Here is a 144,179-nt window from a genome sequence, read left to right on the forward strand (position 1 = left end):
AAGGAAAACAGCACCGCGGTTTGAAGAAAACACATGCACGTTACACTTATCGGCAAAAACGTAATACCAACCGCGAATGGAACCAACACAATAGAAGTAGAAAAACAAGAAAACGGATCGGCGAACAGAAACCAATGCATACAAACGTCACATAAGTAGCTGTGAAAAGGGAGACATTGACCTTACAACTTCATTGAGTGAACTAAATTGCAGTAAGCCTGTTCTTTAGCACTTTTTTTCGATTTAGATAACAAAACATCTTCCGGTAATTTGTCGAACAACTTCAGAATTTACACTGAGCGCCGTGCGTCGCGGTATCTTGTTTAAGAACGAGGCACAATTAAGCACGCACGAGAATGAAGCTTGCGTAACGTTTATTCTCAAATTTGAATTCGGTGCTCCAAAAATACTTCAACACCACTGTTCGAAGAAACAGTGAGCGGAAAGAAGGGAAGCCTAGTGCGGCGAACACACTTTACGACGAAAGTAGAGGAAAGTTGTATCCCACGCTTTTAAGTATATTTTTTAACAATGTATCAATACGGCCCTCTCGGCGTGCAGAACAGAAAGCTAAAACGGTTATGCCATACCTCAATATCCCGTAAGCGAGAGCATGTGCAATAGTTTTTTTGGCAGGGAATGGGACAATACTTCTTCAATGATAGATCAGCCGTGCATGATGATGATGATGATGGTTAGGTTTTAATGGCGCAAGGCCGACTAAGGGCAAGGAGCGCCAAAGAAGAAGTTATTTAATGTTTGATGAGACTGTAAATTCTAAAACGTGTGAGTAGACGTAAAAGTGACGCAAAACAAAAGAAAATGGAGATGGCTGGTGTATAGGGCCAGGATGATTACACGTGATATGACAGGAGCTGCAGAAATTTTACCTCAGCTAAAAACTTAAAAACACGTTGACATGGAAAAATTGGTTCGTCGGCTAAAAAGTATGAAGGGGGCTGTGGAATGCGTCGTCTGTATACTTCAGGGAAATGTTTGTGTCGTGTTGTGTTATGTGCCTCGCATTGAATGAGGATGTGGATCACGGATAGGGCCTCTCCGCACCTGCTGCACAGAGGTCTTGGAGATGCAGTGAGAAGGTGCGAGTGCGTTGCATGTGTGTGCCCTATCCGTAATCTGGCCAAGGCGACTTCAGAGTATGTATTGCGTGTGTCGGTGGTGTATGGTCCCAAGTGAGGTTTTATTACGTGTAACTTGTTGTCTGTTTGTTCACTCCAGTGTGTTTTCCATGTTTTTGAGAAGTTGTTGTCTGATGTGTGGTTTCACGTCGGTGTAGGGTAATGTGGTTATGTCTACTGTATTCAAGAGTGTAGCAGCAGCAGCCATTCGATCCGCTGCTTCGTTCCCGGCTATACCACAGTGGCCAGGGACCCAGCAAGACAGCAGTTCAAATTTGCGTACATACACAGACATAACACCCTTGACGATCAGACTGACAACGTGGTTTTTCGAAGGCATTGTTGACGACAGTGCCCGCACAACACTGAGGGAATCTGTATATATAATGGATTGTGGGATGTGGCTTTGAAGTATATGATTGACAACAAGAAGTACACCGTAAGCCTCTGCCGTAAAGATACTAGTATGACTATTCAGAGTTCTAGTGACATTAAGGCCGGGCCCATGCGCCGCGCAGGACACAGAGGTGGCAGTTCTAGAAGCGTCCGTATAAAATTAAGAAAACTCATACTTCTGCTGCAAACACAAGAAATGCTGCAGAATTGCACATGTGGGAGCTCGGTTTTTATCTACATGTGTGAAAGATGTGTCGCATGATATAGGGCGGAGATGAGATCACCCGTGCAACGCTCCTAAGCTTGCCACGTAGGTGTGCCAAATGAGTATCCCACGATATGTTCGAATCGAAAAATATTCCCATGTACTTTATCGATTGCACATACTCTAGAGGAACACAAAAGCATGGTGCACAGGATTTAGAGTGCAGATAAATTTGTTGGTCTATTACTTCCGTCATCAACGGATTTATAAACCAAACAAGTTTTGTTTTTGAGACGGTGACAGGAAAAGGATTCGTGAAAACCAGTCAACTGCGTTATGGACATCCTTTTGGAGCATTCTGATCGCCGATTGATAGCATAAATGTTTAGCCAACAATACGGCACCATCGGCATATTGGTAGACCGTGATCCGACACACATCCGACACATCCGTAATCCGACACACATTTCCAAGACTTCGGAGCGCTCGCCGGGTGATGAGCCTAATATGAGGAGAAAAAGAGAGGGTACTGTCGAAAAGCACCCCTAGGTCCCTAATCTCCTCAACCCTTTGCAGAGGAGCACCCTAAATACTGTAGGAATACAGCAGACGGTGGGTTTTCCGGCTGTAGGTGACAACATTTGTTTTAGCGGGGTTTAAAATTAGGCAGTTTTTCCTGCGTCAGACCGATAATTCCGACACATGCCTCTGCAAGGCACAGCAGTCCTGAACACCGCTAATGTGCATAAATAGTTTGGCATCTTCAGCATAGAGAAGAAAAGAAGAGTTTGTTAACACTGTTGACACATCATTGATGAAGATAGAAAACAATAATGGACCCAGCACGGAACCCTGAGGTACACCACTCTTTTCAGGGTAAACACTAGACATTTTGTAGTTTACATCTACGTAAAAGGACTGATCAAGGAGATAGTTGGCACTGCACGGGCCCGGGCCGGCCCGAAAGCCCGGTACCGACCCGTCCCGAGGGCCGGGCCGGGCCGCCCGAAGTCGATTATCGGCGGGCCCGGGCCGGGCTCGGGCTTGACGCCATGGGCCCGGACCGGGCTCGGGCTTGAATTCATAGGCACGGCCCCTGATGGTTCCGACGCGAAGTGTAGAAAAGAGCCTTAAAATGAATATTCTGAGTTTATTTTTACGCGCTTCGTGATGTTAGTTGTACGAAATGTTTTAAAAACATGTTTTGCTAGGTCTGATAGTCACTATACTGTAATACTAATGACGTTTTATGTACTGAATCAAGATTTTATATTTGCGTGTATGATATACCTGACAGGATTACAAGGAATGCCCTAGCGGGGAAGGAATAATTCAGACAACCTGGAGCTGTGTACCTACGTCTACGTACATGAGTATTTAATATGTCGCACCAATGGAAATGCGGCTGGCCGAGAATCAAATTCGCGTGCTAGAGAAACACTACCGCTTAGCGACCACTGCAGGTAAAATATTTCAACGCACACATACTCATGGATTCAAATGCGGATCAAAAAATTTCAGCAATACCAACTTGTGGCTGAGACAACCACGTGAAGTTGCCAAGAGTCTGGTAATCAAAGGTGATGGTGTCTCTCGTGTAAGAATACGAACTTTCACGCCGCTGTGGCGTGAACTGCAGTGCACTTTTAAACCCTTATTTTTGGCGTTTCAGTTCATGGGTGCTTGTACAGAATAGATGCTCCGTCTTATTGCCCGCTACGAAGAGACTGAACCAAATATAATAAACAAATTACACACACGGGAGCCCTCCCTAGGCTCAAAAATAAATGACCGGGCCGGGCCGGGCCTGGGCTTGAGACGACGGGCCCGGGCCGGGTCCAGGCCAGGCTCACTTAGGAATGCCCGGGCCGGGCCCGGGCTAGGTGTTACGGGCCCGGGTCGGGCTCGGGCTTCACAAAGCGGGCTCGGGCTGGGCTCGGGCTTTAAAATCAGGCCCGTGCAGTGCTCTAAGTTGGACAACAAGGCATCAAGGCTTGCGTCTACACCGGACGTAGCAAGCTTGTTAATTAATAACTGATGGTTCAGCACATCAAACGGCTTACTGAGGTCAAAATAAATATCGTCCAACTGGCCGTTTTAACAAACTGCAGCCGAAGCCTGTCTCATAAAGCTTGCAAGATTTGTGACCGTCGATCGACCCGAGAAAAAGCCGTGCTGATTTGGTATCACAACGTTCTTGAGGCAGGCAGCAAGAACTTTGTGCAGAGCTGACTCAAAGAGTTTTGAGGCGACACAAAGTAGTGAGATCGGGTGATAGTTAGAAACGGCTGACTTATCACCAGACTTAAATATTGGAAAATTCGAGCGATCTTCCATGCCCATGGGAATTTGCCGAAAAGTAAGCAGTTATTATAAATGGAATTTAAGACAAGCACAAAAATGTTGCCGTATGCCTTCATGAGGGCTGCTGGAATACCATCTGCACCACGGGAAAATGATGGTTTCATTTAATAATAATAATAATAATAATAATAATAATAATAATAATGTTATTATACAGAACAAAAAACAAACTGTGAAAACTGACAGGCCTACCAAAACCGCAGAGGGTTTGAAGGGCAGTGCCTTGCAGGCAGCGAAAATCTGTAGACAAGGCCGAATAAAAAAGAGTTACAGAATCATCTAGTTTGAAAGGTACAATATAACGGTCAGTGGAACTAACAGGGTAGACTAGAAGCATATTAGAGGCTATACTCCGCCATTTAGCAACAGGAACATTATAAAAGGCAATAGCACTGTGGTAAGCAAGAGTCAGGCAATTTCACACGAAAAGGCATGTAGGCGTTTCTTCAATTTACAGCAAGTCGTCACTACCAATAAAACCGCCAACCAGAGTAGCAACACGCTCAATGGATAATCGAGAACAGCCAACACATTCCTCGCCTGAGCTACTCGGCCAACGGAAGGCGAGCCCTGTTGCTCTAGTCAAGTGTGTACTTTGTCATCTCGGCGCTGGCATTGGATGCGGAAGGAAGCACGGGCGTCAGAAGCCGGAAGTCAAGGGAGTGCTGAATATTTTTACGGTAGTCGCAAACAGAAAGGCTGCACTTGCCAAGTAAATACCACGGTACTGTTGGTTTCTCGAACGCGCCTATTGCAAGCCACATAGTGATACAAATACGGGAACAAGGAATAGGACGGGGAAAGGCATTCGACTGCGGTGTTCTGCAGTCTAAGATAATTAACGTGAATCTTTTCCCTGCGACGCACTCAAGAGACCAACGGCTCAGATCAAAGTTGCAAATTAGGTCGATCAGATTAACCAGCAAACGATTGCGGTGAGGAAAATGTGGTCCACGCTGCGGCGGCGCGGGGTGAAGTTTTGCACATTGCCGTAGGTGAGAGCGCACAGCATATTTTTGATCCTAAATTATTGTTGTACTTCGTCGTTTGCAAAAATTTGCTCCTTTTGACGCGGTGGCTTGCCGTTTAAGTACATTTGGAGCGAATGAAACGCCTGGCCACTTTGACAATCTTGCCGCTGCCGATGAATGCATTCGCTTTATAAGAACAGCAAAAAAGAAAAAAAAACTTGTAGCGTGGTACTCTCCGCCTTAACGACGGGGTCTGTGCACTGCAACAACAGAAGTGCATGGCAAGAAATCTGAAATGGCTGGCTATGTGAACCAGATAGGTGACGTTGCTTTACCCAAACTATCCATTTGCGACTTGCACGAGAACAATGATTCGTTTATAGCACAACCAGGCAGAACGCGGATGTGCGTATACACCCGCATCAGCCCATGAAGTCGACAATGCAAGCAAGCGTTGAGCGAGGAAAAAGTCAAAACCACTGACTTCTAACTACTGGTTATCCCTTTTGGGGTCGGTGGGTGGTCAGTATTTCGTTCAGTTGCCGTGCGTTTCCTGACACGATCCGAAATAATAGTTATACTTACAGCTAGCGCTGGTGGTCAGCGTGTGCGCTATGCAGGTGGCGAAGGTTGAGCCTCCCCGTTAAAAATGGTACGGGCGCTCTGTGTAGTACACGTCCAACATTTGTTTCGATAAATCCTTCTTTCGTCGAAGGAGCGCAGCGTAAACGTGCACCAAGGCAGGGGTCGAGCATTGGACGGGAGTTCATTGCCACTACTCGTCAGTCAGTACGTGAACGCTCACTGAGTAAGAGAGGAGAGAAAGAAGGAAGGAGGCCGTCGAAGGTTCCCAGAATCTTGCGCTTGGAGCCATTCAGTATGCGTCACCGTACGTCTTTGTGGCCCAAAATTGGTGCGTGTCACGGATTTCGCAAGGGCTTAAATTTTGCGAATTAGCGACGTCTCGAAACCCGTGACAGTTAATAAAAACTCGCTGAATAAAATGATTTTGCAACATATCAAGCCCACCGAGCGTAAGAAAACCGTGAATGAGGGTTCTAAAAGAATAGAGAATTGGCGCGCGCACTTATCTGCTGGGTACCGCCGATATTGCCTTGTTATTATTTGAACAAAACGAAAAGGAATAACACAGGTACTGTTGATTTTATGCCCCCCGGCCTTGCATTGCCCCGTGGCGCTGCTAATATATATATATATATATATATAGAGATCATGAGGTTCGATGGGCCAGTATAAAAATAGTGAAAGAAGTCGACTTATATATATATATATATATATATATATATATAAGGTTAGTAGAGACAGAGACACACGATAAAGACGTATAAAATAGAAATAAGTCTACTGACGTTTCAGGAAGAGGACTTCCTTTCCTCAAAGTACAGAGTAAGTTCGTTTCGGAGTTATATATATATATACAGAAAATGTAGCAAGGGCGAGGGCAAGGTAAGAGAAGGGAGAGTTTGTACAATCAGATCATGATTGGTAGGTAGCAAAAGAATGAAGAGAGAGCGGGAGAAAAAAAATTATAAAAAGGATGATAAGAACACACAGTCACGCGGTACAAACATGGGAAAGAAAGAGAAGAACCAAACAGAAAAAATTAACAAGGTAATTCCCCCCTCCCCCGTGGCAACAGGGGTGAAAGAGGGGTCAAAACAAGATATGCCCATGCACGCGTTTGACACGGGCAAAAAATATTAATCACGCGGAACGAAGAAGGTCCAAAGAAGATATGCGTATGCACACAAAGGGCGAACATCTGCCCATACGCACCCGTTCTAAGAATCAGGGTAAGGTCATTGACACATGAGACACTTGGCTTCTGTTGGTGGGAGGCAAGGGTCGCGCCCAAAAGCAGTAGGACAGGCAGTTTCGACAGATAATGAGTGTACATTGGTATACAAAGAGCGGAAAAAAAAGACAAGGTCAAACAAGACATGAAAAAAAAGAAAACAGGCAGGTGCACGCGTATGATGCGGCAGCAGGTAGTATGCATCTGGCCGGCGCATGGTACCAGTTCAGGGAATGCCGAGGCGGTCAGCAGCGAATATTAGAAAACAACAATACAAAGAAAGAGAACACGAAAGCAATCACACACGCTCGCGTACACAAATTGATTACAAGGTGAGAATATCAAAGCTAACAATGGTACTGCAGCCTTCTACCCAGATCACAATGTCAAGACTTGTTTGTCAGATTTGGTTTAGTGAAGCTATTGTGCTAAAAAACGCGGTGCTAGCACGAAACTATACCCATCTACGGGAGCTCGCCAACTCATAGGAGAATATTATAGAGGAAAGAAATGAACAGGCGCATTTGTGTGCATGGGTATATCTTCTTTGGACCTTCTTCGTTCCGCGTAAATAATTTTTTTTGCCCTTGTCACACACGTGCATGGGCATATCTTGTTTTGACCCCTCTTTCACCCCTGTTGCCACGGGGGAGGAAGGAATTACCTTGTTAATTTTTTCTCTTTGGTTCTTCTCTTTTTCTTTCCCATGTTTGTACCGCGTGACTGTGTGTTCTTATCATCCTTTTTATAATTTTTTTTCTTTCTCCCGCTCTCTCTTCATTCTTTTGCTACCCCCCAACCATGATCCGAATGTACAAACTCTCCCTTCTCTTACCTTGCCCTCGCCCTTGCTACATTTTTTGTATACCGTAAAAACCCGCGTATAATATGGACCCGCGTATAATACGAGGTGTAATTCGGGGACAGCAAAATCAGAAAAAAAAAGTTTTCATCCGCATATAATACGAAGTAAAGTGCACAGAAAACATTTATTTCCACAGCAGTTACCGTTCAGTCATTGTCACTTTTCGCTGGCACTGTCTCCTGAAGTCGTCTTGTCGGAAATGTCTTCCCACAGAAAGTCGTCCTCAGTGCCGTCAAGGGCGTTCGACATGGCGCATTTCTTAAAAGAGCAGCTGAGGAGCTCCTCTGGGATGCTGGGAAATACGTCCGCGATCCAGCCACAAAGCACCGCTGGAGAAACCCGCGTCAGCCATTCGGTAGCTGTCACTTACGGGTCTCCTGACCTGATCCACTCTTGGTAGCAGGACCTGATGCAGTCTTTGAAAGGCTTGTTGAGGCAAATGTATAGTGGTTGCAGCTGGGATGTCATTCCTCCTGGAATGACAATGAGTTCGATGCGGGGTTCGCGCAACAACTTCTTCACGAGATCGCCCAGGTGGCAACGAAAGGCGTCCAACACGAGCACTGAAGGGAATCCACAACAATGCTGCAGGCCGCCGACACCACACAGACTTTATCCAGTCAAGCACCAGTTGCTTTCTCCACCCACGAATGCTGCCTTCGGTGACGCCGAACTGCCGTCCTGCGGTGCAATTCCTGATGGTCTCGGCACATAAAATATCTTTTCTTTTAATTGCAGCCGAACACTGTTTTCGTGCACCCGACATCGTGATAGACTTGCGGTGAACGTGCCGAGATCCTTTGTGTGGTCAAAACAATCAAAATGGCGAGGGCTGAGAGAAGCAGCAGCCAGCTAACGCCACCGCAAGATGGGGCATCCTCCGCTGAAATCGAAATGCAAATTTTCGGCTGAAAACTTTGGGATCCACATATAATACGAGGCACAAATTTTACGTAGTAAAATTAGGAAAAAAACCTCGTATTATACGCTGGTTTTTACGGTATATGTAACTCCGAAACGAACTTACTCCGTACTCTGAAGAAAGGAAGTCCTCTTCCTGGAACGTCAGTAAACTTATTTCTATTATGTACGTCTTTCTCGTGTGTCTCTGTCTCTAATAACCTTATTTTTTCGCGCTCTGTGTGAGTTTTTATCTTTGCAGACTATATATATATATATATATATATATATATATATATATATATATATATATATATATATATATATATATATATATGTGTAGTCACTGTACATATAGATGGGCACTACTCCACAGTGCCCTGACAAAAGGCAAGCCATGATGACGGTGAAGAAGGGGCTGGCGTGCCTTGCACTGGCTATCTGAAAGCAAAAACGCCCATGCACATGGGCGTTTTGGCTTTTCGCCTCTATCAGCTAGAAAAACGGCCTCTACGGCGGAGAATCGAGCCCGCTGAGCAGGAGAATGCGAGTTCAATTCCCGGCAGCGGCGGCCGCTTTTCTGACGGAGGCGAAAAGCAAAAACTCCCGTGTGCACGAGATTCCTGCGCACGTTAAAGATCCCGAGGTGGTCAAAATTAATCCGGAGCCCTCCACTACGGCGCACCTCATCGCCTGTGTTGCGTCGGCGCGTTATACCCTACAATCAATCAATCAAGCGAATAAGAAGGAAAGAGGATGCATCGTGAACTTAAACCGTCGTGATGGTCGTGAAAATTGCATACAGCTTCGCTACCTTCAAGTCTTACGCGTTAGTGTGAGCTTTTTACATTTTTTTAAAAGAACCCTTACAAACACCTAGCGCTGTGCGACGCCACCAGGTTGGGAGGCTGAGAAGGGGGCGTGCCGGCAAGAGCACGTTATTGCGGTAGCGCATGCGAAAAGAATAAAGCCTCGTATAGACGGCCTTCGCCCAAAACTCGAATAGCTCAAATGCTTGTCTTGCGAAGACGGCCATTCGAGTGAGGGGTTATCCATGTGATACATTTAAATGGCTATTCAACAAAACAGCCGTCATACGCGGCGTCTGCTGAAGCGAGACGGCGTCTAAACACACGTGACTGCGAAGTAATTTTCAGCGGGCGATTTGCATTATTAAACACACAAAATAGGGCTGGGCGGGGCTGGGCAATGCATCGGCATGCGCAGAAACACGCGGAAAGGGCGCAGTACAGGAACCATGCACAACGCAGGCCTGACCCAGCTGCGCAACAAAATTTTACAAAAAGAAACTCTATGGAAAAAAATTTTACTTTCTGTTGAGTCACGCCTAAATTTATGTCTCAACACTTGCATACCTCTGTATACCTCCGGAAAGAGATTGAAAACTTCGAAATGCATTTCAAAATATTTTCTCACAAAATTTATCCTAGCCCATGTACCGGGTACATGCATGTGCCTTCCATTAAATAAAAAGACCTAAAATACGTCCTTATCAATTCTTTGTAATAATAATGGGCCATACTAGGTCGCCAAACAGTTCCCGCGATAAAAAAAAAAAGAACCTCCGGGATAACGGTTGTACAATTTCTTATTTCTGAAAAATGAAATACCTTTACCCAATGGAACCGAGCAAGGTCAGGTACTGAACGCATGGCGTCGCAAGCAAAAGCATTGCCGGGTAACGAATTTTTACGCAACGTAACGAACGCACACTTCATAAATATCCACCACCATCACGATCCTGCCCAGCCGTCGCAGCACACATGTGCTCATTGTTGCGGGGTACTCTGTTATTCTCTGGACGACCTTCCTCCAATCCCTCGTGCCTGCCATCAATGCCTGCACCAAACTTACAGCTCGACGTTAAGACAGTTAAGACAAACCGGGGTGGGTCCCACATAATCGCAGACACGTGCCCCAGCCACGTTGTCGTGAACGCGCCAGTATAACGTCTTTGGTAACGCTGTAAGTGACGTGAGTGATCGAGGATGATTCATAGTTTTTTCGTGGTTCGTGCCTCTACATATGGCGCACTCGCATTCCCAAGTATTGCCGTCTGTCTGTTCACTCCTGACCATTGGACGGTATCCCCTGGTCCGATAGCTATCAGCATTTTTCAGTTTCATCAGAGAAGCTATTGTGACCTACAGCTCTACAAACGAATTATGTTTGCTTTTTCGTTTGTTTTTATTCCATCGTCGACATTTCATATACAGTTGGATGCTTACTAGTGTTATTTGTTGTGTGAAACTTGTTGAGAATACGGAAATTAATGCCACCTTCGAGAATTGGGGGGTAGGCTTGAATGTATTATGTACAGCACAAAAGGGAAAAAATGCCTCTGATCCACCCAACGAAAAAGACACAATATTGGTGTTTGACGAGGAAGTTACACCTGCAATATAAAGACTGTCGCCGTAGTGAGGGAATAGGAAATAATTTAGACCAGCGGCACATAACGGGCCGCCTGCCGGGAGGTTCTAAGCTGCCCCAAACCCGGGTTCGAAAGGGTAATCTCCAGTCATCGTAACTGTAAATGGTTTATTGTGTGTTTTTTATACACTAGTTAGAGCAATTTTCACTGCAAGTATTCTTCTGGGTAGCTCTGCTCCACACAACTTTACTTCTCACCCCGGCTTCAACCAAGTTTTCTGACTACACTGATTTATCCGCTGTGGTTCGAGAGCTTCGAAAAGCGTTTACGTCATACAAACTTGTGTTGCAAATCCAGGACATCGCGGACATTTACGCCTGCTGTATTCGCGTGCCATGGCGTCAACAGCCTACCAGGAATGCAGGCTGCAGATGCTGGCACACCCCGCGTTCGTGTGCAATACTCTGGTACTATGGCACCCGCTACTCTGGCACCTCCCTCAGCGGCTATTCGCCTCACCAGTGAAAAAAAAAAAACTTCTTCGGACAACTGCACGTGCACTCATACCTCCGTGCAGTACGGATCTCCCCGGCGGGTTCTCCCGCTTAGATGAAGTCCTGCTCCGGCGACTTCGCTTGGGGGTGGCCCTCACGCCTGCCGTGACGCGGACCTGGCCTCCCCAGCACCGTGCCCCGTCTGACTCGACGTGCCCCTTGGGCCCCGCTACAGCAGAGCATTCGGTGTGGAGCTACCCTGCCCTGAAAAGAATACGCCTCGTGCACCTCGCCTACTGCGGCCCGCGCCCCAACCGCGTATTTCCAAACGCTTCGCTGCAGAGCGATAATTAAACGTCGTCACTGGCTGCGCCCGAAAACCTAAAGCGACCTAAAACATATCAAATAGTACTCAGTACTGTACATCGAGGCCCCAGAGCCCGAACGGTGAGCTCCTTTTAGCAGGCGCTCAAAGAATATCGCAGGCAGAGACATCACACATGTAACGTGGGTGCTCTATGCAGCAAAGCGTTTTGAAACCCGACCCCGCCTGTCCCCCGGATTTCGTCTCATGAACACAGCGTCCACATCACGGCCCACTTCTCCGGTTTTTTCAGGAATCCGGAGTTGATATGTCTATATAGTTTTGTGCAGATTAGCACACTTCCGCAATGTAAAAAAATGCGGGGGATATGATCTGTGCTTCTCTCGGCACCTGTCATCGTCCCTTCTGGCCAGTCTCCTTGATGGGGTATCTGCGAATGGTGGAGAGGAATATTGAAGTTGAAGTTTATTTTGTTTCCGCATACAGGGCGAGATGATGGAGAGACGGGGGGAAAAGCAAAAGGCTAGAAGCCTGACTGACGCTTTTCCTCCGACAGCAGTCTTGCACAGCTATGCAACACGCCGCAAGACGCCGCTGCCTTACAGGAATTGTTCAGTCGGCCGGAAACTTCTCACTGCTGCTGTCATCATCCCCATCCAGTCCACGTCTGTGATTAGGCCCATTTCAACCTCAACGATACATGATTTTGACGTTTAGCCTAATGTTCCAAGCAACCTCCAACACGTCGTACGTATAGTTGTGGGTACCGGTTGACGAAGTTACACGTCAAAGCCTAACGTTAGAGCTTAAGTCGGTCTGTTACATACCCAATTAGTGCGTCATGCTGCAGCATACTCTCGTTCGCTACCACATGACGCGTCGTGTCCGATGGTGTCGTCAGGCGGATGCATAGCCCCGTTCTCAACCAATGGGGACATTATGCCGAAATATACCTGATCTCGATGTCAAAGCGAAATGTCGACGACACCTTCAGTCCACGCGGTTTGGGGCCACCACTTTTTTCGACAAACCAGTTAAGTAACGCCGAGGTTACGCTCACGCCTATAAAAAAGCAAAAGTATTCATGAGGGAGCGTTGAGCTAGTACACAGGTTACTTCGATAGTTACCATCGGTGGCGGAGCCAGTGAAGGAAATAATAGTGACGTTGGTAGACGAAATACAAAAAAAAAAATGTATTCTGGTATTGACATTTTTGAACTGTACTATAAGCCCGAGAACCAAATTCGCTTTAGTATTGCACAAAGCCCAGTGAAAACAATGCCACATTATACTCCATATTGCCGGTACTGCTACAGTCCGGTGGAATCTTATGTTCAAAATGGCGGCGGATTTGGCTACTTAGTGCAGCGTATGATATTGAATAGCGCTAGGTGTTACGACGGCAGAGGGAAAAGAGTGAACTAGACGAGGTGAAAAGTTGCAAGTTCGTGTCTCGTCCAGCACCCATTTCGAACAAAAAAAGAGCCGGATACGGGGAAAGTAAAAGAGAGAGAAAAAAGACATCCCCCTCGCGAGGGGCACGATCAAATGCACAGCATTTCCGAGGGGGTGCGCCGGCAAGTCGTATCTCTTGATCGCGGGACCCGTGTCGCCATCTTTTGGAAGCGCGGGACAACTTGTGGCGCTTTCGAAACAAACGAGAAATGAGTGAAGGATATAAGGCGCGTTCGGTGCATTGAAATCTGTGTCGGTTTCGTGGCTCGGTCGGTTGTGCGCCGGGCACCTTGCGTTCCGCCCGCGGCGTCATGGGTTCGAAACCGGGCGCCGGAAACTGTTATTTCTTCCTGGCTGCGGACTACGACAAGGCGCGCCTGCGGACTACGACAAGGCGCGCATGCGGACTACGACAGCGCACGCCAACGCCGCGTGACATTGTGAGTTACTAAAATGCTATGCATTTAATACTTAACCCTTTCGACATACATTCTCGGCTTTATTTTTTATTCCTATCAAACGTCACTGCCATGCACTACTGATGGTTCGCAAGAATAACATGTCACCTGCTGCCTGGCCGCACCACCCATGACCTCCGTTCCAATCCAGCACCTCCGCAACCCTCACCCATCGCGATGTGCTCAAACACGGACGTTTTTGTAGGCCGCCCCTCCCGGGAAGAGACGGTATGCATGGGGACGGCTGTCGCGCGCAGCGTTGAAAGCTCGCGCGTGCTCTTCGAATCCAGTTTCTGAGCGCACCTCTCCCATTCTGTTTCAGGTAGGCGCACTTCTCTACTCTCTTACCCTTTCTCCACAGCCCGTCGCGTCAGCGAGAGTGTGCCGTATTGAGCCCAGAAGCACGCACGAGCGCTGAGCTACGAGAAAGCACGCGTTACACGGTGCTTTCGCGGAGCTTCGGCCGACTTTCGATTCGTCCGGGTTAAAGCTATCTGAGCGGAGGTTAGAGTCAGGTGAACTCGGCGTCGGTTGGCACGAGCGAGTTGTGCAGGTTGTGAACCACCTTAACCGAGCTTATACAGAGACGAACACAGGGAGAAGACGAGCGTAGTCGCGTAAAGGTACGGAGGAACCTCGCGCACCTATCTAATGAAACGTTGCACAAGTGAAAATTAACAAAAAAAGTGATAGAAGGCAAGACAGAGGGACGCACGCATCGTTTCCACGATGCGTAGCTTGCGAGTTCGACTGGCATGGTTCGTGGTGCTTTTTGCGACTTTGGCATCGCCATGGACAGTGAAGGCGATGGGTGACAGCGCAGCCGAAGCCGAGGATGTCGTGGTCGCTAAGTGGAAGGCCATGGAAGCGGCCATGCGAGGTGCCGTCCAGGGGGCTCTCAAGAAAGCGCTGCCCGAGGTTCTGAGGATGGGCCAGGAAGACGGCCTTTCGGCTGCCTGCACATCGGCCTTCATCGGCCTTTTGCGCCGGTTCCGCAACATGGACACGGAGGTGATGAAGAGTAAGTACGACGTACGCTCGATGCACCTGCTCCTATTTCTCTGCGCACGCGGCGGCGCAGATCAAAGTTTTTGGTTTGTTGGCCGCAAAAAAACCAATAATTTCGCCGCCTGAGAATTTGTTTTTTTCATTTTGGAGCGATTATACTTAAACTGACTACAAAAACAATGTTTCATAGCAAGTGAACTTCTTAAAGTAATTGTGCTTCCATCTGGAATATTGATCATCGTTTGACTACGGGAGCCTTTCGCATTCCTCGTGTAATACCGTGATCAAAGCGTTAATTTTCATGACTTGTTACATATGTCGCCATCCAACGTACCTGGAATAGGTGAAGGAATGAGTTCATGCTTGAAGAAAGAATGCGATTCCTACGGTGTCACAGGGGGTATTTTGTTGATATAGACTGGTCGCTGGGCTAATGAAAGAAAATGTTGAAACTTTGGCCAGCAATATTTACCTAAAAATGACCAACAGAAAATGTTTTTTTTTAAGGTGTACGCGTGAACCAGTGAAACCAGCCTGGAGCTTTAATGGACCTCTTCCACTCTAAGAACTGCGCTAGTAGCAGCGAATATGGAAATCACACTCGGCATTTCTTTCTGCCACGATTGCCGGTGACGCTCTTGTCCCAAGATTTGCTAATCGCGGGGCACGGCCGTAGTGATAGCTAAGAGGCTTGCTTTGCACAACCATCGCGCTTCCCTTTTTCAACTTTATGCGCAGACGTCGGCCTCTGGGTGCGCTCTTGACGAAGTTAAGCACGTTTGGAAATGCCCATGATTGGCCATGCAATGATCTAGCGCTTTCAGAGTAGCCACCGCATGCGAACCAGAATCTCTCTGAAGTTCGCCGCGGTGCGCCCACGGCATCCGTAAAATGCCGCAGTTGCGTTAATAGCGAGCCACCAAAAGTAATGGCGGCGCCTACGAACGCATGCGCCGATAAACTTGGTGGGAAAGGTACATTGTTGGTATGGAGGAATGGTTAACGGCCTATACCGTTTTAGGAGGTTAAAACTTTCTGAATCGTGAGCCATGCTCTCGTCCATCAGGTGCGGCTATCCTCTCCGCCGCATCTAGGAAGCTTTACAGTGAGCTTTGGTTTTCATTGTGAGCGGAGCGCACCGTGAGAAAAGGTCAGCTAAAACTCTCTATTACCTTACGCGTATTTTTACGCCGCTCTCGCACAGTAGGCTGTGAGAAGCGTTCCCAACACTTACAAAGCCGTATATGCATTCCACGATAGGGTTGTTGTATACGTTAAACAACACTTTTATTTGTTCTCTTCAAATTCCTTGCCGGGTGAAAAGTTCTGGTCATAAAATTATTGCTTAGGATGCCATTCTACTGTATCTGAATATAAGGACTCATGTCTGGAAGTGGAAAGTGGCGGCTTCTCTTCAGTTGTTCTTATTTTTATGGCAAGGAACGGTAAGAGTGAAAACCGATCGTGTCTTTCCAAACTGCTTTTCCCGCAAGGGTATTCAAAACAAACCAGTAAAAGTGTTCTCGTAGTCGAAACAGACGACAAGAAAAAATTGTGCAGTTTGTCGCAATTTCACGTGTCGTACTGTTGTCTCGTCGTATTCTTGTCCTTTCGGGATTCTGATGTTCTGTAGTGTGTCGTATTCCTGTCCTCATTTTCATGTTCCGTCGGGCGAATTCCTGTTTTGTCGTGATCCTGATGTTCCATCAGTAGTTGTATATGGTTTCAATGTTATTGCCGACTGTGAACAGTAGCGCAAATGGCAGTTCGCGTGCGACTACAGGAATATTTGTCGTTGATAAAAGTGACTTTGTCGTTACGACAAAAATGCGTGTCGTAACAACAGATGGCTTTGTAGTAACAGCAGGACCTCTGTGGTCGCAACAGAGTTTTTTGTCGTACGAAAGAAATTCTTGCTAGTTTTTAGCGGTATTCTTGTTGTGCTTTTAGACTGGGTGGTGACGTATGAGGCAGCCGACAGCGCAAATCATGTGACGACGTGCTAATGCAAAATCCGAACCCTCAGGTAAGGTGCTGCTCTGTGTGAGAGAGGTAGCAAAAGCTCGTACAAATAGTGCCAGCAGCACTGAACGCACTGTTCCTCAGTAATTTCACTATGAAATCCGAACGGTGCCAATTTCTGCTTCATAATTTTGATGCGACGAGAACTTGTGAGTATAGACTATTCAAGGGAATTGAAGACAAAAAGAAAAGTTTATGTTGAACGTAATGCTTGGCAAATACAAAACTACGGCTACACAGAACGATGTAGCGTCAGAATGTATGTAATAAATAGCTGTTAAATGAACGGCACCCAGTCGCATAAGTAATCAATTATGGAAGAAGAAAGCAACATGTAATTCTTCAAACGTCCACGATCAGTTCTCTGTTCGGCGGAAAAATAAACAATATCACAAAAGTAGTAGTTCGTGGAAATTTAAAACTGGAATGTATTCTGCAGCAGTATGCCGCGTGCTCTACAAGCCCCTGTTTCTTCTGTGGTCAGCGATAGTTTATTTCTTGCATTTGTCGTAAACGGTTTTAGAACCAGTGTCTTACCCTTTCAGCCATACAGGGTGTAACGTTCGCACACGTTCCTTTGCACTGTCTGCGGTGTATTTCTCGAGCATAATGCGTCTGAGAAGTATTGGGCTCTGCACTGTATACTTCTTACAGCCGAGGTCGTCGTTCTGGAGAATCTACACGTGTATGGCTGAAATGATGGCTATTTTCAACTGAACTCCAAAAGCAAACACCACTTCCAGCTGGAATGTAACAGCACCGCTTTCATGGGGAACGTAACTTCTCGACACGACTCACTGACGAAAATACGAACAACGCGTTTAAATTGCAGCCGACGTCCTGAGGTGCCCTTCATATTTTCTTACTGCTCCAGGCAACCATACCTAGTTTTTTTATGCCGCGAAATATCAGTGGGACAAGCATACCTATCACGATGAGTCAATCTTCCCTAGAATAAACCTCTTTCATAGCTAAACCAATAAATCCAACAATAAGAGTCTTCGTACGAGGAATTCTCAGGCGATGAGTGGATCAGGGATAAGAAAGCTGGGTCCCGTCCGTCCTGTGCGGTGCCGAAGTAGCGGACCACGGAGTAATTCCGACCACGTGCGGATCGTTATCAAGCGGCGAATTTTCGACACAAGGCCGCTTTCGTATATCTGCTCGTCCCCAAAAGCATACCCATGGCAAGGATCGGAACCCGCCACCTCGCGCACATCAGAAAAAACACTCTGGCCACGGAGCCACCACCTCCGGTTAACTACTAATCATAATTTTCATTAGTTGGGCCAGTATTATTTCTGACTGTCTCCAGTTTCATGATAGAAGGATGCATACAAAAATTCATTATTGAATTGTTCTTTTAACGCGATAGCGTTACTAGGCTCATTTTTCGATTTCCCCGTGCCTGTTAGCCGTCAGCTATCAGCCGTGCCCATCAAGCGTCCACGGAAATACGTCATCGCTGCCACCCGGAAGCTACGACTGAGGGCAGCGAGATGCGGGTATTCGCCTAAATCTGGAATATGACACAACGGCAACAGAAGTAAGGAAGGCAGAACAATAATACTACGGCGGATATAACAAGAAAGGACACGCATTTCCAGCAGGTGCCGCGCCTGCGCAGTAACGTTCGTTCTACGTTCTGTAGGTGGTACCATGCTCGGCAGATACTGTCGCCAGTCGCCCCCGAAACTGTCGCCATCACAATAAAAGCACCTCTGCACCAGTAGATAATAATTTAGGTTTTCGGTATAATTCCCGTGCCCAAGCCACACCCGAGCTACGAGGCGCGCAGTAGTGGAGGGCTCCAGATTAATTTCGACAACATGGGGATCTTTAACGTGCCCTCGGCACACTGTCGTTTCTAATTTCTGCTTCCATCAAGAATACCGCTGCCGGGAATCGAACCCGTGTCCTGAGGCTCAGTAGCACCTTACCCATTGAGCCAACGTTTCCACCGTAACTGATGCCGGCGCCAGCATTGCGTCACCAAACTAAAACAGGAGACAAAGAATTAACGCCTATCACTCAAAAATCAAAGAAAGCATACAATATGAGCTGAAACCAACAGAAATAAAACCCATTGCATAGCGTCTAATAAGAGCATTTTCGACTATTTTCGATATTCCCGCGGTTATGTTACCGGCACAAGCTGTGTTTAAAGACGCAAGGCACCACGGGGCAAAGTAAAAGTCAACCTGAAAATAGGTACGGATATCCTCCTAGAGGCAGTCACGTAACAATGCTAGGCGTGTCCTAGAGTCAAGCGGCAGAGTCGGCTTCACAATCACAAAAAAAAGAAAGAGAAAACCTTTAACCACTTGCCCACATTGTGAAACGCCTAACCAAGAGAAGAGTAAGAATGAGAGATGAAACGATAAGACTCCCGAAGCCCCTGATCAAAAGGCGGATTTTACTGAGCCTACCGTACCATTGTAACTTACCCGCATAGAAGATCAAGTGAACACCATCAGTAGGACAGCATATAAAGCAGCCCTCCACCTCGCAATTCTTAGCGTGCGACAAACTGACAGCCGGTGGGCCTGCAGCGTAACAGAATGGACAGACAGAGATGGGTCTAAAAGAAGGGGAAGGCCTTTAGTTCTATGGAGGGACCAAGTAAGAAAGTGCAAAGGCAAAGAATAAATTGGGGCAGCGCCGAACAGCAGCGGTTGAAGGCCTCCGTCCTGCAATAGACCTGAATGGTCTGTCGATGATGTTGACATTGAATAGGTCCCCGAATTGTGTCTTTAAAACATATTTGAAGAAACCCGACAAACCACCTGCCTGGTACCAAGGGCGTGGCTCGGAAAACGAAATCGGTAGGGTGATCCTCCAGTGGCTCCGTTAAAAAAAAACTCTCCACCAAAACCATTGATTCAAACCTACGCGAAAAAAGGCAATCTAACAGGATCATGTTAATTAAGGAAAGTGAAATATCGTGAGAACAAAGTATACACCGACTGTAAGATTAATGATAGTAGAAGGCAGCAAATGTAGTAGGTGACTATTCCGGCAATCTTTTCGACGGCATGACTCTCCTACCTACAGGAACAAAGCAGCGGACGCTGGAGCCATCCTCTTGAAAATCCCAATAGCTGAAGTAGTAAACAGAAGTGCAATATCTTTATAGACTCTCAAAGGGCAATAGACTGTTGGCTGCGGGCAGAACAGCTAAAAGATTTGTGAATATACTCCAGTCCGTAATGAATAAATTTAAGGGCGTCACTAGGTCACCTGGGCACAAGGGTTTGAAGAGATAGAGGCATTGACCAAAAGGTCCGCGAACTCACACACCCTGCTGCTTTCGACCACGACTACAGCACTCCCCTTCCATAAAAAAGTAAATGTCTCGTAATCCTATGCCTAGAAACACGATCTTCCTCCATGCTAAAGGGGGTCTCAGTATCGAAGCATTGCGAACTATGGGGTGGATAAAGCAACACGAGTGTATTCCAACAAATGTGGGCGAAGATGTTGGGTGGGAACATAATAGACTAAAGTAAAACTCCACTAAACCGGGGAAGCATTTACCCTTTTCTCCGTAACCTAGGCATGTGCAGGGGTATGCTCATTGGCGAAGAACTCAAACATCAATCATTCTATTTCCATTGAAACATTGGAGGCAGTTTTGACCAGCTTGTTGCCTCAGGATCAGCGCTAGCTGATTGGAAGGGCAAGGGAACCAGCTGCTGCATCCACGGCCTAGACTTCAAGTTCCACCTTTGAGCTCTCTCATATCTGTTTACCCCTTTTCGAAAACCCCTCCAGTATTTCTTCCGTAATAAAGATCTCAACTTTGTCTCTGTCCCATTCTTCGCAAAGAAGCCAGAACATTCAGTCCGGCACAGAAATTAGAAAATAAACACATTAAAAAACCTACACTGCTATCTTCTTCCTTACACTGACGAAAACCTCGCAGCCGCATCCTTACATGCTCACATCTTAAGCCACAGAAGCATAAAGGGTCTCAGTTCCTTCTGGCACATGACAATTCAACACCCTTCCTGCTAGTCGTCTCTTCGCCGAACTTCAGTTCTCGTGAAGCACACATCGTAAATGCAGCAATTTCTCTGGGAGTGGAAGTTACGCTATCCCGTCATACATCTTAAGACCCAAACGTAGATGTTCTCTGCACCATTTCTTTTGTTTAATTTATTTTGCTATCTTGTTTGAGTATTATAGGAGTTTTCTGGTGACCACCTCGACACACAAGCACACTGATAAAACGAGACGTATCGAATGTCGCATTCCTTGGGTGCACTGATCCCGTGAGTGAGAGTCTGACGATGTGGAGGAAGCCAAAAATCTTAATGGGAGGCTTCGATGCTCCATCAAACGCTTTTCACTATTTCGGATCAGTGGGTGACTGTGGCGGCGCTGCGAGGACAGAAAGGCCAATGTAAACACTAGGTGATTGCAAAGTGGCAACTTGTGTCACGTGACCCCCTGGCCACCAGATATGGGCGGCCCTCTCGGATCAAAGTAAAATCATTCGGGGGCTCACTATGTCGGCGGCGGATGCTCTTAGAAAACTAAGCAAGCATACATGCAGATCTTATTTTCAACCACAAGAACACAACCGCACTTACTAGAGCCCTCAAAAGCAACCAGTGGAGTGCGCCGTAAGTTAGGTCGTCGTTTTTTAATAATATTAATAATAATAATAATAATAATAATAATAATAATAATAATAATAATAATAATAATAATAATAATAATAATAATAATCTTTGTTTATTATCAAGGAGTAGGGTAGCAGTGCTACGGGGGCTGATAAACAGAACACAAATTCAGTATTTTGTTTTGTTCAGCATGCATACACATCTTAATACATAAATAAGTTAAGCCGCCACACTAACAGCTCCTGTTGAAATATTTGTTGCTATCCTTTTGTGTCAACGTGGATTAGACAGCTTTCGACTGGCTGTGCGTACATTCATTGGAGCCTCTGCGCTCTCGGCATTTAAACGGCGGCAATTCGCATGCTAGAAGGTCGCCAACCAGGTTACCTAGACCTGAGTAGTCCACGGAGGGCCCGTTCACAACAACTACAAAATCTAGAGGTATTGGCAGCACAAAACACTACTTCAGGATTTCCTTGGAGCAGCACATATCATTTTACAAATCCTATAATTTGTTTTCGATGAAAGTTTCTGTGACGCTTTATCCAAATTGTAGTGCTGCTATTAGAAAGATGTTGCCAATATTTCAGGGCGATATTCCTTGCGTCGCGTCATACTAGCGGACTAAGAATGCTCAGACTTAAAATGACGCGGGGAAGAAAAAAAAAACCATTTGAACAAATTTCTAATTTTCTTGATGTCCATACAGCGGTAATATGAACACTGGACACTGAAGACCGAACAGACTTAAGGTCTAAAAGCGCTTCGGGCGTTTAAAAAGATGGAAACAGTGTTGTAGGTATTTTTATAGGTCATGAGGTTTCTAAACTATCCTCCAAACCTCTACTATCACTTGCCTTATTGCCCACTGTACCTGTGGCTGTTAATGCTTCAATTTAAATGTTACGGCTGCGTAGGTATTCTTAGGCATGTGCGATCAAGAAATACACAAGAACAATGCAATGTTCTTGCTTTGGGAAAATTGTGACGTAACGGTTTGAATTTTTGTCCCCAGAGACAATGTTTTCTGTGCTGTGGACAGCATTTCTTGCTCCAGCAGCGAGATCGTGTTGTTTATTACAAGGCCAGCATTTGCGAGATGATCCCACGGCAAGGCAGTATGCTGTCTACCGTTGCCGGTCCTCGAATGGAGCGTGCCGTTTCAGTCCGAATATTTGCGTATTGACGCCTTACGCGAGCACTAGCTAAGACTGGCAGCTGATATGGGGGCAAATTCTTGTGTAGCAGCTTTCATCGGCGTGAAGGGCAATTGTTATTCAGGCACTCTCGCTCGTGTTACAATGTTCATTCAAGCATGCTTCGTGATGGAGGCGTCTAAGTTACATTTTACATTGGAGCTTGTTTTCTCCTAAAAACGCAGTGTTAGACGCATCGGGAAAACTGGCTCCAGGACTGCTGGATGGCTCGCTCACCGACTTCGGTAACTACGAAGAGTGCCTCGGCGTGGCTGTTCCCGACGGGTCATCGCAGGAGGGCGCAGTGCTGTTCCGTGGACAGTACTGCATGGTCAAGTCAAGGCCTCCACTGCCACCAAAGCCTCGCTTTGTCCGCGCGAACTTCGCAGCTGTAAACGTGACCCTGTTCCCGGATGACTCGGTAAATGTTGGCCTCTTTGTCCTTCACTCGGGAGGGCACGATGTGAAAATACCCTTGCATTTGGGCCAAGCATCAGGCGCATACTGTGGACTGCACAATTTTTAATACGTTGCACAAACGTTTCCACTCGTGAGAGGTTATTGAAGTTCACCTTTTGTGGTGAGCGCACGAAATGTTCTGGAAGTAATGTACAGGTGGTCTACTCTTCGAAGAAGACAAGACGAAGAAAAAGCCTTTGGACGTTGCTCGAAAACATTACCTTCGACGCTTCCGGAAAGATACAATGTTGGGGCACAGTCGTATCGTAAAGCCATTTGCTAGCATTCTGGATTCTTGGATCGTCGTCCATGTGCTGCTCCTTTTCCCTGCTATATCTGGACACCTGCGGTCCGATAACTTGTACGAGGGGTGCGCTGTTTGGCTGTAAAAGAACAATGACGAACGAAATTGCAAGACGTCCCTTCGAGGGTGGTTCTATAGATATGAGCCATGTATTGTAATTATATATGTGTATTTCTTGACCCCAAACGAGGCGTAATCTGTTTTAAAACAGATGGGCTGTATAACGTAAGCTATGACTATTCTCCAACCGCACACCTTTTTTTAGGACGAAACGTAGTAAAAAAAGAGCTGTTGCCTCTGCATTGGAGCACGAAACAAGCGCCATGTTCGCATTGCAATTAAATGCATTCTAAATAACCGGTGTAATGAGAGTTGGTGTACTTACAGCAGTCAAGATGAATTGATGGCGAGCACAAACCTTCCAGCTCAATTATCCAATTTCACGTTTTTAGGAGGGTTACGAAATGAAGAAAAATTTACATCTCATTAATCGCCAAGAAGGATTTACATCTCATTAATCGCCATGATTAGTGGGGCGCAACTTCTCTTATCTGGAGACCATAGTAATGGCCTCCCGAATTTTCGGTGTCTCGCCCGCCTTTTCTCTCGGCCGCTTGCGCTTCAACAAGTTCTCTTCGAAATCTTCAGTATTCTTATCAGATGGAGCAAAGGAGCACAGGAAAACAGAACAGCACAATGTGGGATTCGAGCTTGAACCACAAGAATTGACTTCATTATAGGCGGAGAAGCTAACCACTATAGCTTGACAACAGGAGAAAGGAGTGAGCTCGGCGAAATATTGCGGTAGATGCTTCGAACGTTTTAAGAATGTGAAGGCCAAAGTCTAGTCGAAACGTCTGCAGATTTGCCAGCCCTACTATGGCAAAGCTGTTTCGTTTTCCCGGCGTGCGATCCCAGCCAACGCTCGCTGCTAAGCAAGGCTGGTCCGGCAGCTTTATTTCATTTAATTTTATTTATTGTACCTTCGAGGCCCGAAGGCGTCACAGAAGGGAGTGGAGTTAATACATAATGCAAACACGGAAAACGATATAAAAAACAGGAAAAATCAAGAAAAAACAAGGACAACACAACAACGCGGGTTAACGAGTGTTTTTCTATAGCATTTTTAAATGCCGACAAATCGGTTATGCGAGCAATTGAGGCGGAGAGGTGGTTCCATGCAGTGGTGGTTTTTGGAATAAATAAGTAGAAAAATAAATTCGAGCGGCGCTGCGGAACGAACAATTTATGAAGGTGATCAGTTCGAGACGATATATATGAAGGTGTAGAGAAAAGTTGACTTCGTAATTCCGGATTGTAATAGTAAATTTTGTGCAGTAGTACAAATCGTGCTAGTTTCCTACGGTGTGAGAGGAGAGAAAGAATTAAGGTAGTCTTCATAGATGTTACACTTGCTGTCCGAGAGTAGTTAGCAAGAATAAAACGTACACTACGATTTTGAACAGATTCTATTGCATTTGTTAGATATTTTACTCCAGGGTCCCAGACAGAAAAGGCATATTCAAGCTTAGGGCTTATTAGTGTTTTGTAGAGAAGTAGCTTTACGTTAACGGGGGCCATTGACAAATTGCGACGGAGGTAACTAAGCATGCGGTTGGCACTGTTAGTGATATGGTTAATGTGAGTTGGCCAGGAAAGGTTAAATGTTATATAGACGCCTAAGTATTTATAAGAGGTGACCTCTTCGAGTGCAGAATTCAGAATGCGATAATTGTGGAAGTTAGGCGGAGCAGTACTGCAGGAAATTCTCATTAGTTTGCACATTTGGGTGTTAAGACGCATCTTCCAAGTATCACACCAGGTAAAAATCTTATCTAGGTCAGACTGTTATGTCAGAATTTGATGATATTACACGGTAAATGACACAATCATCGGCGAATAACCTTATTGAGGATGTTACAAAGTTAGGCAAGTCATTATTATAGATAAAAAAAGCAAGAGTCCGAGAACAGAGACTTGCGGAACCCAGGAGGTGACAGGGCAAAGCGCCGAATCAAAATTGTTAGCAGAGACAATTGTGTTCGGTTAGACAAAAAGTTTTCAATCCACAACATAATATTAGGGTCAATGTTGAGGGAACTTAATTTATGACAAAGTAATTGGTGATAAACGAGATCAAATGCTTTAGAAAAGTGTAAGAAGATGGTGTCAATATGAAATCGATTATCTAACGCGGCACAAATGTCATGTGTAAATGAAATAAGCTGCGTATCATAAGAAAATAATTTACGGAAGCCATGCTGACTGGATGAAAAGAATTAATTTGTTTCTAGAAAGTTAATCAGCATGGAATATATTATATGCTCTAGAATATTGCATGGAATACTTGTTATGGCCGGTATTCAATGGCGTGGAATGCATGCAAGCAACTATGCGAGTGCGCCGCCATATCTGTGGCCAAGCGTCTGTTGCTAGGCGATACGGCCTGCGCACCCAACAAGGAAACGATACAGCAGGTTCTTGACAGAGTGAGGGCGCTTCGAACCAACCCTCTACCCTCCCAACCCTCTTTTTTCTTAGTCGACGCATCGCCTCTGGCCGAGCGAGCCGAAAACGCTTGCCGCACGTGTTTTGGATCTGCCGCGGAATATCACCGGTACCAATGAATGCCTTCGCTGCTATATCTCACCAAAAAGAAGACTCGTTGTGCACTTCAGTTGCATGATTAAGAGTTTTAGCTGTATGTTTTTGACAGTGCGCTCGCTGCCAGCGGTCCGCTCAGCCCGACCGGAGCGTGAGCAGCAAAAACACGTTTAGCTAAGCGATAACCGTATCTCCCTCGGCGGGAAATCATTCGCGTCACTGGTCGTGCCCTGTGCGCGTGCAAACCAAGGCATCATCCGAAAGGAAAAATAAGAACTGATATTTCAGTCACGGAAAGTGCCGCGTTTATGGCCTGCCTCACCATTTTCATATAATACAGTCGCTGATAAGATAAGATATTAAGGCATCGCATATTTTTCTTCATGTGCCCCGAGTTTCTTTCAATGTTTTGATTGGCGCTTCCGAGTGATAATGTTAGGCTGTTTGACCCTATTAGACGGAAAATTCAGAAGGGGAGAAGGAGTCGCCTATTTTAATGACGCACATGTAAATTTACGCGGACAGGTATCACGTGTAGCCACAGCAGGGCTAGGGCAGTGGCAAATGCGCGCGCGCCGCCGCTCTACCCCCCGCCCGTGCTGTAGGTCAACCGGCGAGGGTTGGTCCGCAGCGCCACGAACTAGCGCCGGTGAAAGGTGGGCACCACGGTGGGCACTATACCCGAAGCGCAGGCCGTATGAAAGTGTGCGCCCGCCGCTCCTCCAGCCCGGCCGTGGTGCGCCGTCACTCGTTAAGTCGGGCTTCGCGGGATGGCGGTACCTGTCCATGTCCGTGGCGCATCGGCCATGTCTGTGGCCGTTTCCAGTGTTGCCAAGCGAAGAAATTGACCGCTAAACTTTTCAACGAATACCATCTATAGAAACAGGACGGTAATGTAGAGTTGAATCATGTCGCGAGATTTAAACAATGGAACCACATTGCCGACTTTAAAATCTTTCGGCGAAGAACACGACAAAAGAGACTGCGAAAAAATATTCCTCATAATTATGGATGAGTACACTTCAGTATTTTTCAAGAACATTGAATTGATGCCATCTATTCCTGAAGAAGACGAAATTTTTAAATTACGGATCAACTTCGCGACACCATCATAATTAATAATCAAGGGATTTATTGCCGAGAAGTTCTTTTTAACAAGTTCAGGCAAATAAGTGCAAGGTAACAGGTCGTTATTTGAAAATGATTTAGAAAACACGTCATTAAGTACAGAACAGCATTTTTCAGGTGGAACAACAACTCCTTCTACATCAGTTAACGATACAGTGTTATATTCAGTGCCCTTGATGATTTTACAATTTTTTTTATTATCAGACAAAATAGATGGCAGAGTGGTGTAAAAGTAAACGCGCTTAGCTTCTTTGTTGGAATTTTTAAACAGTGCGGAAATCTCATGATATGCACGCCAGCTATCACTCCTGTTGCGTTTCTTAGTGTGATATACTAACACCTCTGGTTCGAAATGCTGTTCAGAAATATTCCGCTCTGCGTTCAGTGCAGGTATACTATGTGACTGCATGCAACAATACCCAGAGCGCACTTATTTTCCCCTTCGAAATCAATAAACAAGCAAAAACCACCGATTTTCTCTACCTCAGAACATGCGTGCTTTCGTCAGGGCTTTCGCCAGAAAATGCGCATCGAAAATCGTGTGGTTACTTGCACTAGGCTTCTATGCTCTAGGCTTCTATGCTCTAACGGCTGCCTGTACTAAACAGCTTTTGCCATTTAAAAAGGTCGAATGGTTGATGCTGTTAAGAGCAATGCGAATTTCCGAGCATTGAGCCTGCTTTGACTTTTCCGAAGACGCGACTCCATCCGTGTGCTGTTTTTGTAACACGGTGATGCCGTCAAAACGGTAACACTAGGAGCATGGCCGCCTGCATACTGACTACAACATGGACAGTTCAGTTGTATTTAATTGGTTCATTTTTAACCAGGAAAAGTCATCAGAGGGAGGTTCATGGTCGCAGGTAAGTACGGTACATAGAGCCACGCCACCATGCAGGTGAAGCTTTCTAATCGCTTTTGCTGGCTAAACGATGATAGCCCCATTTCCAGCGGCCACTCGACTGCATTTATTGGCATGCAGTCAGCGCAGTGACTTCCATATTTGTGCCTGTTCACCAGAGGTAGCGCGAAGAAGGTTTCGGGCATAGAAAAATATGTGTTTTTGAATTATAAAAATATATGTGTTTTTTAATTATAATTTTTCCATAAACAAGAAGAGCGTTTTGTGCATAGCAAGGTTTATTTAGTTAGCGGTAAATTCGAAATGGGATTTTGAATTCTGATTTTTCCTCAATTAAAACACCGTTTCCTGCGGAATAGAGCTGCCGGGAGCAGCTATGAGGTGTCCAATTATTATGTTTCGAATAAAGCATAGTGGTCTGTTCTGTCCATCTTAACATTGATGTTCCTGGAGTTTTAAGCAAGCTGTGTATGTTTAGAAAGATTCTGCTGCGATGCATCAGCATGAATTTGCAATAAACTGAAAAACCACAATAGCAATATCTAGCAGTGGAAAGCAATCCAACTATTTTCCCATGTTGTAGATGACTGCCCCTGCGTATACCACAGCATTGATGCTTAGCTTTCGGTGGTGTTGCACTGCCCGGATAAAATACGCGTCGATTTTTATTTCGTATCACTGCAGGTTGCTTCCATATATGTGTTCATGAACTAAAATAACATTATATGTGCTTCCAGGCTTTTATGTGATCAAGTCCGCAAACCAGAGTCGCTTACATTACAGATCTAAAGCAGGGCAGCAGCTTAGGTTTCGTTGACAGTTAGCAGAACTCGAGTTCTGACAGTTACGCAACAGCACAAATGGTTTTAAAATTTTCCTGTTACGTAAATGATGGGTACGCCCACCGGTACTAAATCAATCGTGGTCCGTAGATGCCGCCCTAGCAAAGGATGTTGTACGTCGAGAATTACGCTTGGTTCATTCAGCGTATAAAAATTGAGACAGTGCCCGTTCAGTCGTCGTTCGGTCCCATTGTGGCACGGTGTTTTCGAGCTGCGTCTGACCATTTCCCGCCTCTTCCTACGGCGCCATCTTTACCACTAGATTACGATTCCTGCAATGATGACCAGGGCGCGATAGCGGGGACAGGCCATGGCTGCACTGTGTTGCACTACTACACGAGGGTAATTTCAGGGGGCCCTCGCGGGCACATACCATTATTTCACACCGAACAAGTGGGAAAAATCTGAGACAAATTTAGGCATTTGTTGTTGCAGTATAATTCCTGCAGATAAATGTACACACTGTAATTTCGTAATATCGCCTACTGAAGTTAGGGGCCATAAATTTGGCCTTGATGTTTACTTCACAATGCAGGTGATGCGAGAGCTTTCCATGGGCGCCGGAACCTTTTACTCAACGACCGCCAGAGCAGGCTTGTGCATGCCCTCGGTTTGCTCCAGGGAAGATGTGGAGGCTATCGCCAAGAGCGGTGAGTTGCTTCCTATTTGTGCGGGGCATAGCGCATGTTTCATTTTTTCAGATCGTGCGCGGATGAAAAGCGCGCGAGGCGGCTACTATCAGTCGCACTGTAGAGGGGGGACGAAAGAAATCACCCACGCATTCGTGCTATGTTGGAATTAAAAGTTCATGCCTTGCATCAAGCGATGGTTTAAAATAACAAGTCGCAACAGAAACATACTGGTCTTACAATCGCCATAACCCCATTTTCAGCAGTGCTTTGAAAATAAGTTAGGCATAAAGCGGGCCTGTAAAACGTTCGTTGCAAATTCGGGTAGGCGCTTATAAAGTCGAATTCGCTAATACGCACAAATGCATGGATTCTAAGAAATTCTTACCTCGAGCCAGGCGCTGCCTTTGATTTGTCACGGGTGGAAAATCTCAAAAAGATTACGTCCGCTCCCTAAATTATTTGGGGTATTTCAACCCACAAAATATAATGTGGGGGAGCACGCACACGAGCGCAAGGAGGCAGAATATTGCTTACCACTAAATGCTCGCCACATTACACACCTCCCGTCCCCCACTCCCAGCAGCTGCACTGATCTATCATTCATCACCGCTACGATTTACGATTTTATCGACGATTTACATGGGCCGCTCAAGTAGGAACTAGGGCAAGTGACCATTACCCAACGTTAATAACCGCCCTCGGCTCCTTAGAGTCATCTTGCTCTATGTAAGTGAAATGTACGAACAGGAATGCATTTACGAGTGCTTCCAGTAGGTGTGGACAGCTATGACGGGTGATAACAAACTCGTTGATTCGACTGCATCTTGTTTGCGGGACACTACGCGCTGCGTAACTAAACGCCATGAAATACCGAAAATGATCCCGAGTACCACAAGTTATGCGCCATACGAAGACGGGCGGAGAGGAAGGCGTTGCGTACCGAAACCATAAACGACCTGGGAGCTTCACGACGAGCGCAAAGGTATGTCAGACGGCACCTGAACAAGCTACACCAACAAAGTTGGAGGAGCTTCTGCGCTATGCTGAACGTCAGGCAGCCTCTGACACGCGTATGACGAATTGTGAATAAAATGCGAAAATGCAACCAGCATCCGCACCCGTCAATTGCCCTCTTCCTGCACGAGCGCACATCTTTGGAAGGAGTGGCCGAAGACTACTGTTGGCTTCTTTCATCCATCAGCAAAACCTCACCAACGATTCGTACGTGCCTCCTTTTTCGTGACCTCGAAAGTGTTGGAGCCAGCCCTTGATCTTCCCTTTACTATAGAAGAGCTTTCTTCGGCTATCTTTGATGTGAACAAGCGCTCCACTCCAGGCCATGGTGGCGTCAGCTACGAAGCCAAAGCTCATCTATCCCGGCCCTCCAGACTTTGTCTGCTAGGATTCTGCAGTTCAACATGTCAAAAAGGTGAAGTGCCAGAGTGGAAGCCTGCAAAAATAGTTCCACTGTTAAAACATGGAAAGCGCCAACTAGTTACGCATCTTTCCGACCTAGCTCTTTGCTCAGCTGCATCGGTAAGCAAATGGGAAAGATTATACAAACCAGGTTGACTTGATTTTTTGAGAGCAGGAAGGCTTATCCACAGGAAATTAAACGTTTATGTCAAAACACATCAGCGGTAGGCAAAGTCATTGTTCTAATGTCCTCATTTAAAGAATCACTAAGTTCTGCCTGCACACCAACGGCAATTTCCCTGGACATACAGGCCGCCTTTGATGCGGTCCTCCACACAGCATTTCTTGCCGCTCTTGCAGGCCATAGCTTTGGGGGCAGGATGCACACATTCATAGCGGACTACCTTGATGAATGACACATTTTCATGTCCACTCCGGATGGCCCAACTTCTCATTACGCCAAGTGTGTGCCACAAGGTGCCGTAATGACGCCATTTCTGTTCCACATCACCCTAATTTCACTCAACAGATTCCTGACGCCTGCAGTGAAGATCACTCTCTACGCAGATGATACCTGTGTCTGGTGCGCTTCTCTTTCACGACAAAGTACACAGCAGCACTTGTATAACATCTCTAACTACCTCGCAGCTCGCGGCCTTCAACTTGCTCCAGATAAAAGCGTGGGCATGGCCCTCACACAGAAAAATATGGGTCGCTATCCGTTGATGCTAGGCGGGTGCGTACTTTCACATGCCTGAGTTCAAAATTTTCAATGAGTTTTAATAGATTGCAACATGATCTGGTCACCCGTAGACAAACAAATACGGAGCCGCAATTCTTCGGCCGCTCAGGATTTAAAGGGGTTGCCCGTTCACGCTGAGGCAATGACTGCCATTCAACGGTTATGCTGCACAAGAGCTATGTGGATGGAGTGCTGCGTTACAGCCACAGGTCGGCAAAACAGAAAGAACCCACTCAAATTCAATCACATTTTTTTCTTCACGCTGTAGTCCCTAAAACTCAAAAAGCTAGTCTGTACTTAGAATCACTCGTGCCCGTTCAACACATGCTCATTTTAATCGTACTCGGTTGTGCTCAAACTCATTATTCCTCCCAAATGCTCGTACTCAATCTGTACTCACTTGGAGACGTCCTCAATCTGCACTCACGTATACTCGTACTCACGTATACTCGTACTCCATCTGTACTCACTTGTAGTCATCTGCACTCACTTGTACTCAATACTCAATCTGTACTCTCATTTACTCGTATTCAAAAGTGTTTCTACTAATTTGTTCTCGCAATGAACCACTTGCATTCGCGCGCTGCACCAGATACCTGGCTTCGACTAAGCCACAGCCAGAGAACGCTTCCAGCCCGTACCAGTGGGTTCTCCTGGTTCCCTTTTCGCCATTTTTTCTAACTGAAATAGGCAAGATCTCTTCTGGTTACCGATTCTGAAGACCGAGAAAGAGTGGCTTCATCGTGCGTTGTGCATGCTAGCAGGATCCGGCGCCCCACCCTTCGAACAATTTCAATAAAGTGTAGCGATGACACCCATGCTTGACTGGGCTTTCACTATGGCAACCTCGTGACGAGTGGTTTCCCAGAGCGGCAACATCGCGGAAGAGGGAATGGAGAAAGCCTTAGTTTTACCCCAAACCTCTCAATTTACCTTCACTTAAGGGGTGTCACGAAATGCATGAGATTCGTGCACCCACGTCGTGACTCAAGTGGGTGATCGAGCTCACAAGTTAGTACTCGCGAGTAAAGTACTAATGAGTACTACTCGCGAGTGCATGTACTCGTGAGTAGCCTACACATGAGTACTACTCATGAGTACTGCTCTCGCGAGTACATGTCTCACATTAGTACTCCCTCGTCATCGTACTCACAATTTTTATCTGGATCTGCACTCGCGAGTTTGACTACAGATGACTGTACACACGAGTAAGCATGCCGACCTATGGTTGCAGCCTCCCTATCCTGCATAAAATGTCTGATACAAGCAAGAAAATGCTTGAGGATGCAAAAAACACCTACGCAGATGTTTTGGACTTCCAAAGAGATCTTCGACGGTCGGAACAGCACCCTAGGCACGTTGTTTGCCTTTGAAGTATTTACACAACAGGAGACTCTTCGATTGCACGTGAGGCACGGGCAACACACAAGGAACCACTTCCAAAGTCGTATCCCCTCTAAGTGCAGAGGCCCGGAATTCGTCCACGACATACATTTCATACCGCTGTCTCTGCCAACCCAACCCTCACAAATAATGCCGCCACAGTTCCCTTCTTGGAACCTTGCTCTCTTTCCAATTCAATGTGGTATCTCAGGAATTGGCCCATGGAAAGACTATGCCCCAATCAGAAATCCTTCACATCATTCTAGGCTTCATGCGTAAACGCATTCAGAAAGAACAATCATATTTACCGGTGGTTCATCATCCGTGGAAAGCTCTTCCTCTGGATTCTACATACGACTAACTGGTGAAAGGCTTCCGTTTCGTCTCGAGAGACAAATATCTTCGATATCGGCTGAGCTCTATTCCCTTAAAGCAGCTGTTGTTTACATCCTGCGCCAGGTGCCGCACCAGTGCAGTATCTTCACGGACTCCAAGGCAGCTCTGCAAATTCTATCCAGGCGAAGTTGGTTTTCCCACCCACAAATCTCAGCGTGTGACATTTCATCCCTTCAGAACCTCGCCTGCTCTGATGGACAAAGCTTTGAATGGCAGTGGGTACCTGGACACAGTGGCATCAAAGGGAACCAAAAAGCAGACAAAGCGGCCCATAAACAGCTGCTGCACCGGAAATACCGCAAGGTGTTTTTTTGCGAAAACATAGCTTCCGCCATGGCTGCCGGCTTTGCAGTGACTTAAAGGAACCTTCTTTGGAATAACTTGCAAAATATTCACTGCCTTTTGCACGCAATGACACTTATATGATCGTCTACGGCAGAACTATGCATACACATAGTTACCTATTTCGCCTTCGAACGACGCCAAACCCGTACTGTGATAATTGTTCATGTGTTAAAAAATTGAACTTATTTTATTGGAATATGCGGCGTACATGGCCCAGAGATCACACTTTCTTGAAGACATCTAACGCCTAAACATGGACCAGTACCTCTCAATAAATTTTATACAGGACCATGGACTTAACCCTCGAAGCAGCGCCAAGCTCTTAAGTGTTTGTTCTCTTATTTGGATGATATTAACCTAATTTCAAAATTGTAAATTATGTGTCCCAAGCTCAGAACAAAAAACAAATGCATGTAAGGCCGTCATATCGCCAAGCCCACGACATTTTTTAACAGCAGAGCAGTTTAAGCTCTTGGTTGCCCCGTCGATTGAAAAACGGGCCGGCGACACCGGTCGTCTGTTCTCTTTTTTTGGTTCCCGGCTCTTTGTCGGGCCTTTTCTTCCTCGATCCCCAGTGCTAAGCAGCAAAGTATGTAGGCGACTGTAAACGCCGGCAAACCTTTCTGGCTTTTCACTAAGGGCCCTGTCTCTCTCACTCTTCCAAGGGTAGCCTTAACTGGATAAGCTGCCTTATCCAAATATGCTTTTGATAATATGGAGCGCTCAGCATTACGGTACAGACGCACGCACAATTTTCCGGGGGAAGTAGCCCATACAATAAGTACACATTAATTCCCGTAATTGTTACGAATAGCAATGTGTCCAATTTTCATTCCGAAGACTTTGTACAACTGCAGGTGCAGGTTCCGTACTAATGGTGGTGTTTTGTTTAGTTTTCAGGCCGCTTCATTGGGATGCATTTGTAAGTGGCTGCACTCAAGACCTGCCTGTTCACCTAACACAGAAGGACAAGATTTTCATGTAAGAATGTGTACTTCGGATGGCGTTCAATATTTTTGAACCACAACTACGAGTGCTTGAATGCGAACGAGGTGTACATGCCCTTAATATGAGCTCTTTATCTAAGCATATATAACCTCTTCATCAGTCAGCGCGAAGGAGCATGCAAGATTTGTGTTTACGCAGGAAATTCACAATGATATATCTAACGTTCCATACTTAGCACAAAGACGTAAAGTATTAGGAAAATGGAATTTCTAATTTGTGTGAGTTCTGCACGTATCCTGTAGATGGCAGAGACAGTACGAGATTATTGTTCGAATAAAGAAAATAAAAATGAACAGTGATGGTCACGAGAAAAAACGTGAGAAAAAAGAGTGATAACCATGCCCAGTATTTTTTCTCTGCGCATATAGTGCATAAGGCAGGAGCACCACCGACACACTGCAAGTATAGCCTCCTTATATAGCAAAGCGCAATTTATGCTCCACAATGGCATATCTGTTACTAATGATGGTTGAAACTCCCCTTTGGGAGCAAGGTTGTCAAAACCATGCAGGATGTTTCGGTAGCGTTCCTTCCTACGTAGAAAAATAATATCTGGCCATGGAAGGCACTTAAAGGGACCCTGCAACACTCTTTGAGCAGTGCAAGTAAACCTGCGCGACGTTTAGATTACCCTGCCAGGAATACCTGAGCCAAATATTACACGTGCACGTGAAGCGGTGAGCGCGCAAATCGATGTGAAAGACGCGGAAAAACCAACCGCTCTCTCTTCAGTTGTCCTCATTATGCATGGCCTAAGGGACGTCACATAGGCCATGGCTGCCCGATCGGCTGTCACTGGTCAACTTCGCGGCTAGATTCTCCCATTTCCGTCGTCGTCATCGCTGTGTACGAACCTCTTCTATGCCTGAACCTGTAGGCACAGTTTTTCCGTTTCTTTTGTGTTTTGAGTGCGCGCGGAGTTTGAGTGATGAGCTCAATACTTCCTTTTCGACGGGGCCACTCGACTACAAACGTTTATTGCTTCAAAAACGCCCTACCAGCCCGAGCGCGCACTTGCGAGCAGGCACCCATGCCTGCTTTTTTGTGGCACCAGACCGGAAATAGGCCCCTCCGCGTTGCGGAGAAAAGGAGAAAACTACCCGGCATGTGGTATATCGAAGGCCGCCGAAGAGAACGCCGCGAGCCGCCCCCTCTCCGGGAGAGAGCGCGCAGCTTTCGTCGCGTTCCGCGGTCGAGTTGAGAGGGAACGATTATGCGCGATTTCTCATCGCGCGTAGTTTCGTTAATTGTGAATGGATTTTCATAATTTTTGCGGGAGGAGATTTCTGGGACAATAGACTTTATCCCAAAACACATTACTAGTAGTCGATGGCAAGTGTTGCAGGGTCCCTTTAAGGTACTTATATATTTATCCTTTAATGAACTCATTTCCTTCATTGTGTCTACAGTTTTATTTAGGTATAAGGCTAAAATTGACCAGTAAGATAAAGAACACGTGTTTTAAAGATGGTCCATGTTACTGCCAGATAATTCGTAGAAAATAGTACTTTTTATTTCCGCCTTGAATGGGCTCACACTGCGCTTATGCGTAACGCATTTAAGTGACTTAACTGCTTCCGCAGAATGTGCGTCACGAAGCACAGTTTACGCTCCTGAAAGACGTGCACAAAAGCACACAAATATTTTCAGAAGCTTCAAGCTAAAGGCGCCTGCTATATTGTCCAGGAAATGCATCCACGTGTAGTTTTACCTTTACCACATGTAAACTTCTAAGATGTCTAATGCGTTCTGAGCGCAAGTAGCCTCAATGTTCTCTTGTATTCGCGTTGGAAGCGCTGTGAAATCTACTTTGTTTAGAGCAGAAGTAAGTGCTCAGCAATGGCTTTGCACAGCCCATACGTCCTCAGAAGGTGCTTAATTTTTGTCGCATTGTTCCGAAGAGTTATTATTCAGAAGTTTCACTGCTGCGGCTAATGCCTAATCGCCCGACACAGATGTTCTGCCTTAAGGGAGGATATAGACGGTCTTCCAGGAGGCGCTGCAGTAGAGATGGTAATCTCAGAGTAGAGTCGGGAGAGGAGGTGGTTTGCACGGCGTAATGTAGGCTTGGTAGTGCTAGTTCCGAGTGCCCTGCAGGGGGTGGAGGAGGGGAAGTGTAGGCGATGTGTTATAATCACGCCCCCCTCTCCCACCCCGTCCTCCACCGGGACACATCACTGCGTGTCAGCGGTGATGCGTTTCTAACATGAAATGAGGCCTTTGAAGCCACGAAAGGTTGTTATGGTTACAAATAGACGAGAATTAAGCAAGGACCAATAATTACAATGAGTTCTTGCGGCCGTTTAAAGAAATTCATATGTCAATATCGAGCATTGAACTTGAGTCTCAGAGGCTGTGAGAGGAATTCGCCGTGGCTGCACTAGCAAGGATCTTCCTTCCACACAACGGAGGGGAGCCCTGGTAGCATAGTTGCGGTGACGGTAGTCTATGTTCTAGTGCAGTGCCCACAATGTGAGGTGGTAGAGAAAAGCATTACACGTTTTCCCTTTGTCTGCTTGCAGCGATTATAACTAATGACGTCGAAAGATAGATCTAATGACAACTAATCACAGCTAAAGACAGACAGACAGACGGACAGACGGACAGACGGACAGACGGACAGACGAACAGACAGACAGACAGACAGACAGAAATTCTCGCGTTTGGGAAGCTCTAGAAAGTCGTCATCTTTTATAAACGTGGCATGGCCATATATACGAGAAAAAGAGGTGTGTCTTTTAGCTGCCATCGTTTAGAGACTAGAATGCTAATGCGAAGAAAATTATGCATCCCTTCGTGAAACCATGACGATGGATTATTTGCTTGTCGCCTAAATGTTCCAAACCACTTCGACCGTGTCGAAATGGAGCAGATATTGTATTACGTGTGCCCTAGTATAGATCAATGTACCGCACAGGGCCAGGCCAGGACGTGCTTAAGCGTGTCAAAAGAATAACGGTACCGCCATGGGTGAAGACATTTTTCTTTAAACTTCACGCTTTCGTGCTACCCGTAAAAACGTGGCAGAAACAGAAGGGTTTGCACCTTCCAGGGGGCGTTTGGTGTTACCCGTGCAAGAAACCCGAGTCGATGGAACAGGTGTTTTTAAAGTGTTGGGATGGGGTATTTCTCTGGGACGTGCTTCAGCGCCAATTAACGAAAGCTATCCCTTTAGACGCACACGGAATCCGGTTTTTTCCCGTCGAAAGTGAGCACGGTGTACCGTATGCCCTTGTCATGGTTCTGGCCCTGCACGGCATTTGGAAGTAGCATATGGCCACACGCCATCGTGATGTTGATACCAAACGCTCTAAGGAGTATTTTTCTGAGTCAATTCGGCTGATTATTGAAGTATGAAGGGCTCAGCCTAAGCCTCCAGAATGGTTGCCTGTGATGGAAACGTTAGCAAGCATGAAACAATTTTAGCTGGTTTTCTGCTACCCAAGTGTCGGCTAGCAGTTTTATCAATGTAGTGTTTTGTTGTGTGTGTTTGTATTGTAAAAGTAAAGCAATAAACAAAAAAAGTGTCAAAATTGAGCAATCGGATTGGCGTCGGCTTCATAATGTGAGAGACCCAGGTTCGAGTCCGGCCCCGGAAAGTGTTTGTTTTTATTTCACCTCGCCGTTTTCGCGTTACAGGCGCCATCAGTGAGAACACTAAAGATTCGCTTTAAAATATATTTTGTTTTTGTAAAACTGTCTCCTCGCTTTACCTTGAATTCACAAGTAATATTTTGCTTTTACAGCGGTATACTGGTATTCCTCAGCCTTCCTGTGGTTTTGTCTACGGCTGTGCATATCGTCCATGCGTTGTTTTTAAAGTCTCCAAGATATGCGAAGCATCACGGTGAGTCCTCTGAGAAGAAAGGACGTCTAATTTTTATCAGAATAAACCCCGCTACACAACTACTGCGATCGTATTCATAAAGAGAAGCAGTCACTTGTATTCAAATAATACAGTTTCCAAAAATTCGTGGTGATAAAATCCAATAATGATATTCTCAGCCACTGGTGGTACATTAGTCACCTCATCCATCCCACGGCCTTAATACAACAAGGAATGACAGTTTGCAAGTTTAGTATAACGTTATCATGTGTCCCCTAGCTGAGGACAAAAATATCCACATGTCCAGGATTTTTAGGCCTTACATTGCTTTCACGATTAGTTACCCCCAAATGATTTGATTTTTCTTTGGAAGCTTCCTCGCCAAGCTTAGTTAAAACTTTCGCTGTATTCGTGCACGTTCAAGAAGTACCACGTCCCAGAAAGGTCGGGGATTCGCACAAAAGTCAGGGATTGATCGGCAAAGTTGCACCGTAAAGTAGCACGTAATGCAAAATGTGACCTTATGCGAAATATTACATTGAAAAAAAAAACCCGCACTAGATTTTTAGAATTCCCTCGTAACGCCCGAAATTACTTAGTATATATTTTATAGTATATATTATGAAATTGGAAAAAACTTTCTGACCAGAACACACAGCTTTAAATACCTAGGAGTGACTATTACCAACGATATGGGGTGGCACACCCATGTTGAAGAGGTGTGTTCAAAGGCATCGTCCCACTACGGCGGACAGTCGCATAACGGCTAAGAGTGCATTACGGCTGAACGTCGCAACACGGCGGAGAGTCTCACTACGGCTGAAAGTGCATTACGGCTGAACGTCGCAACACGGCGGAGAGTCTCACTACGGCTAAATGTGCGTTACGGCTGAACGTCGCAACACGGCGGAGAGTCTCACTACGGCTAAAAGTGCGTTACGGCTGAACGTCGCAACACGGCGGAGAGTCTCACTACGGCTAAATGTGCGTTACGGCTGAACGTCGCAACACGGCGGAAAGGGGACCCTTTCAGCCGATCAGCGGTTCAAATGATCTGGTGCTAGTTGCGTTCAGCATTGTCGCAGCTGGGCATTACGGGCAAGAGCCTGCATATATATTTCGGCGTGTCTTTCCCGCATTTTCGTCGTTTTCTGGGACTTGCTTTATTTTTTGTTTGTTAATTAATAGCTCTAGTATATCTTCCACGTTTTTGTATCAAAACAGTAGCCACTATGCCATCCACCCTAACCCCGCGCGCAATATCTCTTAGTTGTGGTCTTCAGTGTATTTAGATTGCTATTGTAAAATATATACATTGTGGCAGAAGCTGCCAACGCCAGAAGCCGCCAACGCAAAAAAAGCAGTCGTTGCACAAGACAGAATCATGCGCATTTTCCTGAATCGCCGACAAATGCCGGTCAAAGATTTCGTAAGAGCGATAAGATTGCCGGTAAAATTCTTGTTTGAAAGATTCATTGATTGATTGATTGATTGATTTATTTATTTATTGTTTTTTCGCGCCGACGCAATACAGGCGATGAAGCTCAAAATATCCCCAGTGAATTTCCTTTCCTTTTCCCGTCGCAAACCATAACCCCCAAGGCGCGCCGTAGTGGAGGGCTCCGGATTAATTTTGACCTCCTGGGGATCTTTAACGTTCGCCGAAATCTCGAACACACGGGCGTTTTTGCTTTTTGCCTCTATCAGAAAAGCGGCCGCCGCGGCGGGGAATCGAACCCGCGACCTCGTGCTCAGTAGTGCAACGCCTTAGCCACTGAGCCACTGCGGCGGGTTGTTTGAAAGATTGACTGAAAGATTGAATGCTGTAGTGTTTTCTCTGTCCACTTTTCGTCCATCCTGCGCCATTTGTTAACACCTTATCTGAGAAGAAAAGAATAGATTTGGGGCAATAATTATGCATAAACCCGTGAGACCTTTTTTGAGTAAAGGAATATTGTTCGATACTTCAAACTCTTCTATAAATAATACGTATTTAAAAATTAAACGCGTATTTACCCGTACCACTACTTCAGCCGTAAAAAATAAACAGGCGAAATACGCAAGAAAACAAGTGCCGGAAAACAATGAAAATGCGGGAAAGACACGCCGAAATATGTATGCAGGCTCTTGCACGTAACGCCCAGCTGTGACATTGCTGAACGAAACTAGCTGCAGATCATTTGAACGGCTGATCGGCTGAAAGGGTCCCCCTTCCGCCGTGTTGCGACGTTCAGCCGTAACGCACTTTTAGCCGTAGTGAGACTCTCCGCCGTGTTGCGACGTTCAGCCATAACGCACTTTTAGCCGTAGTGAGACTCTCCGCCGTGTTGCGACGTTCAGCCGTAACGCACTTTTAGCCGTAGTGAGACTCTCCGCCGTGTTGCGACGTTCAGCCGTAATGCACTTTCAGCCGTAGTGAGACTATCCGCCGTGTTGCGACGTTCAGCCGTAACGCACATTTAGCCGTAATGCGACTGTCCGCCGTAGTGAGATAGAACCTGTTCAAAAGCCTATAGAAAGTTGTTTTACTTAAGGAAAAAACTAGAACACGCTTCTAAAGATGTTAAATTACTTGCATATAAGACATTTATTCGCCCTATTTTGGAATATGCGTCTGCCGTATGGAGCCCTCCTCAGCAGTCACTGAGTGATAAACTAGAAAAAATTCAAAGACTAGCAGTGCCCTTCATTTGCTCACGGTACCGCAGGACCGAATCCGTCACAAATTTGTTAACATCATGTAAGCTAGAACTCCTGCAAGTGCGCCGCGAAAAGGAAAGGTTAAAACTCCTGCTTCAAATTATAAAAGGCGAAGTGAAAGTAAATAAAGACGCATACATACAACCCGCACCCAAACGGGGAGCTCGGTTGAACCATAGTAACCCAATAAGGCCTTTTTGGGCTCGTCTAAACGGGTTTAAAAATTATTTTTTTCCTTATACCATAGAAATGTGGAATAGACTTCCAGAGTATGCTGTTGCTAGTTCCAATGCCAAAGCGTTTGAGTTCGCTAGAATTATTCTACCGGCAACATGAACCCTAATGTATGTTTTGCCATTGTGTATTGTTTTCTTGTTTGTACTCCTCCCTGTAATGACCCTCAAGGATGGTTACAGTATGAATAAATAAATAAAATAAATAAATAAATATATTTTTAGTGCAGATGGCCTCCCTCAAACAGCTAGATCCGCTTACTTGGGATATGCCGGAATTTCGTGTTACGTAAAATATTTTTGTTTTGCACTAATCCTTACTTTTAAGCGAAAACACGAAATGTTTGGCACTTGTTCGAACCGTCCTGGCTACATAAAAATGAGGAGCCCATTTTAGCACGCCAGAAACATTTACCTGAAGGTTGGTTGGGTTCATAAAAATCCACAGCAAATTTGCTGGGTGCCTTTACTGTGAAAGAAACGCCATGTTCACAAATATTCTCAATATGAATTCGCAGGGACTCAGGGTGACGATGAAATGCTTAATATCTGCTCTCATGCAACCCTTCGTATGTGCTTGGGATATTGTTTGCGTCGTAAGTGTATAACGTGGCACGAAGAAAACGCCGCATTGACTGCCATTGTTTAGTTTAGGCTCTCTTTGCAAACGTTCATTGAAATCAAAGTTTACTCACTGTAAATATTTCCTACACGCTACTCTGTTTCAAATTGCTAAAGTGTAGGAGTGTCATAAGACTTGCCTCATCAGGAATGTTTTGGCAGTAGTTTGGTACAGATATGTCCATGCGATTGCGGATTTTCTATGCATTGACGGCAAGGTACGCACCAAACGCTAGAAAGGCGTTAGAAAAAAACGTTAGAAAGTCATGCAAACGTTAGAAAGGCGAAAGCCGCACCTTGCGTCTCTCGCGCTAATTTCAGGACTTCTTCTGGATCGACTGTCAAGCATGTCAGCGTATGAGACAGTCAGAAAGATCATGGTTGTGAACGAGCCAGCGGACGAAGAAACGCGACACCTGCAAATATTTCATGGACTTCGAGCCCTCAGCATCGTCTGGATAGTCTGGGTGCACCACTACGCCTACAACGACACATCTGTATACTGTGAGTGAAAAAAAAATGGATAAAAGCCTGAAATGTTAATTTTTTTTCAGCATCAGTAACTACACTGCACGAAGAACTCATTGCACGTTGAACCATTACCATATTCTGTCTTGGGATATTCTCAAGCGATGTTACAGGTTGTTTAATGGCCGAAAAAGCGCGCAAGCGAAGTATTTTTGCATTTTGGCACCATGAAATTCATTGCATCATGAACTTCAGACTGATCATAAGACGGGATGACCGTTGCGCAGGTACGAAATGCCGTGATTCTACAAACAGAACGCAAGCACCATTGCAGAAGGCAAAGGTGTGCTTAAGTGGGAAAGAACAAGTGTAATTATGCACCGGCTGATAAATGTTTTACCTGGATGAACAGAAACTCCAAAGATACCAGAGCTATCACAGCAGTTACTTGATGGTAAAGTTATGTGAAGAGGTACTGTTGTAGAGGCTCCACCTATATAATTGATCACCTAATTTAGAATTTCACTCTGCTTTTTAATTCGTGCAAGGTAATGGACCTGGACTAAGCTTAGCACAAAAACGTGAAAGTCGAATGAGGAGCAGTTGCTCAGCACCTGCGAAATAATAAATGTAGCTTTATAGTCCCTCTTCGCTATCGGCTTGTGAGCGTTCGGGCGATAAAGTGATTGGTGGGGATAATCATTACGCTTATGTGGTAAGTACAAGCTATTTGCCGTTGAAGTTTGCTAGAAATCAAGAAAGTTTCCGCATAATGATTCTCCCCGAGACCGCCGTCACAGTGGCATAGAACTAACGGAAATGCGCGCACAATGAAAAAAAAAAAAACAACACTGCGCTTTACTGATAAACAAATTATTTTGTAGGGTGGGGACCACTAATTAAAAATCGCGGGACATCTCCACTCTCGTGAAACCTGGGCAGGGGGAAAGCTTGCAGTGTAAAAGCGCATTCAAAGATTGTAACTCTCTCTTGCGACACGGCGGGCGGTGATTGCTACACGGCGCCGGTGGAAGGAGCAATAGCGCGCTTGCTGAGATTATAGTGCCCTCTCTTGCGCTGGACCGGATTTAAGCAGTTTGCATGCCCCATTTGTCCCAACTTGGAGCAATGGCAGAGGTCAACGCGAGCGCAGTGCAATGCCTGCACCTCGCCCTGGAGGCTCTCCCTCGGTGATCAACGAGGCCCCGGCACCAGGTAAGTACGTTTTTTCTTACTTGGACGACCACCCGACACGATCAGGCCCAGCTTCGAGAGCCGGTGGGTATTTGAGTGTAACACAATGTATAACCCGTCTACAAAGTCTACAAACAGCTTCTGCCTGTGTTTGACGATTGCTGAAGTGCACAGGGAGCGTTCCACAAATCCTTAAATCATGTTAGTTCATTTTGAACCGCTTTTGTCCATTATACGCTTTTATTTTTGTACGAGTTACGTTCTAGCATGAGGCGATGAAAAACGAGTGCCGCGGGGTTTTAGGACAGTGACTATACGAAACAACATCGACAGGGGACGACGACAGCCTGAGCCCCTAAGTGGATTCACCCCTAAAACCCCTTATATACACGCTACAAAGTTTCAGAATAAATAACTGCCTACACACCTGCTTGATTCACAGCAAAAACGCGAGTTTTCTGCAACCCCTGCCTCGGCGCACCCTTTCCCCTCGCCGACCACCCCTCACGCTGTTCTCCCCCTCTCTCCCCACCAAACTGGATGCAATTGAAGATTGCTCATTTCGATTCAATCTTGCCGCAGTCGCAGGATTCGCGCGCTATTTTTTTCAGACGTCGTCTTTTCATTGTTCTTGAAACAGCTCCAGAAGACATCATGCCATTACTATTTTCTTCTGCCTCGCCTGTCTACGACACCGTTTCTTACTGCGTTTTCGTTAAAACCAATCCCACATTTATTTTTAATGATAAGGAAGCTGGTACTGTTGGTTATGTACTAATTTTTTGCTTCAAATATGCCGAATGCTTTCTTTTTCGCTCAACAATGTTGCGTATGAAAGAAGCAAGCCAGCCGTTTTAGCAGTTTAAAATGCTTTTGCCCATAGTATATACTTTTTGTGCAAGCACTGCTTCGACTATTGCCCTAGCGGCTGAATCCGGTAACCAACTGACAGACAGTCAGGACGAAGAACATTATCGCGTTTAGGTGACCTAAACATACATTGACCTTAAAACTTTGCCGCAATTATTCGCTTCAAGGGGGCACTCTCAGTTTTGTTTACATTTTTTTGCTGTTTTGTAACTGTATGCCCCGCAAGCGGTCTCACAATGAAGCTGTTCATGTCACTTCCACATCTGATGACGCATATATGACCAAAGAGCGGTGTTTTCTTGTTAAAGCGATAGCTCGTGGCATTTTTTATGTAATATTTTTGTTGGAATCTGTTTAAAACACTGTACCAGCTGTTTCTTTGCGTAAGATATTTACTACAATTTAGAGGCGTGGTTTGCCTCATCAGTTGACCCTATCATAAGCCTAACTGACGGGTTATAAAGTTCACAGATCCTTCTTATGCTGCACGTTTCACAGTTCAAAGATCGGCCCTGTAGCGGAACAACCACGCAAGCCATGGCTGCCCAAAACGGGGATAATACTTTTAATGGCATAGCGAGTAATGACCAGCGAATACCCAGCTAGAGATTTAACATCCTCCCATACCCGAGATAATCGGTGGGTGAACAATAGATCCACAATCCTAACATTGTTTTTCTGTACACAAACTCAACCCTTGCCATGCAGGCGTCGAAGTCGTCGCCACCTCTTTCCGTTTCCATCGGTGCATGCGCCGTGGTGCAACTTTCAGCCCAGCCTGGCGTCGCCAAGGTTAAGCGAGAGACAACCAAATTGGGCACCTAATTTGCTGAAAATTTTCCACTCCGGTAGTTTTGTAGAAACTGTAGTGCAGGTGGTTTCGGGCAAGTCTCAAATTTTCTGTGTTTCCGTTGCTTTGGTGAAGCGAGTTGAGCCGATTCCCTAAACCAGTTTTTCCCCTGCCTCGGGTTTTATTTTCGGTCATCTTCGTTGCTGACAAGTGCATTTTTCTGATGGGAATAAACTCAAAATACGGCTCTGCAGCTTTCCAACCAGGTATTGGATCTGCTCGCTGTGACAAGAAGTAGTTTTTATGGGTGGTTCATACTTTCGAACTGCAGGAAGACGGAAGGACCCACATTAGCGTTTCGGTGCAACCTCCCGGACTACTACGATCGGAGCTAGCTGGCTTTAAGGATGGTCCGGAAAGGATTCACCCTTCATGATGTCGGGAACAAAGATGTACTGCAACCCACACGGTGGATTTTCTACCTTTCCTTTCACTTCCTCGACTTAGCGTTTTCGGTCGTCTGCTTGGGTTGCTGCCTCTGAATCGTCCTTGCGCTTTCTCGTGTTCACCACGCGTGTCGTTAGTTCGTTCGTACACTAGAAGATACCTCGCATCAGGATCCCACGTGCAAGTCATTTCGTTCAGCCTCATCTTCGGCATTCTGGAATGTTTAACCCTGGACTGCAACGACGGGTTGTTTCTTAACGAAATGATCGGAGACGTTAGCGGACAAATTGATGTCGATCGTCTTCTCTTGTTCGGGGATGAGCAATAATCGCTTCCCCGCGGCGCACGTTGCGCTGGACGGAGCGTCTTTTTGCACCATCATCCTAGAAAAGTTCTACTTCAACGGACCGCATCGCCTCACGCTATGCCTAGTCGCGGTTGAGTACATCGTGATGTGCGCAAAGAGATATAACGCCTTCTCCCGTCGTTTTTGCGCCGTCGGAGACGGAAACGTCAGTCTCTTTGGCTGCTTCACCGGCGGATCATTCGTTCACAGCGGGTAGAACTCCGAAGGGTCATCATTGATCCTCACGCTGACGATGTCAGATAAGTCCCTGTGGTCGCTGGTTGTCGCCTCGAAATTGTTCCCAGACCCCTGCCATTCACGTGGCTTACCATTAGATGTTTCATCATTCAGCCTTCGCATGGCAATTGTCGAGGTCGCTGCGTGTTAGCGGACGATAGGGAAGTCGCCTTGATGCGTGGTCGGGCGAATGCCGTTTGACGCGATGGTCAGTGATCGAGCCCAATTTGGCCTGCTTGAAGTGGCGTTGCTGGTGAGTAATTCCTGACGCCTTGCTAACTTTCAAGGCACTGCGCAGCCGGCCGAGGACATGGCATATATCCCCTCGGTTCGCCAAGCCCTCGACATTCACGCTTGAATTCCTAAGGGTCGAGAAGGTCGATGATTTTTGGTTTCTCTCGTACATTGCGATGTCTTTGCTTTCAAGCAGGTCAATTGTCTCTTGAAAGTTGTGCAGAGACGGTGATTCGTCTTGAAAAACCTCAATCACTGTTTTGAGCAGTCTTGCAATAGCGCCGCGAAGCATGCGTTGCTATAGGCGCTGCTTATCCATCGTACACATACTGACGGTCATCCTTAAACAGTTAGAGCCAACCATGCCGACCTCCGGCTTATGGCGGGGCCTAGAAGCGAAAAAAAGCAGTCAAAATAGCGTGGTTGTACGAACTACAAACCTATAAGGGGGGGGGGGGGGAACGTCGGTGGTTTTCTTCGTCACGTGCCCTCATCTTCACGAGTCTCACGGAAACAAAATATAACGGCAGAACGACGGAAGCGAGACCGAAGCCCTAGCTTCAAAACTGTCGAGGGGACGAAAAGAAGATTAGAATGGTGGTGGACGAAAAGCAGAGAGGTCGATATTGCCTATAGCGCAGCTATTACCTGTAACAGAAAAATTAAAGGAGCACTGACACAAACATTTTGCATCTTGTTTCTTTTTTTTTTTTTTTTTTGCGATAAGTAGCTAGTGACCTACTTACCGCCTGTAGAAACCTCATTTGCTTCAGCGTGCGACGATTGTTTAATTAGAGGCATTTTCAATGCGGCCAGTCGCAGTTTCGGTTTCATCTGGTGCCGCGAAACGATAGATTTTGTGTGAAAAAAGCTGACCACGTGACCGTCGGAGGGATATCACAGAGCAGAGCTACCCTAGCACTGTCAAATCCGCATCGCCAACAGTTTCTGCGAATGCCCCCACGTACTGATCTCGTGAGCCGCTTAATTAAAAATTGGCCGCGTGTCTGCTCCTTTCGTTGCAAATGTCGTCAAAAGACGATAGTCTTTGTAGACATTTGCAAGGAAATGCCCCCCTTTTCTTTCCCGCTCACCTCTCATGCTGTTCCTGTTCCGTCGCGCTCATTCCAAGGTAAACTTGTGCAAGGCGATTTGAAGTTACCGCGTTCCACTGCTACAGGCCGGGTTCCTCGATGCCAGCGCTGCAGTACGGCGGAGACGCGCGTGAACGGAGGCGGCCGACTAGAAGGTTTATAGAGCCGCGTGGCTGTGCTCCACGTGCGTTCTAAGCAGAACGTAGAACCTAGGTAGTGGAACCTTTCTTTGCTGTTGCCGCGTGATTTTTCATATGCCGCCAGGGGGCGGCGGTTTTCTGCAGTAGATGTAGAATATAATTTGCTATCGAAAAACCAAGCATCCATGATTTTTTTAATAAAGGAACACTGTAAATATCCCTTGTGTACTAATTTCCTGTCTTATATTTGCGTAATGTCTTGTTCTTGTTCAACAAAGTTGACAAGTATGAACATATAAACCGGGCTAAGACGTTTACATGTGGCTGTGAGTATATAAGACTATTGCGCAGTAAGCATTTTACTTTGGCCGGGTGGCTGAATCGAGTCACAGACAGACAGACGGACAGACAGACAGACATACACACAGACCAAAATTTCTGGGTTTAAGTAGCCCAAGAAAGATAATCGTCTTTAAAAGCGACCGTGGACGTGACGCAGGTGCTGCGAGTGCAAATGCTACCGCGGCTAAAGAACGACGCGCAACGCTCGAGACAGTGGGTGGCAAGACGCGCGCTGGAAGCAGCCGGCCGGTCCGCCTACAGATGTGTTCGGCTTAGCACTGCGGCCCCAATTGCCGCCCGCTCTCGCAAGCGGTGCAGATGACAATTTTTAATGCAACCCGCCATCGCATCATTAACTCCTTTCTCATATAAGCTACCATGGTTGGGTCTTGGGTCCAATTTCATGCAGCGGTAACAAGCTATCACTCGAGCTACTTGCGCCGGCTTGCGTCACTTCGTGGCCGTGGCCGCCGCCGGCAGGGCGACCGTGCGGCTCGCTTAGTTGGTCACGGCCAGCTGCCCGATGAGCCGACGAAATCACGGCGCTTCTGCCGCCAATGATCGGGTCGTTCGTTTTCGAGAGCAGAAGCTCCGCCCTCCGATTGGAGCGGCGAGCCGGGCGAGCCAGCGAAAAATGCCGGCAGTGCGGAAGAGGCGAACACAAACTTGTGACGTGTTTGGATGTTGTTTATTTACAAAATATCCACGGGATGTCGATTGTGCGTGGTCCTCTCCTGGCTGCTCGGTTGCGTTTCGCACACCTTAAAATTGATTTTAAATATGTTCTAGGCTGTATTCGCCGCTGATATTTTGCAGATGATGTATGTGTGTTCACACCAATCTACCTCCGAAGTTATCTCGCCTTCAAAATTTTGTGTCAGTACCCCTTTAAGTATTTTGCGCCTAATAAGTTTTTTGCGCCTTCCCTAAGAGCAGCGCTACTATTAAACGACGAGTATAGAACATAGGTATATTCGTTTTTTTGTAAGATGACTCGTCATCACCCCGCTACAAAGGGGATATCACTAGAAATTATAAATCATCCTAATCATCGACCCAAAATGGTCGCTCTGGGGAAGAAGCCGCAAGGGCGGTCGCGCAAAACCAATAGATTGAGCGCCTTGGCCAGACGTTTCTGACATTCTACCGTACTGCATTAAAATATTATTAAAGATGGATAATTTCTCATTTAAAGCCTCAATAGTCTTTCTTACTGCCGTACGTGAACGGAGGCTTAAGCTTACCTGAACGATTACAAATTCACCACGGTATGAGACAAAGTGCCAATACTAATTGTCGGATTTACTCGCATTATGCTTTATCCTTAATAGCGAAGTTCGAACAAGAAAACCAACGGTGTACAGTTCGCATCAACTTTCGTGGTAGATGTAAGTTTCTTTTTTTCTTTACGCAGCTGGTGCCAAAATAGCCAAGAAGCTGGCAGCTCAGTACAACACCCAGCCCTTCAACAACGCTTGGTTGGCCGTGGACACTTTCTTCTTTATTAGGTAAGGGAAAATATGACGCGTTTTGCTTCGTTTTCGCTAAGGTTTATGCCTTAAGATTACGCATGTGAGAGGTAAAGGGCGAACAAAAACATGCACAAGTTCGGGATACGAGGGAGCCCCCGGTAGATGTCGAAGAAAATATTGTTTGAGTACAGATACCACTTCGGCAACACAATTCTGAAATAATTAGCCCATAAAGATTACGGCATTGGTGCGTGCACGGGTTGTGACAAAAGGTTTGTGAAATATTTGGTACCCCAGCAGGGACCATGGCGAAGCCTTGAAAAACGCGCTGCGCCACCGACAACACGGGCTCGAGGGCTACTAGCACTCAGCCGGGTTTGGCATTTCGCTGCAAAGGGCCGCCTCCCTTTTCACGGCGTTTCTGGCTAGCTGAAATTCGAAACAGCGCAAAAAGACGAGACAAGGAAACGACGACACAAGGCGCTGTGTCGGCTTGTTCAGCGCCTTGTGTCGTCGTTTTCTTGTCCCGTCTTTTTGCGCTGTTTCGAATTTCAGTATGCACCACCAACTAGCCCAAACCACGTTCTAACGCAGTTCTGGCTAACCTCTCGCAATGTGCCGGCTGGGCTGATTCCCAACCATGAACAATAAATATTCGCAAACTCTGTGGGAGCGCATGGCTAATTTGTTGAGCGAACAGAAAAAACAAACTTCCCACAAAATAGGCAGTAACTTTTAACAGTGTCGCTATAGCCTGAGCTTAGTCCGGTGGCGTCAGCAGAAAAAAACACCACGAAAAATCCTCCTACGGCGCAAGGCCTTCTGCGTAGCTGCGCAGGCGGAATCAAGCCTCGCCTGTAGGCATGGCGTCAGTGCACCGACGCGGCGACGTCATCGCGCGAATTGGCGCTGCTCGACCTTCGAGAGCACTCTGCCCCATGTTCGTGACGTGAACTATCGGGTGCTCCTCTCCTCACCAGTTCACGAGCGTTCGCGCCTGAAGTGGCAAGGAGAGAAAAGTTCGCGCTACAGGCGCCGCGTTAGCGAAGCTAGTTGCGCGGTTTCTAGGGCGTGCTAACGCGCTCCACTTTGGGAGAGATGTGAAAGCATGCGAACAAAACGATCCGGGCCTGTCCGTCATTAAGAACTTTCAGCGGCAAGTTTGGTAATCCATGTGAGGTGCAACATCCGGGTCTGCGACGAAACGAGAGATGAGCGACGGAAGAGCGTCACTCCCGAAGATGAGGAAGCTCCATGCGCGTAAGCCGGCGTGGAGCTATTTGGTCTCTCGGCGGATTCGACGACTTCGGTTTAATACCGATTATCGCGCCGGTTAAGCGGCGGTGAAACGTCAGCGAGTTGCCAGTGATCCGAATATTCATTGCCCTTGGGGGGCTAACGACGACGCCACATAGAAAACTCGACCGAGTCTCGAAGCATAGCCACGGAGAAAACTTGGCCAAGTCTCCAAGCATAACCACGCATAAACTTAGCCGAACCAAGAATAAGCTAGGTGGGGCCGCCAGCTTTGCTGTTTTCCCAGTTTTCGGGACCCTAGTGCGAAGCTGCCACAATTTGCGTCCTTGCGAGAAAAGTCAGACGTTAGACTGGCTCCTACTTGTCGGTGAGCTTTTGAATCGATTAGAAATAATTACCGCATAGACGGTTAGGCTGCAGTTCAGTAGCTTCAAGCGGGGCGACCACGCTGACAATTTCTTTCCAACCGCTTTTGTAGCCAGACCTCTTATGCTACCGCCTGTTGAGCGCATGTCTATCACCATTAATTTTTGTTAACAGGAGTCTCAAATCCAAAGCAGCTCAAATGTGTCACACGGTTTCTAGGAAGCAGGTGGCAGGTTTGAGCAGTTATTGTTTACCTTAGACACCCCGTTCTGCTGTGTCTAAAATTAATATGAGCCGACATACAGTTCGCAAATGCGGCTGAAATAAAGCTACAAAAAAGAACAGTTGTTCCTGATAGCCATGAAATTGGCTCTCTCCTAGCTATGGTAGTGTGATGAACGTAACATAACATACGGTGGAAGTTCTCGGGACATCTTTCCTGATTTATTATGCTTAGGTGGTCACACAAAGGGGGCTGACGTTTGATGACTGCACGAGCTGCTGAAAAACGGGTTTTTGCATCCTTGTGAAACAGGTGATGCAGGTGTTATCATGAGGTTATGACAACGCGCACAATGTGGAACAAATGAGCAAATGGTTGGGTGCTCAGAAATCAGTTTTCCCAAGAATGTAACATCTGCGGTGTACTTGTCAGGAAAAAAAAGCGTCCAAGTCAGGAAGGGGAAAAATGAATATTTGCTGTAAAGACGATGTGTTGAGATTCATTTTCAAACCGGTATATGCCTTAAGTTCCCATATTGCAGATTGGTTTTCGCGAAAGAAAAAAAAAAAAGTTAAGCCGAAATACTATGAAAGTAACATGTAAGGGCGCCTGCCTAAACCACAAGACGTCAGTACGGGTTGCCAAAAACGGCACAACTGTATAGATGCCATTGCATTTACATCTCCTTTTAGTTCGCTACGGTCTGCGTGTCATGTGCTTACCGCAGTATACTTCTTTTCTTTTTTCAGTGGGTTCTTCCTGCTCTACGCAATCCACAAGCAAATGAGGTCTGCCGGCCTGGCTCAAGCTTTATTTTATCTAGCAGTACGTTGGTGGAGGTGAGCACGTCAGCACGTCATGACAACTCAACTATTTTTTATTGTTTCTTTTTTTCTGTCGTCTTTGGCGAGTGATCTGTCTCTTTATGTGAATTATTTCTTGAGTTACCCATGGGTTTTGTTTGTTTTCTTTGTATACGAAGTGGGATGAAACTTGAGATACAATACGAGACGATATCTTTAAGCCGCAGCCACAAGTTATTGGCGTCACTTTCTGCTTGAAAACTGTCCAACATAAATGATAGGTAATTGATAATGCTTGAATCGACAGCTCTTTCGTACTGGCGAACAGATATGGTCTATTCCATGGCTGGGGCCGAAGCAAGACCAGTTTTAAGTTCAACAAAAATGAGTTCATGATGACACAGCCCCTTCTGTATTGTTACTTCGTAATTATCGATACAAGCATCGAGGAAAGCTAAATCAGGCATAGACTGCGATGATCATGCTACGCGTGTGTTTTCACGAACCACCTGACTCGAATCATTATTGAAAGCAATATCAAGGAGAAATTCACAGGAAGCCCGTTCTTTCGCGTCAACTATTAAATTGTTCCAGTCAATACCCACAAGGGTGAAATCTCCCGCAAGAATCAGCCTACATTTTTAGGCTTTAAGCCTTTCCATGTGGTGTTGTAAATTTTCTAAATACGATGTGTGCGCAGTTGCTGGCCTGTACAAGGCTCCAGCAACAAATGACGTACGTCGGAACTTTATTGTGCACCAAACACCCTCGTGATTTGGAATCCCGGGTACCAAAAAGCACTTGAGATTTTCTTTTGCGATTATGGCTACGCCTCCTCCTCTCGATTCTCTATCATTGCGAAATATTTTGTAACGGGGGTATAATTTCCGTGTCTTGAATTTCAGGACGTAACCATGTTTCATTGACAGTGACAATATGGGGATCATAGCTAGCTACCAAGTATTCTAGATCGCCTACCTTATTCGTGAGGCTCCTAGCATTAAGGTTAACTAGTCGAAGGTCGGAAGAGTTTTAACTGACATGGCTTCTTGAACAGTCTTCGGACGGCGTGGCATTATTGTTGCGCCTAATTCGTACTCGGCCGTTTTTTGGGTAATCTGAAACGAACACGTCGCTGTTTATTGTAAATTTGTCATGATTCAAGCGAACTCGTTCACCGCCATCGCGTTCCTGTTTTGCTGAATTCCAGAGTACCTTGCGTTTCACTAGTGTTTCACTAGTGGCCGATAGAAATGCTTTTCCTTAAAGTTTTTTTACAATTTTGGTACAGTTTCGATTTTTCTCTGCATTTAAAAAGTCGCAAGATAACTTGTCGGGGTTTATTACTATTTTTAAAAGTTTACTATTACTACCTATAAATTACTAAATTACTAATTACTATACTAATTTACTAATTACTGCTTACTACTATTACCATTACTATTACTATTACTAAAAAGGCACTCTCTTGGGACTGCTTACAAACTCGCCGCACAGTATGTCGCCTACTATTCCTCAACCAGATAGCTAACGATAAAACAGGTATTAGCCACCAGACTTATTTAAAACCACCTGCCTACGTATCAAAAAGGAGAGACAATAGAAAAAGATTAGAGAAATTCATTGCCGCACCTCGCTTTTTAAATCATCTTTTTTTCCACGCACAATTGGCGATTGGAATAAGCTTCCGGAAAACGTCGTTCGCTCATCTGGTGCTAGATTTGACACCGCTATGAAGTGTTTACCTGCGTGGCGACATTGATAACGATGTTTCTTGAATTGCCGTGACCTTGTTCCTGTCCATTATTTGTTTTTGTTTTGTTTTATTCATAATTGCAGCTGCGTGCTGCTGCCCACTGCAATGTTTGATGACCGCTGTGACGCGTTTTATAAATGTCCATTTTTTTATTTCGCCTTTCCTCTTGTTTTCATTTTTCCCTTTTATTTTATTCTTTTTGCCCCCGTTTCGGTTGTTGTTTGATGTACAATGTACTTTGCTGCAAGCTTTTAAAAGATGCCTCTGTTGATTTTTATTTTTGCATAATACGAGATTCGTGATTCCGTTTCTGCACTGAACCCTTTATGTATCTCCTACAACCATGCCCTCTGGGCGAATGTAGTAAACTGAATAAATAAATAAATAAATAAATAAATAAATAAATAAATAAATAAATAAATAAATAAATAAATAAACTGTGGATTCGTTCTACCATGGTCAATGTCACATAAACTTTTTCTTTCAAAACTTCGGTCGGAACTTCTGTTTTGAGGTCGTCAGTGGATTGTTTTTCGTTTTCTGCGATTCCTAAGAACATGAAATTGTTTCGCCGACTTTGGTCCTCTAAATTGATTCTTCTCTTTTGTTGCCTCAGAACAGTCTCGTTTAGTTCTTTAACTGTTTTTGTTAGCTTGGCTAAGGCCCCTGCTTGCTCCTTAGCAATTTGAAGGGTCTTTTCAACTTGTCCCACCCGCTTTCCACCATTGTTTAGCTCTTCTAGAATTGCCTTTTGCCCATCGCAAAGCTCCTTCAACATTGCCTTAACGTCGGGTCCAGGATTAAGCTCTACACAACGCGACAGCAAGAGGCACGTAGACGCAAACTCAGAAAACAACACACTCGGGCACGGCAGTACCATAACAAAACAGTTATCATTTCTATAACCATATTTGGAATAGTAACTAACCTACTCGTGGCATCGAGTTTCATACAATAACAACTAGAGAGGAATCTGGCGCTGCGATCGCCCGACAAAATGGGCGTGATGGGTAGTTCTGGATTCGGCCTGGCGCTCGATGGCTTGCGGAAGCTGCTATAGATTCAACTGTGCAGACAGTTTCGTTTTCGTATTTGCGTACGCGGTGTGTTGAAAGAAGCGCTCAAATATACGTTTCTCGTTGAAATGAATGCCGCACGCTGACTGACGCCGCAGAAATGTTTTATAACCCAGAGTTGCGAATTGGATGGGTTATCAATTCATTGCCGCACAGCGAGCACGAAAACACAAATAACTGCGCTCTGTGAGCCGAAATTGCCTGCGAATTAGGAGTTGCGGCGCTGCTTATTCGGCAGAGCAATCTATTGTTGAAGCTGACGACGGTTGCGAATCGCTTGGAACGGCCACACATTTCGTGCGAACGTCGGCTCCTATGGCGTAGACCAGCGACCAGCAGTACCGGCGGTTGATAGGAACAATAAATGTCACTAATACAGGCAAGAATCACTTCTCCAAAGGTAATCGGTTTCTTTTTTTATTTTATGAGCGCAAAACTTTTCTTTGTATCACAAACAACAAGCGCACAAACTTTTACAAATAGTTTTTTAAAGAAGTCCGCGTCCTGCAGTAGTTGGCGGCAAATGGAAAAGCTGCTCCACAAACCTCCACGACTCCGCGTCTGCTTTTTATTTAAACGCGCCGTTTTATTTCGCACAAAACAGTTTTTTTTTGTCATCCAACTTCATGTTCGCCATGTAATTTGTAAACAGAGAACCGGGCAAGAAGAGTTTTATTGTCAAAGACACAATTTGCGCAGCCGTAGGCCCGTTTCGATCCTACGCAATCCGGTTCCAGAACTACCCATCATTCCCATTGAAGCGTAAGCGGCTCCGCCGTGTTTGCGTTACCACTATCGCCAGTTTCCCCTCTAGTTATTATTGTATGAAACACTATGGCTCGAGCACGGCCTCCGCGATCGGCTGCCGGCGGCGCGCCGTTGCTCACGGCCTCCGCGATCGGCGTCCGCGGAGGCCGTGGCTCGAGGAACCAAATTCCTTGATTAGGCAGCATTAGGTTGCGGTGCTGCCGTGCCCACAAAAGCCGATTGCGGAAGGTGCTGGCTTTATAGGCAGCTCCCAGGCAGCAGTCGTCTTTCCATGGCATCGGGGTCGCAGGAATGCGTTCCAATGCTGATATCAGCCGCGTGAGCAGCCGATCCCAAGAAGCACAAATACGCGTGTCTTGCGCTTGACACGATGCGCCATCATGGAGTGTGGGCGTTGGGTGAAAGGGGGTTTCACGACACTCAGTGTAATTTCTTTGCTTTCTTCGTAAATTAACCAGGGTGATGGCGCATCCACATTGAGAATTAGTGATTCATTTTTTTTTTCAGGCTTATCCCTATGGCATGTGTAGGCATCTTCATGGTCAACTTGATACGACACTTCGGTGACGGGCCCTTGTGGGCCGAGTACATCGGTTCGGAGGTTGAGAAGTGCAACAAGAACTGGTGGCTGCTCCTACTGAACGTCCAAAACTACCTGCTGCATGATGAACTGGTACAACGGTTTCAATTCATCTATAAAACATGACCGTCGTGTAGAGACTTAGCTGTAACGGGGTGACGAATTATTATAATGAATTGCCGTTTGTGCAAACGTTAGTTAGTAGGTCGTTAGTAGTATTCCTCAGGTAAAAATTCAGGTGTTTATTTACGCAACACACACGTTCTGTCGGCAACTTTGAAATGCACGAAACAATCAATCGACGCTATGAAAAAACCCCTTGCACTGCAATAGAAAGCACCAGCTAGGTGGTCGCTCATAAACATTCGTTTGCGCGTGGGTGGAAAGATTTTCGCGGCTACGACAATTTAACCTTAAAAAAAAACGATAATGGCAACATTATTTTTCGCGGTACGATTTAGCTGAAGTCTATTGGAACCAAAAAAGGTAGAAATTAACCGGTAGACACCTGCCTGCATTGCTCATAAGGAGAGTGCGGTTATTACACGTGTGAAAATATACTTATTTCATTGATATAATTCACACTGTTTACTTTTAAGTATGATTGTGTCAATTTTATGATAGGTTTATTAGCTGTCACATAGCCGTTAACTAAGCGACTTACAAGCTAGGGAATGAAATGACAGGATCCTACTGGTATACCAGGATTTTTAATATTCGAATGGAAGCCCTTTAGTACACGTTTGCGTCAATAAAAACTGCCAAGAGTGAGCTAACGTTGTGAGTTTGTACGGAATTGCGTGACTCACCCTCTTACCTACATTTTGAATACTTGAAGTGTCGACAGAGGCATTTCATTGTTATATATGAAATATTTAAATGTACCCGTAAATGTGTTGCTGTTCACATATACAGAACACGCCAATTATGCTTGCCATTTTCTTTATAGGATTCGCATAAGCCATTGACTGTAAATGGCGTACCAAAGTAGAACAGCTAGTCTACACAAAACAATTCTAGAAAATTTAACCCAGCGGTGTTTAATCGGCAGCTTGAACACATTTATTTGAACAAAGTTTCAAGCTAAACCCCTATTCTCCTCTATACCCATAACATCATGAAGCGCCTTCCAAAATCATACCATCTTGCTTCAAACTTCCGCCAATTAAATCCAGATAGCTAAGGACTAGAAGGCAGAGAACTGTTGTAGTTCAAACGATGAGGAATCATATCAGAACTGAGGGGTTGAGGGATCAGGAAGAAATGAAAAGGGAAAGAATTCGGCACACAAGAACAGGTTTAGCGGCCCAAACAATACACAGTTAACAAAACAAGCAAAGTGAATCCTTATAGAGAGTCTTTTAGGAAGTTCCATTCTTCCACTGTTCGTGAAAAAAAAAGAGAATTTAAATACATCTGTGCGTGCAAAATAAGGGATTACGGTTCCGGGGTGATGGTGTCTCGTATGTCTTGTCGATATGGGTGTCAGGTACTGTGTCGGGTCTAGTGCTGTTTGTCTTTGAAGAAGGGGGGAAAGCAAATCAAGCCTTAATGCCTTCCTTCGTGACTCGAGGAGTTCAATGCCATTAGCTCTAATTAAATTGGAAGGTGATTCAGTTGGACGAAACTTAGACTATATATACCTTACAGCTTTTCCATGGGCTCTTTCCAGTTTATTGACGTTTTTCTGTGTGAACGGATCCCACATTGTGCATGCATATTGATTGGTAAGCCAGGCGTTTGACATCTCAAGGAGAGCTTTTTAATTTCTATCGTAAGACAGACAGTTTACGGAAGGCGGAAGCGGAAATATTGCCAATATGTTGATTCCAAGAAAATTACTCGTGAGTGTTACTCCTAAATATTTGAACTCAGAAACTTGCTGTACAGCGTACGCATTTAGTGTATAAGTATACTGAAGTGTATTTTTCTTCCGAGTTATACGCATATATACAGTTTTATATAAGTTCAATATAAGTTTTATACAGTTTTATATAAGTTTTATATAAGTTAAGCGATTGCACCATTGAAAAACATTAAACAGTCATTGAGGTCCCTATCCCGAAGAATAACTTTATGAATTTCACGATAACAATAGCGAATAAATTTGTTATCATTTTTACTACTGTGGTTTCCCCTGTATATTTGATGTTTTACCACCCAAACCTACTTCAATTTCTGCTTGATATCCTCAGCTTAAGTAGACATGCCTGCCATAATCACCTTACAGTCATACGCTACAGTTCAAAATAGCCCCATATTGTCTTGGGTAGTATGGCCCAGTATTTAGGTCTTGCATATATCCAAGCACCTCCTAATATCTATTGATTACGACAAATGCACTGGGTTTCTAAACAAAAAAATTCTACTCTTCTTCCAGTGTCTGGTTCCCTATTGGTATATATCAACGGACATGCAGCTGCACATTATTTTCATCGGCTTTGCGATCCTACTCTTCAGGTGAGTAGCATTACACGAGTGACAGTAGCGGGAAATTATAAACAGTCCGTTCCTTCTTCCCTTTTCTTTCGAAGGCACGGAAAATCTTACCAGTGACTTTGCAGCCTACTTCAAAACGCGCCCCGTGTAGGCGAATTAATTGAATCCAGAAATATTTGCCCGATTTCGCTGCTGTACTTCGTGGGTTGTTTCCAAGGTTGATTATGTGTTCCTAAATGGTGTAATTCAGGGAGGGCACTTTGTTGTATGAGTGAGTTTTAAGCGTGGTGATTAATAATATATGTTTTTATCCATATGGAGGGAGACGTGTCTCCGGAAACCCTGTCAAAAAAAAAAAAAAATGCGGGCCATCTCCACTAACGTAAAACCTGGGTCTGGGGAGGGGCGAAACATGCAGTGTATAAGTGTATTCTTGGCGCCTTAGCGTTTTTGCCAACGAAGATGAAACCGCTGGGGGTAGGGGGGGAGGTATACAGCTTTGGCGTAAAAGTGTCTTGTCTGTGAATCACGAAGCTCTCCAGCGTGAGGCGTCAACGAGTATCCCGGGGCTTTTTTAGTGCGGTTACAAAGCGCTCCATTGCGAGGCGTAAACGAGTGTTCCGGTGTTTTTTTAGCACGCATTACGTTCCAGCGCGAGGCGTAAACGAGGTTCCCGGAGTTTTAGTACCGGGACTACATGAGGCGAACGACGATTACGACGACGACAACGACAGGAGACTCCAACAGCCCACACCCGTAAGGGGCTTCGCCGATAATACATACCGTGGTAAATCTTCTGGAAGCAGGTGTGGCACTCGTCTGAATTTGATAAATGAATGTCAATGTATTCGCCTAGTTCTACCATGCTACGTCTAAGCATGCTCAACTTCAGCAGTGTCTTTGCCTCCAGGAGATATAGCAGCGTAGCAGGAAGAAAGCTAGGGGTGTTCATAACTGGAGCCCTCTCATCCAAGCCTAAACCTGAAAATGAAAAAGGTGAGCTTGTAGCGATGAAGGAAGCCAGCCGTTGCTGTGTCTAAGCGGGTGGGAAGAGAGTTATTGAGCAAGCTTGTGGACGGCAGTGCTAGTTTATTGACCCCCTATTTGCCTGAAGATCTTGCTGAGGGGATTGGAACAGGAAAAGACCGCTGCAACTCTTTCACCTTTTTCCGTATCAGAAACGTTCGTTAAGAAGCGTGTCCAGGCAATTAATTAAGTAATAATGGATTGCCATGTTACTGCTGTACGTCACCATATAACATAGAAGCTCTCTCAAAACATTTTCACCTCTTTCCAGCGTAAGTCTATGTCCTGATGCTGTTCGGGGGCTTATCTGGCTTTCCACAAGTGACATCGCCGCTACAGTTTAGCTTCTTCTTCTTTTTTTTTTCAGAAATAAGAGCAAGCGGTAGCAACTTTAAAGAAAACAGCAGCAAAATCAAAGCCCGCAAAAAGTAATCCACGATGAGATGTCAATCATGAACTGTTGTTCTGGGCTTGCGATAACTACAGCTCTCGCAATGCTTTGTTACACAGGTGAAAGAAAACATGATCATCATCATCGTCGTCATCGTCGTCGTCATCATCATCAACGACAGCCTCTTTAGGTCCACTGCAGAAAGAAGGCCTCTCCCATTGACCTCCAACCGTTCCTGTCCTGTGCGGCTCTAGCACATTCTTTACCCGCACATTTTCTTACTCCGTGCTTCCATCGCGTTATTTGCCTTCCCCCTCTTCTCTTACCGTCTCTGGGTGTCGAGCCTGGTGGTCAATCGGTTGTCGTTGCGTCTAACTACCAGGCCAGCCCAAGCCCACTTCTTTCCCTTTATTTCAGCTACGATAATATCTACACAAGTTTGTTCCCTGGTCCAGAAAGCTCGCTTCCTGTCCCCAAGTGTTGCTGCTATCGTTATTCGTTCAATTTCCCGTTGGGCCAACCTAAGTTTGTTTTCAAGTTGTGCAGAAAGGCGTGAAGTTTCCGCTCCGCATGTCATCACCGGCAGGACGCATCGGTTGTATATGCTTCTTTTAAGTGGCAGAGGTAGCTTACTTTGCATTATTTCGGAGTGTTTGCCTAGTGCACCTCACGCCATACCCATTTAGCGCTGTACTTATTTCTCGGAGTTGCGATCAGCGCAGACGACCTGACCGATGTAGTTATAATCTTCTACTTGCTATAGTGTTGAGTTTCCTAAACTGAAGGGGGCGCTTTCGGCATGTTTATTTATCATTGCTTTTGATTTATTCATATTTATTTGTAGCCCCACAGCCGAGAATTGTCATTGTAGTTCCTCAATCATTTTTTGCAGCTGCTCTGCCGACTCATTGAGCAAGGCTATGTCGTCTGCAAACCTCAAAACGGTCACGTATTCTCCGTTTATCCGTTATCCTCCCTTGTCCCAGTCAAGCTTCCTCAATATTTGCATTCGACTTTCCGTGAACAGTTTTGGCGAGATGTTATCTCCCTGTCTTATACCCTTTCTGATGGGGAACTTTTTGCTATTATCGCAAAGGATGGTCCTATCTGTACATCCCTTATACGTCATCTGGGAGTTTTGTGTACGTCTCCTGTATTCCGTGGTCTTTCAATTCCTGAAGCGCAGCAGTGGTGCTCACTGAATCAAACGCTTTTTCGTGGTCTATAAATGTCATGTAAAGGAGTTTACTAAGCTCCACGGATTTTGTAAATTCTTGATTGGCGACATGGATCTGATGCATTTTTGTGTATTCTTTCCTAAACCCAGTCTGCTCTCTGAGTTGTTCGGAATTGCTGCAATTTATTGCAGCAATTCCGAATTGATATGAAGCGAGCCAATTGTCATGATACCGCTTGAATGACGTCATTAAATCGCGCAAGCACGGCCCACATCAACAAAATGAAAAGGAATCTTTTGAGCAAGTTTCCAAATCAGCTGGTGTGTGTAGAGCAGTGATACTTGGCTGGAGTACTTTTACTTCCTGGCCACTTTTACTTTCTAAACTGTGGATGTGCTTTTTTTACTATGTTTACAAAGTATTTCAGATTTTGAAAAACAGTGCAAGAAAGTGTTGCAGTGCGTCTTTATGACTAAACCACACTTTTCGAACACCGAAAGTGGGGCTACTCTAGACTGGCCATGGTCATTGGTAGTCTTTCCCCATTAAATTGCAAAGATTGAGAAGACCAGCACGAAGCAGGGAAGTGCATTCACGCCTATTTTTAACTTCTACCGCAATGGTGCACACCGTTCCAGTGACTAAAGAAACGAATGATTGCCACTCCTTCGTCCCTGTTCGGTGGTTAGCCGCGGGACGGCGTCACCATATAGAAGAGTGTCGGCAGCCAGCTTGGTGCACACAAACATTAGACAACCATTGCTATGATAATAATAATACGGCTAGTGCCGAAGATCATCAAGTGACGCACACTTTGGGCTAGGAAATCCGACTGCCATACAGTAACCCTACCAACGACCTACGAGGGAAATTTTAAAGACGATAGTCTTTCTTGGGCTACTTAAAAGAAAAAAAAAAGGTCTGTCTCTATGTCTGTCTTTGTGTCTGTCTGTCTGTCCGTCAATTCAGCTGCCCCGCCAAGAGTTTAAAATAACTTTTGGACGAGACATTTATACAGGCAAATTATTTCCAAGCTACAAAATCTGTCTGTAATGTTCAAATTTGTAAGTATAGTTAAGCAAACAAAGTATGAGTTGTATTTAAGGTGAAGATCAATATATAAGTGATATTTGCAGGGGTTCTTTAATTAAACATACATGGCGGCTTGATTTCTATGATAGCAAATGCGAAATACGCCTTGAAAAAATGTTTTGACCCAAAAATGCAAAAAACGCTCGCGTGCGGCACCAGCGGCGGCATTCACTGAAGTTTAACAGTAACGAAAGGTTCCAGTAAATCGCACGTGTGCCGTGGAACGCGTAGAGTTCCAGGGAGCTAAGAGTTGCGTGACCACCCGTCATCTTGTTATCCGAACTGTTGCGGGAAACCAGCCCAATGCGCGTGTAGGAGCCGTGCCTGGGCCACCAGGCTACCGATGATGACCGAAGAGCGGTGGGGGCGCTTCGGTCGGCGACGCCTGGCGGCGGCTACAGTCGGCTACGCTGGGGCCCTATTCTCGACTGTAGCAATTCACAGTGAATTCACCATGTTTTTTGCGTGAGCAAAACCTAAGAGATCAGTGACGTACGCACGCATAGCTGTGACGGCATGCCGTGTAATTTGACGCTTCACTCACAAATATCCTAACAAAAGTATCAAATATTACCCATAAAAATATAGAAACACTTGGCATGTGTTATAAAAATTAAGACAGCAGCTGATGCTGGCAAGGGAAACACATTTCTGCAGGTCGAAATTGGCGTCAACACCAGAAGGCGATCGAGTAACGGTGATCCAAAAGCGAGCGAAAGGAGGATATAGAACTAAAGAACATTACACAATGTTTTTCACCGTATTTACTTATTTGTTTCAATCGCTTTTAGTAACATAGTTGAGCTCTCTGTTTCAATGAAGCTTTGTTGCGTTATCGCCTCCCCGGCCACCACCTCCGCCACTCTATCGTCTGCGGCTATGTTACAAGTTTAAGGCGGCATTACAGAAAAAGACGGTCGCGACCATCGGTTGTATGACTCGGAAATGACTAATGCCTGTGCTACAAGGCAACTTTCAATTTACAACTAAACGCTGGAGCACAAGTGCGCCCATGTATTTGCAATGGGGCCCTCGATAGACAATTGGTTCAACGGCCTTCGGAAGGACTTTGAAACGGCCGTGTAGCAGAGGTATAAGAAACGCTACGCTTGACAACGGTAGAGCGTGCTACTGCCGCTGATCACTCATTCGTCAAACGCAAACTCAATCACCGCAGTAATGAATTAAAGTCAGTTTTCCTTGTTATTTTTCTCGTTAATTTGATCATGTGCCGCACTAGCTTACTAGCAGGAGTGTGAGCAAATACCGTGTTGGGTTTTTTGTCATTGTCATAGAGAGGCTTATACTGCCCTCTTATGTTACTGTTACGCCATATGCACAGAATTTTTATTTCATTGTCACACATAAAAACAAAATACACGACGTTATTTTTATGCCCCGTTATGGCTGACCTAAAAACAGACCAAGCTATAATTTCTTTCACTAGAAAACAGTTTTAAGCCGTTTGTCAGGAAAATGCACCTTCTGCTATGTCAGAGGAATTTCGCGACGCCGAAGGTCAATGAAACATGTTGCCCTATTTCATGGCGACAGAAGCCGCTTCTTGCAAGCCGTTACGTAACATAAGGTGACTTCTACGCTGGCTGAAGTTGCCATTGTGTGATGTAAACGTACTCGCTTAACTTTTTATATTGGATTGCGTCTTCCCAGCCCATCACAGAAAGCTGGGGGGGGGCATGACATACAAGCCGTTTTGTGATTGAATAGTAAAGCCAGGCCTACTTTGTCATGTCCGCAGCATTTCGCCTACTTTTTCATTGCCGGCAAAGAATTATGCGCTTTCAGTTCAGAGACATCAGAAAAAAAAAAAAAAAACTAAAACGGGGCTACCAAACGTCGTGAAACGTCCAAATGACGTAAGCAGACACAGTCGCTTTGTCAACCGGAAGCATGTGACCACACTGAAAACCAATCAGAACATCTCCTGGCAAAATCGCAGTCCACGGTGAATTTATGCAGTCGAGAATACGGGCTTTATTGTCGAGTGCAAAAATTCAACCTGAACTGTGAATTTCCCAAAAGACTTTCTGATTGGTTATTTTGGTCACGTGCTTCCGGCTTACAAAGCGGTTGTGCGTGCTTTCGTCATTTTGGCATTTCATGACGTTTACGGGCACCAGCTCTAAAGTTTTCCTTATTTCTCTTTACTGAAAGTGCATAATTCCTAGGCGGCAATAACTAACTAGGCTAAATACAGGAGACATGACAACGCGCGCCTTTAGTTGCTATTCAATATGAATACGGCTTTCGTGTCACGCACTCTCGGTGATTGGCTGAGAAGGCGTGACGTAATTTAAACAGCTGGCGGGAACGATTACGTCACAAATTGGCAACTTCAGCCTGCATAAAAGTGACGTAATGTTACGTAACAGCTTGAAAGTGGTGGCTGCTGTCGCCGTGAAATAGGGCCAAAAATTTTACCGGCCTTCGGCGCTGTGAAAACCCCGTGAATTTGCAGCAGGCGCAATTTCGTATGACGCGTGGTTTAAAGCATGTTTTCTACCGAAATAAATAACAGTTTAAGCAAGCGATCACGGAGCATGCAAACAAAGTACCGTAGTTTGCTTTAATGTTTGACAATAAAATAAAAATTATTTGTTGGGAGTAGCAGAAACATGAGAGGGCAGTACAAGTATCCCCAAAACAAAAATAACCCAATGCAAGACATTTGTCCACACTCCTCCTAGTAAGCTGCTGGGTCACATTATCAAACTCAAGAGAAAAATAACAAAGAAAAATGTCTGTTTTAATCATTACTGAGCTGACTGAAGTCGACCTCGACGAATGAGTGAATCGGCGACATCGGTACGCTCCGCGGTTACCAGGCCTAGCGCTTCGCTGCCCGTATGCGTCATACAAACAATGGTGTCTTTTTATGTGATCACGCCATAATCTTGTAGCATGGTAGCAGACGATAACGTGGTGGTGGTGGCGGCCGGGAAGGTGATAACGCAACAAAGCTTGCATTGAAGCAGAGAGCTTAACTATGTTACTAAAAGCGATCGAAACAAATAAATAGATGCAGTATTAAACGATTGTGGGGTGTTCTTTAGTTCAACATCCCCTTTCGCTCCCTTTTGGATCAACGTAACTCGACCGCCTCTGGGTTTTGACGCCAGTTTTTATTTGCTGAAATGTGTTTCCCTTGCCAGCCTCAGCTACCGCCTCAATGTTTATAAAACATTCCAAGTGTTTTTATATCTTTTATGCGCAATATTTGATAGATCGGTTGTTATCTTTTTGAGTGAAGCGTCAAATTGTACTGTGTGTCGTCATAGCTATACGTGCTTCACGTCACTGATTGCTTATGTTGTGCTTATGCAAAAAAACGTGGCGAATTCACTGCGAATTTGTGCAGTCGAGAATAGGGCTTTAGTGCGGTATAGATCCCTGCGGCGGCGCTCGCGCTGCGGCTGCTGCTGCGCTGGGCGGGGCGCGGTACCGCAGCACCGTCCTGTCGGCGGCTGCGGCGCGGCCGTGGGCGGGGCCTTGCTGCGTGGTTCGGATACCCGGAGCGACACGGCGTGGGAAAGGGTCGCGCAACTCTCAGCTCCCTGCGGGCATTATATAGAGGAACTATGGGAACGCTAAAATTGTAATTAGCTAGATTAAACGCCTACCGTGTTTGTCGTGGATGGAGCAATACGGCAGGGGAAAAGCGCGAGATGTGGGGGAAAAAGACGAGAGAGGCATTTGTGTGGCAGGGGTAGCAGACGACTGTCGTCCTTGAAATGCATATCCAGTGACGTGAGCAAATACGTAGCTAATTTTTGTGTAACGTTTAGCTTGAGCAGAACCAAAAGTGGTGTTTATTATAGGCAATATATAGGGCGAAGCAGCTTTAGGGCTCGGGCTGTCGGCGTCTCATGTAGTCACGGTACTAAGACAACGGGACACTCGTTTTCCAACGCCTCGTGCTACAACGTTTCATCTCCATGGGCAAAAACGCGTTCTAAAAGAACAGACCGGGATACTCGTTTTCCAACGCCTCGCGCAGAACGCTTTGTGCTTCAAAAACAGGAGGCTTTTGAAGCAAAGCTGTATGCCTCTATTCTCGAACGATTTCACCTCCGTGGACAAAAATGCTAAGGCGCCAAGGCCTAAGACGCCTAGCGGTAAGTATCAAAACCGCATTATACACTTCATCATAACTATGAAACCGCATGATACATCGAAACCGCATCATCCAAACCGCGTCAAACACTTACAGCATTGCATGCTTCACCCCTCCCGAGGTTTCACGTTAGTGGGGACGGCCTAGTTTTGTTCTTTGATATCGAAGTGGAAGTTGCAGCCCCCGTAACGGCTCTGAACGTAACGCAGGGAGATCATGAGGGCAGTAACAGCTCGGGGAATGTTCAGTGTTCTTTTATCTGTTACTTTCCCTGTAATCTGAATCTTAACCACGAATGTATTTTCTCTCTATGCTTGGTAGGAATTTTTACCTTTCGTTGGTAACCATGGTGTTTTTGGTCATCACGGGAACTATCGTCGTTGGGTGCCAGACACTTGTCTACAACTACACACCAACGGCATTGTTCGTCGCAGGAGATCCACGGTAAGTCTTCTCCGAGGTTTCCACAGCTTTATTCTAACGTTCCACAGCAGCAATACACCGACCAAAAACGTCACTGCCCGCTTCTCTGTGCACACATACTCGTATGTTCTTCTGAAAGCTGACTAGGCTTGCATCACAAGCACGCCAAACTTCAGTATACGCTACAGCTATATCTATGCGGCGTTCCCGCTGTCTGAGCAGTAATCGAAAAAAAATGTAGGAGGAAAGACAGCTGTTCGAATTATTCAATGTCACTTGAACGGTGGCTCAATGGCTAAAGCGTTGTGCTGCCGAACCCAGGGACGCGGGTTGCTCTTCAGGGGTAGGTGAAAAGCGAAAACGTTCAAGTGTCGAGATTTTGGCGCACCTTAAAGATCCCCAGGTGGTCGAAATTATTTCCGGAGCTTTCCACTACGGCGCGCCTCATAGCCTCGTGTTTCATATCAGGGTGTTACAACCCCAAAATTTCGAGTTCTCAAAATGTTCAATTGGTGCACGACATGCTGGAACAAGACAGCAGTCTCCACATTGGAGTTTGAGTGTGAGCGAGTTTTCATTAATCGGAGGCAGTTATTACACAAGTACTGTGTCGGGTGACAAGGCTAAAGGCAAACATATGCCTGACGTAGCCATGGCACTGGAAACGAAGCGAAACGAAGCGAAACCAAGCCGATGAGACAAAACTTGATAACGTGCGACGCTATATCAGGCAGTTACCCCTCTATCTCAATAAACTGCTTTCATAACCACACCTAAGAAGCAAGATGTGTAGACCAAACTGACGATTGGTAAGCCCACAAGAGTGTTGAGTGCTTTCAAGGAAGTGAAATGACAGTGGCACCGCATCTGGTTCACGCAATAATATACTGTATACTATAAATGCAACCTGCACACCTTCAGTTATGTACGACGTGCGTTATGCGGGCGTGCTGTGGTGTCGCCGATGCCAGTAGCACACGAAGCCAAATAAAACCTCACATAGTCTTTGTCAAAGTGTGCCTATAAAACTGCGCACGCTGGTGGAAGTCTGTCGTTGACTTTGAGTTTTAGTTGGTCTTCGTTTACTAAGTGTTTTGCCGCGCGGTATTAGGTATTGACTGTTTGTGATATCTAGTGAGAAGTTCATTAAGCGTCAGGTGTATGACTGCCATCATTAAACCAGAAATCTACTCCGGATGCTCCGTTGTTAGGCCCAAATAACACCGAGCGGTAAGTTTTAATGCCGCAAGTATTTAACACTGATAAAGTAACAGTGGCATACAGTAAGCGTAAAGGATGCTGGTTAATTGCAATTGATGGGTTTAATGGGGAAAAGAAAACGGCACAACTTTGCCAGGCCACGTAGGGGGGGAAGGAGGTTGGGAATGGCATGAATGCAGGCTTGGCAACGCAACTTAAAAGGCTCTTGGCGGGAGAACAGGGGGACCCCTTGTTACCACTATTAGCCGCAGCTCAACCGTGCAGTAGTAACCCTTCGGCCGAAAATCAGAGCTAATGGAAACTACTCTTAAACTATGAAGCTCATAGCATCGTTCGTACACACGGGATATTCTGGACTCTGTCATGAAAGAGGCTTTCCTTGGAAGAAGACGAGCTCTGCTGAGCAATATCATTTAATATTGCTGGGGAGCACTCGGCAAGCACTCCCGAATCATGAAAAGTAAGCTACCTCCGTCACACAAAAGAAAAATCTACAGCCACTGCATACTGCCGGTGATGACATATGGAGCTGAAACTTGGCGCCTCACTAAACAACCAGAAAGCAAACTTAAGTCGGCTCAACGAGCCATGGAAAAAATAATGCTAGGAGTAACACTCAGGAACAAGAAACGACCTACCTGGATCAGAGAACAAACTAGAGTTGACGATATCATAGTTCAAAGAAAGAAAAAGAAATGGACCCGGGCTGGCCATGTGGTGAGAGTCAGACGAACCGACAACCGGTGGACAATTAGGGTAACAGAGAGTATAGCAAGAGATGGGTCTAAAAGAAGGGGAATTCATTAACCCGGTCGAGGGATGAAATACGGAACTTTACGGGTAAACTGTGAACTCGAGTAGCGCATGACAGGAACGATTGGAGGTCCGTGGTAGAGGCGTTCATCCTGCAGTGGACCTGGGCAGGCTGATGACGATAATGATGGTGGTGGGGAATGCAAAATTCTTGGGAGCGCTGGCGACTTGTCAGAAAGAACATCACGTTCATAGCTATTAGATGGTCCTCACAATTTTCCAGTCGCTTATTTGACACAAATATTCTTGAGGCGCTAGAATGTTATTACAAACTTTAACTTCCCTTTTTGTACGACGCCGAACACCTTCTTGGGCTTGGAGCTATGTTTTTCGCACGCTATCTATTCTTAAGCATAAATATTCATAGTGTGGGTGTTTATTTTATGCCCCACCTTCAAGCCGAATTCAGAAATGGGGTTTTCGTGGCCGAGCCTTCAACCGGTGACATCGTTCTCCACTAAACATTTAAAACAAGTTGGCCTATATTGGTAGATTATTGTGTTCTGAACACAAATTGGCAATTGCTTATTGGTGCTATAAATGTTAATAGTGAAAAAATAGGTATAGTCTCTCCATTCAATTTTCCGCGCAGCGATTTGTGACATCACGAATCTTGAATGCTGTCGCTCAAGCTTAGCTTGCCTAGGCGTTTTTTAAACAAGTTCTGAGACAGGAGCATCTAAATCTAAAGTAAATGTATTCGGGGAATATGTTCGCGAAAAGTAAGCCCTCAACTACTAAACATTAAACGTAGGTTGCCTGAGTCAAGGTTGTAGGCTGTGTTGCAATTTCCAATACGTTGAAACATTTCGTCTTGTCTACAAGAGCAGTAAAGAGATGCATGCGTCAGGGTGAACATGAGAGCCTGCCGTACCTACTTACCAGTAGCGCATTTACAGCTAGATCATTATAGTGGAGGTATACGTTGATAAAAACTTCGGTCGAAAACTTAGTAGCTGTGCATCGAGTATTTAAGACCCGTTGTACCCACATTTGAATCGGGAGTTAACGCTATCTTCCACCAAGAAACTGAGAAGCCTATGCCTTCCATGTGAAAAAAAAAAAAAAGCGGCGCTCGAACGAAATCGTTCTCGTGAAGGCTTCGGCAGTCTTATTCATTAAGCGGATACATTTTTAGCGCACTTCATGATCCCTACATGTACGAGAAGTAGGATCAGACAAGTTCAAGTTTGCAGGAACGAATAAACGATCTCGGGCACATGGATTCAAAGAGCTTTCCATATCTCTTGTTGCCTTTTCTTTCCTGCGAAAATGCTTCCGATATTACTTTCACAAAGTATGACGCAATTCGAAATAATAAATTTCGAGGCAAATAACGAGCTTCCGGTCATGGGCCCTGGACATACAATGCGGCTTTGTAGGACGTAAACCTAACCGAGGAAGATGTAGTAACACTATTAGTAGGTCAGTGTTTACTCCTAGCACTTTGTCGCATATCTTTCTCAGTACACCTCGTATTTTATGCTCAGCGCCGCCAGAATAGCTAGAATGCATTACAGTGGTAGCTTCGAGGCAAATAAGGTCTGTTTTGGTTTGGCAAGTCCCTGGTTTGGTGTTACCCTAACAAACCTGAGGCGCCATCGCGTCATTTCACTAGCTACAGATGTGTCGCTAGAAAGAGAGGGAGAGAGAGTGCAAGACATAAGGACAGAATAAAAGGCTCCACTTGTGTCACTAGTGGCAGACTCGCTTCAACGTTTTGGGTGTGGTCACGAGTTGCACCCGAGTTTTTTGATCATGAGGTGATGTCACGGACGGCTTTCCGTGTGCAGAGCTTTCATGGTTAGGGTGGGAGGGCCAACTAACAGGCGTGCTTAGAGTCGGTGCCCTGTGTGTCTGACAATTCTCCCTCATTCTGCGCCCTGCCCGGTTAAACTCGCACTGAGCTGCTTGACTGCTCGCTGTGCCTAATGACACGGTACTCTTGGTTTATGAGCGTTGCCCATAATTTGTGGTTTCATCTTGTAACGGTTGCCCTACGAGGGTTTTCTTATGATTTCTTTGCTTTCTAGGTTTGCGAAAGAGGTCCTGGAGCAAATATATTTTAGGCCGTACACACACTTCGGTCCTTTCTGCTTGGGAATGGCTGTTGCATACTCGTTCGTAACGAAGAAACCCCGCTTTGAGCTCAATCTGGTACGTACCCTGGGGTGTGTTCCAAAGGTGCAAATGTTCTTCTAGATCTGTTATATCTTATGGGTCATTTTTAAAGAAAAAAGACAAAATATAAGTACACAGTGCCTTGGCAAAACAAGAAATCCTTCTAAACTTATTGTGTTTCACGTGACGCAGTCTGCCACCGCATTATTGCAAACCATTTAGCGACTTCAAATTATGAAGCTGAATAGTAAATAAAAAAATTCCTCCAATAAACAGTGGGAACGTATTCGGACAGCGAAGCCAAACGAGTACACGACACGAAACGTGATTGTTTTTTTTTTGCGACTTCGAATATTTCCCAGGTTATTATATGTCCTAATGAAACTTTGAAGAACTACAGTTTTTTTCATCCTAGCAGACAGATGTGGAGCTGGCTGTTTAACACTGGCGTTTTGATGCTGTGGGATGTCTTAGGGAGGTGTCGGCGGTGGCGGCTGCTCTACGCTAGTAGTAGTGAACCTTCGACTCATATTTATCCCTGATACCAACCTATACAAAACATCCCGCAGTAATGTAGTCGTTTAAGGGCTCAACGTCATATAACTCGTTTCGGGATAGTTCCCATAAATCATGGGTTACAGCTTTTTTTTGTAACCAGAGTTTGCGTGCTGTAACCAGAGCATGGATTCAGTGGGGACGGGAACTTCATATAGTTAACGACTCCCGAGTGAACTATTAAGACAAATAAATGGATCGCTTTGTAATAATAGAGTTGTCTCGGCTGCCAATTGTCATATTTTTTTCCAAGCTACCTGCGTTAGATTAATAGCTCGAAAGCGTACCCCCGAAAGTTGGCGTTGGAACAGAGTGTTCTCGCGTGCGGACGCGCGAGATGAAGCAATTCACTGACTGGCAAGATGATGAAGCAATTCACTTCACTGACTGGCTTCTGGCGGTACCTTTGTGGAAGGATTTCGTGGTCCTGTTTCTTTACTTGGAAACAATTACGAAAGTATTTTGGAGTCCTATTCAGAATTTCATAAGTACAGTGCTCATACAGAGGTTTATGGCGTTTTATTGTTTTAATTATTTGATCCAATGAGTAACGGACGTGTTCCCTGTTACGTCTTGAGTTCGTTTCTTGAAACTTCGTACTCGTATACCGGCATTTCGTTGCATACTCTTGTACAACTTTGTTAATAGCAATGCCTTGACTCATTCACACTCAATATATATTATTCCCCGGTTGAAAAATACGCCACAGAAGCGTGATGTGGGCAAGTTTGTATAGGCTACTAGAGGAAAATCAGCTCAACAACATGACAGAAAAAAAGTATGACAGACGCACGCTAATTTCCAACTAAATTTTAATCGCAGAGACAAAGGTATTTATATATGAAAAACAGATTGAACCGCATTGACGTCACGATATTTTCGGTCGCGCCAGAAAAGCCATATCTCTGTAGCCAAGTGCCCCTTAAGCAGTGACTGAGTCTTGAGTGGCAATTGCAACGCTTACTAGTTTCAGCCAACCACCCCAAACACCCCAATTATTGACATCCCAATTGTGCTCCTCTCGCCCCCTTATGTTGCAACAACGACCGGTTTGCCTTGCGTGTGTGGTTAGGAATGAGGGGCTCGTTGAGGAAATACAGAAAGCCCAGCAGTCTACAACCGCAAGGAAGGCGTAGGGGAATGGGTAGCCTTTTTGTTTACCATGGTTGGTCAAGTTAACATTTCTCAATTTATGAAAGAAAAAAGAAATAAAGGAAGGAAAACGCGCCCAGAGTGGGGACCGAACCCACGCCTTCCGATTGGATCCAAGATGCCTTAACAATTCGGCTACCTGGGCGGCTTTGTTCACCGTCACTTTCTGGGGTAATTATATTTACAACAGCTGTATCTGACGCTTGATGGTGATTGCCAGTGCCACTCAGACAACAAGGGGAGAAGGGGACCTTCTTTTCAACGCCCGGGGCGTGACTAGAACGTCTACCGCCTGTCATGACAAATCAACTGGCAGGAAACCCGTTTATGCTGCCTTGCGGCACTAAGGCTTCCAGAACCGATGCCCTCGGTATAGGCGTATACACACACACACACGCACACACTTAATGGGTTTCATAGACGAGATATCTTGTGCATTGTGTGTGCTGCGCTACACGTTAGGGAAAGATCCAGTTTTCGCCTTGGTTAACATCGTGCTTATTCTGGCCATTTTGCACGGCGCTGTGGATACTACATCGACGTACAACCTTCTTTAAGTTGTGAAATATTCTGTGCGGAGATGGGACCGCATATAAGTTTCTCGTATCGGCTAGTTTGCTTTCGCTAACCTATCCCGCAGTTGTTTGAGGCTCTGAAAGCGGGTATAACAAACCCTAGATATTACACCTTACGGGAATCACTCCTGGCTTAGCCATACTATTCGAATAAAAAGGCTGTTTTACACTTCGTGAACGAAACATTTATTTTTAATGATTCCTTTGGACACGTCATAGCCACTCCCCTGTTCGTTAAAAGAGCCATGAAGGTAGAACACAAGTTTGGTTCATTTAAAGGAGTGTCTCGTCACAATCATACCGACACCAGTTTTATTGTAATCTTCGCTCAAATAAGCTATTTAATCAGGAAAAACGGGAATGGCCGTGCGACCCACTGGCTCATTTCTCCGCGACCGAACCTATGATGTCATATGCCCAGTTGTGCGATTGGCGGAGGCTAGCAAAAGCAAACGCAAATTAATCAGAGCTTATAAGCTTGCCGAACGAGCTCTTTGCTCTTAAATTTTGGGTACATTAGGGTACATGGCGCTTAAAATTAGGGTAAGCAGTAAGAATGGTGGGACAAACAGTGGACGTTGCGAAAGCACACGCAAACATAGAAGAACTGGTGCGTACTGCTGTTGGTACTGCGTGCACTATGTTTGGTTTAGCGGCACAGGACTGCGGTGCTTTTACTAGTCTTAGACGACACTGGCCGACTGACGCAAGTAACGGTGTCTTACGTCACCCTATTTGTCGAGCGAGCACTATGTTTCACGAAACGATTACATTCTACCTGAACAAAAACAAGCCAGGTACCAATACAAGCCAATACAAGCCAATACAATACAAGCCAAAAACAAGCCAGGTACAAATCTTGAGGCATAAAACGGCTTTTCACGGTATGGTGGCGCCATCTAAGTTCACTAACGGTAATGACGGCCGCGTTGACGCCGGCTTTTTTACTCAAAGGGCCAGTCAATGCTTTCGCATTAAGAACCGTGCTGTAGGAAGGAATGTATCACGGTTTAAGCAGTGATGGCGCTTTTAGTGCATTGCGAGTGGCACGCACATTGAAACACCTGCAGCGATGCATACGGGAGCGGTCACGAGAACGTTCCCTTGCCCATTGGACGCGACTACAGAGACGGTGATAATGGCAATCACAATTTTCGCTGTTGGCCCATGCACTCTCATTTTCGGAAAATCGGCGGCGCGTCAACAGCACCCGTTGGAAGGTGCGCTGCCTACTTCGCTGATTTTTTCCGCGCGCTTCATCATTTTATTGAATTGAGTTAGCTCTACACTATAATGGCATTCTACAGGGAAGTAATATCATGGTATGAAGACGCGTCGAATGAACTTGTAAGAAACGGACGTCTAGGGACATTGTGGCGAGACAGCGCCACTGCGACGTAACCCGGTGCTACGCAGGATGAGGGATGGGCAAGCCGGGCTTTAAGTCTAAAATATCGTTTACACTATTTCGTGTCTGTGCATTCTAAAAAAAACATGTCATAGCTTGAAAAAGCTGGGAAAAATTTTGCATGGAGAATTGAGAGAGTTCTTAATCAGACCATTGATCGGACACTTGACTAAACGCTCGACACAGTTTGGCTGGACAAAAAAAAAAAAAACACCACTCCAGAATAAATCATTGTTTGAAGCACCTAAAACTCGTATTTCTCCCTAATCCTTCTTTCATAATAACTGGAACTTCAATTCGCTTTGTTATATGTAATAATGTCAACGGGAACGGACGTTGTATTGTTGTTGTGGCGTCAGATCAGCCATGCAAAAAATAGGCAGGCCGAGCCTTGGAAGAATTTGTGGTACCGTTACAAATATTAGGATGTAATGATACCGACAACTTGGTAAGTTGGTGCATCTTTAGTGCACTGAAGCAGCGTTGAAACACAAAGGGCGCGGTGAAAGTAAGTGCAGGAAAGCCGTGCGACGTTGTTTAAAATGTGCTTTTACAATGCATATTTTCAATGTTCAGGTGTCCGAAACTGCACCTGCACAATGAACGTGTTGGATACTGGTTTCTAGATTCTTACGAAGAAAATGGGCACAGCTTTCACACCAAAATGTGTGCTCACTGATAAGCACGTAGCTGGGTAGACAGTATTCCTCTAGAGAAGTTTCTGACCTTTACTGTGGAAAGTCTTTACCTGAGTTCCGTAAATTATTACAGTTGTTAAGCCGATCTTTTCTTCAGTCCCTCTTGTCTAGTACCAAGATGTGGAACATGAAGTTTCAGATTTATGAGTGGCTGGAACATTCTGTTCCCGCAGGTTTTCCAGGGTGCAGCGTGGAGCGCGGCATTTGTGGCAGGAGCCACGGTCCTTTTCTGCACAAAGCAATGGGGCGACGGCGATGCCTTGCCAGAAGCATGGATCGCGGCCGTGTACGCTGCCTGCCACCGCCTCGTGTGGGCCCTCTGCATTGGCTGGCTGGTGTTTGCCTGCATCTCCGGCCATGGAGGTACCGCCGCAAACTTGTAGGGGACGCGATTGCCAAAAAGCGGAACTGCGCACACATTTAGTGTAACGGGAAAGATATGCACGCACGAAAAAATTCAATGCCCTACCCAGTGCACACCGTCACCCCCCCCCCCCCCCACCCCCCTGCACCGGCTTCAGCAGTGTAGGATAAATTTGCGACAAGTTCGAGATTCACTATTTTTTGCACCGCACTCAGTTAAACCCGCCTTGCATAAGCATATACACAGAATTCGAACGAACCGTTCTCCCGGGTAGCGACATCTCTTTGCGCCCCAAGGCCTCAGCTTGGCGCAGTGTGACACCGCCTCTGCGGCTTATAACACAGTCATTTAGGATCATATTTTCTACGCAGTCTTTGTTCTTTGCTCCTTTTGTCGAGCCACGGAAATTGACTTTAAAACAGGAATCTTGTGGGGTCACGCCGCGTTGCTTTACGGAGCGACATACGCGATGGGTGCCCTGTAGCGCCGCGGCGATTACCCGTGCTGAACTCAGGTGCGCAGCTACTCACAGCAGTTGCACTGGCGAAAACGTGGTTCCCACAGGGCTAGCCGGCTTGCACGCTGTGACGCGTCCCTCCACGTAGTACGGAAACATTTTTTGACGCGTACCTCACCGAGGAAGCGTAACGCTTTATAGCTGTCGAATAAATGCACAATTCATAACGTGGACACAAGTGACCGTTAGAAGAGTGCAACTGCACTTTAATGGTACCCTCGGAATCGGCAGGGAGGTATAGAAAACAAAAACAAATTCAATAAATGACAATTCAAGTGCAAACAATTCCCATGTTGACACATTGTCCAGCGCAAATGTTTTAGTTTTATTGGGTTGCGCCCATTCAAGGAAAAATAGTCCGAGGACACGTGAGCACGTCTCGTAAGTGTTGAATGCGAAAGCAAGAATGTCCAGCCGAACGTCTGAGGCGCCTTGGTTCCACCTAGCATTGTTTAAGGGCTTTGTAATGCTTCCACTGGTAAGCTGCTCTCCTCTCTTCTCTGTCTGTCTTCGCCCTTTCATCGCACTGTATTCAGTCGCACCTGTAGTATGCCCTACTGTTAGTGGGGCTGACCTCTCTAGCTTTCAATACGGGTTTTCGCTCTCGCTCTTTATCCGTCTTGACACTTCTCGAATGGCTTCGATCTGGCTGCTGTGCATTGCCCTCTGCTTATTCCTGCCGCTGTGTGGTGGATACTGGGCTGCTGTGGTGAAGTTATCGGCTTCTCTAACACTCGTGCGGCTGCGCTCTTCCGCTCTAGCCATCTGCGCTACACCGGTGCGAACGACCACCTCTAGCTACTGCCCAGTTTACGCCGGCGCTATGGAAAGCGTCGTGTTGTGAAACACTCCCGCCACTCCCTCTCTCTCTACGCAGTTTTCTGTACGCGGACATTTTCCTACTCCGGTACCCAGGTAAACAGCCTCACTGTAAAATGCGTGACATAATGAGTAATTGATGCATTTGTGAAGTATACTGCAGCCGAATTTAAAGGGAGACTAAAGTAAATTTGTCAACCTTCTCTTTTCGTTCACATTGTACAGATATAGTCATGCTTGGACATTGCATAGACATAAAGGCTGCATTTATCGTGTAACCATCGTTAAAGCGAAAGTTAATTTATGTGACCTGAAAGAAAAATTACTATGCGACGTCTGCGGCGGCCACAAGCTACAGCAGTGACGTGAAAAGATGCGAACTATTCTTGCTGGGTGATTGGACGATGTCCAAGATTTTAAAGTGCGCGTATACGCAGTTGCGTGTGCGTCAATGTTATCCTTTTCTTTAGAAAAAACTTTACCACTATTGGCAACATGTAAATGTGTTGGAATGTAAGAGTTGTTCAAACAGCTCTCGCATTCCTTTCCAGGGATCGTAAAGTAGCGATATCTTTGTACTCGCAGTGACCCGCAAACGGAATGTGGTTTGCTGGACCATTGGGCCCGATAAGCCTGCCAGCACAGCTGAGGGTGACCCAGCAAAGTTGCATTGAGCGCCAAGAGACGAGCCGAGGCGTTCGCAGCGGCTGAGCGCCCACCTCGACCTTCGGAGATGCTTAACTCCCACATCATCGGAGCACGCCTGTCTCCTTTCTGAAGTACAAGGTCGACAGTTGCCTGATTCGAAGGAAACAAACAAAAAAAAAAGCCCCACCCGGGATTCAGACCCGGACAGTGAGATACCACTGGCGTAGTGCTCCATACGACTGATATAGGGGAGCACGCAAGACTGTTCACAAATAACAGTTATAGTTACGAGAGGCCTACCCCAACATATAAGTAGCTGTTTTCTTATGGAATTGCCGCACTCCGATCGCCAAACCTGAGCGTTGCTTGCATAACGCCTGTGCAGTAAGCTCCCCCTAGCGCCAACAAATATCTTATCACCAGTGACTGCGTTGCTTAAAGCAGAAGAGAGATATAAAAAGTGGGGTCCTGCTGGAGACAGTTCTGTATAGTTCACCCTATGAAAAGTAGCTTCTCGTGCCTTGGATTTACGATTTACTATTAAAGCTTCGGTTGATTTGAATTCCTTATTACCTAGATATCCCTCTTCTCCGGCCTTAAATTTGCCTTAGTCTTCTACAAGCATAGCATTCGCACAAACATATGCAGCTGACAACTGCAGTTTGCCGAATACCGCGAAGCGATTGACTGATGATGAGGTTTAACGTGCCGACGCTACACAGCCGAAGATGCGCGCCGTAGTGGAGGGCTCAGGATTAATTTTGACCACCTGGGGATATTTACGTGCGCCCAAATCTCGAAAACACTGGCCTTTTCGCTTTTCGCCTCCATCAGAAAAACGGCTGCCGCGCACAGGGAATCGAACACGCGTCCTTGGGCTCAGCAGCAGAACACCTCAGCCACTGAGCCAGTGCGGCGTGTTAATGCCGCGAAGGGTACTAAGCCAATATACGTATGGCATATACGCTAGTTCAACGATTTTACTAATGTTAATACAGCCTACAAACTAACAAAATAAAGCCACATTGGTTCGGGCACAAATCTTGCGGGGGTTCAGTTTTCGCTGCGTGATTCAAATGTGGCGATCCCTCCAGCGGCCCGCCGACAGGTTTTGTTGGCCCTGTGGTCCGCGGGGCAGCGAGCTTCGCAGTCCGCGCAGCCAAGCCAACCTCAAAAAGTACACCTCATAGGTAACGTCATACAAAATCGGCAAGGAGGATGCAGAAAGGAGAACAGCCCTTTTTAATCGATTTTTTGACTAAGGAATTCACGTAAACGCACACAGAGTGGTGGAAACATGGCCCGGGGACTCCAGGCTTTAATCTGCACAAGTAATTTCACAACGTTTTCAAATCACTTCAGTGCGCTTTCGAAGTCGCCCTGTGTGTAGCCCTCCATAGGGGTACGAGGGGCCTGATTTCTTGTAGTGACTGCTTTCATTGCTCTTGGTAAAAGTCTTTCTAGCGATGCACTTGTGTAAAACACTCAGGCTAAAATAAAAGAATCTCTGTGAAGAGCAGAGTTGCTACGAAGAATATTGAAGCATTACTACATGATTATGAGAAATTTTGAGTCATTTTTCTTTTGGCTTCACTGCATAGTGTTGCGACCGGGCGGGGGCACCCGATCCGATCTCCGTGGCCTCCGACATACGAGTGGTAGCGTGTATGATGCAAGCGGCCAGCCGCTGTTGCAGCCGTGAAGAAGTCCAGAAGCCGTAGGCTAACGTAACTGTTTACTTCATAGCGAGAGGTGAGCCGAAGCCAAAGAACAATGCCCCGACGGGCGAGGTTACAATACAGGACTCGAACAGAGCGGCAACATCGATTCGCTGCTCTAACAGGAATGGTTTACAACGCTTGGGCAGCTCTATTTATACCCAAAAGCGATAACGGTCAAACGCAACAAGCTGGAACACGCAGAAACGTCACAGACACACGCAACGCTCTTTCCAGTGTTCGTTAGTCGTCGGTGGCCTCCGCGCACGTTGAGTCCGAGAGAGGGGATAGAGGAGGACTCCGTTGCGATCGACGGGGCCTGCCTCTGTGTCCTTGAAGAGCGTGGAGACGAGCCGTGCAGGCAGCCGCCGAAGTTCAGCCGCCGCAGGCAACCGCCGAATGCGCAGAGAGCGAAGCGTCTGACGAGGCTTTGTCGCAACTTGTTGCCGACATGATTGCGCCTGTTTTCGAAGGAGCACGAGTGGCTTCGCCGCACAGCCGAGGAGTGATGCGGGGAAGTACTGCGGCGTTGGCCCATTCGTAACAGCTTCTCCGCCGGGGGTCCGAGATCCCGATGGATAAGGGTCTGCAACCGTTGTCCGGAGGGATGCTGTCGAAGTGAAGTGTTCGGCAGACGCTCGACTCCAGGCCTTGGCTGTACGACACCGTGCTGGAGCTTCACTCGGCGGGTCACTGGACGAGTAGTGGCTCCCCAAGAACGTCTCTGACTTGGTCAGGCAAGCAACAGAACACAGGAAGACACAACCGCATCGCCGGCAAGTGCGAAGACAAATCAACACTGAAGGTCTACCAGGCTTTTAGTTGCGAAAAAGTACGCTAATAACTAACTACTCTAGTTATATTTTTGCCCAGCAGTACTTTAGACAAGTGACAAACCTGAAAGGTGACATTTCGCTTGATTGGAAATGTCCCATACAAAAAAAAATGCAATCGTAAAGGGCGAAACCTGCTCCAGGAAAAACAATGAAATTGAGAAAGTCAGGCGTCTACAAGCCAATTCTCGCGCTGAGAGCTGCGATTCGAGCTCTCATCATTGCTCCGAGTTTTCCCCTTCTTGTATCGCACTTTAGGTGCACCCGTTCTCTGAACGCTGCTGCGACCGCGTGAAAGGACACCGGTCGTCTTGTTCGACAAGGGTCGAGCGCGCAGAGGAGCGAACGAGATTTTCCAGCGTTCGAACGTAAGGCGCGCACTCCTCCTAGGAGGCGGCGTTCCCTTGGCGCGATGCGAGCTCACGACTTTGCCCCTTCGCGTGCCCGTACTGAAACACGCACCGCAAGTACCCGCGGAAGTAATTGCTATCTCCCCGTGGCTCGCCTTTTTACGAACGCGTTCGGCAAGCAAACGCCGGAACGTGTTTACGTTCTCTCCTCTAGGCTGGTCGGTTCCCGACTTCGGCTCAGCCATAGGAGACACCGGAACCTCAACTAGCTCAGCCGATGTTAACCTACCATCGGGAGCATCAGCTGGGGGTGAAACGGGCACAACGAGCTCATTAGACACATCGTAGCTTCCAACAGATTCTATCTCGGCGTCCCTCGCCTTTTCCGCAACACCTTCAGTAAGCGAACACCGAAGGGTGTTTTCGTCCTGTTTTGCGGCTGTCAAGGCTACACTAGATCCAAGCTGCCCTGTCTCACAAGACGGCTCAGCCGCCCCAGACACCTGAATCTCTACGAGCTCGGCTGGCCGTTGCTCGAGGTCAGTTACCTGAGCTGTTGGCAGGACGGAATCGGCTTGCTCAGTGGCGAGATCGTCACGACTTCCAACTGAACCGTGCAAACCGTTCGCTGCCTCGGCAGCAGGCTTAGCCACAACGTAGGTCTCTTCTGAACTGCCGCCGTCCGAAGAAACAACCTCCGTTTCAGCGGACTCGTGTTGTCTTTCGGTAGCCCCATGGTTTACGCACTCCAGTGAAACCTCGCTATCTCGCGAAATGTTTATGTTCAGACCGGTAGCCATTTCCATGGCCTCCCGCGAATTTGAACCGTCCGAACACTCCGCCGAGATCTCCAAAACAAACGCCGACACATTATCGCACTCAGTGGACACGCACTGCCCTCTGCCGCCTCTGCCGACAGTCTGAGCTAATGCGCCTTCGTTATCTCTCTCAGCAACCTTGACGCACTTCTGGACCGCAACCGTCGCCTCCGACTCGCGCTCCCGAGCGTCTGCTACTGGCAGCGCTGGCATAGTGCTTCCCTCGACAACGAGGTCTTTTTCGAGCAACAATTCAAACTCCGGCTTCACTTCTTCCTGCTCGAGTTGAATTACGTGCTCTATTTTCTTGTTCTCCCGTTGGAGTCTCTCTCCCTCGAGCTCCTTTCTTTCCTCTTCAAGGCGCTCGAGCTCGAGGTCGTACCATCGCATCAATTCCTCGTGCTGTCGTTCTCTTTCCTCGCGTTGCTGCTGCCGTTTCTGCCTCTCGAACTCCTCACGCTGGCGCTCAGCCTCAGCCTCAGCCTCGGCGGCCTGACGTTTCGCGGTCTCCCTGCCATTGATCAGCTCAATGCATTCCGACAGCTCCTCATCGTCAGCCCCGACAGCGAGTATAGCCTGTATCAGCTCTGGCTTTCTCAGTGCGTCCGTAACATCCAAGCGCAACTCTTTTGCAAGCTCCAACAACTGCGGTTTTTTTCAACGCCTTCAAATTCATGGCCGGTCTAGAGTACTGCTTTCCCACTGCTCCAAAAATGTTTTGCGCGATTAACCCACGCGACAAAAACACACGCCCTACCAGCTATCCTCAGAAGCCTGGTAAAACTCAGTGAAGAAAAGTCCCGCACTCACCCTTGACCGCCGTGAATTCTGCGAAGTCCGAAGCCGCCTTGACGTCCATGGTGTTGGGTCTCGCACCGCTGGCTTCAGGTGTTACGAAGTTGCCATCCGACCGCTGCCAACCAGTTGTTGCGACCGGAAAGGCCGACTGCAGCCGGGAAGACGTCCAGAGCTGATAGGCCAACGTAAACTGTTTACTTCATAGCGAGAGGTGAGCCGAAGCCAAAGAACAATGCCCCGACGGGCGAGGTTACAATACAGGACTCGAACAGAGCGGCAACATCGATTCGCTGCTCTAACAGGAATGGTTTACAACGCTTGGGCAGCTCTATTTATACCCAAAAGCGATAACGGTCAAACGCAACAAGCTGGAACACGCAGAAACGTCACAGACACACGCAACGCTCTTTCCAGTGTTCGTTAGTCGTCGGTGGCCTCCGCGCACGTTGAGTCCGAGAGAGGGGATAGAGGAGGACTCCGTTGCGATCGACGGGGCCTGCCTCTGTGTCCTTGAAGAGCGTGGAGACGAGCCGTGCAGGCAGCCGCCGAAGTTCAGCCGCCGCAGGCAACCGCCGAATGCGCAGAGAGCGAAGCGTCTGACGAGGCTTTGTCGCAACTTGTTGCCGACATGATTGCGCCTGTTTTCGAAGGAGCACGAGTGGCTTCGCCGCACAGCCGAGGAGTGATGCGGGGAAGTACTGCGGCGTTGGCCCATTCGTAACAATAGCTAAAAAAGGAAAGGTAGAAGCTTTGCAGGTATTCTAACATGCCATTTGCCAGGAAAACATGAGGCAGGTATCAGCAGAGGTATTTAAGTGAATAGATGTGATAAGTCGCGAAGTGACTGGTAAAAATAGTGCTCGTGCGGTCACTAAAAGTACATTTAAGGAGGTTCTACACTCAGCTGCGGTCGTCAGCGCTGATCAAACAAATCGCGCCTTTAAACTTTTTTGTTATGAGTGAAGCGTCTGCGAGTTGCGAAAAGCAATTGACTGACATGCCACCCTTGTATACAATCATTGGCGTCAATACAGCCACAACCGAGCTCCTCACTGGGCTTATTATAGGAGCTCCTGACTGAAGCCACGTCGCGGAATTGGTAACCAAATGTACAAACGGCCTCCTGGATGGATGGTGCTCGTGTTCTCGGTGTCAGCGATATTTGCGTCTGGTGCCCGCTAGCACCTGCTTATATTCTCTGCTGTCGAAGAGAGCAAGCTGCGGCCCTTCTCTTCACGCTGTAGATATCCTTGGTAGTCGTTGTTGATGTGGTAGTCCTCGATTTGCAGTTGTCTAGTTTACTGCGTCATCTAACATGTCTGCGCAGCTTTCTTGGTAGCTCTAATGTATGTGGACTGGAAATATACGATCATCGAGTGGCGTTAGGATATATCGATGCGCGCTGCTGAGACCTACTGGGAAAGTGTCCTCCGACCCTTATGCCATCTGTCTTCTTGGTAGCGGCTAATGAAACATTTTCATAGTACTCCTGGTTGATACAGACTGGCTAGATAGCGACGCCGATCTCCCTCCCTCCCCTCGCATTCAGCGACTCGGAACAGGCAGGAATAAACATATCAGAGTCAAAATCTGCACGGAACATCAATGCAGTCCCAACGCTTACTTATTTCCTTCCAAAGCCAGCAAGATATTATCGCGGTCTACCCGGCGCTTATTGTCAGGTGTGTGACCTATGTAGAGAAAGCCTCGCTGCAAGATCGATAAGTCGGAAATCATGATAAATAATCGAAACCTTTCATGCACTTATAGATCGCCGCATGGGTAGGCTGGGCCATGCAGTAGAAAGCGATCGTTCCCTTGCTCTCAATACTTGTGAAACAAATAGGCCCTCCCGAGGATGGTCAAGAGCTGGCGACGCAGTCTAGGTTCCTTTAGAATGCCTAATAATGCAGCCAGCAACCACAGATGCTTTTTACAGATACCCCGTTAAACAGATTACCAGAACAGTCGGTTTTCTGTAAAATACTTTCCTTGTTACAGGCGTCATATTATCTCCCTAAAAGTCCGTGACTGTCCGTCTACCTGGATGAGCGGGTTACGAGGATGTTAAGAAAAATGACGGCGCCACCGGGAGCAACTCTTCCGTAGATACAAGCTCATGACAGAATATATTTTTAAAAAGTCATCCCCATTCCCAGAACTTCTACAGTATTTTGTCGAGGTGTGTGCGAACAGGACGGCCCAACGTAGTTTTGGCAACGTGTTTTTCCTTTCACATTGGTGCAGGGTTGGTGCAGAGCGTGCTTAGCAGCCCCTTGCTGGTGCCCCTTAGTCGGCTGTCCTACGCCGTGTATGTGCTGCACGTGCCACTGGTCTGGTTCCGCCTGTGGACTATCCGGGAACGCATCCTCATCTGGTTCCTTCCCATGGTGAGGCTGCGCCAGTCCGAAAGCATTCGAAAAAAAACCATGCGCGGTAGCTCCGATTGTGACGCCTCGTTAAACGATTGGGGGTATATCAAACCCTTACCCGAACTGATAGAAACAGCATAATTATAATTTAGGCTGGGGCTACCGCTTTTGAAGTGGTTGAGACACATCCCTGTTCCATCACTTGTGTGAAAGAGGTAGCTGTACTCTGCCCTGGACACTGTCGTATTCCCATGTGTGTAAATATAACCGAGCAATCAATGTCGTTGTACGCAGAGAAAGCGGAAAGTATAGTGTTTCTGTAGTTTTTTCGGGGAAAAAAATTTAGCCAACTCATATGTATGGAACCATTGTCATTTTGTTTTATCACTATTGACATCCTTTGTTGTTTCCGTTACATTCATTTCTTCACAACAACTTCACAACGACATTGATTGCTCGGTTATATTTACACACACGTGAATACGACAGTGTGCAGGGGCGGTATTCTCGTAACTGTCCCTTTTGAAAACGTCCCTTTTCCGTCCCTTTCATCGTGACGTAACTTCCGGTTAAGAGGTGGACGTTGGCAGCATGGAGGAACGTTGGCAGTAGGTTTGCCGCGCTTGCGTTACGTCACTTCCGGTCGTTGGGTTTTAGCCTATCAGGACTCGCCAAAAGGGACACTTTTGAAAGGGACGCAAAAGGGACAAAACTCGAGAATACCACTCCAGGGGAGAGTATAGCTACCTCTTTCACACAAGTGATGGAACAGGGATGTGTCTCAGCCACATCAAATGCGGTAGCCTCAGCCTAAATTAAATCAGATGTGCAGATCTCACTACAACATCAACTCATCATGACGGTGTGAGATCCGTTGAGGCAAAGTCATGCCAACATACGTTCCACATCATAGACTGCTCCTGATACTCGGCAAACCCTGTAACGATGAAAATTTTGTCTGGCGCCTTGTTAGTTGTCACGCTTTCTCCCGTGGACGCAGCGAGTGGTCCAACAGGTGCATTGTGGCACAGCGTACCCGCATATTTTTAAGAGCGCAGTTCAGACCCCTGACGTGTGTTTTTGCTCTGATCCACTGCCCTGCAGTTCTACAATGCCATGGGCACCCTTGTGCTGGCCTTCTTCGTAGCCCTCGGAGCATCTGTGTTCATCGAGCGTCCCCTGGTTGTCGTCAAGGACCTGGTCCTAAAGTGCTATGTTGCCCCTCCCAGTGCCAAGTTCTCGCAGCGTGATGGACAAACCGCAATGGGAGGAGCGAAGGCCGACGGGGTCCGTGAGAGGAATATGCTTGCCGCTACAGTTCTGAGCGCTCGCAGTAAATTGGCTGGTGGAAGATGCACGGCCAAGGAGCCGCCAAAGCAGCCACCAAGGACGGCAGCGGGACCAGTGTTTCAGAACGAGTCGTGCACAGTCCACCTGTGAACTCGCGCGGCGGGAATAATCTTGTACATACTGGGTTAGCGTATCGGCTGTAAAAGACGAAATTTCTTTGGGTTCTCAAATGCAATGAGAAAAAACTGTGTTTATACAAACAAGTCTTTTAACACGTGGGGCCATTAACATCACTCTGTCACCCCCCTTCCTCACGCGAGAAATAAGCCTTAGAAAAAAAGTAGCTTTCTTGGAGGAACAGCAACAGGTGGAATTCTCGGTAGCCTGGCCGAGTTACGGAAGGTACTCGGGAAAATTATTAACAGGATGCAAGAACTTCTATTGTGGCAAAAGAAATATATATATATTCATATGAGGCATTACGCTGAAATATTGCTTGATTTTTTGTGTACTTACGTAATGTATTTCGATGAACCCTATCAAAATCTAATGTGAAAAGCACTCGAACATCTGTTCGGCTACACCAATTGTACGCTCGCGTATTGCTTCACGGAAGCCGATTACAAAAATACCTACAAGCCAAAACTGTTTCAGAGTAGTTCAGAGGTGCAGGAAATAGGGGGTGATGAATATTGTATATTTATTTCTTTATTTAACACCATACACGACAAAACGTTATTAAAGAAGTGGAGGGTGTGGGGAAACACTATATAAATGCAAGTTCATCTTCTAAACACAGCAGTGGACTCATAAAATAAAAACTGCTTCCAATAAAGTATAAGTAGTTGCCTATTGTGTTGTCAAAGACAATACTTTTGTGAGTTCTACAAATTAGAAGAAACAAGTGGTGTGTAATGAACCGTGCAAGCCATGAAGAATGCCAAATTTTTCTATATCACTGTATGAAATGTGCACTACCTGTCAGATTTACTGCTACAAAAAATGTTGTGTTTTCAAATGGTTGTTCAGAAATACATGTTTTGGAATCCCGATAGTAGTAGTCGTTTTTGGTTGAAAGAAACATTAAACTGCCCTGAATGGCCTGTGATTGCGGAGTTCAGTTGGATATGAAAATTAGGCATCAGGCCAACGAGCGCCGTCGGGGCGCCGCGGCGAATCCATGAGAGGCGGTAGCTACGGCTTCAGACGGACAACGTGGACAATGTCCGTCGGAGAAACACGACTCGACGAGGCTTGAGAAACGGGGGAGATCTCAAACGTGACATCAGTCACTTGATGTAGTACGCGATACGGGCCATAGTAACCGGGCAGCAGTTTTTCAGAAAGCCCGAATTGGCGGTTAGCTGTCCATAGAAGAACAAGGGACCCAGGAATGGAGTGGGCCACGCGGTGTTTGCGGTCGTAAATCGTCTTCTGAACCGTTTGCGATGAAGAGAATCGGTGGCGGGCTATCTGCCGCGCATGATAAGCGCGAGCAATGGCTTCGCGGGCGTACTCCGTCCGCCGTTGCTGTAGGTCGCCGACGTGGGGAGGAGTGTGTCCAATGGTGGAGTGGGATCACGGCCATATAGAAAGTAGAATGGTGAATATTCGGCAGTATCAGGCTGGGATGAATTATATAAGCTAAAGTCGCATAAGGCAGGATGGCGTCCCAGTCGCGAAGAATGAGGCGCGCTATGGAATTTCGGACGCGCGTCGCAGCGTTTGATCGATGTACTTGTTCCGTGGAAGCGACGTCTCTTCAGCCAGGGATGTTAACGCGGCCGAGCCCGTGCACACGAGCGGTGTCTGTCACCCAGCAGCGTGTTTATGCCTTCTGTTGCACGCTTGGGGCGTGTGCTCAGTAGCAGTAGCACCACTCATTGTTAATTTGACCATGGGCCATGCCGTGCAAAGCACGGGTCGCTCTGCTAGGAAGGTTGCCCGTAATTAATTTCACCGCGCGATGTAGTGCGCCTGTTTTGAACACTCGCCTTTCCTGCTGCGGAACTCATCGCCGCATTGCGTGTGTTTTTTTCTCTGTACAGTGCACCTATGTTGTAACGGAGTCTCTTTATTCGACTTCTGCTTTCCCCTAGTTTTTCAAGCCCCGCTGCAGTGAACTTAGAACAAATCGTCCCCGGTTTTAACAGAACCGCTTATAAAGAAGTCAGTCTGTTTTTCCGAGGACTTTTTATAACGAGAATTTGCTGTAGGGAGACACAGTGTATTAAGGTCTACCTAAACAAAAAGGATGCAGCGATGGCGTAGAGGTAGAACACCCGCCTCGCGTGCAGAAGGACCGTGGTTCGAATCCCGATGCCGGACAATTCCCACGGGATTTATAAAAAAAACAAATCCGCGTATTGATGGAATTGCACAAAGGGGCTTGGGGTGCGGCCTGACCCCGGCGACCATTGCCGGTAATGCACTCCCTCACCAGAGCAGGATTGGCCACCCTGGTGTAGTACCGGCCACAACCTCCCATGAATACGCCAACTAACCCTCGGCCCTCAGTCCCCAGCGGCTGCGAAGCAACTGACCACGGCGGCGGTCAGACCTGTGACGCAGCAGAGGGTGCTAAGAATCACTGGATCCGGACAGGCCGCCAATGGAATCTGAACCTGGCAATGTTTAACGTGCGAACCTTATCTAGCGAAGCAAGTCTCGAGGTGTTGTTCGAGGAATTAGAGGGCATTAAATGGGATGTAATAGGGCTTAGCGAGGTTAGGAGGGCAGGCGAAGCCTTTACGGTGCTGAAAAATGGACACGTCTTATGTTACCGTGGTCTAGAGGACAGAAGAGAACTGGGAGTGGGATTTCTAGTTAATAAAAGCATAGCTGGCAACATAGACGAATACTACAGCATTAACGAAAGGGTAGCAGCTCTTGTAATTAGGCTCAATACGAGGTACAAGCTCAAGGTGGTGCAGGGCTACGCGCCCACATCCAGCCACGACGACCAAGTAGTGGAACGCTTCTATGAAGATGTGGTATCGGCAATGGCTAAAGTAAAAACGCAGTATACTGTAGTTATGGGGGACTTCAATGCTAAAGTAGGCAAGAATCAGGCTGGAGACAAGGCAGTTGGGAACTATGGTCTGGGCTGTAGAAATAGCAGGGGGACCTACTAGTTGAGTTTGCAGAACGGAATAACCTACGCATAATGAATACCTTCTTCTGTAAACGGGAGAGTCGGAAGTGGACCTGGAGGAGCCCGAATGGGGAGCACAAAAATGAAATAGACTTCATATTATGCGATAACCCTGGCGTCGTGCAGGATGTGGAAGTGCTCGGAAGGGTAAGGTGTAGTGACCACCGTATGGTAAGATCTCGAATTAGGCTAGAGTTGAGGAGGGACCGCAACAAGCTAGTACGAAAGAAGCCGATAAATGAGCAAACAGTAAGACGTGAAGTAGAAGAATTCAGGATCGCGCTGCAGAACCGATATTCCGCCCTTAACGAGGAAGCCGAGCTTACGACACAGGAAGCCAGCGACAACCTTACACGCATTCTCACGGAGTGTGCAGTAGAAGTCGGGGGCACTATGGCTTGACAGGATACTGGTAAACTTTCACAGGAGACGAAAGATCTAATCAGGAAACGGCAAACCATGAGAATCTCCACCGCAGCTGACAAAATAGAGCTAGCAGAGCTCTCGAAGTTAATCAATAAGCGCAAGACAGCTGACATACGGAAGTATAATATGGAGAGGATCGAATACGCTGTAAAGAACGGAGGTAGCCTGAAAGCAGTAAAGAGACGTCTTGGCGTGGGGAAAAATCAGATGTATGCACTTAAGGATAAGCAAGGCAATGTCATCACAAATAGGGATAAAATAGTCACAGTGGCCGAGGAGTTCTATAGGGATCTGTACAGTAGCCGGGACATAGAGGATAATGCCGAACGAGGCAGTAGTTCAGAGGAGATAGACATCCCACCAGTAACGACCGAAGAAGTAAGGAAGGCTTTGAAAGAAATGAAAGGGGGCAAAGCACCTGGTGATGATCAGATAACAGCAGACCTCTTGAAGGATGGCGGAGAAATTGTACTTGAAAAACTGGCAAACCTGTATACGCAATGCATAATGACCGCAATGGTACCGGAATCTTGGAAGAACGCGAACATCATCCTAATCCGTAAGAAAGGCGACATGAAGGACTTGAAAAACTACAAGCCGATCAGCTTACTGTCAGTCGTCTACAAGGTATTTACCAAGGTAATCGCTAACCGAATCTCTGCAACCTTAGATTTCAGTCAACCTAAAGAACAAGCAGGGTTCCGTAAAGGTTATTCAACAATGGACCATATTCACACGATCAATCAGGTGATAGAGAAGTGCGCTGAGTATACTCAACCCCTATATATAGCCTTCATAGATTATGAGAAAGCATTTGACTCGGTCGAAACCCTAGCAGTCATTCAGGCATTACGGAACCAGGGGGTAGATGAGCATTATGTAAGAATACTAGAGGATATTTATAATAGGTCTACAGCTACCATCATCCTCCATAAGGAGAGCAGTAAAATACCTATAAGGAAGGGTGTCAGACAAGGAGACACAATCTCTCCAATGTTATTCACAGCATGCTTACAAGAAGTATTCAGAACGTTGGATTGGGAACAGGTGGGAGTAAGGGTTAATGGAGAATACCTCAGTAACCTCAGATTTGCTGATGACGTTGCCTTGCTAAGTAACTCGGGGGACGAATTGCAAATCATGCTTTCCACACTGGGCGAACAGAGTAGAACCGTGGGCCTGAAAATTAATATGCAGAAAACTAAAGTAATGATCAATAACCTCGGGACAGCACAGCAGTTTGAGATAGGGGGCGAGACAGTGGAAGTGGTAAGCGAATATATATACTTAGGCCAAGTTGTGACCCCAGATCCCAACCATGAGGCAGAGATAATTAGAAGGATCAGAATGGGGTGGGGTGCATATGGCAGACATTATCAGATAATGAATAGCAGCCTACCATTGTCGTTGAAGAAGAAAGTGTATGACAGCTACATCTTACCAGTACTCACCTACGGGGCAGAAACTTGGAGGCTCACTAAGAGGGTTCAACTTAAATTGAGAACGACTCAGCGGGCAATGGAGCGGAAAATGATAGGTGTAACATTAAGGGACAAGAAGAGAGCGGAGTGGGTCAGGGAGCAAACTGGTGTTAAAGACATATTAGTAGAAATTAAGAAGAAGAAATGGACTTGGGCAGGGCATGTAATGCGAAGGTAAGATAACCGCTGGTCATTAAGGGTAACAGAGTGGATCCCTAGAGAAGGCAAGCGCTGCAGGGGGCGGCAGAAAGTTAGATGGGCAGATGAGATCAAGAAGTTTGCGGGGATAAATTGGTCACAGTTGGCACAGGACCGAGGTAATTGGAGAATAATGGGAGAGGCCTTTGCCCTGCAGTGGGCGTAGACAGGCTGGTGATGATGATGATGATGAAACAAAAAGGACCTGAAAACTATGTTGCACGCATCGTGAATACGCTTGGGGGTAGCGAAAACTTGCTTTAGGTATAACAATAAACACGGCAGTCCACCCGATCATTAAATTGGCACAAAAGTTAATGGCAAGGATGGTCAAATCACCCTACCAGAATAAAGTCTGCCCTGCGTCGACCAGGACGTAAGTTTTCCCCGGGCGGTTTTTACAGACTTGGTCGACGAAAAAAAATTCCTTCGAAAGATCCGGTTCCCTCACGCCTTCTCACCACCGATCTGCTGACGCAGGCCCTGTTGACAACTGCGAGCATTTTCAACTTGTACAGCCTGTGCATAGACAAAGAAAAAGCCGATATGGATCAAGACATGTGTGGATATCAAAACGTCATGTCCTTGACAGCATGGGAATACACCGAAAAGCAGTATGACTTCGCGGCGGTAGTTGGTGCGGTTGCCTCGAATGACGCATGGCGCTTTTTTTTTTCGGTCCCCAATTACGGGATAAGCTAAGGCTTTAGATTTCCATTAAAAAGCCAAGTAATGAAATACATGGGTTCTGGTCGTGCAATGAAGCTGGCAGTAGGACTTCCATTAAAATTTCAATATAACTTCAAGGGAATGTCTGAAGTATTTTCTCCTAAAGGTATACGCTAAGCGTAAGCCCGTTTGTAAGGGACCCAGGTGCCAGCGACGCGGAATCTGTCGAACGCGGAGGGAGCGGCAGGCCCGGGAAGTGGGAATTAATGACTTTATGGCAGCCAGCCTGTTAAGGGCAGGCGGCCTCTGGGTCAAGCCGCTCGCGTGAGGACTCATTGTCTCGGGCCGCAGTCACGTCGTCGGTCTGTTTTGGTCGGCCCGCAGGGTGCAGCTGCGGGGGAACATTGGAGGCCTGGCGGCTCAAATGGCATTCCGGGGGCTGGCGGCAGCTAGCTCTGGGGTCCGCTGCGTTTTTCGTTTAGCGGGTTGTAAAACCATGGTCCGTCGCGCCACCGGAGACGGGGATCTTGGAGCTGTCAACTGTGGTTAGACAGTGGCCGATTTACGGCGATAGCTTTCCCTTTGTTGCCCGTGCGCGCGCGGAGTGAGAGCGTGCGAGGAGGTTCGTGCGGCGGCCCAAGGAGGATGCGGGGGAATCGCGACGCCTGCGGCGGTCGCCGCCGCATCCCGTGTTCCCTACGCGTTGGTTCTGGCCGCGCGGTCCAATTGACGGGGCATCGTCTGCCAAAAGCGGGCAATCTTGGAGGCTCGCCACCTTTTGTTAAGATGGGCGTTATGGGCTTCAGCTGGCTTAATTGGCTCTCCGGTCTCGGACGAGAAGCGTGGGAACGGGCAACGCAGGCCGCGTGCTAAAAGCTTGCCCCGGGCGCATGCACGTGTTTCCTCGGGTTTTTGAGTGGTTGTGTTTGTTTGGTTTACTTTTGATCTCTTCCTTGTTTTTCTGGTGGGAGAGAGTGACCAGCGTTTGAAGGTTGCGGGGGGCGTTGCCCACCGCGGTTTAGGCCCGGATTTGGTGATACATCCAACCAGGTGCCCAGGAGATACCGATTGGCCTGTGTATCGGGGGTGGGGCCTAAGTAACCCATTAAAACCACGAGACACGAGGTCTCGGGGTCGAATCCTCAAGGTTTTAATGTGCTATGCACGGCCGGCGTATTGCCGGGCTAGCCAGGTCAGGCTAGGGAGGATCTCACCATTTGGGTAGTTTTAAGGTCAGGGTCCGTCGCTGACGGGGGTGCCGCGTGCACAAAGACTTAGCTGACCTAGAACCCCATTTTATTTCTTACTTTGTTAACTCTATCTTCAGTTTGTCAATATTCTGTATATATCTTCTGTGTGAATATACAGTTTTGAAAAACCCTCCATCAACCATCGTCGTCGTGTCATCAGTGCCGTCACCATCAGGCACCAACGCAGATCATCATCATCTTCAAGTAACAACATCGAACCTGACATTTACTCCGTTGTTTTATCGCCATGTCTAGGGCTTGGGGCTAGACTGTCGCCGATGACCCTGCAGATTCACGATGGCGGGTTCGGCTGGATTTAATCTTTCACCCGAGCGGCTCAAAAGCGTTGCGCATCTTCGGTCGTTGTCGGCAACGTGCTAGGCCCCCGCGGGGTGAATCGGAGAGGTGGATCGGCTTAGGCCCTTTTCATCGCCATTGCCGTAGTCTTGTAAAGAAGCAAAGGCGCACAGGATTTCGTTATATTTATTGGGGGATACAGACCCTGACATATCATATTAAAAAGGCGAGCTAGTACGTGTGAAGCTATGATTATCAGTGTACGGTAAAGTGTAGCCGGGAATTTCTTAATATCACTTTTACCGCCTACCCAGAGGCACAATACTGCTTCCGGTATTTCCATTGGGGGAAATACAAAAGCAAACGCTTGAGCTTCAACCAAAGGAAATTTTCGATGAATCGAACATTGAAGTCTGCATACTTTTTTGCTTCAACTGAAATACAGCAGCTTTCGTGACTTTCCGACTAATTGACGAGTAACGGTGTTTTGTTTAGAAATCAATATTAAAGCTGGAATTTGTCTGTACACCCTAGCATCCCGGCCAGTACACTGCCAACTGATGTTGAATGGGAAACAGGTCACACTGAGGAACACCTTTACACTCTACCAATGGAATTGCAGGTAGCTAAACAGCAAAATGAGTCAACTGGCCCTTTTCTTCTCAATAATTTCCTCTGATATCGTCGCTTTACAAGAAACAAATACCCCAACCCCAAGACACATCGATAACTTCGTCTCATTTCCCTCACATCACGTGTTTGGAAACTCTTTCAACATTTAGCGCACCAAGGACTCACGAGCTACCCGTAATGCCAACTCCTCAACCCCCTAACATTGTTTGGCTTCCGAAAAAAACTTCCCACCCCAGGTCTACTCCTGCAAATCAAGAAGCAGATCATCAACCATCTCAGTCTATCAAACCCCAAACTAATCCAGCGCACAACGAAAAAGGGGCATTCGATAACGTCACCCATCAGGCCATATTGGAAAACGTAAGTACAACCGACTGCGGAACCAATACTTACAACTACGTCAAGACATTCCTTAGTAACCGGACAGCAGCGATCAAACTTGGAAAGCTTCATTACCCCCTTCAGCACCCCGGCCAGTGGCACACCCTAAGTATCCGCAATATCTCCCCTCCTTTTCAACATCGTCCTCTTCCCTTTACTTGAAAGCGTCAAGCAATCCCAAGTCTTCATCAGGCATTATATGCCTATGACCTTATATTATGGACAACACAAGGACTGAGTGGAGACTACCAATATCCCCTGCAACTACCTTACAACGAAACAATCGCCGACCTTCAGCCCAGGGGTCTACAATGTGAAACATCCAAATCTGCGGTCCTTGTTCTCAGGGCCCGCACGGGAGGGAGGCCACCACCCTCAAATACCGACCCTCAAGTTTCAACTCCCATCAACTAATTCCTCAGGATAACACGCTCAGAATTCCAGGCGTGCCGTGTCACACTGACGCATCACGATCAGCCCGTTTACCTCAACTAAATAGTAGCGCAGTTCCCACTTCACTAGGTGCATACGAGGACAAAAATATGGCCTCAAGAAATATGACACTTGGCGCAACGTACAAGCCCTCCTAATCAGCAGAATGACTTATGGAACACGTCTCGTTGCCCTGAAACCTCAAGAAACTAACAAACTTGAATCCCTCATACACAAAACCTTCAAATCAGCCCTGGACGACGACGACGACGAAGAAGGAGCGGTCTCTTTGCGTTCTTCCATGCTCGTTGTTTTCGCCTGAATTCGTAATTACCAGCTGGTTTATCCCCTCTTGTGCCTTTTGATCCACGCTGCAACGTCTCTGGCCCCTCCACGGACAGTCGGCAAGCAAGAGGATGACCCCTCGGGGACGTCCTCTGCTTCGGATCCCGCTCACCGGCCGCTAGGCCTAGCACCTCAATCGCAGTCCAATTGGCGGGCACGGCACCGCTCAGCTATGTCCCAGATGTCAGCGCAACTGGCGGTGACCCTTGCTGCTGCAGAAGCGACTACGCACCCGACGCTAGAGGATTTCCCACCAATGGAGGTAACGCCACCGTTCCCGCTACCTCCGGCTGAGCCCTCCAGTTTATCTAAGCGTCCGTCTGACCAGGGGGCACCCCAAGTCACTACTGAAGACTCAACTTCACCTGCGGCCAAGCGGGCGTGTTCCTCGGATACAAACAAGCCACTTCAGCGGTCGGATGAGCGCAGTTCACCACCGGCAGCCGCTTCACCCCGTGCAGCGACCGCCGCTCCCCAGGGCTTTACAGCGACGGCCAGCTCCTCCACGTACAAGGTCGCCATCAAACCTCGAGAGCGCTTCAACATCCTGTCTCTTCCAACGAAGGTACTTCAACAGACTCTCGACAGCTGCCTGCAAACCTCTGGATTTACTGGATACGCCTACCACAGTCGCACCAACACTATATCTGTGTGGGTGCCGTCTCTAGAGGCTGTCCAGCGGCTATGCTCCCTACACCGTATTCCACTCGCGGCTGAAAAGCAGCTTACTGTACAAGTGTACCTGCTGTCGGGAACTGACATCCGGCGATATGTCGTTTCTGGGGTAGATCCCGGCGAGGATCCCGAAGTCCTTCGTGCCAGCCTCCGGTGTGCCTCTCACCAGGTGCTTCTTGCCCGCTACATGGGCTCTGGCCGCACGTGCCTGGTTACTCTGCGTGGCCCACTAGAGCCACCAGAACGACTTTTGTACAATGGCTGCGTACTTCGGCCCCGCCTGTTCAAGGCCGGAGTGGTGCACTGTTACCGATGCTTTCGTCAGGGGCACATGAGCACTTCGTGCCCATCCTCTGCCCCAGAACCTCTCGCTACTTCTGAATCGGAACCGCCAGCTAACCCGTCGGCCACGCCGCCAAAGGTCACGTTTCGATGCGGTCTGTGTCGTAGCGATGACCATGACATTACGGACAAGAAATGTCCTACGAAATGCAAAGCTGCACTTGCTAAACGACGAGCGTGGCGACGCCGGTCTGAGCCCAAGGCAATCCATACGTCCAATCGCTTCGAGTGTTTGGCGGAGGATAACGAAGACGCTATGGAGGAAGTCGCTGCAGAGCCGGCAGAGTACATGCAGCCCTCGTACCGCGATGTGCTCCGTCGCTCCTCACGCCGACAGAATAAGCACAAGTTCACTGGAAATGCATCTCCGGTTACAGACGAGCTAGCAGAGGTGGACCAACAGTTGGCTGTGCTGCAAGCTGAGGTCACCAAGCTCAGCCAGCGCCGTGCTCGGCTAATTCGTCGTTCGCAGCGTCAGCCGCCAGAACAACCAAGCCAATCGAGTCAGCCCAGTCTCTCACAACCGAGCCTGCACCAGCAAAAGCCAGTCCCTTCCATCCGCACCCAGCAAGAGCTCCTTCAGTTTGTGGTGCAGCAGCTACAGAATTTGGTGTCTGTGTTAGCAGCCCAACTTCGCTAGACCTCTTATTACTATGCCTGACCCACAATATGTAGTACAGTGGAACTGCCGGGGGCTCACAACGAAGATGGGTGAGCTTCGTGAACGTCTCCGCCTAGGCAAACTTCGAGCTTGGGCGTTCCTGCTCCAAGAGACAAACGGGTTACCTCGCCTCCCCAATTTTAGAGCCTATGCTACGCCTTCCATACCTGATGGGCGCTGTGGCTCCACCACGTCTCCACCAGGCAAAGCCGCAATTTATGTGCACACGGCGTATGCACAAACTTCAATTCCATTAGAAGCATGGTGTACGGCTTGGCAGGAAGTGGTTGCGGTAAAGGTGCAACTGCCCAGGTGTGCAATAATTCTTGTCTCGTGCTATGTGCGACCACACAGCGGACGTGCACCCCGGCTGCGATTGGGGTGGCTAACATCTCTGCGCCGTTCGAACGCTGGCTGTCCCATACTCGTAACGGGTGACTTCAATGCGCCCCATTGCAATTGGGGATACCCTACATCAAGTGAACGCGGATGTACGTTACTTGAACATTTCAACGATGCCCACTTCGCACTTCTAAATGATATATCATGTCCTACGCGTCGATGCACTCATCCCCGGATGCCGCCTTACTCACCCGACTTAACCTGGTGGCTTGGTAGTGCAGTGGTATCTTGGCAGCGAGAGGCCGACTGCTGGGGCAGTGATCATCACCCTATCAGGCTTGGCATTGCCCCGAACTCGACGCGTCGGCTTCGGCGGAGCTACACTATAGTGAACTGGGATGAGTTCCGGTGCAACATCAACGCAACCATGACGGCCCCCAGCACCGACCCCACCACTGTGATTAAAGAGGCTCTGAGCAGTGCCAGTCGGATGACGTGGGTAGAGGAGTCCCGGCCAAAGCCTGACCTCCGACTTTTGCAGCTGTGGGCCCAGCGCAAACAGGCTGAAGTGGCTGCCTCGCGGGATCCCTCGTGTGCGCCGGCTCGAATGCGTTTGCAACGGTTGACCGCTGCGGCCAGACGACACGAGAAACGCCTTTCGCGGCAACGATGGCTTAGCTGGTGTGAGTCGCTCGGCCCTTCGTCCACCACATCGTCTATTTGGCGCACTTTTCGGGCAATGGAATCAGGCGACCGCACCCCGGATGCAGCAGCTAGTGCATGCCTGGCATCAGGCAAGAACCCGGACCAGTTTGCCATCGATGTGGTTCGCGCCTTGTACCCTGCATTTGACATCCTCCCGGCTAGCAACCCGTGCCCGTTTCCTCTACCGAGCCACGTAGGAGCCTCTCCTTCTGATGCCGCGGTCCGTGGAATGCAATCGGCTTTCACCATGGCAGAGTTCCTGGCTGCGATAGACCAGGCGAAAATTCGGTCATCTCCCGGCCCAGACGGCGTTACGTACGAGGTTTATAAGAACCTCGACGATCCGGCCCTGAGCCGTCTCCTCGATTCCATCAATGAGGTGTGGCTCTCGGGCCAAATACCAGAGTCATGGCTCCGGGCAGATATCGTCGCTATACCGAAGCCAGGCAAACCACCCGAGCATCTCCCCAATTTGCGCCCAATCGCATTAATGTGCACCTTGTGGAAACTGTTGGAGCGAATGCTGGCTACGCGACTTCAGTGGTGGATGGACACTTACCGGTGGTACCACCCGGCACAGATTGGGTTCAGACCTCGTCTGGGGACAGAGGATGGACTTGAGCATTTATCATCAATGGTGCTACTGGGCGGCCGGTCTCGCAAAGTGCGGACGTTGCTTGCCATGGACATTCACAAGGCATATGACAACGTCAGCCACAATGCTATCCTGGAAGTTCTCCAAAGCTTACTTGTGCCGGAAAAGGTCCGATCTTTTATCCGGACCTTCTTGACTAAAAGATCATTTTCAGTACGGATTGGTGGAACTAGTTATGGCCATTTTATGCCCGTCCGTGGAGTGCCTCAGGGATCAGTGATTTCACCCTTCCTATTTAACGTAGTTATGCTGCCACTTGCCTGGCATCTTGGCTCCATGCCAGACATACACCTTTTGGTGTACGCGGACGATATTACAGTATGGACTGTCCACCCAGACCTGTCTCAACAAGCCGCGAGCTTGCAACAAGCTTTAATCGACACACAGAAGTGGTGTGAATACGCTGGGCTCTCGCTTTCAGTCGAGAAGACTGCCCTTCTGTCCGTTGCCAATGCTTGGGGCCGTCGTAGATTGGAGATATCCCCGATCGCGCTACAACTATCCGGCCAGCCTGTGCGCACTGCTACCTCTCTTCGCGTGCTGGGATTGGAAATTTCGTCGTCAGGGTCAGCTGCCTTGTGGCTTCGATCTGCCCGCCAACAAGCAGGTCAAATGCTACACCTTATCCGACGCATGTCACAAAAGGCTGGGGGCTCCTGCTTCAAAATAGCCCGACTCTTGGTGCGGGCAATACTTCAGCCTCGACTTATCTATCAGGCTCAATTCCAGCATATGACCCAAGCAGAGTGGGCCCGACTTGAATCAATTAATAGAGCTGCAATGCGGACAATCACCTGCCTCCCTCAAATGACGCCCATACCATCTCTTCAGGCAGAAGCTCAACTGAACACCCTGGATGAGCTTGTACATCAGCGCCGCTCCGCCCGCCAGCACAAACTTAATTTTGTTGCGGAGGCAGCGGCATTGGCAATTTACATGGGCCGTCCTCTACCCGCCTTTCCAGCCCACCCTGTAACTAGGCCGCCCTGGCTATATCATCAAGTGACCGACAACAGGCCGCTAACTAGACTCCACAGTCGGTCGACCGGGAACGCAGACGCGCAGACCGCGGGCGCACCATTACGAGCGGCTGCGAACCAGCCCCAGGTTGTAGAGGCATTTGTGGACGCTGGGGCCCAAGACGGCGTTTTAACTACGGCGATCCAATGTCCCTCTCATTCAGAAGCGAACCAAAACTGCGCTTATGAATCACTTCGCACTTGGCCTTCTATGCTAGCAGAGCTCACAGCCATCCGGGACGGACTGCAAGCGCTACTACCAGCACTTCAAGCCCCTGGAAGTTTTACTGTACAAATGTACACGGACTCAACGGCGGCCATACGGGATTTGCGCCGTGTATCCTCCAACTCGTCCGTTTCAAGAGAGATTCATAAACTGCTGGACACATACCCCTGCCCTCTCCGACTGTCGTGGATCCGGCGTAATACTATCACCGCGCATATTGCGGCGGATACTTCCTGTCACCTCTCCTCGGTTCCACGACCGCTGCCCTTGCTGACAACGGACCCACATGAAAAATTTGTCCAACTAAAGGAAGATCTGCGTCGCGCCACACGCGCTCTCATCCCACCGTGTGGAACAGACCTCCCCAGTGGGCTCGCTCGCTGGGAGGAGGTCCTGCTGCGTAGACTTCGAGTTGGGGTGGCCCTATCTCCTGCGGTAACCCGGGCGTGGCCACCACGATACCATGCCCCGTTTACCAACACCTGCCCTTTCTGTACGGTTCCTGCCGAAGACGCCGACACCAACCACCTACTATGGACGTGCCCTTCCCTTAGTGCAGCGAGATCCAGACACCTTCGCGGCACAGGCCTGCATCCTGGGAGACCTCCTGATCTGCACCGATGGCTGTGGGGGCCCCACCACCGCTGTCTTCTGGATTTCCTCCGGGAAACGGGTGCCAACTTGTACCTATAAGACTTTATGCCAAAGGGCATACTATCGCAAAAAAAAAAAAAAAAAAAAAAAAAAAATCAGCCCTGGGACTCCAAGCTTATACATCAAATGAAAAATTCTGCAGAAATTGAGATAATTATCTACTGCTGCGTAGCATTCTTATGCCGCTTGTCTTGAGTCTGAGCTCTTTACAGCCAATGCTTTTGGTTTCTTTAAATCATGTCCGACGGCATATCTCCTTTTACGATATTACAATGATTACCGTTAAAACTTTTGCGAAATTTGAATTATTGTGGAAATAAAGGGCTTCACACGGTTCGCCATTTCCCGAATTTTTTTTTTAGTTTTCCTTTTTTTAGTGTTGCAAAATTTCGTACTTCCCATTATCTCTATTTACGCTAATATAACGATTACATATGGAACTTCTGCAAAATCTGCATTATTGTGGAAATTCAGGGATTTACACGGTTCGCCATTGTTCTGAATATTTCTCACTTTTCCTGTTTTCTCTTACTTTTCAAAATTTTGTTCAACCGGTTATATCCAATTACGCCATTATAACAATTACAGGTGGAACTTTTGCGAAATCTGCATTATTGTGGAAATGCAGGTCGTTTAAACTCGATCTGAGGATGCGGGAACTTTAGTTGCACTGTTAAGCTTAGTTCGGGGGCTAACTCAATCTTTATTTTTACTCTGGACTACGCCTTCTTGTTGGCGGTGCTTTACTTTCGTTTATTCGTCAAATTATGCAAAGACACGTACTGATGGCCTATCATTGATACCCGGGGTAAACGGTTCGCGTGGCCAAATTGCTGCGTAACATGGGGTACATTAAACTCCGGGAGAAACGTGACTTCGTGCTTTGTGAAGCCGAAAAATCCACCCTAAGCAGGCCACTATATTTTGGTAGAAGATTTGCCAAAATTACAAATCTGTCATTTTAAATGCAAATCTAGCTGCCTATCTCTAGTACATTTTTTTTTGTAGTTTCTATGGCCACTTTAACTGCAACTTGTACACGTCCAGCATCAAGCGAATTGTGAAGTGATGACACAAAAAGGACAAATCAAGCAGAGGTGGCAAACGTTATACGTTATACAAGCCTGTTCATGCTTAATTTGAGAAATAGTCAAACAGGAAAAGAGTACTTATTTGGAAAGCTTCTTATCCGTTGTGCGCAATCACCAGACAGTGCTCCTTCGAAAAAAAAAGAACTACAGGAGGGAAACGACATCCTCTTGAACCTAGATGTGTCCGGAGGAACAAACTAAGCCTGTACTGCCCCAGTGGCATGTGATCGAAACGCTTTACGGGACTTCCGCAATTCTAGCTTTTTCCGCACGACCATATTTGTTTGTATAGGTGTGTGTGAGTGTGTTTGTCTTCCCCGCTTCATGCCCCTCTGCACTCTCCGAGATTAGCACCCTCTTCCCCATAGTCGCGCCTGGTAATCATTTTTAATTAAACGTCCGCCGAATTACTAAAACTCAGCATGGCACCCGCACAAGCCCCAACTCTTCCGTTGGAATCTCGAAGCGCAAAGAACAGAAGCTGCGTATTGAAGGTATGGCGCCGTAAAAGAACAGGAAACGCTCCGAGGAAAATTATTCCCGCGCACCATCTTTCTTTTAGCCTTATGCCCCTCGAACTCTTAGCCGATGTATTTCTTCGTTATTACAGTGGAACAATTTGCAACCGCATAATCATGGTTCCGTATTTCTTCCTGCCTCGCATTCGTATATTTCTTTCAGCCCACGGGCACTCCCAAGCGGATCCGTAGATATTATAGCTATATTTTATCGCCTTAAAATGATACATGACGATTTATAAAAACAAAAAAAAACGGTGTTTTAGGCGGTGAGCTTGCCCGTTGCGTCGTTTTTGTGCTTGGCTCCAACATTTAGGGAAAATAAGGGTAAATGTCCCTTTGGGGCATTCGTGGCGGACACATTTACTGCGCCAAGGGTAAACAAGGAGTGCTCCACTTCAAACTACAGAGGTCACGGCCTTCCAAGAAAGATTAAAGCCGTTCCACTCTGTCATGCTTCAAGGGCAAGCCTTTGAGAGGCGATGGACTAAAATCCCCTAGAAACAAAATAAAGAAAGGAGTAGTTGAAGTGCGCACCATGAAGTCACGAATCAACGAACGCCGTTCAAAACATCACGGCACCATGGCCAAATATGGTAGCGCACGGGACAGCCCATTTAAGATCGCCGCTAAGGAGCCGAACAACAAATGTTGACAAGAAAAGACAGACAGCCAATAACAGTGCGCCTCGTTGGAGCCCAGAGAGGTTATAAGCGAAGAGCACAAGGAGGAAGGAAGAGGCGAGGAACCAGGAGGCGGAAGGAGCACGTGAGCTTCAGGGAACGAGTCAGAGGGACGCGGCCAGGCTACCGACTTTGCCTACCAAGCCTGGGCAGGATCGGGCCGATCTCGCATCGGCTTCGGCGGTCGCACCACGAACCTGCGTATTCGAGGCCCCAGCGGTGGCGGTCGGGCATCTGAGGGAAGCGTCCACGCTCTGTCGACCTTCGCTTCGACGGCCCCGAAGGGCTGCGTTCGTTCCGGGACCTGCCTGAGGACCTCCAGCGGCAGCGGCTACCACGGGGGTAGCAACCAAGGAACTACTTTGGGACGCGTGGTGCCAACGCCGTCCACACAACGAACGATCGCATCCAGTGACGCCGCCATTACCACGAGACAACGGCTAACACCCCGTCGCGGCCACGCAAGGGTGAGACACGTCATGGCCGACGACCGGGGTAGACCAGTCCAGCAGGGACACGTCATATAGGACACAAATAGGGAGTTGTGGTTATAGACAGAGTACTTGAGCTATGATGAGTAATTAGTAACGTGTGGACATGGTTCCTTGGGTTCGATTTTACAGGAACTTTATTGAGGCCAGTATTGTGTGTGATTGATTGTGTGTCGTTGTGTTTAGTTGAGGGATTTATTTGGATTGTTTTTGGGCTGGTTGTTGCCTGAGCGGTTTGATTTAGGGTCCTCCGTGTGTGTGTATTAAATGAGTGTTTGGTTAAACCCGTCAACGGCTCTCCTGCGTCCATCTTCTTCAGCTGGTCGAGACACCTCCTCCCCATATTCACATGACACACTCCACAAGAAAGCTGTCCGAAGTGTAGAGTAGTGATTCGCCAGACGGGCTGTGTCGCCATTCTCCGCTCATTGCTAGCACCGCTCACGCTCTTCCCCTGCCTGTTTCACTCCGATGTTGATGAATTGAACAGAGGTTTGTCCAACGCAATTTAAATTTCCCACCTTCTCAGTGCTTGCGCGTCCTCTGCCTGGAACAGCACGAGCGGGAGTTCTGTTCTTTTAATTGCAGAGCAGTTTAGGGGCTCGCCTTGTCCATGACGTTGTCCATCCAGTCATGGACCTCCACGTCCATGACTGGTCCTGGAGGACCAAGCACGGACACAGCTAGCACTCGATAGGTGTGTCTGGAGATCTTTGGGATCTCCACTCCTATCGCGTGCTAGCTGGGTCCATGCTTGGTCCTCCAGGTCCACCACTGGTCCTGGAGGAGGCTGGTCCTCGAGTCGAAACTTCAGCAATAGGTATATATGTATATATATATATATATATATATATATATATATATATATATATATATATATATATATATATATATATACGATAGAGAGGTAAAATTTAAAAACATAACAATATTTATTTTAACGTTATTTGTGTTTAAATACATTTCAGTTGTGGGCGGGGCAAAAATATGTATCAAGCAAAACGTAGGCTCTACGCTACACAGAAGCATGCGAAGCCCCAGAAAGGGGGGGGGGGGGGGAGGCGTTGGAGCAGTGCCAGGGAACAGAGGGGAAAGGGGGCGTAATCAAGACAGGCGAGGAAACGACGACATGAATCGGCCACGAGCTCCTGACTGGCAGATTCCTTTAGGTAGGTATGCAAAAATTAGGGGGGGTGAAATATATATATATATATATATATATATATATATATATATATATATATATATATATATATATATATATATATATATATATATATATATAGACGTTGTAAGGTTTGGTTTGAAAGCATAGGACCAGGTATGTTTTTAATTGCTGCTCTCAAAATGAAGATACATGCACCCGTGGAAAGAAAGTTGGAGAAGGGCCAATAGATTTCATGCGTCAAACGAAGATACGTTCCTGTAGCAAGTGCAAGACCCACTCGAGAGCCCGCTGAAAAAACTGGGTCATAAGTTGATTCACAGTATTGCCAACGGTGCATCCCATAACCCGGATAAATATAAAGGTGTCATGAAGACAAAATACAAATACCGCTAATGAAAAAGGGTGTTTTGTGCCTATAACAACAGTACCAATTCTATCGCAAACTTCAAACAAATAATCCAGATATTAAAGAAAACACGCTCCACAGTGGCGACTCCCCTGCAGCTCTCAGGCATTTTCTCTGACGTCACAGAATCTTGTTTGTATGGTGGGCAGTCGCGGACCTAAGCCACCACCAAAAAATCTGAATGGGAGATTGTAGTGGGGCCAATAGTTTCGTCGATTGTATCACGTGAATGGTAACGCCCAGTTAGCACCCTGACATAAGATATTTTAGTGCCGGCCCGTAGTACGTCACCCCTGTCCATATTACATCACTGAAGCGCGAAATTTCAAAGTTCTTCAATAATTGTTTCATTTTTTTCGGTTAAAAGAACGCCTTTCGTGGCTGGGATGGAGCTAAATGAGCTACAAAAGTCAAGTTCTTTCAAATAGAACAAAGTTGTGTTTTGTTTTATGGCCCCTTTGAAGTGGGGTAGTTCTACTCAGATCCGTATTCTTTATGCGGATCAACCGTTCTGTTCTCCGGGCGAACAGAACCACGAAGTTTCACGATCGGCGCCAAGCCCCTCGTTTGATTCACGCTTCATGAGAACTGGCTCCTTCTATCGGGACATTCACAAGTCAACGCGGAACGAAAATGATCGCGCCGCAGTTTTCGACAGCACTTCTTAATGTTTGTTTTGCTCATCCCCTCACCAACATACTCTCGAGAGAGAGAGAGAGAGAGAGAGAGAGAGAGAGAGAGAGAGAGAGAGAGAGAGAGAGAGAGAATTCTTTAATGAGACCGAAGAGGTAAGCCCTGCATAATGCTGGGCTTGCTACTTCAGATGGTTCGTGAACATGTGATAAGAGTTATATGCTTACATGAATAATACAAATAAAAAACGAAAAAAAAACGATAGAAACTCCACCAGACAGACACATGAACACACATAAAGAAAAAAAAAATGTCACAGGCAGTCACAGGCTGGAGTCGAGTCCAGAGTCTCTGAGGAAACGCGCAAGAGCTTTAAAACCCCGCACCGCCCTGTCTTCGCTGTTCCAGGGGCCGAAAAATCCTCCATGCTGACAGTTCTCGCCCGTAATAAACTTCGAACTGTCGTTCGCGCCGAGTTAAAACGTGGACAAACGCAGAACAGGTGTTCAGTGTCTTCTCGTACGCCGCAAAGCGTACACAGAGGTGACGCCATCAGACCGATTTTGTTAAGAAAGGTTTTTATATAGGCTACTTTCTTTGAGGCGCAGGCGATGTATAGCACACTCTGTTTGCCTCAATAAACCGTGAGGTATACGAAAGGTACACTGCGGGTCGATAGCGTAAAGGGGGGCGTACTGCAGGTCCGGGTCCCGCCAGTGCTGCAATTGCATGTGCCATCGAAGAGTTGTGGCTATTCCGTTGATGTCCTCCTTGGATAAAGGGAGTTGTACTGGTGAGCTCGTGGAATGGCCTACGCGTGCGAGCCGATCCGATATTCCGGAGGATGCTCATGCAGCATGAGGTAGGTTTGTGGCATAGGCAGCACTCCGGCCGAAGAGAGGGGGAGGAGAGGGGGGGGGGGGCATGCAGGAAAAGAATGCCGCGGAAATATAACTTCCCGGGTCACGCAGCAGGCGCAAAAAGCTTCCTTCCGAGCTCTTTAATTACACATTCCTCCTGGAAATCTTGATGACGCGAAATGGCTCGCAGCCTGCAGCAGCAGCGCTCTGACAAACGTGTGCGCCAAGCACGTTGTTAAATCTAATTAGCGCCTTTACGATGGTAGGTTGTGCGTGTGTGCAGAGTGCCCGCTTCCGGCATGAGAGGGAAAAAAGGCAAAATATTGGCCTGGAAGTAAAACTAGATCAATAAGACCGTCGTAGCTCCCGAACGGCTGCATGTTTTTCTTGTGTTTTTTATTCCTTGTTACACGTCATCTGCCCGCTTGTTAGGGTGTGTTATTTTTTCGTTTTCCCGCCCACAGTTTCGGTTCTAGGTTTGTCGCAATATCCCGGCGGCCGATCCAGAATTGAAAGCGATAGAGGGAGGGAGATTGGGACAGAGAGGGAAGGGGTAAAAAGAGATCCCATTTTGTCCTTATTGGAGACTATCGCTAGTTTGACGTCACTGCGGCAATATAAGAGACAGGGCAAGGAAGTGCCCTTAAAAATTTGCGCACTAAAAAACCGGACGGTTCCCCAGGAGCAACCAGGGAGTAAGAGTGACACTCTCGAAACAGGGGCAAGAGAACAAGCATGGGCAGAACTAATTCCTGCTTTGTAATCGCTTAGCTCGGCATATTTTTCCTTCGCGTGAAACGAAGCGAAATTCGGGGCTTGGATGTCGCGTGAACTTTTTCTTTCTTTTGAAGCAGTCACGAAGAGCAAGCCATGGAGTGCGCGAGCAGCGCCAGCCACGTGCAGCATAGGTTATCCGTGTGTATAATTTGCCGCCGAAAAAAAAATTATAACGTTGCCACACATCTTTAGTTATATTTAGCTTCCTTCGTTCCCAGAAAAACAAGACAGTGTGCATTTCATACGGAAGCAGGCTCATGTCGCTCGCCCGAAGGAATTGCAAAACGAGAAGAAATGATAACGCCCGAAACTTTGGAAAACCCTGACGCAAGAACCTGGCTAGATGAAAATTCTTTTTCTTTTTTTTTGGAAGGGGGGTGGAGGGTGGGGCAGGTCGCGACACAAAGAATGGACGGAAATAAAAGAAAATGACAAATCGATGAGCGAGCGAAACGAAACCGGAAAAGATTGCGGTAATTCCACTAAATTGGTAACGCGAGACCTATCCCACAAGCGGTAGGGACGGGGCTGTGATGATCAGCCGCTTTTTTAAGAATAAAAAAAAAACAAAAACAAATGTGTGATTAGTTTCAAGATTTTGCCGAGCCACAGTTTTTTTCCCGGTGAACTTTTCAGTCGTGCTGGAATCTTTGTTTACCGGATCCGCTTTCTTAAGCCCATTTTTGGCGTATTTTTAATAAGGAGATTAATTTTTCCGGGAATGCGCCATGTTTTTGTACGTAAGCGAACAGCTCTCACGGACGAAACCACGTGTAACTTGACGCTTTGATGTCAAAAATAATGTCAGGAAGCAGTCTCGCATTTCGTGCAGGAGCTACGAATACAACTGCTGCGTATATTAAAAAAATTCATTGTGTGGTTAAAAAAAAAGCAGTGAACGCGGGTTTTAGGTCCTTCTAATTCTTTGAATCTATATAACCTCCATTCTGTGGAACCTCATGACAGCAACCAATACATTTGCCTCACAGTGAAGAGGAAAAATGTCTCGTTCACACTCATAGGAGTTTATTTATCTCCTTCAGGTCGCTTCGATTCCAGCAGATTAGACAAAATCATCAGAGACACCCGTGGTCCTTGGGTCCTTATGGGGGACTTTAATGCCCATCATATGCTCTGGGGAAGCCACAGAAATGATCCAAGAGGTCGAAAACTGGTTTCACTGGCGTCCCGTCATGAGCTTTGAGGTGTCAACGATGGCAGCCCAACATTTCTTCGCGGTACGACGTATAGTAGCTGTCTGGATTTGGCTTTTGTCTCGAGAAGTCTCATTGACAGTATTCAATGGTTCACAGACATGGAAACCCGTGGAAGTGACCACCTTCCAACATACCTGAGGATCGAGGGCTTTGATGGTTTTCTTCCTGGGAAAACCATTCGACAAATAGACTGGAAGAGGTTTAAATCTCGCATGGAAGATCTCTGCTGCGAAGGGCTCTCCTCGACTTTTGAAAGTGCCGTAACCAGCACTGCGCAAGATTCCATGCGTTCTTTCCGGGTGCATCCCAAGCTTACAGAATTTGACGAAGTGCTAGAACATCTCAGAGCTATTCGTCGTCGTGCAGAACGAAGATACAGGCGCACTAAGTCTATTCATGACCTTCGGGAGGCCCGACGTACACAGAAAAAAATTCAACGTCGCATCGTACAAGTACAAGCACAGCGCTGGAAATCGTTCTGCGAGAAACTTGATCCTCGGAAACCTCTATCTAACATCTGGAACACTGTCAGGGGCCTTCGAACAACAACACAGCAACGTCGGCCTTTCAGTGCTTTGGCGCTTCATCAGAAACGCCGAGAGGTCGACGTAGCGGAGGACTTTTGCTTAAGAATCGCCAATGGTCCAACTTCGACCAGCCAAGCGGACATACGCGTCGTCCCCGTATCACGCGACTCCTGCATGGACGTCCCATTTTCAATGGAAGAGCTCGATGCGGCGTTACATCTGTGCCGAAGTAGATCTTCACCAGGACCAGACGGAGTGACGTACGCCGCCCTGCGTCACCTCGGCCAAGAAGCCCGTCACACTCTTTTGTATCGGCTGAACCAGTCATGGCAAGATGGTTTGGTCCCTGAGGATTGGAAGGCTAACCGCCTGGTCCCAGTTCTTAAAGCAGGCAAGTCTCCCCTTGACCCGGCATCATATCGTCCTATAGCCCTTGCAAGCTGCATTGGAAAATTAATGGAAAGGATGGTTTTAGGTCGTTTGGAATGGTACCTTGAGCACCGTAAAATTTACCCCCATGCTATGGCTGGATTAATTCCGACGCGGACGTTCATCCATCGACAACGTAATTGACCTTGTCACATCGGTACAGCACAACAAATCACTCAAACGTTTGACAGCCGCTTTGTTTCTAGACATAAAAGGAGCCTACGATAACGTAATACATGACGCCGTTCTGGGCGGCCTACAAGATGCAGGAGTCGGTGGAAGGACATTTAGATGGATCCAAAGCTTCCTATCAGGAAGATATTTTTTCGTTGAGACTTCAGATGGCCCAACATCACAGCACTTTGTTTCTCGTGGAGTCCCGCAAGGAAGTGTGCTTAGCCCTACATTGTTTAACCTCATGTTGATAGGACTCACCACCGCATTACCAACCAACGTCCAGCTCTCCATCTATGCTGATGACATCTGCATCTGGGCATCAGGAGTTTCACGCCCTCAGATTCGGGCCCGACTTCAGAAAGCGGCAACGCTAACGTCTTTGTTCCTGCGTCGAAAAGGGCTGGAAATATCTCCGGAGAAATGTGCACTGGTTGCTTTCACCCGCAAAAAAATGTCGCAGTATAAGATTTCTTTAAATGGACAACATATTCCTTACGTCAAAAGTCACCGTTTTCTGGGAGTTATCGTGGACCGGGATTTATCATGGACTCCTCAGGTTTCATACCTGAAAAAAAGGCTAACTGCAGTGGTCCAGCTATTCAAGTTTCTGGCCGGAAAGACGTGGGGTGTCTCCGTGCACTCAATGTTACGCCTGTACGATGCCCTGTTTCTCGGTGTTTTGCGTTACAGCCTGCCTGTATTAACCAACACATGTAAAACCAACCTACAGGCAATTCAGGCCATACAGGCCCAGGGTCTTCGTACATGTCTCGGTCTCCCGCGTTGCGCCTCAACTGTGGCCACAATTTGCGTTGCAAGGGATCACCCGATCACAACCCACATGACAGTGGAGACACTGAGGGCACACATTAGGCAACTCACCCGGTTGCCCCATCACCACCTTGCATCCCTGCCTTCAACACGACCGCAGGCATCTTTTTGTAAGGTGGTTGCCGCTCACAGTGGGAGCTTGCCATCGAGCTATACACCTCCGTCTCGGCCCTCGTCGCCACTTTGGTGCCTGTCACAGCCACAACTGCACTTAAACATCCCGGGAATAAAAAAGAAAGCGGACCTTCCACCTAGCGGTCTTCAACAGCTATCCCTACTCTTTCTACATGAGGCATACAGAGACCGGGTCCATGTCTACACGGATGGGTCGGTCACCACGTCCAGTTCTGCCGGCGCTGTTTTGATACCACAGAAGTCGACCGAAATTTATTTTAAGCTTTCAAACTCGACGACGTCAACCGCTTCTGAATTGGCAGCTATTCGGGAGGCCCTTCTATTCATCCAGCAGGAATCGCCAGAAAAATGGGTTGTGCTATGCGACTCGAGGTCCGCTCTTCAGTGCATCCAATCTGCCCTCCGCCGCGGCCCATACGAACAACTTGTGGCTGAAATCCGGTGCTTATATGACACATTAGTCAGGCATAGACATGATATCGTTTTCCAGTGGCTCCCAAGCCACTGCGGCATTACTGGGAACGAACAGGCGGATAGAGCGGCTCATGACGCCCACACAAGTGCAAAATTGACCCGCGTCCCTCTATCACGCACTGATGCTGCAAGGTCGCTGCGGTCCATTGCCCGGGAAATCACTCTCGCTAAGTGGAATACACCCGAGTTCTCTAACGCTCGTCTTTACTCGCTCGACCCAGATTTGCAGCGCCACCTACCTAATAACGTGCCACGCTCGGACGTCACCTTACTTTGTCGCCTGTGGCTAGGTGTTGCCTTCACCGGTGCTTACTCCTACACCATTGGAATGGCCAACAGCCCTGCTTGTGATGCGTGCGCCACCGACGAGACGATTGAACACCTTCTGTGCCATTGTGACCGCTTCATAACGCCGAGGCAACAGCTCTCCACCACACTTCGCCGACTCGACGACCTCCCCTTTACGGCGCAGACAATTTTGTGCCATAGGCGCTGTCCGACACAGGCCGAAAAGGCTATAAAAGCCCTACTGCTCTTTTTGAAGGACACGGGCCTGTCTGAACGATTGTAGGGACATTACTATAGTGCAGTGCCCTTAGTTCGCCCATTTTATCAGTGGACCGTATTAGTTTTGTGCATTTTCTGGTTGTGTGCGTTGTTTGTACCGCCTTTATAGTTGCCTGGTCACGCCTTGTGTTTTTTCTACTTTTCTTTCTCTCATTTTCTCCTTTAATATGTACCGCTGTCCTTTCTTTCCCTTTCATTTCCCGTATCCCCTCCCCCCTGAGTAGGGTAGCCAACCGGACAGTATTCTGGTTAACCTCCCTGCCTTTCCTGTACTATTCCTTCCTTCCAGTGTTACCTGAATTTTCATATTTTAGCTTCCTTGCAGACAGTAGTAGCTGTCGCGGTCGCTTTCTCGCCCCACGTGTGTTCACGTCGTTGAAGTATTTCACAGACATCCATGGCTCTTTGGTTCTCCCTCGGCAGGGTTTACCGATCGCCAAACGGCTAGTTCACGCTCTTGCAGCCTTGGTGAGGCAGAAGATTACCTTCAAAATTTTATCTTTTAAACAGCTTCCCCAGCAGTAAAAAAAAAAGAGACAGAGAAAATCATGGAAGCTTGCACACAGGCCGAATTCTTGAATGGCGACTCTGCTGTAGGTGAGCACGGACACATATTTAAGCTTCAGTATCATTGCTTATTTGCATAGTTGCGGTGGTAGTATTTGCATCGAAGAGGTCGTCGTCTTCTTCGCGGCGAGTTGGGGGTGCAAAGTCATCCTCCGCATTGTAGAATTCACCAGGTTGACTTGCGAAGCTTGCACTAAGTCGTGCGAGGCTTGAACTATAGTGAAGTTCCAAGATTTTTTTATGCGTGAGCACTGAGGGATAGATCACCACGCATTTGCGCAAGTTTGAAACTGTTATTTACACGTTCCGTCATTGTTTTGCTCTGTGCTAGTAGTCCGTGTTGCCAGGTCTTGCGATTTGCCGCCAAACTGGCGACTTTTCAAGACTCGTGCCTACGGAAATTTCAGTGTGGCGACTTGGCTACTTTCTGGCTGCTTTGAGCATTGGGGAGTTCATATATTTCCGGGCCCTTCCGACACCCCACGTTCCACAAAAAGTGCCTTGTATGACCCTTCAGTGCACTTGAGCCGTCGAGACAAACAGAACAAATGGAACAGAACCGACTTTCAGGCAGATAGCGGAGAACACACGACCATACTTATCGGCACAAATTGAACCTTGCCGTTCTCTTTTTAATATCTCGCACCTCAAGTCGTATGAATGGCATGAAAGCCTTTAAGCAACGCCTGCGGTTAAAGAGTAATGCTTCAGTAGTTCACAAGAACTTCGGATTTCATGCAGAATGCTGGGAAGTGTTATGACAATGTATAATAGGCACGGGAATGTAGAGAGGCCGCAAATCAGGTAAAGCATAGTATGCAGTGAAAGCCGGTTTTAAGTACTTCTAATTCGTTGTATTTTTACCTGAACTTGCATATTTTAGCTTTTTTGTAGACACTAGTCAACTGCTGTCGCTTTCTCGCACCACAGCAGAACAAAGAAATTTGTTATACGGTGTTTACTTCTCGTAAACTCTGCAGTTTTTTCCGCGAAGGTAATCAAAACTAGTTACTAGCCATTCTTGGATAAAACCAGCGCGAATTCAGAGGAAGACGAAGGAAGTAACCACAAGGACAGCCGCTGGACTAACAACTAAATTTTTAATATCAGAAAGGGTGAATATAAATACTGAACACAAACAAAAAAGAAATAAAAGACAATGCGCATGGGCAAACAAGTTTGCAAAGGTCACGTTGATACCACAAGTAGATGTGCGCATGTTACAATCAAGGCACACGCAGATACGCAATCTCTCTGGGATGGAGACACATGCTTGTCTGGCTTACACACTTGTCACCTCCTTCGGCTATGTGGAAGGCCTCCATGATTTCGCGGGTTGTTTGATTACGGTGCCTAAATAAAATGCTAGTGGCAGGAAAATTAGGTTTGCATTGGCTAGACTTAGCGCAATGCGAAGAAAGATGGGATGATATAGGGCCTTTGCACTTATTGATTGATTGTAGGGTTTAACGCGCCGACGCAACGCAGGCGATGAGGCGCGCTGTAGTGGAGGGCTCCGGATTAATTTTGACCACCTGGGGATCTTTAACGTGCGCCGAAATCTCGTACACACGGGCGTTTTTGCTTTTCGCCTCCATCAGAAAAGCGGCCGCCGCGGCCGGGAATCGAACCCGCGACCTCGTGCTCAGCAGCGCAACGCCTTAGCCACTGAGCCACCGCGGTGGGTGCCTTTGCAGTTAGCGCAATGCGAAGGAAGATGGGATGATACAGGTCCTTTCAATGACAATTCATGTTCTCTTAAGCGCACGTTGATGCAGCGGCCAGTTTGCCCAACATAGGTTCGGCCACAAGGCAAAGGAGTGCTGTACACAACTCCCGTTGCGCATGCGACATACCGGTTCTTGTGGTTGACACCACAACCAACCCCTTTCTTCTCACTTCCCTGCTCTAACTTTCTGTCAAGCCTGCCACATACAGAACGCAACTAGTTTCGGTACGTGATAGCCACTTGCGCTCCATAGCCATGGTCCACTTTTTTTAGGCGGTGTGTGATCGTATTAATGTATGGAATGGCGGCAACTTTTTTGGTCTTTTGTGCTCGCAACAAGTTGCGTTCTGTATGTGGCAGGCTTGACAGAAAGTTAAAGCAGGGAAGTGAGAAGAAAGGGGTTGGTTGTGGTGTCAACCACAAGAACCGGTATGTCGCATGCGCAACGGGAGTTGTGTACAGCATTCCTTTGCCTTGTGGCCGAAGCTATGTTGGGCAAACTGGCCGCTGTATCAACGTGCGTTTAAGAGAACATGAATTGTCATTGAAAGGCCCTGTATCATCCCATCTTTCTTCGCATTGCGCTAAGTCCAGCCAATGCAAACCTAGTTTTCCTGCCACTAGCATTTTATTTAGGCACCGTAATCAAACAACCCGCGAAATCATGGAGGCCTTCCACATAGCCGAAGGAGGTGACAAGTGTGTAAGCCAGACAAGCATGTGTCTCCATCCCAAAGAGATTGCGTATCTGCGTGTGCCTTGATTGTAACATGCGCACATCTACTTGTGGTATCAACGTGACCTTTGCAAACTTGTTTGCCCATGCGCATTGTCTTTTATTTCTTTTTTGTTTGTGTTCAGTATTTATATTCACCCTTTCTGATATTAAAAATTTAGTTGTTAGTCCAGCGGCTGTCCTTGTGGTTACTTCCTTCGTCTTCGACTGAATTCGCGCTGGTTTTATCCAAGAATGTCTAAATTCCAACTATCCCAGTTTGCAACCCTCCTGTAGTTACTAGCAGTGCCTTGCTAAAAATGGCTACTTTTGTGGCTCCTTTTTAAACATTCACTTTAAGGTGGCGACTTTTTCGACTACTTTCGGCAATTTCCCGGCGACTTGTCCTTCTGAAGAGATGGCAACCCTGCTACTAGTAGTCATCGTCATATGCATCGTTGTCGTCGTACTCCTCATGCCAAGTATTACATGCGCGGTAGCGCGTGGTGACAGCGCTGGAGTTTGCCTTTTTTCTAAAGCCACTGCTCGAGTCGGGGACTCGGCAGTCGCCGCGAGGCACACGCTCATGAGCGCTCCGTATTTTTTGGCAATTTTTTCTTGCAACACCGGCTTGTACAACAGCTCCGCTGTTAAAAGTTGAACACCAGTTTTTAACGGCGCAGATGTAGTGTGGCAGTAGTGTGCAGCAGTAGCAGTAGAGTGTTACGCGTAACGAGTTAAAATTACTAAGAAAATGCCGTGCGCTTGTGAGCGCGTGACTCGCGGCGGCCACCGATCGCCCCGGCTCGCACCCTGAGTAGTATGCGAAGCAGCCATGGGGTCGACTCAAGTTACCATTAGTTTTCAGTTTGATCGCGGCGTTGCGGGAGGAGAATGAGGGGAGCGGAGCGCGCGAGCGCGTCTTTTATACCGCGGAGCTACAGTGGCGCCCCCAGCGGAGTATGCAGCGGCTACCGTCGCGTCTCTAATCCTAAGCTGCTTCGCATTATCGCGCGCGGAGCCGCAGGTGTTGCCGTTCGTTGCGCCTTCCCGGAGAGGAGAGGAGCTTCGGAGAGGAAAGGTGGAATGCCGGAGAGGAGAGGGGCGTCGGAGAGGAGAGGAGGAATGCCGCGCATACTACGCAGGGTTCCCGTACGGGAAGATGACGACGGTGGTTGAACGCGAAGCTATCTCGTCATGGACTCTTTGGTTGGCCAATCCCTAGGGGCATCCTGCCTCAATCATCATCACTGGTGCCTGGACAGGCATGCGCAGGGGGGGTGTGGACGCCGCACAACGGCGCCCACACAACGGCGGAGGGAACAGGTTCGACCATAAGCTGCTTCGCATCTAAAAAAGCAAGCATATCCACGGGGTGAATGATGATGAGTGGGCGAAGCTCCTGAGGGGAAATCATCGGTAAAACCGTGACTCTTCAGTGAAAGTTCGCCCACTACATCTGTGTCCGAACGTAACGTCTAGAAAGTCTCGCTTAAACCGCGCGTCGGCACCTTGGGGCTGAGCTCGCCTGATGCGTTTTGCAGACGCCTCACGAGCTCTCACTGCATCGGGGTCTGCCTGCCGATACGCGCGCTTTCTCGCCGCTTCCCGTTCTCTGACGTTTTGGAGATCCTCTTCGCGCCGCAGCCGTGCCGCTTCCCGTACGGCAGGGTCCTCGCGCCGTTGCCGTGACGCTTGGGCCTCTCGTTCTCGAACGCTGGGATCTTGGCGGCGTCGTCGCGCAGCCAGACGACACGCTTCGGCCTCCCGCTCTCGTACGGCAGGATCTTGGCGGCGGCGTCGCGCAGCTTCACGGAGCGCTTCTGCCTCGCGGGCTCGCACATCTGCAGCCTTATCCATCGGGCGACTCCGAGCGCGCGCCAACAGCGAACGGATTTTATTACAACGCTCCCCGCCATCTAGTAAACAATGCAAGAACTAAACTAGAGGTAGCCACGCCATCTAGTAAACAATCCAAGCGCATCTTTTCATCATATACAAGTACCGCCATCTAGTAAACAATCCGAGAACTAAACTAGAGGTAGCCACGCCATCTAGTAAACAATCCAAGAACTAAACTAGAGGTGGCTACATACATACGTCGAGGATGGACAGACCCACGCCTTAAGGAGCTTCACCCCTAAAAATGAAACTGGCGAAAACCTAGAGGAGAGCCTCGCGTTGCGCCATCAACAACGCTTGGCCACAGCTGACGCAACACCTGCTCCACGGTACCTCGACGAGACTCCAAGAAGGGCGCACATGCGTCGTGCACGTACGCACCGCCCCTGCGCCCCAGCTGTCGCCAAGCGCTACCGCAAATTTAATGCTTGGCTTGAGGAACACGACAGTATCAATGCATATGACAATGACTACTAGTAGCAAAGTGCATAGCGACAACGAAACATGTAAATAAACAATTTCAAACTTGGACAGATGCGTGGTGATGCTCACGTAGAAAGAAATCCTGCACCTTCGCTATGGTAGAAGCTAGTGTCACTAGATAAGGTATCTGAGTACCGCTAGTCAGGCATGCATGTCAGCAACGGCGGCCCTTTTGCTGTTTATCAGTGTTGAGAGATTGCCACTTCTACGGCCTCACCAATAACTTCAACCGGGTCGTTTATTAACAACACTGCAGACTATGAAGCAAAACGGCATCTTCGAACACACTTCTGCTGCTGAAATGCCGCTTCACGCGTTATATTTAATCCGCGTTTGGAACGACGTCAGTCGCCAGCAACCACAAAGCAGGGAGGACAAACTATAAGTCAACCAGAGTTGACCGACGGAAGCGCATAAACAACAAAAAGGCGGCACCCATAAAACATCGCATTGTAAACAAATGTCACGGGATGCGAATTGACTAATGCTAATGGCGGCGGCACGGAGCAATAGAAAAAAGAGAGCCGACACTCTGCAACCGCATCTATTAACACTAGTTCAAGCCTCGCGCGACCTAGGGCAAGCTTCGCCAGTTTTATTTAGTATTTCTTTCTGTTTTTCGTACCCAACAATTTGGCGTTTGTCTGGGCACGTTTATTACAACGGTGCAATGGGCAAGACGGTAGCGCAATATATCGGGATTCTTCTTTTCGTCTAATAGCTGCTGTAGCCAACCCACAATGCAACATCTTAGCCACTAAGCCACCGCTGAAGGTTGGTGTGCCAACTAAATCCTGTTTAATTTTACGGATTCGACTAAAAGGGAACCGGAACTAATTGCATGGGTAGGTGAGAAGCTCATAACAAGCTCCCACTACCAATCATACGTGGCCACCGCACCACCCTGGAGGCTCAAATTCGATTGCTGGAGATGTGAGCTCACGAGAGCAACGACCGCCTACGGGGGCGATAAATAACTGAGTTGAGCTTCGGATCAATTTCAGCGTAGTATACTCTTTTCCACAGCTCTCCACCACAGAGTGTATGACAGTCAAGCTTGCACTGCTGTATTGTAAAAGCAGACTTTGCACTCGCGATCACGAGGCTAAAATTATGGGCGGGAAAAAGATGCAGAATGGGGAGACGAGCTAGTTGCGAACATCCATGAGTGAAACGTAAGCGCAAGCTGACACAAGGACGATCCCTGTGTCAGTTTGGACTTAAGTTTCACTAATGGATGTTCGCAACTAGCTCGTCTCCCCATTTAACATTTCGACGACCCAACGTCGCAGTCGCAGTGCTAGCAATAAACGCACCGCGACATCTCAGCAGCATCCAAAGGAGAGTTCGGAGTTTATTCAAATCCTGAAGTTCATTCGCGCGGATCTCCAACAGGAACGGCATGAACGCCAAACGGATATAGAAAGGCTCCGTACTCTTTCCGACAGTTACGCCTCGGAAACGAAGGCCATGCTGCAATTAATCACCAGTGAACTCCCGGGACTGCCCAACGAGGTTGAACCGCCCCCTAGAAAGGTTGCACCAAGAAACGCGCTGACTCAATGAAGCACTCCCTTAAGATACTTCAGTGGAACTTCCGTAGTTTTACTCAAACCAGCTCCACGCTTTCAAACCGCACCCTTCACATTTCACCCTTCTTAATTCTACCTCAGGAAACGCGGGTCACTCCTCAGGTCTATGGATTTACAACTTTTACAGAACCTTCAATTACGAGAAGGGGCCCAGCCCGTAGCTCACATTGCATGCCCTCAATTATTGGACAAACGGCGGTCCTGGTCAGATCAGACCTGCGTTGTTACAAAATTCCTGTCCCTGGCCGAAATTCTGAACATCATGAGGCTGTCATCGTTCACATTCGACTCCCGGACGGCAAGCCACTGATTGCAGACCCGATTTATTACAGACCAGCAACTGGCTCTCAAAAATCTGTTGCGTACAACTGGCTTCGGCACTTGGTATCTAAATATCCCAGAACACCGATCATTATCGGCGGGGATTTTAATGCCAAAAGTACGACCTGGGGTTACGCTCAAACAGATGGCCGTGGTGCCCGCCTCGAGGAAACCTCGGAAGACTGTAACCTCATTATCATCAAGGATCCTATGCAACACACGCGGATTGGCCTACATCCTAAGCAACAGAACTCCTCCCCGGATTCATTGTTAGCAAAATTTGCGTGTACTCTTCATGGGGTGAAATCCTCAGTTCAGGACCCCATATGCCTTGCCAGTCGCTACAGCCCGCTCTACCAGTCGACGCTGGTAAGACAGGCATGAGCCAGACAGGGTGCGCCTTCAGATCTCGGGAAAGTTGAACCGATTCGCTTTGGAGAAGAGGGTTGGAGGGGCCTCCGCCAACCATGTCGAAAAGAGTGCAGCCTGCTCTACAGAAGGGGCAGCTAGTGGAGGTAATATTTTGGTAGTAGTGGCGGACCTTTCAGGTTGGAAAAAGTGTTCGTTTGCATGGCAGGGTAGTGGTGTGCCTTGCTCGATAGATAGGTGCCCGTGGGGTAGGGGCCAGACGTAGATGTTGGGTAATTTCTGTGTATGTCAGGAGGGAAGTAAACCTCTCCGAGGAATCGGTTTCTTCGTTCCTCGTGCGGTGTGTCATTTCTCACACGAGGTCGTGCGCTGTCTCGTTCCTTTTCACTCACCGTTGCCAGATTGAAAAGAGGCTTCGACACCACTGCCTGGTCACAATTTCACCAGATTTCAGCGACATTAAAGTAGGGCTATTATGACATATTTCTGGCTCCTACATCTCTTGTGCACGTAATTTTCCGAAACATACTGTTTAAGAATGGGTTTTCGTTGCTTTCATCCATCCCAGCGCTCAGGGGGCGACTTTGTTACGTCTGTAATTAAGTTAGAAAAATTAGTTTGAGCGAAGTGAAACTAAATTTATTCATATCTGTCCCAGTGATAAAGTAGCCATACTCCATTTTCTACAAGCATGCTCGTACAGAAAGAGACCCCGCATCCAATACAATAGTCCCTGTACCTTTTCTTATTTTGATATACAATCGGACGACCTGGTGCAACTTATAGTTCTCTCAAGGTAGTAGGCGAGCATTTAACATTTTACTTCTTTCATACAATCAAAATGCCATAAAAAACGTTAGCGAAGAGTTTGTGGAGACAAAACGCTAGTGGGACGTCTTGCATAAAGAATTTTGGAAAATTTTATTCGATCTGGTTTGTTCCAAATACAAAATGCCACATTTTAATTTTCTTTACTTTCGAAAGTGGTTAAAACAAAAAAATACTGATCGGGTGCATTAAAATGTGCATGCAGACAAGTAATTTGAGTCACTCTTTGTATTTACGAGCTGGAAAGCTTCTATTCAGGAAAAGGAAACCATGGTTCAACTGGTTCAACGCCCCAACACACGTTTTCCCCTCTTTTCACATAATATTGTTTGGTGCAACTCTACCGGCGCCTTAACATGAGTACCCACCAAATTTCCCCAGATTTTTACTATATGGTGTCGAATTTCACCAATAGGCAACGCTGATTTCACTCCCAGATCGGCTGGAGTCCGTATGATCTGGATCGGTCACTGCGGGGGGTGGCGGAGTAGCGTTGTCGGTATATAGAAAACGCAATAAAATTGCCTTGTCTTATTAAACAAAAAAATATTTTTATGAAGAGTGTGGTACATTGCTACCTCGTGAGGCATGGAAACTTTTTTGACGTTTTGAGTGCTTCAAATATCTTTAGATAACATGCGCGAGACATTAGCTGCCGCGTCACTGCAGCGGGGACACTTGTATTAAAACACAACTTGCAGCAGCACAAAAACTCAACAGACGAGCCTGGCTAAATTTTGTCATCGCTACACTAAACGGAGTCTGAAATCTGGGTCTACCACGCGAAGAGGATTTGCCTCATGTCGCGCGATTTTCTTAGAGGCACTTTTATCAGAGGGATAGTTAGACACGCATCGGTATGAACGCAACGCATTCAAATGAAGGCTCAGGGATGTGGATCATACGATAATGCGGCCTGTGTGCTTACTGTATTCGATGGTCATCAGTCCTTGCGCTGTATCGCTTTAGTTGAAAAAAATGCACACTTTCCTAAAGCTGAATCGCACGAAATAACCGGCATCACCCGACTTCGCGTAACTGTTTGTGTATCCTTGGAGTATCATTTTGGGCATTCTTTCTAGTAGGTCGACTCTGTATAAATGCGGTAAGCTTAGAACTACCAAAAGCAAGAACTATATAACTGTTTATCGCTTCAAGTGAGGCTTGGCAGCACACGAGAAGACAACTGCTCACAAACGGGGTCCGCTGATGGCTTCGATTATCCAGTTCCTTAGCGAAGAGAATACAAACATATCGGATACCACGTTGGGCCACGTATGGCCTGCAAACAAAACGCACATGTAGCAGCCCCGGGACGACCAAATTAGTGATCTGAGGATTTCTTTGTACATTTTTTGCTGCGTCCTCTCAGTGCGGCCTCATTCTGCAATACCTGACGTTAGTTGGGAACAACATAATAATGCGAAAAGAACAGGCAGAGATTGCCTACTTTTACGCTTCCCATTCAAGCAAACTCTTTTTGAGTCCCTCCGGGCAGCCCCCTAAGCCTAAATCATGCATAACAGTCCCTAACAGAAGCATTCTTCCCGCTCGAAACTCGAAAGCTACCATTAAAAAAAGCAATACAGAAAATAGAAGATAACACAACAACTTTTAATAGTTTGCAAAATTACAAAAGTAGAAATCGCTTTTTCGTGCGAGGACACCGGCTGTGGAAAACTTCATCGTGCTCGGTGCTGTGAAAATCTACTAGAGGAAAGTCACATCCTTTCTCAAATAAATAAGAACGCGAACCTGTTTTGTCAAACAAACTTTGTTCAGATGTAATTTAACGTTCTCAGGCTCCAGTTAATTTAGTTTGAGATGCCACTAGAAGGCAGGTAAGGATTAAATCGTTTGTGCAGGTTCGAGAACAGCGCGTTTTCTAATGTTTTATTCTTTGCGGAAGCCTGATTACCAATTTGTTAGAGCAGATTTTCACCCCTACTGTTACAACGAATATCCGATATAACGGACTAATTTACTGCCCGGATACTACTTCGTTATAACGTGGTTGGACTACAGCTGAAGCATTAAAACAAACAGGGAGGACTAGTCGTTTTTTCCCTATAGTTTATCTATCGCGGTTCACCCTCCCTCCCTCCCTCCCTCCCTGCCTCCCTCCCTCCCTTCCTTCCTTCCTCCCTCCATTTCTCTCTCTCTCTCTCTCTCTCTCTCTCTCTCTCTCTCTCTCTCTCTCTCTCTCTCTCTCTCTCTCTCTCTCTCTCTCTCTCTCTCTCTCTCTCTCTCTTATCGTCGACTGGGTAGGGCGGCGCCGAACAGTATTGAAACGCGTGATGGACCAATACAAATATGCCATCACTAACATGCGGAATAGTGCATATAAAGAATATACGCCTGTGTCCAGTGAAGTAAGTTCAATGCAAAAAAAAAAAAAAAAAAAAAAAGAGAGAGCTCTAGCATAACCCACAATGCCCCTTGATCGGAGAATGAACTTTCAGAGATCTGAAAAGCAATCAAGACCTCCCCTCAGACAGCATTTTTTCTGTACTTTTTCCCCCACTCTCCGACTGTACTCCTCCTTTCGAATTACTGCTTCCACGTCCCTAAATTTCATTGGCTCCGCGAGATAGATTTAGTTTTGAAACAGAAACAATCAAAACCCGGAAACGAGCCTTCGGGTTATCGCGGAATGAGTGCGCCAGCACATTGACGCTGAAGTTAGTAGCTTCCCCCACTGCTCTGCCTCGCTCACTTCATCCCGCTTCTTTATTGTACTTGCCAAAGAAAAAACCTGCGCTCGACATTCGTTCCCGGTTAATTGCACAATCACTTTGAATTCAATCAGCGAGCGAAGAAAAGAGCAGCACTTCCTGAAACAGCTAGCGAATTTAGGGCCCACGCGCGAAACGGCCGTGAAATATTGCTCCGCCGGTGCCTCTGACAAAGGCGGCAATACACGGGTATATAAGCGTACTCGTGTGCAAACAGAAACGGTAGCGGCTAACGTTATTCTTCTTCACGCTGTGTAATTAAAAGACTCGCACATATTTTCTCTTTATTTCGTCATCACACGAAACACAGTTGAAATTTCTGCCCAATAAAAATTACTTCCTCCTGTTCATTTTTTGTATTTTCGGTGGACATGCTGGAATTTCAAAAGTGCGGGGCGAAAGAGAGACAGAAAAAAAAAACGAAAAAAAGGTAAGTAGCAAAGATTGAGGTTGATTTCAAAAGAAAAGTTAATATCTGAGTGGAGAAACAGGGAAGGAAGGATGTAGAAGGACGGCAGGAAAGTTAACCTAGCTAGACCCTAGATTGCTCTCCTGGAAATGGGAATTGAGAATGAGGAAACAGGCAAAAAAGAGAAAGCGAAGAATGAAGAAAAGTTGGAGCAGACAGGTGTGCCCAGCACTGAATCAAACAATCATACCTCCCCTCAGACAGCATATATTCTGTGCTTTTTCCCACACTCTCCGACTGTGCTCCTCCTTTCAAATCACTGATTCCACGTCCCTAAATTTCATTTACTCCGAGAGATGGATTCAGCTTTGAAACAGAAACAAACAAATCCCGGATACGAGCCTTCGGATTATAGCAAAATTAGCGCGCCATCAAACTGCCGCTGAAGTCAGTAGTTGCCACTGGAAGCTTTTAGGCCAGAGTCTTCTGCTAAAGTTTGTCGCCAGTAGAAAGCGTAGGAGTTTCTTAGTCGCCTTCTGAGCTGATGACAGAAAAGGTCAGTGACACAGAAACTTCTCATCCGAAAATGGCCACTGAGAGTCCAAGATCCTCAATGCTGGCGACAGCTTTTGAAGAGGATAGTCTTTCTTGGGCTACTTAAATCCAGAAATTTTAGTCTGTCTGTATGTCTGTCTGTCCGCCTGTCTGTCTGTAACTCGATTCAGCCACCCGGCCAAAGTAAACTGCTTACTGCGCAATAGTCTTATATACTCACAGCCAAGTGTAAACGTCTAAGCCTGGTTTATATTTTCATAGTTGTCAACTTTGTTGAACAAGAACAACGCATTACGCAAATATAAGACAGGAAATTAGCACACAAAGGATATTTACAGTGGGCCTTTAAAAAAAAATTCATGGATGCTTGGTTTTTCGATAAAAAATGATATCCTACATCTACTGAAGAAAACCGCCGCCTCCTGGCGGCATATGAAAAATCACGCGGCAACAGCAACGAAAGTTTCCATTAGCTAGGTTCCACGTTCTGCTTGGAACGCACGTGGAGCACGGCCACGCGGTTCTATAAAACTTGTAGTCGGCCACCTCCATTCACGCAGGTCTCCGCCGTACTGCAGCGCTGGCATCAAGGAACCCGGCCTGTAGCAGTGGAACGCGGTAAATTCAAATCGCCTTGCGCAAACCTTTAGTGTGTTTACCTTGGGATGAGCGCCACAGTACATCGACTTCATTGGCGTTCCGCACGTCTTGCTGCCAATCAATTTTTGCCCATGTACCACTGCAGAGTGCCTCTTTTTTTGTAACATTTACGTGAGCGCTCCAAAAAAGGCCTTTGTCGACAACTGTGCCAAAAAACTTGTGATTTCGCACATAAGACAACCTTTCGCCATTAATATTGTTACGAGAGAAGCGGAAGAAACGAAACTTGGAGAGAAGACGACGAAAACGAACTGACCGGCCGCGAGTGGAAAAGAGGAGGAAGACGTTGGTGCTGCGCGCTACTCGCTCTGTGCTCACCGCTCCCTGCCTACGAGTTCCCTGCGCACTGGTCACCCCATCTTTAATAAAGCCCATCTCATTCCCTACGACCGTGTCAATTGGTGGAGGAGCCGGGTATCGACACCCCCTGGAAACAACCGACGACTCTTGACGGAGCAGGCGGATTTGCTGGGCTACCCTCCAGACAGACCGGCATGCCGAACACCCGAGCTACTGACGCCGCTGCACCACCAAGGGTGAGCATCTGGCCCTACCCGAGGGAACCGCGCAAGTTTTGGGGGGCTCCGGATGAGGACGTAGAAGATTGGCTGAAACATTATGAAAGGGTCAGCAAGTACAACCACTGGGACCCGGCGTCACAGCTCGCCAACGTGCCCTTCTCTCTCGATAAAACCGCCCTTGTGTGGTTCGAAAACAACGAGGAAAAGTTGACTACGTGGGATAACTTTGTTACCGAGATTAAGAAGTCTTTCGGGGATTCAGGCGCTAAAAAGAAAAAGGCTGAGCAAACTCTCGCGCAACGAGCCCAGGTTCCTGGAGAAACCTGCACAACGTACATCGAAGAAGTGCTCCAGCTGTGCCGCTTGGCTAACCGTAGCATGTCCGATGAGGACCAGGTGGGTCACCTGCTCAAAGGAATTGCTGAGGACGCGTACAACTTTTTAATAACGAAGGAAGATCTTGTGACTGCACAGGACGTGATTCGCCACTGCAGGGCGTTTGAGGCACTGAAGATGCGGCGAATTGCTCCCAAGTTCGGTCGTCTAGCAAACGTCACCACCGTAGCGACTGTGGACTTCAATTCGAACCCTTCAGAAGATATCGCGTCACTGGTTCGCAGAATTATCAGAGAAGAGCTTGGCCAGCAAAGCGTCTGCCGCAACTCGCCCTGCCATCATTGTCCCGCTCCAGCCCGCCCCGTCTACCATCAGTGTGCATTGCAAGAGTCATCAGAAGAGCCTCCGATGCCCTGGTGTGAGGACAGTTCGAGGTGTCGGCCAACCACTTTTCGGAATGAACGCTCTGGAGCCCGGGCTAATCGGTCCCCGTTTCGGAGGTTTGCATCGTCCAATAGTGACCCTCCGCGCCGACCTCCTGATGATCACAGACGACCCTACCAAGGATATGTTGCGCCCCGACCGCCTCCTGTTTGTTATAACTGCGACCTCCCCGGTCATATATCCCGATTTTGTCCCTATCGCCTACGGCAGCCTCAAGGACATTTCGTGAGACCACCTACGGCAATGCGCAACAACCCGCCTTCCGACACGACTATACCGACTTCCACTTTCTACCGGTCCAGCCAGTCAAGCAACATGCGCCACGACTCGCCCGCGTCCGACCGCAGCTTCTCTCCTCCACGTACGCACCAAGCCCGATCACCCTCGCCGCGGGGAAGGCGAGGATCGCCGACGCTGGGAAACTAGCTTCTGCGACCCACGGGGGTGAGGTCGCGAGACGGTCGCTTTCACCAATTCCCCCACCTGTGATAATGTCAAAAAACAAAGTGATCGTTAGTGTGAATGGTGTAGAAACGTTAGCTTTAGTGGACACTGGTGCCGCAGTTTCGGTTATGAGTCTTTCTTTCAAGAATCGTCTTGGACACAAAGTTATGTTTGCGTGTGATCGCAACGTTCATTTCCGCGGTGTCGGGGGCGAGCATCTGCGCGCTATCGGCGTTTGTTCCGCGACAGTTACGCTTGGTGAAAAGGCATTCCGGACGGAGTTTATTGTGCTGGCGCAAGCTACCCATGATGTTATTTTGGGTATAGATTTCCTACGCGACAGCGGAGCTAGGCTCGACTGTGGTACTGGCGAGATTTCTTTCCGGAGTGAAATTCTGCCCACACCAATTGACGATCCCAGCGAGACCAGCGCAGGTGTGCTTTCAGTTGCTGAAGACACCCTGTTACCAGCTATGGCAGCTTCGTTTATTCCGGTGAACTCTGCTCGTTTTCGTTCGAAAAGCTGCACTATTTTAATTGAAGGCGATGCGAACAACATGGTCAAGAAAAATATTTTGGTGCCTCGAGCTCTGGTCGAGGCCACAGACGGACGCAGTCATGTGTGGACGGTAAATGCATCCAGTGAGCCAGTAGTCCTTCCCTGTGGATTCAAGATAGCCAACTTCGACGAACAAGTCAACGTCGCCATTCAAGCGGTGAATCACAACCCCGACCATGCCACGACAGAAAAACCTGACTATACCGCCGCCTTTAAGCGCATGATCAACAACTCCCTTTCGTCCGTCGAACAGTGCGAACTACTGAAAACGCTCCCTCCTTATGCCTCGACTTTCGACTTTGCCCAGGCCGATCATTCCTTTTCCGTTCCTGCCTCCCGGCTACAGCATCGAATCAACACCGGTGATGCGACCCCTATACGCCAGAAGCCATATCGAGTGTCGCCTTCCGAACGAAAAATAATCAATGACCAGGCGCAAGAGATGCTAAGCAAAGGGGTAATCCGCGAGTCCTCAAGCCCTTGGGCCGCACCCGTAATCTTGGTCAAGAAAAAAGATAACTCATGGCGATTTTGTGTCGACTATCGTCGTCTCAATGCTGTCACCAAAAAGGACGTATATCCCCTACCGCGCATCGATGGCGCTATCGACTGCCTTCATTCCGCTTCATATTTCTCCTCTCTCGATCTCAGGTCAGGATATTGGCAAATTCCGGTGCACCCATCCGACAAGGAAAAAACAGCCTTCGTGACACCAGACGGCCTATTCGAATTCAACGTCATGCCTTTTGGGCTTTGCAATGCGCCTGCGACGTTTGAAAGGTTTATGGACACCATTTTGCGCGGCCTTAAATGGGAGATATGTATGTGCTATTTGGACGACATCATAATCTATGGCACGACGTTTAGCGAGCATAACCAACGCCTTGGAATTGTTCTCGATAGGATTGAAAAAGCAGGGTTGGTTTTTCAGGCCTTGTCTATGTAGATGTTCAGGCCTTGTCTATGTAGATAAAAGGGCGTCAAGTCTGCGACATTTTGCAGCCGTGCTCGCACATGCGGACGAGTCAAGCCATCTGCCCAAACACATATATTGCCTCGAACCATAAATTAAGTTCGTTTGTTTATGTTTTGCTTTTACTGCCCGGCGGAGCCCGGCTGTGTTATGTGTGTCCCAAGGGAAGCCCTTGTTTCATTCTTTATTTTTATGCCTCACGGGTTATCTCATTCCGATAAGGAGAGCGTTTCGCCCTAAGGTCACTAGCCTCGAATAATCTTCTTTGATCTACAACGTTCTGGATGTAAATCGACGGTTCTAGAAACATCGCGCTGATCGATAAAAGCCTGCAGAGCAGACGCCGCGGTATTCGACTCGCCAACGCTTGCCTGCGGAAGTCACTTTGTTCCCTGCTGCTTTGCCGCCTGTGTATTCTTTGAGTTGTTATGGGAGCACAGTTTGATCCAATAAACTTGTTTTCCTTGAAGACAACTGCGTCGCCTTTGGCTGCGTGAGAATATCTTCGGCGTATATCGACACGCGAACCCTCCCTGTAAGGCAGGAAGTCAGGCCAGTTAGTGTAAGGTTGAATAGTGTACGGCTCAGGATGCCTCCTTGGGGTGTCAATAATGAGCTGATGTCGGTCTTTTGCAGTCATTACAAAGAATGACCTCCTCAAGAGGTAGTTCCGTATCCACTGGTGGACCCGGCCACCGATCCCCACAGTCTGTAGTACTTTAAGCATCGCATCGTGCTGCACGCTGTCACAGCCCCCCTTAACATCGAGGAGTCGGCATATTCGAAGGCTCTGGTTTATGATGCACATGGAAGCGCCACCACGTGGTATTTTTCATATTTCGCGGGTTTCTTTATCAGTCAGAATAAATGAGTAGGCAATTAGTTCGTAGCTGAAAATACCGCAGTTAGATTCCTCTCGTGGGTACCTACAGGTCTCTTGTTGACACTTAAATGATTAGGGCATAACTTGTCCAGATAGATCATTAATTATAATTGAATAATTCAACCTCAATAACGAAAAAATTACTGACTACTACTCCACTGTACTGGAAACATTATGCGCTTTTTTTTCGACTAACGCCATTGCTGTTTTTTAAAATCTTCGTACATGATAGCTCGGACACCCTGTATATATAATGTAAGCATCAGGGATGTGCATTCAGAATATTCCCCGTGAACCAGGCCTTATCATCATCCAATGTGGTCACCAAGAGGTACGCTCATCGATCACTCATAACCTCCTCGATCCCTCATAGCCTCCCACCATCGTTATCATCTGTGGATAACCATAACAACCGTGCGCTCGGTCGCCTCGGAACGTTCGGAGTCAGCAATCTAATAAACGCGGTGTTCAGGAACAACCCGTCTCTCTCGAGCGTACCCCTTGGTGACCACATTGGATGATGATGATGCCGACTTCACGGGGAATATTCTGAATGCACATCCCCGATGCTCACAATATATACATACATACAGAAAGAGGGGCAAACAGTCAATAACGCCAAGAAAGGCAAAGGGGAAAAGTCTATTTCTCCTGTATACTTCCTGAAGCAGATGCAGTTTTTTATATATTCCATTTTGATATAAATCCATTTTACCCTTTTACACGCTACATTCATCTTACTCTATTACGCCTCTACCCATTGGAAGCACCATTTCACTTCCCTCATAGCACCCTCGCATATTTTCCCCCTCCAATAGCCCTCCTCCCCTTAATTTGATTCTCTTCTAAGTGCTCCCCTCCTCCTTCCCCTTCAGATACTCTTTTCGCATCTTTTTCTCTTTAGCCCGTTCCCCCTTTTCCGACACACTTCCTTCATCGCCTCCTCCCTCCTGTATTTTTCTTGTTTACTCCCTCACTTTTCTACGTCTGCTACAAGCCCCTTCCGCCCTCTATCCCTCCTAAAATCCCATCACCATTGCCTACTTTCCTTCCATCCCCCCTCCACTTTCTCAAATTCCACCACTCCAATCGAATTCTTTCCCATCAACTTAACCTTTACTTTCCCTGTCCTAACTACCCCGCCCCCTCCGGCTTGATTTTTTTTTTCCATTTTTTCTTCCCTCAACCACCTCCATCACCCCCACTATCTGAATCCCACTTTCTTCCACACCTTTCTCCTCTAGAGTCCTCTTTCCCGAACAATCAATTACCCTACAATGGTCAATTCGTCGGTAGGCCACATTGTGCCAGGCTCACCAGTGACTCTTGGAACTGATTCGAGGGAGAGACAGACAGACAGACAGACAGACAAACAGACAGACAGACAGACAGACAGACAGACAGACAGACAGACAGACAGACACTAAATTGATGGCTAGAGCTCTCGTTGTGGAGAATCCATCAGGTGTGGCAACAACTGGCGATTTGTAAGAAAAAAAACTGGTCTATATTGTATTACCCGAAAATGCTCCTTCTTCGAGACTAACCAACAGCCCCCCCCCCTCATGATGATGATGATGATGAATATTGCTATTGGTCTCCCCTTTGAAGCGGGGAGACCCAGGTGTAGACGAGTAGCGCCATCCAGCGGCAGCCAGGAAAAACGTTGCGCACGCGCAGCGGCGTTTTATACACTTTCGGGGCACGTTGCGCGATACAGCCAGTGGCGGTGGCTCCTGCCTTCACGTTTCGCTATTTTATACCTTAATTTAAAACACCTACCCGTAAGAGTGGTATATCCGTGTTCTTGGCGAGCTAATCAATTGATCAAGTGCAAGTTGTATTCCAGCTTCAATGACCCTTCAAGCCTTAACCGTTAAAAAAAAATCACGCCATATCCACGGAATGAATGATGATAAGAGGGGCGAAGCTCGAGAGGGGGAGATCATCGGTAACCGTAACTCTCTCGTGAAAGTTCGCCCATTACATCATTAAGAAAGACGTAAGACTGTGTGCGTACATTGTACAAATCAACTTTTATTTTCGGAGTCAATGCTCCCAGGCCCAGACCTGGTGAAAGACCCCGCGCCATCGAGGACTACCCCGCACCTCCACCACAATTTGTCACGTAGGATGGGACACAACGGTAAAGAAAGAACTTTTATTTAGGGCGAACTTGTGCCCGAACAAGACGAGAGGAAACGAGCAAAGGTCCTTGCGTCTCGTTCGATCTCCGAGAACGACTGCCTGCGTTCGTGGCGTGATCTCTTGCGTGATCTCCCCCTCGCAGTGCACGTGCGCTCGCGCCTCCGTTGGCGAACACAGACAAGCTCGCGCTCCCGGTGCCGAGTTTGCGCTGCCGGTTGCAGCCGGTTCTTGCGCGTGCAACGCGGCCCACTTTGCGACATCTCCGAAAGCATGCGGCGGTCACGTACCACGAGACACAAGGGATGGACAGACCCATGACTTAAGGAGCTTCGCCCCTAAAAGCGCACTAGTCTATTTGCTGCATTCAATCTAGTTCCTGTACAACTCAAGCTAATAGTATTGATTTTGAGATTTTGTGAAATAACATTCGAGCCAAGCCTATTTCATGAAAAACTTTGCGGCTGAGGTCAACAGGCTCCAGCATGTCTCCCTGTCCTCGGGGGCAGATCAGCACGCGCACTGATGCGCAGATGGTCAGATGTGAGGAATTAATCACTTAGAATATTTTTTTCTCTGCAGCCCTCAGGGGAGGTTTGGTGATACAGTGGAATCAAAAACAGGTTATCTCGGGCCGCTGTCCATTACATCAATATTTGAGACGGTCTATCGCTCGGTGTACGAGGTAATCTATTTAAGCGCTCGCTTTCCTCGGAGCAGATGGGCTTTCAAAGCCCGATCAATAGGCGGCTACAAACCCCCACGGCGGTGTGATAAAAGCAGCGGGAACCGAAAGACCCTGCCAGGTTCTCGATTTCCTTCTATGGCCGATGCATATATAATCCACGGCCCGTCCGTTCTGTAGTCCGGCTTCATAGAAATGAAACCGAGTGAGGGAGTACTTAAGACCGAAGGAGCCTTGACCCTCCTCGCCTAAGCAAACTCTTGGTCGTCCGAAATGTTCCATAATGAATCCGCAATAACACGAAAGAAAAATGGGCTCGTTTTAAAGAGGTGCTCTTTGAAATTGTAATTAAGTGAAACGTGGTCGCATCGTTCCCTACGCTGTCTATACTGCGGTATGGGGAGAAGAATGAAAAAGAAAAGGGTTAATAAATTATTTATTTTTTTCTGCGTAGCGATGCTCACATGCCACAACTTTCAGGAATAAGTTTATTACGGGAGGGCTTCGTTGGATTAGGGACGCAGTGCATGTATCGGTGTATTGAAGTGCCCGAATTCTCGTGAAATTGAAAGGCTTGGCGTCGTAGGTTCTTTCCTTGTTGACTTAACCCCACAAAGCCCAAACATATTTCCAGGAAAACACAAATTCCAGGCACGTGTGTATCTTTATTTAGGGCTACTATAACTTCATTCATACAAGAGGAAATGAAATCTTAAAGCAGTAAACATTTAATGAATGTGTCATATATGATACAGTAGGTTTTCTGCTACCTGCATGCCAGCTACAGTGTCATGGCCTGTGGTATTCTAAGCAGTAGTTGCGTTGCTTTTTCGGACATTTAATTTTACGAACACAACTGCGCTATACGTCCTAGCACCTTGTACGCTGCTCCTTCGTTGAAATCGCCTGCTCGGCGCACGTGGAAGATGGCCAGACATGTCTCTTCGAACGTCATCTTGGGGTTGATTTGGAGTGACCTTCATCTTCTTTGCGGAAGGCGAAAGGAAACTGGTCGGCAATCCTATTGGTACTTTTCTGGTGATCCCACTTCGTGATAGGTTGGCAATGTGCTCAACTCTAGTGGTCGCTGCTTCAACTGATGGCTTTGCAGCCTGTGGACATTCCACGCATTCACGACGCAGATGAACATAGCATGATATATGAGCTACATGTTTCAGAGCCTCGAGCACCTAAAGCAGCTGAGAGCTGTGTTAGAAAGGGTATCAAAAGCGATTCGAAAATTGTGCCATCAATGAAGACCTACTGTATAAATATGATACACGGAAATTCAAAGCAACTTCAAAGAGCGGGCAGGCTTCAGAAATCATAACAAAGACAATATTTTGGTCATGCAACATTTTCTGCTGAAGAAAATAGTTATATGTAGGACGAAAGAAGGAAATCCTCACTGTTCGTCGACTAAAACGATGCCGTCTGCATGCCGCCGCGCCAGCTCCCACGTGTGCACGTATTTCTCGAGCTGCCAGTAGACCTCTGGCGGCGCCCTCCTGCCCTACTTACATGAGAAAACTCCGTCAATGTATCGAAAACGATACTCTGGGCTTCGGTCTCAGCTTTATATGAATTATCGTCCCCTTATGGCTTCTCAAACACCGCATATAAAATTCATACGCTGGGCGTTGTGGGGTTAAGCTCGGGCATAGTGCTGTGAGGTAAACAATTCTCTTTCATAAAAGTGTAAGTGACCATTTTTGCTTTAAAAATACTACAAAAGCATCCAACGTGGCAACATGACAGAGCCGCTGTGATAATCGACGGCTTTGCAGAGTTTTCTTGGCATGTCCGCCTCGCTGATGTAAAGCAGCTTAGAGTTCTGTTGCAGGCAGCTAAGCGGTACTGTATTTACCGGTGATGTGTGATCACGCCTACATGGGCAAGAGTCCCGTGCTAATATGCTTTGCGCATAATCCCACAGCTAATATGCTTTACGCTTGATATTCCTACTGTTCTTGATCGCGGGTCCATCACAGACTGCATATTCCTCGATTTTGAAAAAAAGCATTTGATACAGTCCCTCACGAATTATTGCTTTGCAAACTTTCAAATCTGAACCTAGATCCTAACGTACTTGCATGGTTGCACTGTTTCCTGACTAACCGTTATCAATTTGTAAATGTCAATGGCACTAATTCGGATTTTTCTCCAGTTAATTCAGGGGTTCCACAAGGTTCCGTTTTGGTACCATTGCTGTTTTTAATATGCATAAATGATTTACCAACTAATAATTTTTTTTTATCTATCAGCCTTTTCGCCGATGATTGCGTGATATACAGGGAAATTTCCAGTGACTCCGACGCTATAGCACTACGGTCCGTTGTTGACCTTGTTTTGCAGTGGTGCGTGCTCTGGCAAATGAAACTAAATATTAATAGGTATAAAAGCATGCGCGTTTCTCGAAGCAAGACTCAGGCATTCTGTTACTCTATTAACAATGTTCCTCTTGAAGATGTACCGTCCTATAAATACCTAGGCGTGCACATATCATTTACGCTTCCCTGGAAAACTCGCATCAATTTGGTTGTTAACAACACCAATCGTACGTTAGGGTATCTCCGGAGAAACTTTAATCAAGCTACTTCTTCTTTGAAATTGCTTCTCTATAAAACATTAGTTCGTCCAAAATTCGAGTATGCGGTCACTGTTTGGGATCCGAACACGGCGTCCCTCTGTTCCGAGTTACAAAGGGTTCAGAATCGAGCCTCGCGTTGTATACTTTCAAATTATCACCTCACTGTCAGTGTTACATCTATGAAAGCAAGCCTATCTTTGCCTCTTCTTGAACATCGCTGAAAAGTGTTTCGTTTATGCTTGTTGCACAAGATTTATCATTGTAATCCCATCCTCAGAGTCAGGCTTTTGTCCAGTCCATCTTGATGTCTTTCGGATCGACCATCAGCACAAAGTTCATGTTCCATCGTCTGGCACAAACCGGTTTCAGGATTCCTTTGTCCCCAGCACTTGTACATGTTGGAATCGCCTTCCTCGGTCCGTAGCTGAAATCGGCAATGTGATTGGTTTTCGTTCAGCCATAACCAAACTGCCTTCATAACAAGCTGTGGTTTGTAATGTTTATTGTTGCTTTGCTCCTTTTGTCTGTATTATTGCGTATTTCCCACGCCCCTCTGTAACGCCGTCGGGCCTGGGGGTAACACACATAAATAATAAATAAAATAATAATAAATATTCCCACGATGGGAATAGGAAATGGCTGGTCGGTTTTCAGTGGGCGTCATGCGTATACATTTCCGATTAGAACAAGAAAGAAATATTTCGAAAATATTACAGCATAAATCAAGTGAGTTTAAGAGAAATATTTCGATTTGGGCGCTTAATTTTAATTATAAAATTCCGAAAGTCGTTGCATCTAAAAGATAGAACGTTCTATTTAGAATATTTGGCCCTAACTTTTTGTTACTTGTTAGGAAGCGTTTAGCGCAGTGAATCATGAATAACTCTGCGATCAATTGTACAGTTATGAATTCCGCGGGCCATTCCAGTCTCTGCTACAAATTTACCTTCGAGACCGATCTCAAGTGGTGTCTTTTGGATCAGTGCTGAGCCATTGTGTCAGCCTAAGAAGGGTGTCCCGCAGGGATATAATTTGTCACTTCTTCTTAATTTGTTTGTTGGTACTTTATCCAATGTTGTTAGAACTTCTAAAATTCATCAATACGATGAGGACACGTTGCTGGTATCGGACCAATAAGACTATTTCCTAGCTTCTGCAAATCCTGAGGATGATGCTAGAAACGTAGCTGATTAGTTTGAGGCAAACTTAATAACAATTATTGATGTAAGAAGTCGGCTAGTTTCTTTCCAAAATCCACAAAAGACAGTGCCAAATGACTGCTTCATTCCGTTACACACATTCAAGCGTGGAGCTCGCTCCTGTAACCGCATTTTCTGTGTCGTGCGAGTTCAATATTTACGGGTATATTTTGATGAGTTGTTTTGTGGTACAGGCATATCACTCTCATATGTAAAAAGCATCAAACTGCCTGTGTTCTGTACAATTAAAAAAAATATTTCTGCATTTCTCTGTGTGAAAGATCCTTGATCAAGCTTCTCAGTATAGTTCTCTCAAGTATGGAATGTGCTGCTTTTTTTAACTTCTCAATTACCTCAGAGAATAGAAGCAACAGTGTTTGAAATAACATAGCCAAGAGTGTTCTGTCAAAGTTGCATGAGCCGGATTCTGTCAGTGTATTTAAGGCTAGTAGCTTACCATCATTTGATGTGACGTTTAAGCCAATTGCTGGGCTAAGGGGGTTCTGGTGTACGCATCACCGATCTCTCAATGTTGAACCTATAGCTCGCGGCGTATACCTCGTTACATGACGCCAAGGGTCAGTACCCATTACGGAAGAGCTCCAAGGCCGTACCAGAGTCCTTCAATGCTTCTCGAAGGACTCTGGCCGTACTATATATATATACCTGCTATTTTCAGTGAATTGCCTGACGAAATGTACTATATAGCTACCCGGAATAATTTACACGCTGCTATTCTAGGATTACATGTTGCTGACAAGTGTATGTGGGTGCGGTGACTGTTTTGCTAGTTCTTCGCTTCTTAAGTGTTTCTTGGTGATGCACCAACTTACGATGGTCTGCAAGAGTACTAACAAGTTACCAAAGTGTGATGAGTTCCGCTGTGAAATGGTAACAATGTTGTCCTAACCAATGTTGATATGTCCTGTTTTTCGTGTGCGTGTGTGTATCTGTTTGTTTCTGATTAGGTTCCCCCCCCCCCCCTCATTTTTTTTCAGGTATTCAGTTGTTACCGCTATCTATGAATGCCCTGGCTGTATGGATGGCCGGCGCTGCCCCGCACCACCGCACTTGCCCACCTGTTGGCTTTGACGGGCACATTTTCTCTACTTTTGCATGCACTGCATTACAATAACATTATTATTATTAATATTCCCTTAAGCATTTCTTGTGTATGCGAGCACGCGCAGCCCGCTGTATTAATTTTTTTTACCGCCCAACCAGCACAGCATAAGAAATCAAAAAATAAAAACCAAGGCTAAATCTTTCATGCACTTCGTAATTAAAGTTAACGAATAAACTGTGTGCATTGCTTCTACCGCATTAAGCAGCGGACTGTATAAGTCGGCATTGACCATGTCGTACACAATTTGTTTTCGACGAGTGCTATGCTAATGAATATTTACGTGTGCCGCTCAGCGGTGTCCTCTTGCATATACTTCGGACAAAAGAGTCTTACGAACCACTTTGTACCTTTTCTAATACATTTTTCTCCGCGATATAAGACAAACCCACATTTTGCGCCTTACTCTCCCGCAACGTGGCAGTTCTTCGAATAGCCACGGATCTGTGACATACATGTCCGTTCGCTTGGAGCGGAATGGATGGTCTTCTTTTTACTGTCCTACCCTTTTTCCCACTCTTTCATTTAATCCAGGCTAAATGATTAGTTCATGTTCTCGATCCCTCTTCGGCGGCCCGCCCTGTTTAATCTGGCCATCTATTTAAAGTTCACTGCCTCTTCGTGTCCTTCGCGTAATCCCCTTCGTGTCTCAATTTTCTCATCATATATTCCTCACTCCACACGAGTCACCTTACAGGGAGGAGAGAATGCTAAAAATAAATCGAGAGGAGAGAACAATGACCTGGCCAACCGCCTGCTTGGTTCACCAGACCGCCGCTGACTCTCCCGGGGAGACCGCGGACAAGTGTACGAAGACACGAGGTGCTCCGCCGAGTCAATTACCAGTTATACGAAACAAAAACACACTAGGAGGGAAACAATAGAAAAAGAAATGTCATACATAAATCTGGAAACTGACGTAAGCAACATCAAATAGAAACAGAAGAAAGAAGTTAAGAATAAGAGAGAGGCCGGAGCTGGGGAAACTGCGGGGCAGGTGCAACCTCCATCCTGATCCACACTGCTCTAAGTTCAGCCGCGTACTATGCCGGTGTTTAACTGGCTCTCTCGACACGTATTCGCGAGGTCCTGGGTGCACGGTGCCAGAGCTTCCTGCTCAGACTGCGGTGGGTGCCTTTGTACGCGTGAGCCGGAGTTGGAATGCCGCGGAACCCATCCGGCCGCTGCCCGCCACGGCAGGCTATGCGGAGAGACCTGAAACGAGAAAGAATGGTTCGTTCTACCTTGCGTGTTGCTGCTGCGGGCGCCGCAGCGGCCCGCAGCAGGAAAGAGAATTGGGGAAAGAATTGAGAATTGAGGAAAGAGAATGAGAGGGAAGGGGAAAAGAACGGCCCAAGTGACATCCTTTTGTCAACCACGCTTCTTGAGAGCGCCGCGAAGGAATGGTAGACCTGCCGAGGTGGGAGGGGCAGAACCAGGTTTTAGCTCGACCTCTCAGAGGGGCTACGTGCTGTTGAAGCTAAGTCGGAAGGAGGTGTCGAGCCTAAGGAAATCATCGCACTAGCGAACACTAAACAGAGACAGAGGTAAAAGAGACGACGAAACATACGCTAGAACTTCAACTCAGTTTATGCAACAGAAACACGACAAAAGGCTATATGTACATGAAACGTGGAAAGGGTAAAAAGCAGTGAACACAAACCAAATAAAATAAAATAGTATCGCACTCGTCACACTTGCTCATATAACAGAGCCACCTCACAGTGCCCGCCAATATCACTCGGCGTAAATTAAACTTACATGTGTGTTCGGCTATCACCCCTCACCCGTGCACAACCTGCTCCCCCTCTCCAAAAAACCGATTTCCTTTGCAGACAGTGCCAAGGATGGTGAACTGATGCACCTTTACCTTTCTCTGTTTATCATGAAGGCCTCAAAAATTTCTCGTTCTGTTTGCGAGGAAGACCTGTACAGGATGCGCGTGTGCAGAAAATCTGGAGTGCAATCCTTACACCTCCGGCAGCGATCAGCCAGGTGGCCAGCCCCCATCTGCGCCTTCATAGCCGCTTGGTGCTCTTTCAGCCTTACATTAAGGCACCTGCCTCTTTGACCGACGTAGCATTTCTTGCACGACAGGGGGATCCTGTAGACTACGTCCATCGCACAATCCACAAACCTACTTTTGTGCTTCGTGTCACAGCGGGGCTTTGTGCAAGGGTTGTTCACCTTACGCAGCATCTTGGAGAGCTTCTCAGGTGCCGAGAATACAACCTGCACACCGCACTTTGCACGTTTCATGTACATATAGCCTTTTTTCGTGTTTCTGTTGCATAAACTGAGTTGAAGTTATAGCGTGTGTTTCGTCGCCTCTTTTACCTTTGTCTCTGTTTAGTGTTCGCTAGTACGATGATTTCCTTAGTCAGCAACCAACTCGCCCAAATTACCGCCTTAGTTGTCGAGCGTGGTAGAAAGCCCGTTGGAGCGTCGAACTCTGCTTCTTTGCTTCCGCAGTGGTTGGTACGCTGGCGTAAAAAATACGCAGAAAATTATGTACAGCAGGAAGTCGAGTACAAGCAGTAGCATCAGTAATAAATTTGGATAAGAGGCATGTACATTCACGTTTGTATGTGTATGTATGTATGTATGTATGTATGTATGTATGTATGTATGTATGTATGTATGTATGTATGTATGTATGTATGTATGTATGTATGTATGTATGTATGTATGTATGTATGTATGTATGTATGTGTGCGTAAGCTGGTTTACCAACTTAACACACGTTTCCTTTGTACTTCTAGAGAAGGCAGTGCATTTGAAATTGTGGCGACAATTTTTCCGCCCCTTTTTGCCAATAAATTTCTAGCTGCATAATGTTAATGAACATAATGCTAATGAAAGGAATGAGCACAATGTTAATGAGCTCAGTAAGGCTGCAGGGTAACTTCAGCGGATAAACACAGTATCATTACTTTTTTTAAGATGTATATATATATTAAACCCCTGGACTTGAAATCTTCATTCATGAGCGAAGACACACTAGATTGCGTCAATCCATTTGTGGCCTGTTAAATATTTGTAGTCCGTAATAATTATCTCAACGCACAATTTTATGATACGAAAGACTTTCAGAAAACCCGCAGTTGAAAAATCATGCCGGTTTTTCGAACGCTGGATACGTTTTTGTCAGTGCTCTTTGTAGGGATCAAGCCCGTCGTTAGTTTCTATTAGAACCGGTTAGCAGGGCCACCCCTGTTCCACTTTGCTTATATTAGGCGAATATTGCGACGCATGCATTATTAGCTATTGTATGATCAACAAAATCAGAGCGTGGTCGTTTGACGTGCGCAGCGCATTACATGTATTGTACATTAATTAAACGGCCAGGCTTCTGCTTACTTTAGCCGCAACCGAGTCATTTGCCCCTTTATGGGTAAAATCGCCGGTCGTTGCAAAAAAAAAAAAACAGTTGGTATATGAACAGACCCCGAAAACAGTAATATTGCTCCTTTAGAAAGGGTAAGTTTCATTGTTTAAAAGTTGTTGCAATGACAGCCTTTCCGTTTGAAATCTGGCTCCTGGAGAGAGAGGCCCCTGGTGCACGTGTGCGTCCTGGGGAACGTATAAACAGAGTACCTTAATACTCTGGTATAAGTAAAGTATAAATGATTTTTGGGCCGCTATCTGAATTTCATGTCAGCACTCCCAGTCGGCATTAGATTATGTTTTGCCCGGCGTTTCTTCACATATGTAGTTCGTGCACTGCAACATCACTCTATGAGTGCGACACTTCTTTTGCAAGTTAAAGCTGTCGGAATCTCCAACATCAGTAGTGATGGTTATTACAGCCCGAATTCATGTTAAGGAGAAGCACACGTCGTTGTTGACAATTTGGGTGTCATGAGAGCCTCTAAGTTGTCTCGCTACCCTCGGCTGACAAGGACGTATGAATGGAAGGAAGCAGGTGCCGTACGCCCCTTCTTATTTTTCTTCACATTCTTTGTTTTTCTTCATGTGTGCATGTCCTTCCACTTATTCTGTTGCAACTTCTCGCGCGCTGGGCCAACTAGCTCCTTTTTTTCCGAAGCCCACTTAGAGCTCAAAATATAAACAAACCTACAGAACACCTGACAAAATGCAAACTCACCGCACGCATTTTGTACTCCCTGAACCCTAGCCTTGTGTCGCCACAGTTCAGCTTATAAGGCGGGTTAACCCGGAGCACTTACAGCTTCTTTTTTTTTGTGTGTGAAACTTTACCTGATGCCTTTGCTCTAAGTAGGCTCTTAACACATCTGTGGGTGCTCGTTCACTGTCATTTACATTACAGGTATCTCCTGGTTGCTATCATCAACAAGTGTAGAATAACAAATGACAACGCTTTTTGAGGGCTGCATTTCAATTCCGTGTAGGCATTCACCGACGGAAATACTGCTCTTTCTTGGCCGTATGTGCACCCGAAGCCGCAACCGCTGAGCTGTTGCTGTTTGGCAGAAAATACCTTACCACGATTTTAAGTTCAATTTCGGCCCGCTACGAGAAACGCGGCGCACCAAGCACCAACATGCACCCGCGCGCTTCTTCAGCCCTGCTAATCTCCCGTGGTAATCAAGTGGACAAAATGTTCTCAGCCGGAGCTGGTTTCACGCATCGCGAGGTAACGGAGTAAATCAACCTGGGCCCATTGTTCGCGCGTCCCTGGCTACGATTTCAATGCACGCGATTAGCACTTTTTTTCCCTCCAAGAATCTCCTCACAATAGGAGTTTAATAGCCCGCGCGTACCTCTGCCCGCTTCTATAATGTGCCAATATATACCGTGATCCTCCTTTCACAATTCTCACCATTGCAATCTCCGTGAAGAGAAGCGGTTATTATTTCTTATCCACATCTTCGACCATCCCCGCTTTATGGCTGCGTGGCGTAGCTGCGTGTATACATGCGAGCATTGAGGGTTGCACGCTCCTTACAATTCAGGGTCATCGGTAACAGGCATGGTGCGGGCGCCCGCCTTTTTCGGGAAGCGTCGATGGCTTCCTGTGCACGCCTCGCCGTCGATCGGCGGCTCGCTGTCTGCCCGCCGCCTTCATCAGCCGGCCGGACGCGTGCCTTCTAATTACGGCACATAATGGCGAGGTGCTCGAACCATTCACACGGGCCTTCATTAGGGCGGCCGGCCGTGCTCGAGATAGATTAGTTCCCCTGGGCCATCGAACAGTACCGGTATCTGCTGGGGGATTTTTTTCTCCTTGCCAGCGCCATTGCGCTGGAGTGGACGGTGGCCCTTCGAGTGAGTGACATTTCGATGAACTCTTCTCGCGTCTGCAACCATCTCCTCTCCACCTCTCCGCATCTTAACTTCCATCACCTGTCCGCGCAACCGGTCTTTCCACCAACTTAAGACAGACCCAAGCTTCAAGATGCTGTGCCTGGTAATGTCAGGTTGCTGCAGTTTACGAGCGCCTTGGCTAGGAAGTCTACATCATTGAGATAACGCTCTACTAAGGCTGCCCCCCCCTTGGTATATTAATTGAACATGGCCTTCAGATTGGTGACAATGTGTTTTCTTAGAAGCAGCTCTTTTTAAGTGCCTAAGAACGACTGGGGCCCCCTGTTGTCTGGGCGCTTGCAATCCATGGAATATCCTCAGCGGGGCCTGTGAGCGGATGGACATAATTTAATTAACAGCGTACAGTACTTCCTGCGTAATGCGCGCGGTGCTGCTGCTTCTAAAACTGATTTTAAGAAGCACGCCTGAACAGAGTATCTCGCGGGAATACAAATGCTATGATATCTCTGCTTGCAATATTCTTCAGACATTTAACCTCTGTCAACTGAAATAGCTTTAAGCAAGCCTTCCAAAATCTTACAAAGGTCCGCAGGAATGGTGAAGCTTACTGTGCTCTTGATTATCAGGGCAGAAGAGTGACGATCCCTTGTATTGTCATTGCTTCTTGAATGCGGATCTTTCTATTTCGCGTGCGATACGTGCCCGAAATTGGCGGATATCGACCTCGTTCGACAGCTTCTCACGTCCCAAAATACGTTAGATCGACAGACCAAACGCGTATTAAGCGCATAAAAAATGAAGTGCGAAACAAACAAAAAATTGCAAAAGACTGCGTGCAATGTTGCTCGCATGCGTGCCATGCCAGTTAATACAACCTACAGTCAAATCTCGAGACAACGAATTTCAAAAGACCGCTAAAATATTTCGTTATTTGGATCCAGCGTGAACTGGTGAAGAGGGCCTGGACCGCCAGCCGAGCTCTGGGTATCCCGGAATAGGGAAGCCCCACACCGGGCGGGTGCCCGGCCTAACATCTGCATCAGCTTGACAAATAAAGACTTATTCATCATCATCGTTTCAATAATCATTATAGTGAAAAAATAAAAAAAATGCGTGTTAAAAATTGGGAACGTAACAAAACCATCCACCTCCCTTTACTGGGAACACGAGCACAATCGCGTTAGCCTCTAACGCGGGTCTAGATGCACGTTTATTTGAAGAAATCGGTGATCTTTGCCTGACGTGTGCCACTCAACTGCTGCAAGACGAACGATTCGAAGCTGTCCACGTTCTTGTGCACTGCCTCGGTGGCATTGATGTACCTGCTAAGAAAAGTGCGCATTTTTGCTGCGCACTGCAACACATCGGCGGTAGACACGGCTTATTCGCCCTGGCTTGCAGGCCCTGTCTCAGCGTCGTCGTCGTCGCTCTCGGCGTCCTCGTCACTGGTTCCGTCATCGCGACGGACTTGAGCAGACGTGCATGCTTCATCGTCGCACTGCACGTAATTTTCAAAGGTGACTGCAGCGTCCGCGGCGAGCTTTTCTGCGACTTCATCCCATGCATCGCATTCTTCACTGTCTTCTCGCCGCCACTGGCTAGCATGGCGGCGAGACCCACCAAGCGCAGGCGGTAGCGATAGAGCTAACGCGCATTTAGTATGCTGATAATGATAGTTGTACATGCCCACCATTAGTCGTCGTTCACACCAACACGAGTAATTTCGTATAGTCGGAATTCGTTATTTTCACGTGTTGTTTTATATGATGATGGTAAAATTCGATACGTTATTCTGAAATAATCGCTGTTATGAAATTCGTAGTAGCGAAATATTTTACATAGAAATTGATCGGGATTTGGTAGGGGATTTTCAAAGTGTTCGGTAATCTGAAAAAAATCGTTAATCTGAGGCTCGCAATAACGGGATTTGACTGTATATGGTCCTGGTTTGGAAGGGGTACTCGGCATTAAAAAATTAAAGGGCAAAGAGTGAACCTGGCTGAAACCCGCGGTGGTTCCTCAGTGGCTAAGCCATTGTGCTGCTGATTACAAGGAGGCGGGCTCGATCCTCGGCCGCGGTAGCTACTTGTATGATGGGGGCAAAAAGCGAAAACGCCCGTGTGTCGAGATTTTGGCGCACGTTAAAGATCCTCAGGCGGTCGAAATTCATCTGGAGCACTGCACTACGGCGCGCCTCAACGTCAAGATGTAGCTTCGGCGCGTTCAACGGCCAGAATTTGAATTTTTAATTTAGATTCCCTTTTTTCGGACCTCATC

The 144,179-nt window shown here is 47.0% G+C and overlaps 1 protein-coding gene across 1 annotated transcript; it reads left to right on the forward strand.

Moving 5' to 3' along the window:
* Window positions 1–14,198: 14,198 nt before the first annotated feature.
* Window positions 14,199–87,401, forward strand: LOC144167594 (nose resistant to fluoxetine protein 6-like). Its single transcript, XM_077696805.1, has 15 exons — window positions 14,199–14,805; window positions 22,824–23,059; window positions 29,373–29,487; window positions 34,645–34,732; window positions 38,506–38,606; window positions 42,461–42,643; window positions 49,716–49,809; window positions 52,369–52,458; window positions 56,530–56,695; window positions 58,983–59,062; window positions 67,185–67,307; window positions 71,354–71,477; window positions 76,003–76,192; window positions 84,942–85,084; window positions 86,171–87,401. The coding sequence occupies exons 1-15, from the start codon at window positions 14,514–14,516 to the stop codon at window positions 86,504–86,506; spliced, it is 2,361 nt and encodes a 786-aa protein (XP_077552931.1). The 5' UTR covers window positions 14,199–14,513; the 3' UTR covers window positions 86,507–87,401.
* The last annotated feature ends 56,778 nt before the right edge of the window (window positions 87,402–144,179 follow it).

The sequence above is a fragment of the Haemaphysalis longicornis genome, unplaced genomic scaffold (genome assembly GCF_048455015.1).
Source record: "Haemaphysalis longicornis isolate Haplotype H1 unplaced genomic scaffold, Haemaphysalis longicornis Haplotype H1 scaffold_2, whole genome shotgun sequence".
NCBI classification, from domain to species: domain Eukaryota; kingdom Metazoa; phylum Arthropoda; class Arachnida; order Ixodida; family Ixodidae; genus Haemaphysalis; species Haemaphysalis longicornis.

Coding starts and splice junctions, on each gene's coding strand:
- LOC144167594 (XM_077696805.1), top strand. CDS start 14,514: ATGCGTAGCTTGCGAGTTCGACTGGCATGGTTCGTGGTGCTTTTTGCG. Junction 38,607..42,460: donor AAGATATGCGAAGCATCACG/GTGAGTCCTCTG, acceptor CGCTAATTTCAG/GACTTCTTCTGGATCGACTG. Junction 71,478..76,002: donor CCCGCTTTGAGCTCAATCTG/GTACGTACCCTG, acceptor CTGTTCCCGCAG/GTTTTCCAGGGTGCAGCGTG.